This window comes from Chrysemys picta, chromosome 6 (assembly GCF_011386835.1).
Source record: "Chrysemys picta bellii isolate R12L10 chromosome 6, ASM1138683v2, whole genome shotgun sequence".
Taxonomy (NCBI): Eukaryota; Metazoa; Chordata; order Testudines; family Emydidae; genus Chrysemys; species Chrysemys picta.
Genome location: NC_088796.1, coordinates 84,523,730 through 84,667,908, shown reverse-complemented (window position 1 = coordinate 84,667,908; position 144,179 = coordinate 84,523,730). Strand labels below are relative to the sequence as shown.

At 40.7% G+C, this 144,179-nt stretch overlaps 2 protein-coding genes and 1 long non-coding RNA gene across 5 annotated transcripts; 2 read left to right on the top strand and 1 right to left on the bottom strand.

Moving 5' to 3' along the window:
• Positions 1-14,185: 14,185 nt before the first annotated feature.
• MFSD14B (major facilitator superfamily domain containing 14B) lies at positions 14,186-61,194 on the bottom strand. Of its 3 annotated transcripts, XM_065599350.1 has the most exons (14): positions 60,748-61,086; positions 52,161-52,278; positions 51,524-51,691; positions 42,501-42,596; positions 37,827-37,889; positions 35,380-35,507; positions 34,157-34,271; positions 28,690-28,908; positions 27,009-27,122; positions 24,681-24,752; positions 23,102-23,214; positions 21,170-21,267; positions 18,556-18,713; positions 14,186-15,878 (listed from the first exon to the last, which is right to left on the bottom strand). In XM_065599350.1, exons 4-14 carry the CDS (start codon positions 42,507-42,509, stop codon positions 15,681-15,683), a joined length of 1,287 nt encoding a protein of 428 aa, XP_065455422.1. In that variant the 5' UTR covers positions 42,510-42,596; positions 51,524-51,691; positions 52,161-52,278; positions 60,748-61,086; the 3' UTR covers positions 14,186-15,680. The 3 variants fall into 3 exon arrangements, with proteins under 3 accessions (XP_065455422.1, XP_008161402.1, XP_065455421.1); XM_008163180.4 differs by lacking the exons at positions 51,524-51,691; positions 52,161-52,278 and having other exon boundaries at positions 60,748-61,194; XM_065599349.1 differs by lacking the exons at positions 28,690-28,908; positions 51,524-51,691; positions 52,161-52,278 and having other exon boundaries at positions 60,748-61,093.
• Positions 61,195-67,689: 6,495 nt separating this feature from the next.
• Positions 67,690-130,382, top strand: LOC101949967 (rab9 effector protein with kelch motifs-like). Its single transcript, XM_065550573.1, has 18 exons — positions 67,690-67,827; positions 68,123-68,191; positions 70,831-70,903; positions 71,259-71,301; positions 72,166-72,244; positions 79,477-79,565; positions 87,793-87,939; positions 88,819-88,870; positions 101,246-101,346; positions 103,424-103,509; positions 105,522-105,603; positions 108,116-108,201; positions 110,535-110,622; positions 114,587-114,635; positions 117,513-117,600; positions 120,281-120,381; positions 128,162-128,246; positions 130,362-130,382. The coding sequence occupies exons 2-18, from the start codon at positions 68,130-68,132 to the stop codon at positions 130,380-130,382; spliced, it is 1,332 nt and encodes a 443-aa protein (XP_065406645.1). The 5' UTR covers positions 67,690-67,827; positions 68,123-68,129.
• Positions 130,383-132,409: 2,027 nt separating this feature from the next.
• LOC135972487 (uncharacterized) lies at positions 132,410-143,674 on the top strand. The gene is made up of 3 exons (XR_010588945.1): positions 132,410-132,517; positions 139,243-139,347; positions 141,534-143,674. It is a non-coding gene; the product is annotated as an uncharacterized LOC135972487 (long non-coding RNA).
• Positions 143,675-144,179: the final 505 nt, after the last annotated feature.

The window sequence follows — 144,179 nt, the reverse complement described above, 5'->3', positions numbered from 1 at the left end:
TATAATATTTAAAAATAATTACAAATTCTGGAATTTTAAAGGGTTTCTGGACAGAAATAATCAACACACTTTTAACAAACTTGGTTAGTACAAATGATTACAAGTAGAGTGCTGGAGACGGAAGATACCGTGAAAATACAAGCAGCAAAGGTGACCATGTAGATCCTGCTAAAATCCATTGCATGAGCAGTTCATTCCAATAGCAACATGTCAAAGCACAGCGATTCTTAGGAAACCCTTCCCCTCTTAGTCCTACAAGCCACCATATCAGTGAAAGAGGGACCTTTGGGATAAGGCAGTGGTCAAAATCTTATCTGCTATAGTTTATGACTCAATTATCTTCATTGCCAGTTGCAGTGGCTAGAAATTGAGTCAATTTGAAGCCATAAATTACAATGTGGCAATCAGAAGAGGGATAAACCTGCCATTTTCTAGTTATATAAATTTTGTCTCCAGCTTCACCCAGCTCAGCACTTTGAGAACATAAGCTGCCACAACATTGTTTGGCTTGATCTGTGTTCATCAGGATGGAAATTTGAGCTTTTCTCACCTTCAGCAAAAGAGTATTTTACATTTAAAATTTTTTAGGACAATGAAATGAGTTATTCGTGTTTGGAGGGGGCGGGGAATCCTCAGGTTTTGATCTACACTACAGTATAATTTCCCTTAAAATGCTGACAAGACCTCCATGGAAGTCAGGATACAGCTGTTAGACATAGATGGCTTTTCTTTACTTTAGTACTATTCTGAAGTACTGTTCTGGGGCCAGGTGCACTGCATCTGAGGGTGCTAAAGGAGTTGGTGGATGTGATTGCAGAGCCATTGGCTATTATCTTTGAAAACTCATGGTGATCGTGGGAGGTCCCAGATGACTGGAAAAAGGCTAATGTAGTGCCCATCTTTAAAAAAGGGAAGGGGGATCCGGGGAACTACAGGCCAGTCAGCGTCACCTCAGTGCCTGGAAAAATCATGGAGCAGGTCCTCAAGGAATCAATTCTGAAGCACTTAGAAGAGAGGAAAGCGATCAGGAATAGTCAGCATGGATTCACCAAGGGCAAGTCATGCCTGACTAACCAAGTTGCCTTCTATGAGGCGATAACTGGGTCTGTGGATGAGGGGAAAGCAATGGATGTGTTATTCCTTGACTTTAGCAAAGCTTTCGATACCGTCTCCCACGGTATTCTTGCTGGCAAGTTAAAGAAGTATGGGCTGGATGAATGGACTATAAAGTGGATAGAAAGCTGGCTAGATTGTCGGGCTCAACAGGTAGCGATCAATGGCTCCATGCCTAGTTGGCAGCCGGTTTCATCGGAGTGCCCCAGGGGTCGGTCCTGGGGCCGGTTTTGTTCAATATCTTCATTAATGATCTGGAGGATGGCATGAACTGCACTCTCAGCAAGTTTGAAGATGACACTAAACTGGGAGGAGTGGTAGATACACTGGAGGGTAGGGATAGGATACAGAGGGACCTAGACAAATTAGAGGATTGGGCCAAAAGAAATCTGATGAGGTTAAACAAGGACAAGTGCAGAGTCCTGCACTTAGGATGGAAGGATCCCATTCACTTTTACAGAGTAGGGACCAAATGGCTAGGAAGCAGATCTGCAGAAAAGGACCTAGGAGTTACAGTGGACGAGAAGCTGGATGAGAGTCAACAGTGTGCCCTTGTTGCCAAGAAGGCTAACGGCATTTTGGGCTGTATAAGTAGGGGCATTGCCAGCAGATCGAGGGACGTGATCATTCCCCTCTATTCGACATTGGTGAGGCCTCATCTGGAGTACTGTGTCTAGTTTTGAGCCCCACACTACAAGGAGGATGTGAAAAAATTGCAAAAAGTCCAGCGGAGGGCAATAAAAATGATTAGGGGGCTGGAGCACATGACTTATGAGGAGAGGCTGAGGGAACTGGGATTGTTTAGTCTGCAGAAGAGAATGAGGGGGGGATTTGATAGCTGCTTTCAACTACCTGAAAGGGGGTTCCAAAGAGGATGGATTTAGACTGTTCTCAGTGGTACCAGATGACAGAACAAGGAGTAATGGTCTCAAGTTGCAGTGCGGGAGGTTTAAGTTGGATATTAGGAAAAACTTTTTCACTAGGAGGATGGTAAAGCACTGGAATGGGTTACCTAGGGAGGTGGTGGAATCTCCTTCCTTAGAGGTGTAAGCAGAGTCACGATGAGCTCTACCCTGACATCTGCTGGTGAATTATGGCGAGTGTGGAAAAGAACTGATCTTGTTTGCATAGGCACACCCACCTGCCTGGCATGAGACAACAGCAACTGAAAGTGGTTACTTTGGCTGGTGTGGGATCCCCAGTTTCTCTGTTATTGGGGCAGGAAGAATAAAGTTTTGTTACCCTGATTCTGTGAATCAAGGCCAGTGGAACTGTTGTATGACAGAAGGACTCACCATTAACTAAATAGCCCTCGCTTGACAAGGGGCATCTGTTACAAAACCTAGTGAATTGAGAGAGGTTAGGGGGCAAATGTTTGTATCTGGTGGTGTGGGCCCCCTTTTGTGAGCCTGAAACACCAATTGTACCTCCACCTCCTCCTCTATCCACTGTTGAATGTCAGAGCTAACTTTTTGATTCCATTAGGAGTCTAGTTGTAGGCTGCTGAGCTGAATTCACTTTGGGCCAATAGTGCACCAGCACTGGGGCTCCCCTACTACTAGCTGAAATCACAAAAGAGCTAAAGTTACTAAGAGTTGAGATCACTGAGTGCTGTATTAACTAGTGGGGGAGGCTGAAGCTATATTGCTAAGCAGCTGGTGGAGCAGTTTGTGGGGATGGCTGGAGGAGCAGCTAGCAGAGCGGAGGCTTGCGGGGACGGTTGGAATGGAGCCGAGACGTTTGTGGGGATGGCTGGTGGAAGTGGACTGGCTCGTGGTGAAGGCTGCGGCCGAACCCCACGGAGAGGCGGCCGGTCGGTCTCAGATCACGTAAGGTACCCCTTAACACCCTGTGCGCCCCCACTTTAAAGTCTGGGGCTACACTGACCAGGGACAGAGACTTTGGGGGTTGTTGGACTTTTGGGACTTTGGGTGATTTTTGGGTTGCTGGTTTCAAGAACCAATGGGAAAGGACACAGCCCAGTTTGCTGGGGTGGGTCTTCGCTCATGGTTTGGTCTATGAACTCTAGTTGTGGTGTTTTCCCAATTTAATGCTATGTCATTTACCTTGTGTTATTAAACATTTTCTGCTACACCGAGACTCTGTGCTTGCGAGAGGGGAAGTATTGCCTCTTCAAGGCGCCCAGGGGTGTGTGTAAGTTTTTCCCAGGTCACTGGGTGGGGGCTCGAGCTGGTTTTGTGTTACGCTGTTGGGAGGGGACCCCTATGTACTGAACCCGGCCCTTGCTGCTATCAACTCGGCCTGGCAGAAGGGTTACAGGGGTTTTTAAGGTCAGGCTTGACAAAGCCCTGGCTGGAATGATTTAGTTGTGAATTGGTCCTGCTTTGAGCAGGGGGTTGGACTAGATGACCTCCTGAGGTCCCTTCAACGCTGATATTCTATGATTCTATGATGAGCTGGATATATTGTCAGAATAATGTCTTGCAGTTACAATGATTAAGTCCATTTCTGCACACACATTTCCTCAACGAACATGCTTTTCTACTTTGACATATGGACTCACAGACCATTTTAAACAGAAGGCTTTTGTTAAAGAAAATAACTACAGACACAAACAGGCTTCCACACATCTCGAGTTCCAGCTTGTCCTCTTTGTTTATCATGGCCATTGGCTAGAACTTGATCCAGCACACAAATACACAAAACAATATCCTGCAACACATTAATCTTTCTAAAAACAAACAATCCAACTCACCCAGGAAAAATTATGTTTCAGATAAAAGAACAGAAACATCAAATTAATCTCAAAACATACCACATAATGAAGAGATCTTTCATATTTAAGACTAGCATGCATATAGTAATACCACAGAAAACTTAGTAGGGACTGTGGTATACATTTATCCAATTTACTTTCCAACACTCCACATTTTGTTAGCCTTGGACTGATGGTCCAACTCCAGTAAGTAAACTATTGATTGGATGCTATTTTTATTTTTTGTTAGATAAAAGCATGAGACAGCTAAACAAAAGTTGTGGGTATTCACATACCCATTCATTTCAACAGATGGCAATGTTTTCAACTAGAGATCCATCCACAGAGGAATAGCTTGCTTTAGCCATATCCACAGCTGCTTTTAGTTTCTCCTGACATTGCTGAGGGCATGCATACAAGTACAATATGATAAGTACCTCCCAGAACTTGTTATAATTAAAGGGTCACTGTTAACTTGAAACATAATCAATTTAAAAAACGAGTGGAAAGTAGTCTCAGGTACTGTACCTGGCCCCTGAAAATTTTGTTGGTTTTACAATCACGTTTTCCTGTTTTTCTTGTAATGTTATTGTGTGGAAGATCCTTGTCTAAAGAGAGGAGGGGAAATAGTGAAACTGACTAAACAAAGTGCTGTCAAAGGTGTGATGTAAATAAATGGGGGAAATACTTTTTTTTAAAAAAAGTTATAGGAATCTTTAATGTTGTAGAACAATTATTATTAAAACCTTTTGTTTTCACATAAACCTGACTTTCTGAAATATTGGGATTTTTTCAGGACAACACAGGCAAAATTTTAGTCCAAAATGTTTAGGTTGATTCGTCATTCTCATGCAACTTAAACACTTTTCTCCATAGTTAAAAATAATATATTCTAATCATTTCAGTGAAGCTCATACAGACACAGACTCCACCCAGTCACAAGATGGGGGCCTGATTTAAGACAACATGTAACAAGAGAACACTATAAACAATGGGAGGTGAAGAGTATCTGGAAGATAAGAGTTACAGTATATGATCATAGCTTGTGCGTATTTCCAATACTCAGTACAAAACCATTTCATTTTTTAAAGAATTAAATGTCAGAAATCCACACTCTCCAACCCCTTAGCTGTTATCTGATTGCAAGCAAAAAGAAATGAGAGGGTATATAATTGGAAATCATAAACAATAATGCATAGGGAGGAAGGGGCAGTTGTTAAAAGCCTTGCAGATGAAGACAAGAAACTTGAAGTTGATGCAGTGGAGAGGAAGAAACTAGAGCAAGGATTCCAAAAAGGTGCTTGATATGATCGAGATGACAGGCAAATAAAATGTTTATAGCTATAGCAGCTTCATTTTGAATGGATTAGAGGGTGGTGATGTAGATAGACGATACATAAAACATATGTTAAAAACCAAGCACAGACAAAAAAGAAAACCATAAAAATAATACCATAAAAAAGTGTTGTTTTGGAATGCTGAAAGTGCTGTGAATAGAAATACATTTACTTGTTAAGCTACACAAGAGCCTTAACAGTGAAAATATTCAAAAGTGCCCAGCCCCACAGAAATCTAATTTTTTTCTATTTTTAAAATTAAAGGTCTTGAGTCAAACCATTATATATTATGCAATGAATCTGTAACAAAAAGAACTGTATAACATTGCCAGCTAGTGGTCAGTTGACTTCAAAACACAATTCAAATCTAGCAGTTTCAATATTTTTGAAACGTAATAAAAGCTTTGACTTTGTCATTTAAGGTGACAGTAAAAGAAATTATAAGCATAATTCTGCAGCACATTTACCATGAGCTAAAATCTATATAGTGTAACAACATGTCCATTAAATGTGACAATAGTTTGTTATCCTGAACTTTGCACTTCTTTTTCAGTTTTCCAATTCAAGAACACTGGTGTATTTCAAAAACATAAAACCATCAAATTTATAGAATGCATCAACATTTGTTATTGTTTCATTAACATCAATTATTTCACTACTGGTCCCATTACTGGGCCATAAATTCTTACTCATGTGATTTTAATATGTATTTTTATGACTATAATTACTGGAAAAATATTGAATGCAATGAAAAAATTCACTTCAGTGAACACATTCCAAACTCTGCAACATAACACAAATGTGGAAAGGATACTAAAAGGAACTGGGAGAAGAATGAAAGTACTCACTTCAGAAAGTAGTAAAGACAGATAATTCTTTCCTCCTAGCTGTGTGTGTAAATATTGTTTTATCAAATGGGGCAAGTAAGTATATCAACACTGAATAGTATAAAGTACAGATGGGCGTTAGGGAGTCGGGGAGGCACAGGAGAGTTTCCAAAGAATTCATTACAAGCTAATGCTCAGATCCTACAAATGCTTATGCACATGCTTAACTTTACTATTGAGAGTAGCCCTATTGATTACAATGGGACTTCTTGCTATAGTAAAGTTAAGCACCTTCATCAGTCTTTGCCAGTTCATGGCCTAAATTAATATAAAGAAACAAATTATCAGAGACCAACCTACAATCCACACAAAATGTCGAAAAAGCTTGCCTATAATGTGACAGAAGTCCTAACTTGGTCATAGGACTTTTTTTTTTTTTAAGGGCAAATTCCAATTTACACCTAGGCTACCTCTATACTAAGAGGTAGGGTCCAGGGGTGTCATTCCCAGCTCACATAAACATATTCATGCTAACTCTTATCTGAGCTAGTGTGCTAAAAACAGCAGTGTAGCTGTGGTAGGAAGGGCAACTGCAGCAGCAGCAGCATGGGCTAGTGCCCTGAGTACAAACCCATGCAAACCCTGTTGGTACACACTGAGGGCTGCTCACACATGCTGCCGCTGCTCATGCTACAGTGACTACACTGTTTTAAGGGTGTTGCTTGAGAGCTAACACAAGTATGTTTGTGCAAGCTGGGAATCACACTCCTACCAGGTAGTGTAGACGTAGCCCTACAAATGTTACTCTGTTAAAGTGGGTGGGTCTTTCTTATTATAAAAAGAAAGACGTTCTGTGCTAGTTATAATCTTCCATGGAAAATATATTCATACTGCAAACACAACCATCATTTAAAAAGAGGGCTTTGTTTTGTTCAATGAAATGTAAATTTCACCCATGCTCATGCAGATAGGAAACAATACAAGCTTAATAAGGCTATTAAGTGAGAGATACTGATGATATAGAATTTATTGCAGTCTGTGGGCCCTACTGAGCTAATAGTTTCCTTTGACTAGATGCATGATTTAATGAAACTAACTCATTTCAGATTTTGCAACTAGAACCTTCAAAGACTTAAACATAAATGCACCATTATTGCTCCCTAAAGTTCCCTCTCTTGAAGGCTGCCTTTCAACATGTGTGTGTGTATGTGTGTGCACGCGCACAAGCGCAGAATATGATTGAGACAAAGGAGGTTTACAGCATTGTAGCACAATAAGGGCATAGTCCCTCCTCACAGAAAAAGGAAGAAAATTCCAGACTTTAATGTCTAAAGAAATTTGTGTGACGTGTTAACAAGATTTGAAGGTCAGTGCATCAAGGCATAGTCTAACTCAGTGGTTCTCAAACTGTGGGTTGGGACCCCGAAGTGGGTCACGACCCCGTTTTAGCAGGGTTGCCAGGACTGGCTTAGACTTGCTGGGGCCATGGACCAAAGCTAAAGCCTGAGCCCCTCCACCTGGTGCCAAAGCCTGTGGGCTTCAGCTCTGGGTGGCAGGGCTTGGGTTACAGGCCCCCTGCCTGGGGCTAAAGCCCTTGGGCTTCAGTTTTGTGCCCCCGCACCACCACGCCACAGGGTGGTGGGGTTTTGGCCCCCCATCCTGGCCCACTGGGCTCGGGCGGGCTGAGGCTTCGGTCTCCCCTCCTGGGGTCATGTAGTAATTTTTGTTGTCAGAAGAGAATTGCAGCACAATGAAGTTTGAGAATCCCTGGTCTAACTCTAATACCATGCTGGGTTTTGTTAGTGTTGCCAGCCTTCCATGATTGTCCTTGAGTCTCCAGGAATTAAAAGATTAATCTTTAATTAAAGATTATGTCACGTGATGAAACCTCCAGGAATGGGTCCAACCAAAATTGGCAAACTAGGTTTTGCAGATGGATGTACCAATTCCTCTGCTAGGATTTTCTCCTCTGACCAATTGTGCTTAGTAATGAGTGCTACAATCTTTAGAGAGAGATACTGATGCCTTGAAGTATTTCTGAGACTGTGCTGTGCAGCTTTAACACTATGGTAGCAGAAGTCAGGATTTCCTATTATTTTAATTGCTAATGCAGGTTTTCCACAGGGCTGCTGTCAAGGGGACTGATCACCTAAACCTTAACTAGTTAAAAAGGTCAGTCGAGGTTGAAATGTCAACAGCGTTTTTACACACTGCTTTAAACATTATGACTATAGCGTTTTCCCCAGATATTTAGCTCTTTTTATATGGCATGAAGAAAGATGGAAAGCATTACATCAATGTCCCTATGACAATAAGCAAATACCATTGAACTTGCTTACCTGACTAAATAGACGGCAACATTTTGGCACTACCAACCAGAACTTACTATCATTTGGGGAGATGAACATTATATGCACCCTAGAGTTCTTGTCAAAACCTCACCAAGAATGTGCCACCTTCTCAGGAATAAGCAAAAAGGGAACACAGGGGAAAATATATCAAGAGCCAGACTAATAAATAAAAACCTTACCCCAGATGGAAGGAAGGAAGGTGCATCCTGCAGCAGTCAGATGCAAAATGGCCACACTAGGATTGCAGTGGGTTGGCTTTCCTAGATTTAAAGAATCAGCTACCAAAGAATATGCTGCAAAAGGTTCCTGTCAGAAGGTGAATCGAAACTAGAAAGGACAGTGGAAAGCAACCAATTACAGGAAAAGTCACTGTGGACGAAGGGGCTGGATTCTCTCTTTTTTGAGAGTTAAGATATGGGATGGAAGGTTTTCAAAGCTGAAGCTTGGTGTGTTTGGGATAGTTACATTATTTTCTTTTGATGTGTTACTATAAAAAAACATCTAGACATGTTTTGAGCTTAGTTGGAGTTTACCACTGCTTCATTGTACTTCAAATATCTGCCGAAAGTGCCTGTATTCTTTAAAAGTAAACTATATGTGTGTAAATTAATCTGGTGAATAATAAATCCCCTTCTCTAGAAATGAATTTGCATTTAAAAGGTGTGATTTTTCCAGCGTTCTGCAACTTGTGTAGTCATTTATGCCAGTCCCAAGTAAGAGTAAAATGCTATCTGTTCAGAACATTTAATCTGCTTTGCACTGATGTAAATGACTATACAGGCAGCAGGGCAATGGAGAATCAAGATCAACATGTAGTTCAACTCTGCAAACCATCAGGACATTTCAGAGAGTCTGAAAAACAAAAAGAAAACCACCACTTCGCAACCAGCTTGTCTCTCAGTAACTTCTAGATGAAATTTGCTCAACTTTTTTCCCCCCCAATCCTGAAAACTCATAGTGGGATATGAAAGTCAAGATGTGCTCTTGCCTGGTCTCTCAAGTAACCCTACACCTCAGGTGGATCAGCAGGTCTGGTAATTATGTGCAAGCTCAAAGTAGAACACAAGAATGACTTGCAAACCTCAGGTTGAGTTTGCAAAGTTAGCCGTTAGGGGGAAAAATCTTTTTACTTGAAAAATTTGCATGTTTGATCTAGAGCCAGAAAGACAAACATAGTACCCCACAAGGCCATTTTTGCCATCCCCTTTCAAAGGGGAACTACAGTCCAAACTGAATAAACGCAAGAAAATTTAGAGCTCTTTGAGTTAGATACTTTTTGGCCTTCACAACTCTTTCCACGTAGCTCAGAGATTGAGTTTTTATCTTTGTGAATTTCTTACTTAAATGAAAGAACAAGACCTCAACCAACATTACTCACAACACCTACAGCACTTTTTGATAACATCAGTACAAGGGAGTTTGACTTATTTCCACTAGCAATGGGATAAATAAGGCAAACGGGGTTGTTTTATTACCTTCATTTGTTGTCAGGGTGGCACCAATTAGTTTATTCTTTGGTGAGCACTTTATCCTGCCTGTGAAAATCTTTTCATTGATCTGCTTACTGACATTCTCTGTAAGGCTTGGCTTGATCCATTACCATAGACACCCGTTCTTCTTTCCTTCACCTTCCTTGAAATCTGACTATAATTGTATTGAACTGCTATATGTACATATATATAGTTTAGTGCTTACTATCAACACTGGAAACTGAAGTCTTCCATTTAGGTACAGACTTGACATTGGATTGGAGCAATGCAAGCTTCCTCATGATGCAACACCTGTATACAATCATTGGGAAAGATCACTGCTGGAGGCAAAAGGAAAATTCAGGCTCAGTGCCAATTAAATCCTTGCCCACTCTACCAAGACTGCAAATTAGCACCAGTTGTGATAGTAGTGGCTTCACTAAGAACATTGACTTCAAAGAGGCCAAAAAACATTAATCAGATAAGAATCCTCATACAAAAGTTGCACTTAGGTTGTTTACCATAGTAAATATTTTTCATCATTCAACCACAGTATTTGTTTGTTTTACATTTTTCTGTTGACCACCAAACAATTGTAGAAATGAATGAGGTGACTTATTTTAGGCCTCTATCCTGCATACACTTACACACATCCTTAACTTTACTACCATGAGAAGTCCCACTGAAGCCATAGTAGTCTAATTAATCACGTACATATATGTGTGTTTCAAGAATAGGGGCTGAATTTAGCCATAAGCTTCACTATATTTTTTAATTACATATTGATGAATTTAAAGGTAATTACAAAATACATTTCTGTAAATTAGAAAATGATAAAGATGAACACAATGAATGTATATAAAACAAATACATATGGTTAAGAAGAAAAATTACTTTTCTTTGACAACAAGGAACATAGATAGAGATTCATAGACTGGTTTGTTTCATATAATTGCTCTATTGCAAATCTGTCACTTCTCACATTTTATACTTAGATAAAATTTTACTCCTGAAAGATCCAATCCAGCTTATTAGCCCATTGGTTCTCATGAGTGGTTTTGATACACTATAGTCTAAGAATAGGTACAAATTAAGTTGCACTCGCAGTGCTGTACCTACTTAACGTGCATGAAAAGTTCTTTTCCACAGTTTGCTACAGGCACAAAAATCAAAGGCTAGAAGGGACTTAGAACAGCAACAGCACACACTTAATTCCATGGGGTGGAGGGCAGGCAAGAGGCAGCAGACTCCCTTATAACTTTTAGCCCAGGATGTGGGAAGCCCCATTTTGATTCCTCGCTCTGCCTGATGCAGAGAGGGAATTTGAACAAGAGCTTCATGCTTCAGGACAGTGCCCTAACCCAAGGGTTCTCAACCTTCTTCTTTCTGAGCCTCCCCAATATGCTATAAAAGCTCCAGGGCCCAGCAGAAGGTTGCGGGGGGGAGGCGCCCTCGGGGCTCCAGTCACTGGGTAGGGTGGGGCCCTCCGGCATAGACATAGTTTGACTTCTATTGAGTGGGGGGCAGGGAGTGGGGGGGTTTGGGCCCATTCTGCACAGCAGGGTTTGGCGAAGGACCACCACCTCCACCTCACCACCCAGCCTGTCTGGGTTGTGAGAGGGAATGCAACCAAAAATTATAATTCAAAGTGAGGGGCTCAGCTCAAAAAGTTTGAAAACTGCTTAGGGCACAGGCAGGGGAGGTAGCTTGGGGCATAGGCACTGACTCGATGGGTGCTTTCGGGCTGGAGCACCCACAGAAAAAAAAATTAGGGGGTGCTTAGCACCCTCCAGCAGCCAACTCCTCCCCAGCACCTCCTGCCTGCTGCGATCAGCTGTTCTGCTGTAGGAGGCACTGGGGGGGAAGGGGAGGAGTGGGGATGGGGCATACTCGGGGGAAGAGGCAGAATGGGGATGGGAAGAAGCAGGACAGAGGTAGGGGTCTTAGGGAAAGGGATGGAAAGGGGGCAGGGCCTGGTTAGGGGTTGAGTACCCCCAGGGAAAGGAGAGAGATGGCACCTATGGCTCAGGGAGGGGGTAGCTCAGAGCTGTGTGCAGTGAAGTATGTATCTCAGAGTGCAGGCAAGGGCGTAGCTCAGGCTGCAGGTAGACTGATAGCTAGAGCCTGTGGACCAGGAGCCCAGGAGGGCCCCCCCATCCTATGGTCACTGCTCCCCAGGGTCTCTGCCACGCAGGAGCTGGGTCCCCCTGCCCAAGCAGGTCTTACGGCTGCCCAAGCAGTCAAAGGGGGCTGGGAGCTGAGAAGCAGCCATAATTCTGGGCATCAGCAGGAGGATACAGGGGAGCTCCATGGCAGTCCGGTCCATGGCACCAGCCAGAGCAGCACTCACCCCCTCCCATTGCCTGGCTCCAGCTTCCCACCTCCAACCTGGCCAGGTGGGGAAGAGGATATAGAGTTTCCCCCAAGATTGTCCCACTCTGGGTAAGGCCAGCTTTAGCCCCACAGATCTCCCTGCTCCTGGGTGAGTTCTCTAACCATTGGGCTAGAAGTTGCATGGAAATTCTCCCCCCTCTGTGGCTGTTTTGTGTGAAGTTAGCACCTAATCCAGTAAGAATGCCAATCTCTACCTCATTTGAGCCTGAGGCTTAGAGGTGAGAGGCAGCTGGAGGCAGCCATGCACATGCCAAGAGGCAGAAACAAAGGTACCTAGGGGCCTTTTAAAGCAAAAATTTAGGGAACAAGTGAGTTTAAGCCCCTACAGGGTTAGAAGTAAGCTGACCTAGGTGTTTGAGGATGGCATTGGCACTTAGGTTCCTTACAGTAAGATTGAGATCCACAGACACTTGAGTGGGTCTTGCTCAGTACAGGTACTTCTATCCTTATGTTAAGTAGTATTAGACCTTAATCTTGTGGAGTATCCAAGGATCACAACAAGGAAATCTTATGTGAATTTCCTTATCAAGACCATCAGACTTTGTTAAACTCCATATTCTTGGCAGAAGGCAATTTCACATATCTGCTTAGGGTATTATAACGCTATTAACTATTGACAATGCTCTAAAATAAAGAGAATGTTGGTATTCCCAAACTTAAAATGTTCAGGTACATGAATAAAAAATGAACAGGTGCAAGAAACATTCCATATGCCCAGTGCCTTTTTATTCATGATTTTTGAGCATGCCCTTGACAGAATTTTTCATGGGAAAAGAGTCTTAAAATAGGAAAATAAAAAACAACCCTCTGAGGCAATGTTTAACAGGGGGATCATAGCTCAAAGAACCAAAGGGGAGCAGCATAATCTCTGCAGTAAGGATGTTGTTACAGTGAAAGAGAATGTAGACAGTTGCAGATCGTGCCTACAGACCACAGCACGTGTTTGGCTTGCCAATGTAATCACAGTCCAAATCTGTTTAGTCTTGTGTTTCATATTAATAGTATGTAGGACATGAAGATGCCCATATAATTTTGTTCAATTAGCTGCCTTTCATTGTAATCCAGCAAATACTAAGATAGGATAGAAGTCCCAGGTGTTGCAAGAATGATCTCCCATAGCTTCCTGGCCAGACATAACCTAGGAAAAGGAATGACAATCCTGATACAGGCTTTAGCATTGGTCATCAGAAGACCTAATTTCTATTTCTTGGTTCATCAAGCTCCATCTGTGAAGATGGCCAAATGCTGTCTGTTCCTTCAGCCTATATAAATGGGGTATACATTACTGTAAACTGAGTACCTCACAGAAAGCCTTTACATCCATAACCTAACACAAGCTTCCCTAAATCCAGCTTGCTGAATAGGATCCCCAAACTCTCAGAAGATACTGGCAAAACAAAAGGATTATGCTCATTAGATCTACATATACTTCATGCACCATTGGGACATGTAGTCAGACTGCATCCAACCACTGCAATCAAGCTTCCTCTCAAAATACAAGTTTGGAATTCAAAGACAGCTGGTGTAGAAATTAAACACTCAAGCTAAAATGTCGAATAAACTATGAGGGCATAAAAATGAAATGGAACAGTTATCCCCATCGAAAATTTGAAGACTTAAGGAATAGAAGAAGTTAGGATCCAACTAAAAAACATAAATCAAGTCCTCAGTATTTGACAACTCAAACCCATCAGATTAATATTTCCCTGTTATCAGTCTTCCCCTACCTACTCTTCCCATATCTCTGCTGCACCCAATCACACCTTGTCAAACCTATATTGTGAGCTTTCTGATACACAGAGTGTCTTATTATTTGTATGTACAAAGACAACACTATGGGGCCCTGAAACTTTATTGGGGTACTGAGCCACTAATATAATATAATTTTGAATGGTAAATCATCTTCAATCTGAAGTAGGGAAAATGAAATGGAAGTAATAAATAACTGCAAGAACACACACTTAACACATGAAACCTAGAAAGTATAAGTTGCAGATTTATTATGGAAGCTTAACTTAAAAACCAAACTGCATAGTACAAAAGGTCTGTTATCTCTGCTCAAGATGGAACAAGTTTCAAAATATATAATTTTTTAAAATTTGTTCAGTCAATACACAATCCTTTATAAAAACTGTATATCTGTCAGTACCCTCATTGCATTTATAAATACAAGATTTACACAGCACTTCCATCTGGAAAAAATTAAAACTCCTTACAAATATCTACATATATTTCATACGTACAAAACATTCATAGGAGTACTTTGCTAAAGTCAGGTTTTGTTTAATGGTTCATTTACACTGCAACAAAATACATATAAATCTGTATAATTTTTCATAAAATGTCTAAAAATTAGCATAACACTTTGTAGACACTGAACTTCTTTAAACCATCTTTTAGAAAAGAACTTAATATGCATATTTCCTTGAGATTCAGCAGGTGAGACACATTGATATGAAGGCTAGATGAGAATAAATGCACACTAAGTAGCAATTAAGGCAGGGGTGAAATTAGTGGGAAGAGTTATTTTATACGGCAGATCAGTGACAAAATGCAATAAATACACACAAGTCTTGATGTAAGTTGCCACAGCATCCAGTTAACTAGCCCCCACACAAACGAAGAACATCTACATTTGTGGTGCTGTACAATCAATCATTAAAATCATTTTCTACTAGCAGAGCACTGACGCTATCAATGCTCACAGGTGCCAACTGGATTTTCTTTTTAGCCACTTCAGATCAGACACTGTTCTGGAATGTGGGTTTAAGACTTGAATATGTCCTTCACTCCTAGGCAAGTTGTCATACGTGATCCCTCATCTGTAAAAAGCAATTGTTTAGTTTTATCAACGCCCTAAGGAGTCCACTGGATTTTTTATTAGTATGATACATAAATATTTGAGAATATGGGTTCAGGAATTTTAATATGACCTTTAATCATCTGCAATATTTCAGATACTAAAACTCTGTAGATTGGTCCCTCCCAAACCTAAGAGGGTTACACAGGGCCATACATCCAAAGAAAAGGCTTAAAATGCAAAACTTAACCTTTAACTATTTTGGCAGGAACTGTAGTCTGCCTCAAACCTGCTTATTTTGTTTATAGTGACTATAGGGAACTGAATGTTCAAAATATTTTATTAAAGTTTATTCTCTGCATGGTCTGTGTATTTAGGTTTTCAATCCAACATCAGGGCTTGAGATGCTTTTTGCAGTTACATATCAGGTACAGGGGAAACCAGGATTCAAACCTTACCTTGCCCTAGTACACAAAACAAAATACCACAGTAAATGTTTGATAGTATGAACCCAAAGTGGACACCAATATCCACAACAACATGTGATCTTCACTTGCACATGGCTCCATCCTCCCTTAAGAGACCAGAAGCTCACTGCATTCTGTCCTGTTTTCTGGGTTCACAGATCAGTGCATGAATTTTGATTTGCAGCCTCCTTTTTCAAAGCTAGCCCTCAGACACTGCTGTCTTGCAGCAATGGTTCAATGTCCTCATCACTGCCACGATCTGGGTTGTTGCTCTGGGCACTGCTGATGCTGTGCTTCCTGGTACAGCTGGCTTTACTGTGCTCAGGAATGAATAAGGCAACCAGAAAAGCCAGAAGAACTGCACATGCTCCAAACAGGAAAGGTGGGCCAGGGATGATAGCTCTCTGCAACAAAACCAGAAAAATCAGAAAAATATGAAACTGAAATATCTACTTGATTAAAATATTACATCACTGAATCAGGAACCAATAGGACAACAATTTCAAAAAGCTGTTTACTAAACGTATATCAAACTGCATGCTCAATTTGTATGTGCATTACAACTAGAGCTGGCTAAAATTTTCAGTGGACACTTCACCCTCTGAATAAAAAGTTTCATTAAACTGAAAACTATTTGTGAATTCATGTCAAGTTCACCAAATAGCTATGACTGAAAGCATTCCCCTGAAGCAGTTGAACTAAAAACAAGATTAAAACATGTTTTTGATTTTATTGTTTCTTTATGATATATAAAGATGCTAAAGCTATTGTAAAAATACTAGATAAAGCCCACCTTTCTTTTTTTATTTTTGTAATTAATAGCAGTGTCAGAACTCTCTCTCAACCTGAACAGTGTCACGTTAAAACGTCACCTGAGCTTCAGCTCTCTCGCCTCCAACAAAGGGGGCCCTCCAAAGATCCTGACCAGGTCTTCCAGCAAAGACAGGGAAATGAGGATGTGATTTTAAGCTCAAGTAAAGAAGGGAAAAAACACCATATAGATTTCAAGGGGGCACATTTTTGGTTTTCTTTCTTAGTTTACCCTTAAAAAAACTGCAAAGGAAAGAAATCTTCAAACTACTCTGTCTTGTCAACCAAAGAGTCAGCAACGAGCATGTGCTGCATGGTCTGCACTTCACCGTGCTCGTATGTATTCACGTCATTTGAGTAGCCCCATTTGATCACGTTAGTCTTTGATCTACCAAGTGCAGGCATCGCCATGTTCAGCAGTCTGTATCTGCCCTTTGGGGAAGGTCCTCTTAGGGTTCCAAATCTATTTCAGTGCAACTAAATTTTATGGGGCGGGATAAAGAATGAAGAGCACCAAGTTTCACATCATAAATCAGTTTTAAGAATTAATACGAATTTGAATAGCAGGCACACATTTTTGCCATGATTAACCCTATCAGCCGTGCAAACTGAAGAGAAGTTCACTACTGTGGGGATATGTTGATCCAAATTATCTTCTTTCTATTCTTTATCTGTAAAGTGGGAGGCTAAGAACCACTGCTGTCAACCAAGTTTCAGTGGGTTCTCTCAGACTGGCATCATCTTTGCAAGTTTCCAAGGCCTCCAAAGAGTTGCAGATATATTTTAAGGAGAAGCTTACATTTGCACAATAAGACTGTTCACAGGCTTCAGCTGACTTCCCTGGAAAGGAAATCTTAACTTCTAGGATTAATAAGCATCATACCACACACATACAGATGGTAAAGAAAAGTTTAAGCACTGGGAAGACAGTATTTTAACACAAGAGCAATTCTGTCTTGGATGGAAAAAACACAAATGATATTGGAAAACCAAATTTGTCACAGAATGACAGTATATTTGAGTCCCAGTAGAGAAAGCAACCACAAATCTTTTTGATTGTTACTGAAAAGGCAACTTTTTACTGGAATTAGACACCACATAAAATCCTTTTTACACATAGAAAAATGTTACAGGTTTCTCAGTACAATGAGGGGAAATGGTCACTGAGACCAGTGGCACACAGGCAGGATCCTAAAATTATATTTTGCTTAGTGAAATCTTCAGAATGAAAGAAGCTCCTCTTAACTAGAACCTTGCTCATCATCACTAATGATTGGAAGCAAACATGATTTTAAAATATTGAAAATTCTACAACAAAGTGCACTTTTAAAATTTATTCTGGAAAGTGTAGCTTAGTTTTATGTATCATACATTAGTGAATGGAATGTGGAATCTTCTATAAACGAAATGAATTCTTACTAATGTAAGAACTTAATACATCAATCTACTGTTAAATATTTGATTTCAAGTGCACAGAGATCATTAGGCCTCTTGGAAAAACAGGATTTTCAGGCAAGTCTCGAAAGAAAGAGTGAGGGCTGAATGGGTCAGGGTAAAAGATAGCATAGACAGCCAAGAGAGCAGTAAAAGACAAGCTAAACAAAGCTTTGATAAAAGAGCGAAGGGGCAATAAAAAGATGAGGTAGGCTGGGACATAGGCAAGAACAAAAAGCTTAAACTTTACAAGATGGACAAGGGGAAAGACAGCAAAGGCATTTCAAAAGCAACTGCTTAGTATTACTGGAGGGAATCAAAAAGGGGTCACAAGGTATTCATGCAAAATGTCAAAGAGAAGGTGCAAGTCTATTGAAGCATATTTTTCTAGAATGTCTACATTTAAAAAATGGTTGTGTAGAGTATGCTTCTCTTGTTATGATCACTATAAAAACTATATGCCAAAGCCTTTTCATATTTGCAAAATCAGACCTGTACTATCATGTTCATGAGGAAACTGGCTGTAATTAAATAAATTGAATTCTTTTAACCTCCCCAACAATAAATCAGACATATTATTGCATTGAATATCATAGCCGCACACAAAGTTTATTCTTATGTCAAAAGAAGTTTATTAACGCCACTATAGTAGCTAAAAACCGAAGCTATTGCTTTGGCTCTAACATCTGTTATTTACTTCTCTCTTTAAAGTGTCTTTTATGTAATTAAGAATAAAACTAAAGCATAGGAATACCAGGAGTTCAAGATAAAGATATTTTAGTCATGCAAATTTGATATTTGTGACTGAAAAGCAATGGAAGGTGGCCATGGATTTACCTCATCACTCGGATCCTGCATGGTGTTCTTATCAGAACTCTGGACAGGTGCCAATTCATTGAGCTCCACATGGAAGAGAAAGAATATAAAGCCATAGAGAGCTGGTCCAAGGCCGTTACACAGACCTCTGATTCCAGTTATTATTCCCTGGACAACACCTGTGAAAGGAAAAGTAACGGTAATGAAGAAGGCAGCCTTTTCATTAGCCATCCCTTATTTTATGTATGGTACAAGAGCCCCAAACTTCTCTAATTACTGTTTAATTCTATCATGTAATAGATTAACCTTACCTTCCACATGAGAGGGTTTTAATAAATGCCTTCAAGGAAGGTTAGCTGGATTTTAGTTAGCTTCCACATGGACACAGTTTGCTCAATATATTAATGTGCTGCTAGCAACATTTTCAATTTTGAAACTGAGGGGTCTGAATGAGAAGTTATCAAAATTTCCCAGCTATAAAGGGTGAGCTCAACCTCCATGCTCTCCCTAACTCAACTTCTCTCCATACTTATACTGAACAAGAGAGGCTTAAGATGATATTTGCCTTAGTTAAAAGATAGTTAGCCTTGGTTATAAATAAGCAAGTAAATTTCTACCTGCAAAATACTCCCTGTCAAGCTATGGACTAACATTTTGTTCTCAATCAGTAACATCCTGCTCTTCTCTGATCCTCCTCAGATAAATCTTATTTCTGCTCCAACTCAGGGGTAGCTGAAGTTCAAAGTACTGAATAAATAAAGGTTTGCCCACATTTGTAGCAGTTTCTGACGGATACTAACTTATGTATTATTACTTTAACAAGTGCCATTATTAAGCACTGCCTGTGTACAAGGTGATGCTGTATAAGACAAAAGAAGCCACTCTGTCTTGAAGAGCTTACAAACTAAAGAGACAGACATGAACAAAACAGATCTTCAGATTGGTGTGAACTATTTTTAAATTACGTGGAGACCATTTTTACTGACACAGGTAGTATAAAATTAGGGAAAGTGTGATTCCCATGAGCCGCTGGAACAAAAAGAAAGTAGGGAAGAATCCTTTTGGCTTTAGTGAGTGAAAGTCACTTAGTTTTGTTTAATTTCTGTTCAGTTTTGGGAGAGCTATGTGTAATTACAATGGCTGTTTCCTCTCCACTAGATGGCATAACTTCACTCTGGAATTCTATAAATCCTTTCATGTACAGCTTTCGAGGTGGCTTTGAATGAACAGTGCACAGCTGTACTTTCCCCTAACTTCCACGGAACTCTAAGGTGACCAGGTGTCCCGATTTTATAAGGACAGTCCCGATTTTTGGATCTTTTTCTGATATACGCTCCTATTACCCCCACCCCCATCCTGATTTTTCATACTTGCTGTCTGGTCACCCTCCGGACTTCTTCCCTGCTACTTTTAGGGGGGTGGGGAGGGGGTGTTGACCTAAGATACGCAATTTAAGCTACGTGAATAGCATAGCTGAAGTCAGCATATCTTAGGTCGATTTACCTGGCCGTGAGGACAGCGGCAAGTCAACCGCTGCCGCTCCCCCGTCGACTCCGCTTCCGCCTCTCGCCGCAGTGGAGTTCCGGAGTCGACGGCAGAGCTATCAGGGATCAATTTTATCGCGTCTACACTCCCCGATAGATCCATCACTACCCGCCGATCTGGCGGGTAGTGTAGACATACCCTTAGTTCACTTTTAGAATGTAATCCCAGTAAACTGTGTTAAGCCTACAGAAAACTACCATCAAACGTGTACAAATACCACCTTTTCCAACAGAAGACTGCCTCCTAGGCTGTATCCTTTCTGTCTTGCCCATTCTATCTTGAGGTCCTCATTTGTTTGTTCTAACTTTAGACTGTAAACCAATCAGGGCAGGGATTTGATTGTTACATTTGCCTTTAAAGCACCATGGCACTACAGAATATAGCTCATATTTTACCAGTATTAACTGCTGACTTTTTCACTTTAAAGTAAGTGTAGGTTTTACCTCTTTCTCCAACTTTGGAATAAAACATGCATGCACACAACCCACCCCTTCTACCATGTCTTCATTACTCCTGCTTCCCTAGAGAGAGAGAGGTTATGAAGTTTTTCTTTTATAGTTTTGAAAGAAGCTTAGAGCAAATTGGGCCACCTCTTTCCCTGGCAAGGAACAAAAAGAAAAATGTTTCTTATGTATATAAGGTCTAAGTTTTAAGGTTTAAGTAATAAATCAGACAATAGGAAAATGGGGACTCAGCTGTTAAGAGAAAGATGGCACTGCTACACTAGTGCTGGTTGTTCAGAGTCATAGAATGCTTTTAAAAACAAGTGGAGAGGAAAAACCATGAAAGTTACTGTAGCAACTTACTTTTATTTTCTAACATCTTCAAAGGCAATTACGTAAAGAGATGACTGCACTGATGAGACCAATGCTTTTCAGGAAATAATGAAAGGCAAGTATGCCTGATGTGCATCCATCTCTCTCCACAATACCCAGAGACAAACTTTCATTCCTACTGACAAAAACTAATTATGTCCTTTGTCATCTTATTTGAAGAGCACAGCTAGATAGGTATTATGGTTTTTAAGAAAGAAAATTGGTCCAAGGAAGAGAATTTTTCAGAAGCACCAAGATGAATTTATTGAACTTACCTTGTTGATCTGGCTCTGCATTTCGTGAAACCAAAGCACTGATTGCTGGAAACGTAATACTTGACATGGCTGCTACAGCTCCTGCTGCCCACATCATCCTGTGTTGATTGAAATACATATTTTGTTCAAAATATAAAGCAGCAATACTTTTAGGTACCAAAGGATTTCCCCAAATAAGTAAGAATACAACAAACATTTTCAGGTTCCTCAATTAGGATCTGTTCTTAAAACGGTCACTAAACCATTCACCATTAAGTATCCAAAGATGTAATTTTTGTAATGGCTACGCATTTACAGTTTAGTTATTTTCTTCTCTTACAATTTGTCAAACAACCTCAGAACCTCTCCTATTTATGTTTTTCTGAGTTACACTGAGCTCATTGAAATTAATTGATTTGATTCAACCCAAGCTAAGATGAGGTGAGCACAATATTATTGATGCTGCCTTGTCCTCGGTTAGAAAACGTCATACCAAGGAGCAATTTCAGTAAGTCTACTGCATGGATAGGTGCATGCCAGGTTCTGCCAGGCTCCTTCGAAATAGCTAGGTTTTATTAAATCCCATCCTGATTGATTTTATTTAATATCCCCCAAGTTAACTGAATAGTGTCTGAGGTAATATTCACTATACAGGGCAGAGCACATATTAATAGGGGAATATGCATTTTCTAGTGTGGCTTTTGAACGGCTTGTCTTCCTGTTCTTCTACTTCACCATCAAATCCAGTTCCAGAATTCACCCCATGTTTTTTGCACCGAGCCTAAAATCTCTGTTTAGCTGCTACTACTCTAGGTAAAGCTGCTCTCTAGTTCATCTCATTTGCTACGAAGAGCTATGGTGAAAAAGTTAGTGAGGCATTCTTCACTATAGCACAGAAAGGGTTGGTACTCTAAAAAGGAAAGAGCTTTTGTCTCAGTGGCCCTCACTGGTAGAGCTGTTTGGAAATAAGTTATGAAGGGGCTCTACGCAGCACCTAAAGCTTTTTTAAAAGAAAACCCTTTGTCACTGCATGCATCTGACATGGTAGGAGACGGCCAATAACTGCTAGACAAAAGCAACCTAATGAGAATAGCAAGCAGCCAGTGCTCCATAGTAAGTTTGAGTGCTGAAACAGATTAGTTGAGCAATCCAGACTGAACAGTCTTGCTGGTATCCAACTTCAACAGCAAGTTTATCAAAGTAAAACAGACCAAACTTTTCCTGAAATGATACGCCAAAAACGCTCAATACTGTCTATAAAAGGGAAAGATGGACAGAGATTAAGCTGGCAGCCCACATCTGCAAACGTCCAGAACTGTTAACAGGAATCGAAGGACTAAATTATAAGAACACCTTAAATGGGCTGATATGGTAAGAAAATTAACTATTAGGATGACTAGCGCATCCTGGATGTTTGTGGAAGAGTAAGAGGCAAATTAATAATCAAAAGGATTAATAAATTCATGTCCTTGCTGTACATGGTTAGTTGCTACAAGCATCTGAAACAACACTTAAAGGAATAAGTGCAGTGATTGCCTATCTAACAGACTAGTCATCTGTTATCTCTTGTTGCTTGCTTTGGAGAGACACAGATTATGAAAGCTACTCTAAAGATTAATTTCAGAATAATAAATATAAAATATGATCACCAAAAACTTTTTTTTTTTTTTGCGCTTTTTTAGATGCATTTGCTTTTGTCTTAACTGTTAAGCAATACAGCTAGCCTCAGGAAAAAAAAGGTGCTTTAAAGCACAGTAAGCCATAACTCTAGGAAAAAGCCAAGTGCAACTTAAAAATTAGGAGTCAAGTTATACAACTAATCAATGTACTTGAAGGACAAGTGTATCATGTTCTGAAAGAAAATGATGTTAATGTTCAAAGTAGTGGGAGATTTTGGAAAAAAATACTTTAAAGCCCCATGAAATTTGTGCAGCTCAGGAGACATGTGCTTACCAAGGTTGAGATCCAAAACCATACCAGGTCAGCTGGAGCATTTGGAAGCCAAGGCCAAGGAGGACTGTATTCTTGTTCCCTATTGACCTCATCAGGATACTGAGGAACACGGTCTGTAAAAATAAGGAATGAACTCAGCGAGAAGCATTTTAAACTTGACACCTTTAATACAGCTTCCACTTTTACAGGAAACAATCCAAGAGAAGCTCCACTATTGCTGTTTACATTCAATTAACTGAACTCTGACTGTTATGACATTTTTGTATTTAATAACCCAAACACAGACACCTGATTTGATCCACAATTTGATGCATAGCTATTACTAAAAGCATAACCAGAAACATTTTTAAATACCTTTTCAAAAAAGGTAGAAATTTCCCTTCGTGTTATTAACTGAGTTTATTACAAAATTTAAAATGTTAAGTATTGAACACAGAACAGTGATTCTTTGGTTTTCTGGAATACACAGATATCTAGCACACAGAGGTTTTTCCTGTCATTTCCTCAAATTAGAGTTCAGTTTTAGTAAGTCTCACAAAAGGATTAGTCAGCCATCCCAGGAAATTTGAGAACAAGTTGACCTTAGAGCAGATGCTTATTTCTAGATGGTTTTCAAGAATCAAAGATGGCTACTTTGCTCACTGAAATCCAATGTTAAATCCCATTTTTTCTCCTGTATGCAGAAGGAAGGACTGCATTTCACTCTGTGCCTTCTCCTGTCCTACCTCAGTTCCACACGCTCTCTTCCTCACTTCCACTGTGAGGGGCACCCTATGGAGTAGGAGTCAACTGTGGGGACACAGGAGCCTCAGAGGCCACAGCCAGTGAAGGCCCAGTGGTGGTCCCTGTGGGAAGGGAAACCCACTAATCCAAACCAGGAGACAGGTACTTCCTGATGGAGCTCAACATTTTAAGGGGCTAAATTTACCCATTTATATTGAGCTGATGTGTATTTTACAAATATAAAAGTTAAAGGAATCCATTTCTATATCCCCTCATTTGATTTTTTTTTTTTTTTGGTTAAATTGTGGGAAAGCAGTCAAGAAATAAGTTTTGTATTGTGTTTTGAAAGCAGTTAAGTTAGTTGCCATTTTAATCTCTTGCTGAAATAAGGGCCAAAATCTTGGTCCAGCTGTTGAAAGAATCCCATTTTAATGAGCTTGCACATCTCTCACTTCTGAAACTCAGGTCCATTGCTCCTAAGGCACACAGTCGTTACCGGAGGTCATGGAGAGAGGCAATCTCTCAGGAGGAATCTGAATGAACAAATGTTCCTTTACTGAACAAAATCTATTCTGAGGCTTTAAAAGGTAGAAAGGAGCTTACCTATACATAATTGCAACATGTCAAAAATGACACATCAGTAACATTCATCTGATTGGTTATACTCCTACAACTTTGGGGAAATATGTTCAAGAAATGTACTGTATTAGGCTGGACTCATTTAATTTGTAGAGGAATTTCATTATCACAACTTTAACAGTGATTATATATGCACACTGAAATCCCTTAATTTTTCTTCTTTGTATATCCAAAGGGTCAACAGAATTTCTAAAAAAGCTATTAGGATAACACTTACCTGAGCTATTATAGACAGAATTCCTACCACAGCTATGAATGCTGCTATGGTAGCAGGACCAAAACCTATAATCTGAAAGAAGATAATATAAATTTATAAATATAATATAGTAAAACAAATGCTAGTTACAGATAATTAGTTAAAGCAGTTCCATATAAAGATGGCATTTATAAACATTGGAACACAACTACTTCAGTAAGAACTACCATATATACTCGTTCATTAGCCCGTTTGTTTGTAAGCTGACCCCCCAAGATGGTTAGGTAAAAATAGCAAAAACTGTATGACCCTTTCATAAGCCGACCCTATATTTCAGGGGTTGGAAAACTTTGGCTCCCAGCCCATCAGGGTAAGCCACTGGTGGGTCAGGACGTTTTGTTTACTTGGAGCGTCTGCAGGCATGGAGCCCCTCAGCTCCCAGTGTCCGCGGTTTGCCGTTCCCAGCCAATGGGAGCTGCGGGAAGTGCCTGCAGATGCTCCAAGTAAACAAAACGTCCCGACCCGCCAGCAGCTTACCCTGACAGGCCAGGAGCCAAAGTTTGCCGACCCCTGCTATATTTTAAAAGCTGGCATCACGAGAAACACTCTAAAATAATTCTAGCAAAACTTTTATGTAATCTAACGAAAAACCAGTTATAACAACAAATATGTATTCACCTTCAAAATTACCGTCAATATTTAAAATCAGTAAATGGATATCTAAAACAAGTAACTTAGAACAATATGAGACTTTAAAAAGTCTTAAAATCCTTCAAAGTCTGAATCAGTCTCTGATTCACCAAACAGTTCATTAAACTCCGCTTCAGTCACAGCTGCACCTGCATTGTCATCGTAGATGTCAGGAGGGTCGTCTTCAGAGTCAGATTCCGTCTCATCATCAGCCTCTGTTGTGTCATCATCAAATATGGCATCATATTCTGACTCGTCGAGTGCATTGCTGATACAGCATTTCCTAAATGATTTTTCTACCATTTCCGAGAGAATGGACACCCACACGTCCTCAATCTACTGGGCGACCAGATTGATTGCGGGCTTCATAAGATTCCTGCCTTTTGTCAACTTCACCATGCCTGAGCACATCCATTCAGATCACATTTTGCGTAGCCTGTCTTTAAAGGGTTTGTTCAGGCAGACACCAAGCGGTTGTAGAACTGAAGTTAAGCCTCCAGGTATTACAGTCAAAGTAGTTTTCATATTTTTGGCCACATTTTTCACCTCATCCATCTTGTGTGACCTGAACAGGTCTCAAACGAGCATAGCAGGTTTCTTGAAAAGTGCTCCTGGTCTCTTATTCCACACTTTTTCCAGCCATTCAATAGTCCCACTTTCATCCATCCATCCCTTTTCGTGTGCACGTACGATGACACCAGCAGGAAATTTCATGTTTTTACGCAAGGTTTTTCTTTTAAAAACAACAACAGGAGGGAGCTTTGATCCATTTGCCAAACATGATAAATTCACCGTAACGTGGATTTTTTCATGGCCAGTGGTTTTAATTAAAACTGTTTTTTCACCAACACCAGTTACCATTCTGTTGCTCGGGAGATCGAATATCATTGGTGTTTCGTCCATATTTCCTATTTGTGACAGTTCAAATGCATATTCCTTTTGATATTTTATAATAAACCTTTGGAAAGATTCGATTTTTTTCTTCCAAATCTCTAGGCAGCTTTTGCGCCATCTTTGTTCGCTGACGAAGACAGAGACCATGACAGTTCATGAAGCGAGTACACCAACCCGCTGTTCTTGCTGTTTCTCTACTGAAAAGTAAACTTATACTGAGAGGCAGGCTAGAATATTCAGCCATCCCCAAGCAGCTATGCACAACACTAGGAACATAAATGCACTTTAAGAATAGGATCTTTTATTACTCAAAGAGGAGGGGAAAAGCAACAAAGGAGGAGCAATTCTAGCACAAATTTAGCTTGTTTTCATTAAAAACAGTGCTATTCTAGAAACAAATACAGTAAGCATTGGTTCAATATTAAATTAAAACTAGACTTCAGTAAGACCTTTCCAGCACTACTTCAGAATTAAGCCATGCACTTGAGAAGTTTAGAAAAAAGTCTTTAGATCATTAAAACCTACAAAAAGTTTTAGCAATAGTTTTACAATAATAGCAAGAATACTTTCCCTCAAGGAAACCTTGTAATTGTTGTATACAAAGTACAATGGTTTCATACTTTATGTACATATGGTGCTTTAAAGACATAGTTCCCCAAATGGAATATAAATCTAGAAATAGAACTCTGGCAATCCTGATTGAAGTGTAGCTTGACAGACTCTGAAAACATGACATGCATTCTTCAGTGATCAACAGTTACTCACCTGTCGCAAATAGAGAAAAAAGCTAGAATACTGGCCAGCCTCAGGCAGGTAGGACAGAAATACTGTGATACAGATCAGGAGGACTGTAGAATCTTTCCCAACTTTCTTCAAGGACTATTACAAAGAGAAGAGAAGGAAACATGAGCCAAACTGAACTACTGTGAAAGCTCCTTATAAAAAGGGATAAAAACAACAGTTCCATTAAATTTTCCATTACTAATCCCAAGTGAATGAAATTCTATGGAACAGTTAAAGGGTCACTATTACAGTAAAAGTTATTTAAAAGCAAGTTTCCTTACTTGTCTAACATCTCACAAAAGAATTTTAACTTGATTCTCATTTGTTTGCTTACTTTACACTTTATTCACCCTGGACAACAAAAACAGGCTAGTTAGAGTCACTTTGTCCTCCTGCACTAGTATAATATTGCAACGGCTGGGGAAGGGACCGGCAAGGAAACAGTTAATGTAAACTAAAAAGATTTTCCTTAAATTAAAATATGAAAATATTTCCATTATTAGCTTTTCATATAGCGTAATATAAATTTTGTGTCTTATCCATCCATGTTGCCCATTAATTTTCGACACGGAGAGTGAGACTATCAAACCTTAAAGCTAGTTATAACCTACATACACATTATTACTGCCTTTATGAATTACTCAAAGTTTAAGCATTTACCACATGAACCCTATTAAAGGGACTACTGCTAGTGATCAGCACAGATCCTACTTACTATTCTGTAGGTTCAGCTTGCCATAGCACAAAAGTATTCTTATTTCTTGTATATTTCTTATACTTGCTCATTTCTAATACTGTATCATATTTTGAAAAACTTAATAAATTGTGGAAATCAAGTCCCCTTGCTGCAGTTTTTCCAAGCATATCACTCATCTCCCAACATTTATAATGCAGTTTCTTTAGAGCAACTCCCAGCAGGGAGTTTCATTAAGAATAATTCACTTTTTAAAACATCAGTGTATGAATTCACCGATAGGTCAGCACCCTTATGAAAGCAAAAAGCATACAAGTAGTGTAAAAAGCTTAAGTCGATTTATTTTTTAAAGTGAGTACACAGCAACATAAGAAATCAAACACTTTCCTTTCCACAACAATGTGTTAAATGAGTCCAGAGGGTGGAGTGTTTCCTTAAGATTTTCTGCCTCCAGACCTCCACCATACTACCAGTATATGTAACAGCTTCCAAATGCATGAATATCCAACATGATTATTTTCATTATAGTTTACACCTCTTTTGCAGATTAATGTATATTAGTTTAATGACTAATTTACCAATAAACTTAAATTATTCCTGTTGATTAAAAAGATGTAATAACTATTTTAAAATAAAGAACAGGAGTACTTGTGGCACCTTAGAGACTAACAAATTTATTAGAGCATAAGCTTTCGTGGGCTACAACCCACTTCTTCGGATGCATATAGAGTGAAACATATATTGAGGAGATATATATACACACATACAGAGAGCATGAACAGGTGGGAGTTGTCTTACCAACTCTGAGAGGCCAATTAAGTAAGAGGAAAAAAGAACTTTTGAAGTGATAATCAAGATAGCTTAGTACAGACAGTTTGATAAGAAGCAAGTGTGAGAATACTTACAAGGGGAGATAGATTCAATGTTTGTAATGGCTCAGCCAAATATTTATAAAAATGTATATCTTACTGCAAAGGGATCTGCTTGTTCCCAGGATATAGGGGCTCCCCATGAAGCAGGTCTCATTTTTTCAGGTAGAGATTCTGGTACAGCTAATAGGATGAAACAGATATCCAGGACAGCCACCACTGTGGCCACTAGTACTACAAGGTTATCTCCTTTGCTGGCAGACAGGTATGCTCCAATGGCAGGACTAGTTACCAAACTTGCTGCAAAGGTGGCAGAAACCTAAGCATAAAAACAAGTTAAATTGGTTTCATTACTCCAGCATACAATTCAGATTAATAAAGGAATTTTAAATGGTTTTTAAAATACAGGTTCTTCATTTAAAAAAAATACAGCTGGCCAGAAAATGGGTAGGGAAAAAAAAAAAGAATGAAAATCTCCATTTTCTACAACCAAAACCTGGAAAGTTTCCAGTTGAAAAACTTTGATTTTCATCAAAAAATTCAGTTTTCCAATGGAAAAAAAAAATCAAAAGTTCTCAAGGAAGGTAGACACTTTACACAAAAGTTCTAATTTAATTGAAAACCCAATTTCCCAATGGAAAAAAATTCAGCCAGCTTTAGTCAATATGCACAATTTAAACGGCTTTAAACTTTTTGAAATCAAGCACCCACATTTTGGGATAATTGTGATATCAGAATGTGTTATGCAAGGCCTTGTCTACACTCAAAACTTGTGCGCTTTGTGCAGCAGGACTACAAGTGCATCACTGTAAGCACTAGTACAAACAGGGCTCAGGTACTTTCATCGTTTTATGAAAGTCTGTTCATGGCTGATAGCACTTAATGGTGCAGATGCACCAGCGCTAAAAGATTGGTACCAATTTCTCTAGTGCAGGCACATCCTAACTTATAAATACAGTAGTGTATATATCTGATTCAAATCCTAAATTAACGAAGTTCATGATTTTAGGCTTACAGTATGTTTACAGTAAAAGTAGTGTTTTTCTTATGCCAATTAAGGGATTTTTCCTGATTAAAAGTTACCAGTTACGGTATTTAACACCATGCTGCTTACTCTGTGGCAAGCTGAACCCACAGCGAAACCCCTTTATTTCTGTGGCAAACTGGTAGTTCTTTGGCAGGCACAAGAACGCTCAAAAATTGAAGTTTTCCTTCAATAAAATATGAAAATGAATACAACTAATACCTTCTGTTGTGTTAATACAAATCCTGGAACATACTGAAAATGAGGCATTGTATAACTGAATTTAACGTAACTGTAGAAGCTGGTGGAGGGGGAAGATGAAGAGCTGGAAGTTTTGAGAGCTGGGCGCTCAGGAAGACAATGCATAGTCGTTATGTTTAGAATTGTTACAGTTATAACCATGAGGGCCAGAAACTTAAATTTTACATATTCTGAGGCCACAGAACCATAAAAAACAGAACTTACCACACTTATGTACAGTAATAAGATTGATTAGAAAAAGGCATGACCCTTACTGGAACAATTTATCTCATCTTAGATTCTATTCCTTTCTAGAAATTTGTATTGAGGAATTCTAAGAGGGTTTTATTTTATTTTGTTTTTTTGAAGACCTAAGAAAGGGAAATGATCCCTGACTTATAGCTATAATCATATATATTTGCACAATTTAATAGTAGTAGTCCTTTTCAACTATGGCTCATTTTATTAATCAGGAAAGAACCATCAACTTTCTAATCTATTATTTTCTCTCTTTCACTACATCTGTGCTGACTTTACAGCTAAGTCTCCTCTTCCCTTCACTGCCAGGTGGACACTTGAGCATTTTTATTCCTGGGACTTCCCGTTTGGTCTTTCTAGCTGATCTTTTAACAGCTGAAAAGTAAGAGAATATGGTACAACATGCCAGGGACTAGAGTCCTGAACTAATATTAACCTTGAAACAGATTCTTTTAGTGTAGGGATGAAGGGAGAAATGATTAAGTATGAAGGCCCATTACTACACACCTCCAATCTTGAGCTATGCAAGTATCTACCTACATTGGTAGCTTTGAAGGAAATCAGACAAATTTTCTCCACTCAGATTCAACTGGTACAAAGTAGCTGCTTCCAAGTAGCTAAAATAGTTCAAATTCTAGCTGACCAGAAAAGGCTATTGCAAATGAAGTACTAGAAGAGGTTCTTGTTATTTGAGAAAGATGACGACAACACTTTTGGCCAACAGCTACACGACCTAAACCCATCTTTAAGAGCATATATCATGATGCAGAGATGCAAATAATTGAAAAGAGGTGTCTACCTGCCAAATATATCAAGCTCCAACTGTTTGCATTCAATTCAGTAAACAAACACAATTCATCTATACAGTTGAATTTCCTGCTCAAGCCATTCACTCTGACCTAATGTCCAAACTACTGAACAGAACTTCTTTTGCTATGATTCCTACTTTCTTCGAACTATATGCCAAAGTACTGAGAAGATACCTTGTGACATTTTTAAGGAAGTTACTATATTTCAGAAGCAGAAGTATACTATTATTATTAAACAATTTCCTAATGCCAATGCATTAATAAAGTAACAGGAAATAGGTGCTTAGCACCTGTACATCTCTGCTCCAATGAGTTACTGTTGCCAAAGAATTAAGCAGCAGCTAATGTTCACTTTTTTTTTTTTAAATTGAAAGAGTTACACACTGTTAGCCAGACAAGAGAGTGATTGTTTGATGATGTGCCCTCAGAAGAGGTTCCCTTTTAAAAGAAAGAGAATAGGAAAATGATTCATTTAAAAAGATTAAGGAAACATATATTTTATCCCCCAAAATAAGCTGCAACGGAAGTTTCCCAGTCAGACCATTCCATTAGGTCACAAGCACAGACAGACATGTTACAAGTTGCTGCACCACATGAATGTGGATTTTTTTAACTGATCATCATACTAGCGTTGTCTGGGAGAAAGGCCAATGTTACCTCCAAAAACAGACTCAATAGCTCAAAGCAGCTAATTGATTTGGGGGGGGGGGGATTATGCAATTTATGGTAGCAGCATTTCTGTGGCTACTTATACTCTTGAATTCCATGCCCGTTCCATTAGTCAAAAAAGACTCTGAACTTACCCTACACACCACCTCCATTCCTAATTTTTTTTTTTTTTAAATACATGCACAGTTTTTCCCTGAACAAATGAGAGGAGGGCAGGGGAATTTTCTTCATTTAATCATTAAGGTTCTGCTAATAGCTGAAATTACTAGAACATTCCTGATAAATCTGTGGCGTTTCCAGACAGCAACACTAAATCAAACAGAAGCAACAATTTACCTCAGCAGACAAAAATGGAAAAACTCTAGAAGAGCCACCCATCCTTCAACAAAACCTCAAACAAGTGGCTTTTACAGCATTCTAAGAAAGTAATCAAATTCAGACTATTTAAGACCAAGGCAGGAGCAAGTTCCAGAATTCGAGGACCCTCAGAAAGATCACCTGGTCAGCACTCTCTCTCTCTTTTTTTTTTTAATAAACAAAGGAGATTTGGCTTGAGTCCATCCATTGACTGCAGCTGTAGCAGTGTAATGTCATTAAGCTCTTAATCTACACTCTTGTCCAACTCCAACATAAGCAGTCTCATTTCACAAGGGAGACTGAATCAAAGCACCTTTCCTTCCTTCCCAAAAAGGCAAAACTCACCCATTGGCTCAAGTGGCACATGATGTTATCCTGAACAAGCTACTTATTAGGAATCTCAATGAAAGATGCTAGCAGCATCACAAAGAAATGGAGGGGAAGAAATTGGTCATGCTCCTATCCAAGCCACTAGGATTGGGCCTACTGAAACCTGGATCAGGCTGAAGATTCTTGGCATAGGCACTTGCCTAAATGCATAAGAGGAAGCCTACACTTGGATGCCAAAGCTCCCTTTACACCAGAGAAGAGGATAAACATGGTTAGTCCAGGTTAAAAGTAGAAAAGACAATTACGTCACTGCATGATGCAAACAGTAAGAATTAAGTTTACAGAAACATAGAAAAATCAACTTATTTTACAGAATTAATAGAGATACCCCATCGTTATGTTAGCCTGCAAAGTTCACTGCAGACATATGGCTTAGATAGCTTTTACGCAGCAAGTTCATGCATTATATTATTTTTGTTCAGTTCCCATAACTTCATGAAGGCAAAGTTAAGATTGAGCAGTCACGTCAGTAATTAAAGGGTAAAAATCCTTCTAAGAATGTTGTACTTAGTAAAAACAATTGCCAAGAAATTCAGAGTCAATGTTAACTTTTAAAGCATTAACTTTGTGTAAGGCCAGGTCTACACTACCCCCCTAATTCGAACTAAGGTACGCAACTTCAGCTACGTGAATAACGTAACTGAAGTTCAAAGTACCTTAGTTCGAACTTACCTTGGTCCACACTCGGCAGGCAGGCTCCCCCGTCGACTCTGCGGTACTCCTCTCGCCGAGCTGGAGTACCGCAGTCGACGGCGGGCACTTCCAGGTTCGACTTATCGCGTCCAGACTAGACGCGATAAGTCGAACCCAGAAGTTCGATCGCTCGCCGCCGAACTACCGGGTAAGTGTAGCCAAGGCCTAAGACTTAAAACTCTTTCCATTCAGATGTTCTGGTTTCATGAGCTGTACCTAGGTGGTCTGTATGTCTAAATACACTTGAAATCACAGGAGACCAATCACACCCTCAGTATTTCACAGAGCTGGGTCCAAAGCTATTTGTTGCAAGTTAGTGCAGTTTAAGGTTAAGATTAGAGAGAGCTAATCTAACCTGGTCTAGAACAAAGCTTTGTTGGTTATCTTCTCTTTCTCCCCTCTCCTGGGCTGCCAGTTCCAATAGGACCATGTGAGGAGCCATCCTTTTATAGGCAACCCTAAGATTCAGGCAAACCCAATAAAGCTCTGATCCTGCTCTTCCATAAGGTATTTCTGCTGGCAGATAAAGCAACCAATGGAAATCAGAGCTACCACTCCTCCTGCCCCCATAGTGTAGCAGACAGCTAGCAGGTGAGTTGCTGAGCATTAGAGAAGGGACAACAATTGTTTAGAGATACTCCTAGGAGAAGCAGTGCTTCCTATCGACTATTTACCTATAAGTCATATACATACATACCCCCTACATTGTAGTATCTGAGCACCTCACAACCTTTAATAGATTCATCCTCACAACACCCCTGTTGAGAGGAGTATTATCTTCTTTTCCACAAGGGGCAAAGAGGCTAATTGACTTGCCCAAAGTCACTGAGGAAGTTGCAGGGACTTGAACAGAGATCTTCCAAGTCTACGCTAGTCTAACCACTGTATCACTCTTCTCCCCGCAGTAAAAGGGCTGATTCAAATATTTGAATTTTAACATCACAAGGTATGGATCAAGAAACAAATTTTCTACATATAATTAAACACAAGTTTTCTTCTTGATACAATCTTCCTCAAGGGCCAGAATTTAGAGCCTCAAGGGCCACAGGTTAGAAATCAGTGCCCTAAACAGCTCTACTAATAATGCTTTAGTGTACGAGAATTTAAAATTTTTATATACATCTTACCAGTCCATAGGCAGTACTTCTTTCATGTTCTTGTGTTATGTCAGCTACATACGCAAATATTACAGAGAAGGTAACAGAAAAGACTCCAGATACTGAAATCATAGCAAAGTACCACCTAAAAAGTCAAAAAGAGAATTAGAAAATACCCCCAATTTATCTTCTACTACAAAAAACACACAGTTTATGCCATGAAAATATTTGTTAATATTTAGTCTAGAACAACTTTATATATAATTTAAAATACAGGTATCCATAACATTAATCGGTCTGTAGATTAATATATATTGTAAAATAAGTGCCAACGAAGCTGTCAAACATCAAAATATATTGAGCTAATGAAAACAGCAGCATTTTCTTTTTCTAGAGAATTATGAAAAGAAACTCCCAATTTCTGACTGACCTCTAATGAAGGATAATGATTCCCATAAAATTATCAAGCTATCAAGGAAAAGAGCAATATAGGCTATGATGAATTTCAGTTGTGAAGTAGAACTGTAAAAACTTAACAATCCACAGTTGCTTTAAAGTGGAAAAGTTTTTCTGTAAACAAGTTATTCTGGAGTGAGTTAGTGGTAGTTAATCCCCATGTACTAAAGTTATAGACTCTTTCAAAGTCGAGAGCATGATTACAGGCTCTAAGACAGTCAGCAGGTGTAGAAAGTTCTCTTAATATCTTTATTTGCAGTATTTTGGGGGAGCAAAGGTAAAGGTTAAACAAGCCAATACAGTTAAAATGCCAGAGCTCTATAATCAAACGTCAAAAATTTTCTGCATTTTATACTTCACTCTATTATTCACCCATTTAGAATTGCTACCATGAGACATTTATTTGGCTTGTAAAGCATATTAAATATATTGGTTATTAGTGCATCCCCGTAAAAGTCTCAGAAAGAAAAAATGTAGTAGAGCTTAGTGTTGAAAATTGTGTAGTGCAGTTATGTAATGCATTCTAAGCATTTTTAGCAATTACTGCTAGACGTGTGTGTGTGTGTGTGTGTGTGTGTGTGTGTAAACATAGTCACTAAATCAGTTTACAGGAAACATTGCTTCTTTAACACCCCTATACACAAAATCAATATTTAGAACATGAACAAAGAAGTGCCAGGATGATTTAATCACATCTTGAGAAGTAAATCATTTTCTTCTTGCCTAATTATCCCTATTTTCCAAACACCAATCTGCCTGCAATTGAGTTCACCACAGCCCCCTGCTGTACCACTTACCATGGACTTATCCTCATTAATGGAATTGGGACACAAGTGAAGAAAACTGTAACAAGAAGAAAAGACTTTCTTCCCCACACATCAGATAGAGCACCTATTAATGGAGCACTCATAAAGGATAAAAAACCCTGTAAGAGAAAAGAAAAGGTGATTTGTACATGCATTTTGAAACATAAAAAGGTTCTCTTTAAAACTACAATTTAAATGGAACTGATTTAATGTGTGCTTTGATTCATAGCTGTTGTAGGAAACTTCAGAGCTAATGATCAAGTGTTTTAAGTTTCATTTAATTTATAAGACAGGGATATAAACCTTCAACTAAAAACCTACATAAAAATAAAGCTTATTGCAGCTACAGACACTTATAAAACTATATTCTTCCACTAACTTTCTGCCCAACTCAATTATTCAATTCTTTGTGCCACTATAACAAGGTTGGTCTAGGTTTCCTTTTCTCTGGCTTGGAACTGGTTAGGCAACGGAATAACCTTTTCCCTGGTTTTGTACCAACCTTTATTATTTGCTATGTGCTTAAACCCCTCAGCTATTTCAAACTAACTGATATTCTAGCTATGATTCCTTCACTTTATCCACAATTGGGTAAAACATCAAATACTTAACAAAGGCTTCAGATATACAAACACAGGACTAGCACCTTTGTAACTATCAATAAACCCTTGATATGTTATACAAAAAAATCTACAGTACTTAAAATGGTTCATTTTCTTCTTCTAATGTTATTTAATTTGGGGAAAAGATCCTGGAGTAGAGAGAAAGAACAGGAACTAAGAACACCAGTTTTCATTTAGTTCTTATTCAAGACAGTTTAATTTCACTATAAAAACCACATAGGACTAATTTCCTCTTTTGGTTTCTTTGAGATGTCACATGATAGTGGTGGGTTTACTTTTTGAAACATGGCCAATTTGTATTTTGCTACTTGATGTTTTCTGTAGAATGTTAACAGAATTATGTTTTGTGTTTGTATTGTTTTTTCTTTGTGAATTGTTTTGTGTTTTTCTGGGTCTTTTTTAAACAAAGGGTAGAGTGTCAATGCTTTTAGGTCCAAGCATGATTCAATTAATTATATCTTAATGGCGGAAAGCCTAATGCACTCTGATAATGCTTTAGTAAGTCTACAATTCAAAAACATGGAATGGAGTTATGGGCATGTGAGAAGTCAGTCTTGCAAATGGAAAAACTAAACATTTCAGCCTTCTAAAAGAACAAGCGAAAAATTGCATGCTCAAATCTAGAGACAGAAAGTCCTGTAGCCACCTTCTACACCAAGAATTAGATTCATGGTAATTCTTGGTGTAGGTAAGTCCAACAATGGCTATTAGTAGGGCCCTACCAAATTCATGGGCATGAAAAACACGTCATGGACCGTGAAGTCTGGTCTTTTGTGTACTTTTACACTATACTATACAGATTTTATGGGGGGGAGACCAGAGTTTCTCAAACTGGGGGTCCCAACCCAAAAAGGGGTTGTGTGTGTGTGGGAGGGGGCTACCCAGCTCTGAAGGCAGCGCCCCTGCCAGCAGCAGCGCAGAAGTAAGGGTGACAGTACCACCCCCCCGTACAATAACTTTGCAACCCCCCGCCCCCCCACGGCCTCTTTTTGGGTCAGGACCCCTACAGTTACAACACTGACATTTCAGATTTAAATATCTGAAATCATGAAATTTACAATTTTAAAAATCCTATGACTGTGAAATTGACCAAAATGGACCATGAATTTGGTAGTGCCCTGGCTATTAGCCAAGATGACCAGGGACTCAACCCCATGCTTTGGGTATCCTTAAGCCTCTGACTACCAGAAGCTGGGAGTATATAAGAAGGGACAGATCACTCAGTAATTGCCCTGTTCTCTTCATTCCTTCTGAATCATCTGGCATTGGCCACTGTCAGAAAACCGAATACTGGGATAGATGGACCATTGGTCTGACCCAGTATGGCTATTCTTATGTACATTTCTTTAAAAAAAAAAAAAAAAAAAAAAAAAAAAAAAAGAGATGCTGGTTTACCTGAGACAGAGGAAGAAGTAGGGGGGAGAAATGTGAATATCTGTCACATGCTAGCACTGTTTATTAATTCAGAATTTGAAAAATAAGAGCATAAATACTAAAACTGTAAATATTATGAAAATGGTTCTTGTCAAGGTTGTTCAACATACCACCTCTGTTTGCAAAATAAAGCTGTTTAAAAGTTTCCAGAAAATGCTTCAAATGTTAATTAAAAACAAACAAACACCTTCGAACTGATGCATAAGCTTATAAAAAATACTTACGGATGAGGAAAAAAACTGGTTTAGACATCTATTTCAATTCACAGCATTCTAGACATTACAATAAAAAATGAAGTGAAAAAAGTGACTGAAACATGGACATCTTTGTAACTCATAAGCACAAAAAGATTATGTTGAACAGTTTATTTCAGAATCTTACCTTAACACCCTGAATAAGACCATTCATTAGAAATGTATGCTGAGGAAATGTTTCATGTAAGACCTAAAGAGAAAGAACATGTTAAATTTTAGGTTGTGTCTGAATTAAGAAACAAAAAAAGGGAAAAGAAAAATGATGACAAAAATGTAATCCTCTCTCACCAATAAGAAGGGGACAAATACAACTTCACCAAGCCTTGTTAAAAGTTTATCAGACTCGCAGTAGAACTCTTAGGACTTGTCTACAGGAGTAAATTGGTGTAAAATAATATATGAATTTATGCCAATATATTTATACTGATATAATCCTTGAGCAGTCACCTATTCCAGGATAAAAGTGTTTTTCTTCTATTTAGCTCATGTTGTATGGGAAGGGATTTAAACTACACCGGGGGGAAAAGGCCACTCTTATCCTGGAATAAGTGTGTCCAAATAGGGGTTCATACTAGTATACGAGTATAGTTAGACCAAAATACTGTAGTGCAATTATACCCGAATAATTGGCCCAAGCACTGCTATATTAGGTGAACACCATTTTCAGTCTAATTTGATTATAATTATTCTTATTGGCAGGATGACAAACTATTTGAAAGGATGTTGAAAAGTTAGTAACTTAGTGAAAAAAAGAAGGTTTCAGAGTAGCAGCCGTGTTAGTCTGTATCCGCAAAAAGAAGAACAGGAGTACTTGTGGCACCTTAGAGACTAACAAATTTATTAGAGCATAAGCTTTCGTGGATCCGAAGAAGTGGGCTGTAGTCCACGAAAGCTTATGCTCTAATAAATTTGTTAGTCTCTAAGGTGCCACAAGTACTCCTGTTCTTTTTGAAAAAAAGAAGATAGCTAACTATACTGCAATGAGTACAGAGCCTGTTGGGTCTCTAACAGCTATGCAGATAGAAGCTGTTGCTGGGGGGGAGGGGGGGGGGGAGGGAGGGGAGGAATCTAAGGTTACTAGTACAATTATGCATAAACCAATCATTCTTTACATACCAAGTGGATTTTTGTTATAGGCCCTGATTAAAGCACATTAATAATCACATGCCTGCTCTTGAACTAGTCCAGTAAACTCTAATTAGATGTGAAGAAACTTGCTAGAATATTACCCATGAGGCATTTTATCAATTGCTGTAACTTAGCTTTGTCTATTAGAAGGAGACAAGCGCATATAAAAGTTTTATGGATTAGTGTTAGGAATAGAACTGGATGTTACTTGTTTAAACCAGCCTAATTTTCCAAGCTCTTCACAAAATCTCAAATAAAATGCACCTGTATATTTCTATACCAGGGTTGGCAACATCCATAGAAGTTATTTATATGTATATTGAAAGCCACTGATGAGAAACATGACACACCAAAAAACAGCATTATGCCACAGTTTATGCAACATTAATAGCTTTCTTTCTAGAGATAATTCTGCTGATAAGATTATGTTTTTCATGCGTCTCCTCTTTTATTACCACGGCTATTTAAATCAACTTTTCATCAGCTTCTGCTTTTAATTAATCTTTTAAATCACAAAAAGAAAATTAGGACTCCAGGTGGAGAAGAGGGACAGCAGATCAGCTTTTTAAAAGATCCAAACTTCTTTCAAGTCTCTCTTGTCATAAAAATAAAAGGAAGAAGCCCAGCAAAAGTAGAAATCAAATAATTATTTTACACAGAGTATCTCAGCTTTTTTCCTATGAAGTCATCACCACTCTGATGAAGTCCCAGACTTCTGTATCAACTACTTTTCTCTCTTATATTTAGTTGGTTTTGGTAGAAAACTGTAGAAAGTAAATTAGATGTTTAAAAAAACTTTGATTTTACTAAATCTATGGGATTCTTTCTAACATAACTCATGGAGGATGGTTGACATCTGAGAGGACTGGAGGTACAAAGTAGCTATCTTAAAAAAAAAAAAAAGGGGGGGGGGGGAAGAGACCCAGAGAATTATAACCAGTCAGCCTAAATTCGATATCTGGAAAGATACTGGAACAAATTATTAAACAATCAATTCATATCTAGAGGATAAGAAGATTATAAAGAATAGCCAGCACAGATTTGTCAGGAAGAAATCATGCCAAACCAATCTCTTTCACTGATAGAATTATTGGCCTACTGGGGAGGCTGTAGACATGATTTATCTTCATTCTAGTAAGGCTTCTCACAGTCCCACATGACATTCTAGAAAGTAAATGTGATCTAGATGGAATTACTAAAAGGTGGATGCACAACTAGTTGAAAGACCATACTCAACACGCAGTTATCATGGTTTGCTGCAACATAGGGAGGGGATACCTAATGGCATCCAGTAGGGGTCTGCAACTTCCAATATTTTTATAAATGACTTGAATAATGGAGTGGACAATGTTCTTATAAAATCTGCAGATGACCCCAAACTGTTGCAAGCACTTTGGAGTACAGGATTAGAATTCAAACTGACCTTGAGGAATTGAAGAATTGGTCTGACTTTAACAAAATTAAATTCAATACAGACAAATGCAAGCTCTACAACTCGGAAAGAAACATCAAATGCACAGCTACAAAATGGGGGATTGCCAGTTAGTAGTACTGCAAAAAAGGATCTGGGGGTTATAGTGGATCACAATGAGAGTCAACAATGCAGTTGGGAAAAAGGATAATATTCTGGGATGTATTAATAGGAGCGTTGTAAACCATAGGAGGTAACTGTACCACTCTACTCAGCCTCAATCAGGCCTCAGCTGTAGTCCAGTTCTGGGCACCACACTTTAGGAAAGATGTGAACAAACTGGAGAGAGTCCAGTGGGAGAACAACAAACATGAGAAAATATTTAGAAAACCTGAACATGAGGAGAGGTTAAAAAAAAAAGGGGGGGGGGGGCATGTGTAGCCTTGAGAAAAGAAAAAACTGAGGGGGGCCAATGATAAGAGGCTTTAAATATGTTAAGAGCTGTTATAAAGAGGACTGTGATCAATTACTATCCATGTGCACTGAAGGTAGGACAAGATGTAATGGGCTTTATCCACAGCAAGGGAATTTTAGGTTAGCTATTAGGAAAAACTAACTATAAAGCGAGTTAAACTCTGGAATAGGCTTCTAAGGGAGGCTGTGGAATCCCCATCATTGGAGGTTTTTAAAAACTGACAGGACAAATAGGTGTCAGGGATGGTCTAGCTGACGGTCCTGGCTCAGCACAGGGGGCTGGGCTTGATGTCCCGTCCAGACATAGGTATATAGTTAAAAGTTAATTTAGTTACATTGAAAGTAACAGGACTGGAAACCTAAGCCCTCTATCTAAAGAGCCAATGTAGCAAAAGTTATCAAATAAAAAGCTTCATTTCACTGTCATGACAATATACACCACCATTATTCTGGGCGAACCCTCCTAGGGAACAAAGTAATTTTGGTTTTCATGCCTCTTTGAACTCTGAATCTGTTGAAAGATGACCAAGATATTATATGGACACTTTTCAATGAGAAACAAGACTGAAATACTAGCATATCTTTATCACTAAGAGGGTGTTTGATAACTCAGAGCATGTCTACACTTAATACACTACAGCAACAGAGCTGCAGCTGCACTGCTGGAGCACTTTAGTGTAGACACTCACTACAGCAGGGGTTCTCAAACTTTTGTACTGGTGACCTCTTGCACATAAAAAACCTCTGAGTGCAACCTCCCCTTATAAATGAAGAACACTTTTTTATATATTTAACACCATTATAAATGCTGGAGGCAAAGCGAGATTTGAGGTGGAGGCTGCCAGCTCGCGACCCCTCATGTAATAACCAGGTGACCCTGTGAGGGGTCCCAACCCCCAGTTTGAGAACCCCTGCACTACAGTCACAAAAGGGTTCTCCCATCACTGTAGTTAATCCACCTCCTGGAGGGGCAGTAGCTAGGTCAAAGAAACATTCTATCAACATAGCACTGTCTACAGCAGGGGTTAAGTCACAATAACCACACCACATATCTCAGCATGTGGATTTTTCAGACCTCTCAGAGATAGTAGTTATGCCAATATAAGTCCTCAGTGTAGACCAGCCCTTAGGTGGTCTTGATATGGAAAGAATTTACACCTCTAACCTGAAGATAAAAGACTCCATATCCTATTGCCAATCCTTTAAATGATCTAGCCATCTGGAGAGTAGCTGCCTTCTATAAGGGTTTAAGCAGCTGTAAAATCTATTTCTAACATGAAGATCTTTAATAAATTTTACTACAAATGTTACGTTGATATAACAAACAGCCCACATTGCAGTAAAAATTATTATCTTCGCTGCCCATAATTAAATTGTTATAACTGGCAAATAAAGCATACACTCAAGTCTTTGTTTTATAATATAAAACCTCTGCAGTTAATTTTTTCTTTTAAATATTTTTATAAGAACAAAAAGTGAGGCTCTGATAACACTGACTTAAGATACAACACTGTAAGTGCTCTGCCAATGAATTTCAGATCAAACTTGCAGTTCCTCTGACAGTCCAGCTCTGGTCCCATTTAGCAGAATACCAACTGTACAAATCGAGATGGCTTGATATAAGCAAAAAGAGTCAGAGACCTCAAACTGCTTTATTAAGACACCGGGGAATAAAATAAAACTCATTTAAAACCAGATCCCCCAGACAGTATGAACAGGATCTCCAAAGTAAACAAACTGAGCTGTGACATTATCATAGGAAAGAGAAACAGTACTGGCAATACTTACTTTTAGCATGGGAGTTGTCAATAGTCCCCAGGCAAAGAATTCCAGGAATATGACCACGACAGCATGGTACACACTTGGTCGACCAATACCTTGTTGCTAAAAATAAAGGGGTATTTAAATATGAATAGATATCTTTTGAAGTGACTTCTCAATTTACATAACATTTTGAAACAGTAATAAGCTTTCAAGGTGACCTACAATTTAAAAAACCCAAACACTTTAAAGGTGATCTGAATGAGCCAAGTAACTAGGGTAAGAGAAATTGATCACATCAACATAAATAACCTTCCCTCCCAACCACTCTAAAGGACCACTAAAGCCACCAGCCATTTCCCATTTGATATGTTGCTTTAGCTTTCTAAACCTATCAGCTATAGTATGAATCATTTGTGGAGGGGAGTGAGCAGATCCAACAATGAGGTCCAGGGGCAATGCCCTAGGAAGAAGCCAAGCTTCCACACTCAGAGAAGGGGGAAGCTTCTTAAATTTGTCTAAGACAGTGGTTCTCAACCTGCTGTTGGCATGGCTGCAGCCCACGTGACATCCTCAGGGCCATACAGGTAGTATTGGATGCGGCCCATATAACACATTGTGGGCCGCACGGTAAATAGTTTGAGAACCACTGGTCTAAGAGTACTGCCCATGAAGCTTCCTCAGGAGTTACTCTTGCATATCTGAAGACCTGCTTCCCCAACCTCCAGCGGATTAGGAGAAATATCTCCCCACTCTTAACCTTCCTCTGTGTCAGGAAAAAAGTTTATACTACTCTATCCCACCCCCAGTCTCCTTTTTTGGAGGGTCTTTCCCTGTGAATAACTCCAGCTCCTATCTCTTCTGTTGCTTGTAGGTTACCAAGCAGCAGCAAAATTAATTTCTCCCTTCAGTTTCACCACTGTCCAGAGACTTTTGTTCTGCCCAAGTGAAACTAATCATTCTTACAAGCTACTTAGGAAAGTTTGAGCAGCAGAGGCACTACAGTAGTCTATCTTCAGAATCAGAAAGGCAATACTGCAGAGCATCACATGCCAAATGGATAGAAACATGACAAAAATAAATGCAAGCTTAAGTTCTGCCAGAAGTTGATGGCTTCGGCACCCTAAACAAACAGGCAGAGTTGTCCATCCAAGTAGGTGATTTTTCAAGTCCTGCATATGTTCATAGAAATGAGCAACATGGATCTTAATCAGCTGATTTCATCATAAACAGCAACATGACATGCTGTATGTAGATCTTTAAATTTCTCTCATATAGTTTTCCTTTTGATATATTTAGCTCCATGGTATTAAAGGCACTAAATTACAACCTGTGCTTTGCTACATATTAGAAAGATTACTATATTCCATGTTGAATAACTGCATTGGAGTTCCCAATCTCAACAGATTTGAACATGCGATTTGAGTTTTTTCCTGACTCACTATTTCGATATATTTTTCAACTTGGAACAATACACCTCATATCTTTAAATAAGCTCCAAAGACGACTTTCTCCAATTTTAATCATATGATCATAAAAAGGATTAAACTTTGTCAAGAGAAATAGAGTTTCAAAGGACTGGAGACCCAGGAACTCGTTGCTTTACTGGCTCTGATACACACTCCTTCCCCTCTGTGGTCCCTCTGCCTTAACTACAACATATGTAAAACAGTTCAAGTACCTACCACAGAGGGGGTGTTTTAAGGCTTCATTAATTCATGTTTATAGAGCACTTATGATGAAAACACATAATATAGTTATGGACTTACTGTTCCTCCTCAGCTCAATGGCTTTGATATACCAGGGGAACCGTGTGATTGTAAATGTGCTTTAATCAGGGCCTATAACAAGGTATTTTTATTACCATGTTAGTTCACTTAAACATTCTATTCAGATGAACCATGTCATGGGTGGGATTTTAAAAGAATTCCCTAGAGTAGACACTAAGTGTATAAATCTACAGTAATTGCTAACCTGACCATCAGAGGTTATTAAATTATTTTTGTTTGCTGCTGCATACCTCTTCTCCCAAAAGCACACAAACACATCAAATTAAGTTCTGTATCTGTCAAAACGGGTTAATGCAGGCAAAAATCAGACATCTAGCTTTGAAATAAGGTACACTGATAAATTATATACATAATCCACAACTTCATTCTCACAGACTTCCCGCAGCCAGAGTCTCAAATGCCAATCCTGCAACCGATGCTGCATATGATTAAACTTTACCACCATGAGCATTTCCATTTAAATCAATGGGACTACTCATCGTAGAACAGTTAAGCACGTGCCTAAGTGTTTGCAGGACAGGGTCTTCAAGTGGTCATACTGAAAATTTACACAGTAGTTGTCTGCATTAAGTTAAATATTTAAAGTGTGGTAAAATGAATATGCCATCACAAAGCACATCCATTACACAAAGGAAGAAAGTTTTCATCTCTTTCTTGCCACAATCAAGATACTTCCAAGCCCCGTGTGTCTTGGGCTACATCTTCACTACGGGGGGGGGGGGGGGGGGGGGGGGGGTTTTGATTTAAGATACACAAATTCAGCTACGCGAATAGCGTAGCTGAATTCGACGTATCGCAGCCGACTTACCCCGCTGTAGGGACGGCGGCAAAATCGACCTCTGTGGCTTCCCGTCGACGGCGCTTACTCCTACCTCCGCTGGTAGAGTAAGAGCATCGATTCGGGGACCGATTGTCGCGTCCCGATGGGACGCGATAAATCGATCCCCGAGAGGTCGATTTCTACCCGCCGATTCAGGCGGGTAGTGTAGACCCAGCCTTGGAAATTCCCTACAGGACTCAAAATTCCTTCAGAGGAACTCTCTCTCCCCCCCCCCCCCCCCCCCGAACATTGAATTTAACAAGACCTCTAAAAGGAGAACTTCCCTAGAAAAGGGAAGCACCATAGTAGCACTCAAAATAGTGAAACGTATAGCTCTGGTATCTTGTAACAGAATGAGACAATTTCTGTAACCCAGTTTAAAAAATGAGAAGTAGGCTGAGACAGATATAAGACAAATGGTTATGCGCTTCAAAATGTAACAGAGCTTCAGGATTCTTGAAACTGGAAGATAAAGGACAGGCTCCTCCAAATCTTAAAGGAAAACCAGAACATTGTGTTATAGCAGCAGATGAGGAAGAATACATGAACTTAAGTGTGGCATTGGAACAATCAGTGATCTGGATAATCACCTGAACCAGAGAGTACATTAAAATGTTGTGATGGAGACAAGGAAAATAAAGAGTTAACCTGATAAAAGTTTAATGCTCCTAGTGACATGAAGAAATTTCAGGTATAGTATTTTCCTGCCATATCATGATTCATATTTCTTGTATAAGTTATTGGAATTTATGCAGTGAGAAAGTTTACGGTAAGTGCTATGATAAAGATAAACCAAACCATCTTTCAACAAAGTGCATTAGTCAAAACACACAGCTGCAAAGTCAGTGAAGAAGAAAAGTACATGTACATCACACAAAATCCCCCTCACTCATTAATACCTAACTTTGGTAATTGGTTCATTGTTATTAGCCAGTCAGCATTGTTGGGCAAAATTAAAAAATCCTAACATATCAAAGATGTTAAAAATATCAGAAACAAAAGCAAAGCTCCATTCCACCACACTTCTCTTCCTCTCTATGTTCCGTTTTCCCTTTCCTCCCCAAAGTTAAATTTCTCTGTGAAAGAGGACAGTAAATTCACAAAACATTCATTTTAATGTGTTGCCTGTGACCTGAGTACTGCATTCCAAGAATGCCATCAAAAACATTTTCAACCAGAACATGGCTGTTCAACATGAACAAACCTGTTCCCTAGACTCCCAATGAACTCTTACAGAGGATAAATCTAGCTTGTTAAGACTTCTACAATATAAGAGGAAGAGCATAATTTGTAATTTCAAGAACAAAGAGAGAAAGCTCATTTTATTAGTGGTTCAAATACCATACCTTTAGCCTTTTTGAGGGTTACGTTTTTAGTATTTCCCTAAAAAAGTACTATAGCAGGATAAGTTTGATAACCTGCTTCACTTTCTTTAACTCCTCTGATCAAAGTTACAGACTGGTGTCAGGCTCCCTTTTGGCAGCATTTGTCCCTCAGACAGCCTCATAGCAACCATTTACCCATTAACTCTTTTCCAACCAATTTTCACACATTAAATTGTAACTTTGCAATATAATAATGCAAATTTAAGTATCAATATTGTTAACCATTTTACTTCTTAATTGAATTGTCTAGCTAACGTGCTTATTCCATAAAAAAGAACTGCCTCTCACGTTTCCCATGCCAAAAGCCTTAAGTGTCCCTTTACAAAGTTATTTCATTTGTATTATGTTAGTGCAAAAGGGTTCCATCAGGATCAGGGCCCCAGAGTACTAGGTGCTGTACCCCTTCAGTACACCTTCCCCATGTATGGCATCATTTGATTGGATGCTTTTAGTTCAACCAGAACCATTTTATTTTCATCACACTGGCTGCTCAAATGTGGGCATCTACTAAATGGTAAAAAAAAAAAAAAAAAAAAAAAAAAAACATTAAATGAGTTTAGTCTATGAATCTTAATTGACATTTGCAGGAACTTTAGTTTTTTTCCTCCCTCTCCTGGGAATTCTTTCCCAGACAATAATATAACATATTGCGACATTTGGTACCAGCTAAGAGTGATTATATATTTCCACTGATGTAGACATTGTATTCATGCACTATTTGTTATGTCTTTCAAAAGAACACATTGTCTATATTAAGTGAACTGATAATGAGCTGTTAAGAAAATAAAGTGAGGAATTTGACAGTTAAGGGATTTTTTTTTTAAGGTGTAGCTTTTTACCTTTATGGATGATCTCTCACCTCTCCTGTATCTATACTGCTGTAATCAACAGAGTAGCAACTCACAGCACTGCTTCAAATACTCTAATCACCCACTCTGTATTTTTACCCACTCTGTATTTGTCCCTCCGCAAAAGAATAAATGGACACAAATCGGACATCAGGAATGGTAACATACATAAGCCAGTAAGTGAACACTTCACTCTCCCTGGTCATTCTATTACAGATTTAAAAGTCACTATCATTGAACAAAAAAACTTCAGAAACAGACTTCAAAGAGAAACTGCAGAACTAAAATTCATTTGCAAATTTAACACCATTAATCTGGGATTGAATAGGGACTGGGAGTGGCTGGCTCATTACAGAAGCAGCTTTTCCTCTCCTGGAATTGACACCTCCTCATCTATTATTGGGAGTGGACTACATCCACCCTGATTGAATTGGCCCTGTCAATACTGGTTCTCCACTTGCATAGTAACTCCCTGCTCTTCATGTGTCAGTATATAATGCCTGCATCTGTAACTTTCACTCTATGCATCTGAAGAAGTGAGATTTTTACCCACGAAAGCTTATGCCCAAATAAATCTGTTAGTCTTTAAGGTGCCACCAGACTCCTTGTTGTTTTTGTAGATACAGACTAACACGGCTACCCCCTGATACTCTGTATTTTTAGTTTCAAGGTGCTTTTTTTTTTTTTTTAAACACAAATCAAAATGCCCCAGCTTGTGTCACTAAATCTAAATCTTACCGTTTTAAAGATTTTAATTTTTTGTGCCTTTATCCAATTTATTCAATTAACTAAGCTTTATTAACACTTCCCTGTACCTATTTTGGTACAGAACCAACAGTTGTATATGCAGTTGCTTTAAACAGAAGAGAAACTAGAATTAATGCACTATTACCAAAATTCCTAAAGTCAAGATCTCCCAGGCTAACTACCATATTACACTTCCTGTTTCGTAGCATATACAACATTAGTTTACATTTAACAAAACAGAAGATGCATTTCTAGCTTGTCTGTGTATACTACAGAAGAAAACTTCTTGAATATTTAGTTTTGCATCCCTAACAAGAAACAAACGAAGGGGGGAGGGGAGCGTCACCTTGAAATTCCCTTAGTTTTAGTTTATTTTAATAAAGTAAATATCCAGTACTCTTTACAACCTCTGTAGACTTCTCCAGTGGAGTCCAGGCTTCTGCAAAGTTGCGAAAAGCTCCTTAAGCCTGGAACCAAGCAGTTTGGCTGCACTTTCGAACCCCATCCCTTGTTCCATGGCTATTATGTCTCTTCAGTTTACAATTTCTTCCTGTTTCAACAGATGAACTTGTAGATTCAGCTAACCAAATAGCTGTGAAGTTAATTACCAATGAATGCATCTCTCTGAGCTCAGTAATTCAGCTTAATAGAATTTTATCTTATTCCACTGTGCCGTTATATGTGGATCAGAAAAGGGATGGTGTTCCAAAGAAACTAACATATGCTAATTTAACTCGAGATGAAGGCGCACTTCTACTAAAACGCCTATACGGATTCAACCAATTATCCACAGCTAGGAAGAGGGGTGGATGGGAATGGCTGGTAATAATTTAATCTGCTTATTAAAAGAAAAAAAATATACAATAACTCCTCGCTTAACATTGTAGTTTGGTTCCTGAAAAATGCTATTTTAAGTGAAATGATATTAAGCGAATCCAATTTCCCTATAAGAATTAATGTAAATGGGGGGGACTAGGTTCCATGGAAATTTTTTTTGCCAGACAAAAGACATTATATACATATACAGTATAAGTTTTAAATAATTTTAAACAATTTAATACTGGACTCCCCAACCTGATTGTGAAGCTTGGTTGAGGCAGGGATGTAGTGGAGTCGGGGCGCAGGGGCTTGCCCCGTTCCACCTGCCCGGCACTTCTGCCAGGGAGCGGGGTCGGGGATTTACCCGCTCCATGACTGGAATGTCAGGCAGGTGGAGTGGGTAAGCCCCGGTGCCCCAACCCCACTCCCCGGGCAGAATAGGGCAAGCCAAACAACCTTATAACTGAACATTGCGCAACTTTAAACAAGTATGTTCTCTAATAGATCAGCAACCTAATAATGAAACAATGTTAACCGGAAACAACTTTAAGTGAGGAGTTACTGTATACTATTTCAATATATATTAACTGCATTTCTCTTCCCCATTCTTTGTAGAACACTATAAACTTTTTAAGGAAGGGAGAATATCTTCGGAAAAGTTTGTACATGTCCAACATTCGACACTTCTGAAATGCAAAATGTTTAATAAAAATTGCCTATGCTCAGGTCTGCCACTGAACATTCACAACTGATTAAACACAGATTCCTCGCTCTCAAACACTATACAGCATGCACCACTCGTACAGATCCAATATTTTAATGACTCCAACATCTCTCCTTAGAAAAGATTTCTTCCATATTTCTTCTAAACAGAGAAAGAAAGCTACTATAAGGAGTCACATGTGACCTAGAAAGGAAACAGAACAGGCTAAAGAGTGATGGGAAAAAAGTTGTCTTGCTATATATATGGTGACATGTGCATTGGATAATTTGCATTGAGTCTTTTTGCTTCCTCAGAAGCTAAGCTTTACAATAAGTCATTTTGTAGGATGATCAGAGAGTAAATACAATAAATGAGATGAAATGATATTTTGTTTCAGTAACATCTATTTTCGTGCCCAAGTGCCATTTTCTCTACTCTTAAAAACAGACATTACATTGTTTTCCAGTCTCCTTATTTACTGATGAAGACTTTTGACTGGCAGTTTATACAACAATACATAAATTACAATGGCCTGATAATACCACAATCATAACAATGCAAATCCTGATAATTTTTCTGGATTAAAGATACTAGAACTGACGCTCCGTAGCGACAAACAGGTACAGTATGGGCAACAACTATGCAAGCTTCCCCATGTGGTCCTACTAACAACCGTCAACCCTAACCTTCAGGGACTATCTGTAGGGATGCACACAGTACCTCTTCCATGCTTCAAATCCTCAACATCTCTGGAAAACTGTCTGAAAGGGAAAAACTTGTGATGGCAGTTTCTTCACTTTAGGCATTTTAGAACCCAAATGAGACAACGAGGCACTGATTTCATGTAGTCTACCAGCCACTCAGATCAAAGTCTCTGTTCTGCTACTGAAACTGCAAGACATCCAGTCCCCTTTAATTCAGTATTTCAAATTACACTGAACTTATCTATTGTGTGTTATCATTAGAAAGTAAATTTTCTATATTGGTATAGATTCATGTGTATTTGTAAACCACACACAGTACTCAGCATCAAATTCAGTGATAGTTACACACTATCATACCATAGTGCTTTTTCAAGCACTGAGTTGTTTCAATTATTCCACGCAAGTTATTTTGCCAATGACCTCAGATACAATACTGGAACTCTTGTTCAGCATACATAGTTCCTAGGCAGCATGCCTCAAACATTGCGGGTATGTGGCAACTGAAGTCTGAAGTTTCAGATATCAAATGCTCACAAACAGTAGTGAAGTACTGTGTAGTCATTACTGCAAATTAAATGGCATATGGATATAGCCATTCCCACTGGACAGAAAGCAATTTAAAGTAACTTGAGTACCATCATAATATGCACAACATAAGAAACTTGGACAGAACTGCAGAGCAAAACAAAGGTGGTCCCTTAGTGTTGCTTTTTGACCTTGCTCTATTCACAGGGTGGTCAGCCAGCACAAACAAACTGCAGCTTGTACATCATGTGGCAGTTTGTCTAGGGTGGAGCAAGCCACAGAGCGCACATCACAGCAGTTGTCCACATTCTCCATTCGCTTTGTTGTCCAATTCAAGGTGCTGGTACTAATAATCAATGATTTTGGACCAGACTACCTCAGACGCCACCCATTAAGACAGTTGCACTGAGTGGGGCCCACAGAAAAAGTGTCCAAACTAAAACTTTCATGAACTGGAGGAACAGCATTTCTGATGTTGGGTCCTAGACTGTAGAACACTAAGAGCTCAAAATGACCCTATCTGCACATTTTCAGAGCCCAGTATGAAATCTACCTTTCCACAAAAGCCTTTGAAGAACAGTGAGAGGTGGGAAGAAAGAAAACTCAAGTCCGAACAGCTGAATGGCAAAAAATAGAGTACTCAGTTAATTTTTATGATTGTTGTATAATAAAATTCACACCCAGTTACTATATAGCAGGGGTTCCCAACCTTGGTTCACAGCTTGTTCAGGGTGAGCCCCAGGCAGGCTGCGAGACGCTTTGTTTACTTGAGCATCCACAGGTACGGCCACTCGCAGCTCCCAGTGGCCGCGGTTTGCCGTTCCTGGCCAATGGGAGCTGCAGGAAGTGGTGGCCAGGCTGTATAGTAACTGTCAATCTATCACCAACAGATAAAAGTTAAAGAGATTAGATACTGACTGATCTTAAAGATCATTTTTGAAGTACAACATATACAACATACAGAAAACAAAAACAGTACAAAAACATTGGTTATGTTTCACAGTTTATCTTTAACCAATGACAAAATGACAGAATTAAAGACAACTGTTAAATCAGTTTTCTGGGTTTACTCACATAGAAGTTTTGTAACAAGTTTCATTCTTTAGAAATAAAGAAAATTTAATTCCAAAGTTTGTTAACACCTGTTTTAAAACAGTTAATCAAATTGCCAAGGGACTTAGATTCCCAAACTTTCCACAGCAAAAACTAGATCTTAACAGAAATATGAGCCTTGGATCACCTTCCCTCATGTGCATGGACTGATTCCCCACCCTTTTGCAATCAATCTTTGTAGCAACTACAGCAGTTGCTTACATGGAAGTAATGCTACAAAAGTATTTACTTACATTCAGCTCTCTTTAATGCAATATGTATTTTGTCTTTAAGAGATTAGTCAGAATCTCCTTTTGCTCTTCATTTCATTTCTCCCCCAATCCCATCTTCCTGACTTCTTTATCCTCAGTTCTACATGTGCAGGGAATAATGGGACAGTCAACACACTACTGGTCACCTTGTATATTAGTCAGCACTGGCCTATGATTCTGATCAGATTTAGTACACCACCACCTGCCAGGCTGTTCTTCCACTCGTACAAACAGCAACCTAGGTGAAAACTGTAGAGACTCCCACAATTCAGTAGTTACTAATGAGAATGAGTAGCATAAAAAATTATTTAACGAAACCCACTTTCAGTTTTGTAGATGTCTCATCACTAAGCTTTATGGATTGGGAATTAATTAAAAAAGCATTTCTTCAGCAAATAATAAATCCTGATCAGTTTAATTTTTCATTTGCCAAACTGAATTTAAAATCGAAAGTGTAATAGACACACTAAGCATTAATCTATAAGAAATCAGGAAACCATGCCGTACTTTAAAGAAGCAACTTCTACATTGGGTGTAAATATGCACATTCTTGAAATGAATAATTATTTTTCCAGGTATTTAGCTCTTACTCAACTTATTTGTTTCACAATCAATCATGTAACTTAGGTATTCTCCTATTTAAGATGTTTCTAAAAAGTCTGTCACTATAGTATTTAAGTGCTGAGGAGAGAATTTTCTTAGGAAAAGACCAGAAGGGACCATTATGATCAATCTAGTTTAAATCCCAGCATAACAAACAGAATTTCATCTCATAATTCCTGAATCAAATTTACAATAGACTAAGAGCATATTTTGTAGAAATACATCTAATACTGATTTCAAGCAATGGAGAATCCACCAGATCCTTTGTCGAGTTCCAATAGTTAATTACACTATTTTAGAAATGCACCTTATTGTATGTAATTGGCTCACGTCTGTTTCCAGCCATTGAATCTCATTATATCTGATGGCTACATTAAAGAGTCTTCTACTACCAAAAAAATCTTCTCCCCATGCCGTGAACTGATCTCCTCTGAACCTTTCCTCTGGTTAAAGAAAATCTAGATTGTCTCAATATACAGCAGGTTTCCAGAGCTCTCTATTCTAGAAGGGTTCTTATACCATCTTCATTTCCATAGTATTCAAGCACCTTCCACAAACATCTGTCACATGTGGTTTGTTCTCTCATCTTGCTAAGGGAAGAAGTGAGTGCAGCAGTATAGCATTTTGGTAGTTTTTTTTGTGCTGCTGTCAGTTTACTTTTTAAATATGTACATGCTGCTATATGTCTCTATTAGAGACAGCAAGCATAAAGAAGGGTATCTTGCACTCAGAGCAGAAGGTGGAGAGGTTTATGATAGCCTCTTTTCTCTGGACTTGGTTCCAGTCCCTTAGAAACTGCTGCCTTCAGCAGACTAGCTTTACCTTTTAAGTAGAAAGTATTATTCTGCCCAAGACCTTGTCTACACTACTGCGGTAAGTCAACATAAGTTACGCTACTCCGCATAGCTTAGGTTGACTCACTGCTGTGTCTTCACTGTGCTACACTGACGGGAGACGCTTTCTCGTCGACTTACCTTAATTTTCTCGTTTCGGTGGAGTACCAAAGTCGACCAGAAAGCGCTCTGCAGTCGATTTAGTGGGTCTTCACTAGACCCGCTAAATTGACCCCTGCTGAATCGATCGCAATGTCGATCTGCTGTAAGTGTAGACAAGGCCCAAGATGTGGAGTTGTCAAACTTCATTGTCATCCCTGCATTTCAAGCAATCAGATCTACCCTAGGTCAGGCCCTAGAGTGCAGAGTAGAGGAAACCTTTACTTTTAAAAAAGTCAATTTATTATTTTTATTTAAATTAATTTCTTTAAATAAGTTTCTTTTTAAAAAGAACCCTTTTTAAAATTAAATTTGAAATTATGACAATTTATGTTAAGGCCTAAACTTACTATAATTCACTAAAATCATTTAAATGAATGAAAACATGTTGCACCAAGGAACCCTCAAATTTTAATGTGTGCTGCTTTTTTAAATAAAGGGTGCTGCTTTTTTAACTGTGTGTACAATCGGGGGGGAATATCTGACTTTTGAGGTCAACTCAAGCTTTACAAGTATGTCACAGTGACACATTAAGTATCTATATTATTTTCAGTCTTCTCTTTTCTTTCCTCCCAATGTAAGTACTTTCAGTTTGTACTCTTAATTTGGACCAGTTCATTCAAAGCTGAGAAACCAATTAGCTGTTGAAAAAGCCGGAAAGTTTGTTTTCCTCTTGAAGTCTATCAATAAAAAACAGGTGGGAGAGGATGAGATCTACACAAGAGAAAGCATGAATGACAATGGGAATTAGGCATCTAACTTGCTTAGGCACTTTTGAAAATACCACTAGGTATATCTGCATCTTTACGCTCCTAACTACCTTTGAAAATGCAGCCCATGGTGACCAGAAATTCAATTCACTAACTGCATTTAATACTTCCTTTGTTTAATAAATCAGTTTTAAATGCAAAAGACATTTTCTTAAAACTCTTATGCATCCAGCACATTTAAGATAATTTTATTTAACTAAGAAGAATCTTAAAAGGTTAGTTTTGTGCATTTTTAACAGGAATTCAATTTCCATCCACATGCAACTTGATATAAATCATAAGTAAAAAGTTATCTAGTAAGAAACGTACCATTCACTGTTTTCTAACAAAAATAATGTAGAAAATTACAAGTGTGAATAAGTATATGTTCAGTTATAACACTGCTTAAATAAATGCGCAGAGAGATAATATACAGTCCTGGTTAGCGAATATTAATATCAAATTTAGTTTAAAACCCATATTTGGTTGCAAATAAACAAGTTTTAATGGTTATACCAACCAATGAGAATGCACCTCCCCTCTTTAGGATAGCAACCAAGAAGTTAAAAGCAAAACAAGATTAAAATAATTTTAAATCAAGGTTTCCTGCTTTCTGCTTTAAATCATTAAAATCAGTTATTTAAATACCTGATTTAAATCAAAGCACTGACTGTATCCTTGAAGATAAGGACTGAGACCTTGAACTTGACTTGATATTCTATGCGAAGCTAGTGCAGAAAATGGAAGACAGGTTTAACAGGCTCACACATTCTTGTAGCTATTCTCTAAATCCTATCTTAATTTTTCAACATTCTTGTTGAAGTGTGGACACAGTATTCCTGTAAAGATCTCATCAACGCTGCATACAGATGCATACTCCTACTCCTACCATTTATACATCCAAGGATTACATCAAACATCATTGCAACATCTGCATTGACCTAGCATAGTGCAACTTTATCAGAGACTAATGGACAGAGGGAGAGTTTCCAATGTAGTCTGATCACAAACTGCCAATAGCCTTGCAGACATCTTTGTAAAAGGGTTGATTGCATCTATTGAACAGAAAATATAAGCAGGGTGTGCTTAGCATCAGGGCTTTGGAGCGGAGCCCGGAGCTGGAGCGCAGACCAGTAGGTTTTTGCCCAGAGCTGGAGCGGACCCGGAGCGGAGCAATTCAAAAATTTGATTGCTCCAAATCCCTGCTTAGCATATGGTTGACAGCAGAGCCTGGGATGCCTTACAAACTCAGCCTCATGTAAATATTCAATAGGCGATGGCAACAAAATAGATCCCTGTGGGACTGCATATACAAGGACCTTCAGGGGAATGGGAACAGCCTCAATCACCACATTCTGGGTCCTGTTTGAGAGAACTGACTGAAGCCTTTGAAGGGATGTGCCATCTACTCAAATGCGGTCACAAAATCAAGTTAACAGCACTTTCTGACTGAGTGTTGAAAGCTGCAGAAGTGAAGCAGTAAGAGCACTGACTAGCCTATACTCATGGGACCATCTCCATAACAAGAACCAAACTAAGACTGACTGCAAAGAGCCCACATAGTGAATTCTAAATGGTGTGGGACTTTGGAGGTCAATCTATAATTATTAGGGCTGTCAAGCAATTAATCACACTGTTAAACAATAATAGAATACCATTTATTTAAATATTTTTGGAGGTTTTCTACATTTTTAAATATATTGATTTCAATTAACACAATACAAAGTGTGCAGTGCTCACTTTATATTTTTATTACAAATATTTGCACTGCAAAAAATAAAAGAAATGGTATATTTCAATTTACCTAATACAAGTATTGTAGTACAATCTCTTTATCATGAAAGTTGAACTTACAAATGTAGAATTATGTACAAAAAATAACTGCATTCAAAAATAAAACAACGTAAAACTTTAGAACCTACAAGTCCACTCAGCCCTACTTCTTGTTCAGCCAATCGCTCAGACAAACAAGTTTGATTACAATTTGCAGGAGATAATGCTGCCCACGTCTTGTTTACGTCACCTGAAAGTGAGAACAGGCATTCGCAAGGCACTGTTGTAGCTGGCATCGCAAGATATTTACGTGCCAGATGTGCTGAAGATTCATAATTCCCTTCATGCTTCAACCACCATTCCAGAATATATGCGTCCATGCTGGTGATGGGTTCTGCTCGATAACAATCCAAAGCAGAGCGGACTGATGCATGTTCATTTTCATCTGAGTCAGATGCCACCAGCAGAAGGTTGATTTTCTTTTTTGGTAGTTCGGGTTCTGTAGTTTCTGCATCTGAGTGTTGCTTTAAAGCATTCTCCACAACTTGTCCCTCTCGGATTTTGGAAGGCACTTCAGATTCTTAAACCTTGGGTCGATTGCTGTATCTATCCTTTGAAATCTCACATTGGTACCTTCTTTGCGTTTTGTCAAATCTGCTGTGAAAGTGTTCTTAACATGAACATGTGCTGGGTCATCATCTGAGACTGCTATAACATGAAATATATGGCAGAATGTGGGTAAAACAGAACAGGAGATATACAGTTCTCCCCCAAAGAGTTCAATCACAAATTTAGTTAACACATTTTTTTTAAACGAGCATCATCAGAATGGAAGCATGTCCTCTGGAATGGTGGCCAAAGCATGAAGGGGCATATGAATGTTTAGCATATCTGGCATGTAAATACCTTGCAACGCCGGCTACAAAAGTGCCATGTGAACGCCTGTTCTCACTTTCAGGTGACATTGTAAACAAGACGTGGGCAGCATTATCTCCTGCAAATTGTAACCAAACTTGTTTGTCTGAGCGATTGGCTGAACAAGAAGTTGGACTGAGTGGACTTGTAGGTTCTAAAGTTTTACATTGTTTTGCTTTTGGGTGCAATTATGTAACTAACAAACAAAAATTTACATTTGTAAATTACACTTTCACGACAAAGCTTGCACTACAGTACTTGTATGAGGTGAACTGAAAAATCATATTTTTGTTTACAGTGCAAATATTTGTAATCAAAAATAATAATATAAAGTGAGTACTGTACACTTTGTATTCTGTGTTGTAATAGCAATCAATATATTTGAAAATGTAGAAAAACATCCAAAAATATGTTGGTTGGTGTTAAGTCCCTGAATTTTAAAAAACAATTTCCTCTGCTACTTCACTTGCAGAATCTACTAGCTGATCTGCAAGTGTAAACCAGTCTGGAGGAATAAATTCAAGGCCAGGTGCTTCAAGCATTTCTTGAACACTGCTCCATTTGTGTTACGCTGAAGATAATGTTATCATGAAAAATGGTAACAACGTTATTCAAGTCTCAGCTTTTTAATAGCAAAAAAATTACTCAAGAATAATCAGTAATTGAAAATGGATATACATTTATAGTTTTGTCATAAGAAACTAGTTTATGTGGAAGCTGTAGAATTTCAGTGTTAGAAAACAAATGTTTGAATTATTACTAATTCAGAAAAAGTTACAGGCATATTCCCTCTTCTGCACTTAAATTTGTAAAAGGAAAAACCTTTTTGCAAAATAGACCACAATAAGTTAGCAAAATAACTATTATTCAATACTATCAGTGTTACTAAAAAAAAACTTCTTTAGTTGTAAAAAGTTTATTATATGAACCTCCTCCATGGTTGCAAAACTTAAAATCAATACCATGGTAAATTAATTTAACTCCATACCATCAGAATGTATAGTACTGCCAGCAGGCACTTGTGTAGAAACCAACCCAATGTCCAACCAAAGTGTAAATTTAATTTTAGAAGACAATTAAAGCTAAAATTATGAAGTTTATATTGCCAGCGTAAATGTATTTAATACCATTAGAATTCACTTAAATGACTACAGACTTCTGATATTAGTTTCAAGGAAAATACAATTGATTTTGAAAAGGTCACATTCACTGAAAAGTTTTGTGTGTCTTATTTCTACAATATAAGAGAACAATTAAAAACAAACTTCAACAAAAGCAAAACTTAAATAGGGAAATTAATTCCTGACATAAAAAACCTATTTTCCAAAACTGAAAAAGATGAAGAAACTTGGACAACAAGACAGACTTACTTCCAAATACTCTTCCACTTCGTCAAAACAAATCAGTTTAAAATCCATTGTCATAATTCTTCTGTCCTGCCAAACATGGCATCTACTGTAGAGATCAAATACAAAGCCAGATCAAATAGCTGACCAAAAATTCATTTCATAGTATTTCTTCTTTTATCAAATGCCAAAAGGCAAATTTCTGACTTCAGATCACAACACTGCAATCCTCCTAACCTCAAAGGGAGCTTTGCAAGCACACACCCATCAAGACAAAACTTGGCCCTTATTATTTTAGCTTGAATAACCCCATTCAATAAATACTCATCATACAGAAGTCTAGCAATATGACAATCACATGGGTTTCAGCTGAGATGACCTAAACTGACATTACAAAATACAGTAGAACCTCAGAGTTATGAATGCCTCTGGAACAGAGGTTGCTCGTAACTCTGAAATGTTTGTAACTCTGAACAAAACGTTTTGGTTGTTCTTTCAAAAGTTTACAAATGAACATTGACTTAATGCTGCTTTTAACCACCTTAATTTAAATGCAACAAGCACAGAAACTGTTTCCTTACTTTGTCATTTTTTTAAAAAGCTTTCCCTTTTTTTTTTTTAGTAGTTTACATTTAACACAGTACTGTACTTGCTTTATTTTTGTTTCTGAGGCTGCCTCATTCCCATTCCAAATGAGCTCTGTGGAAAAATTTCACCCCCTGTACAATGTACATAGTCAAATTGAGCTAAGCACCAGATCAGACACCACTAGATCAATGGAAGTACTCTTCTATGACTTAAATCCACTTCTCCAAGAGGTGGTAGCGATTACATCAACAGAAGAACATTTCCATCCCTGTAATAAGTGTCTACACTACAGACATGCCTCTGTAGGGTTTCTAATTTAGACATAGCCAATAGACTGCATCAGGTTCACAAAGAAACGGAGAAAGAAAGACAACTAGAAAGTGCTGAAACAAAAATGGGCTGGGAGATTCAGGAGCAGATCTATTACCTGAAGCTACTTTTAAATAGACTGGATTTCAAGTTGACAGTATCCTTTAAAGTAGATAATAGCTCTATGGCTATAGCTTGCTAGAAGAGGCAGAGAGAAGTTACCACATATTCACATAAATTAGAAATGCCAAGGATAGAAAGATAAACACAGGAAGAGATTAAATATTCCTTATATACCATCTACCCAGGGCTCACACAAACTGTAACTTCCTTTATCTGAAACAGAGTAATAGAAACTCGGACCAAAGTTTTGTAACTCGAGGTTAGTTAGGGGAGAGCAGCAGGACAACTGCAGAAGCCTTCCGTACAACTTTTCAACCAGTACAACAGATTGGGTTTGAAACCAAATTCACTCTGCACCAACTGTTTACAACATTATGGTCCACTTGACAAAAGGAGCTGCAAAACCCACTGCAAGTTAGTAGCAAGTTAAGCAGAGTTTTTACTCCAACCAACTGAACATTTTAACCTACATTTGGTATGTGGAAGTTCATTCACAGTGAAGTGAAACTACTATAAAGGACGCTGTTAATGACACTCCCAACTTCAGAAGAGTGTATGCAATACACCCTAAATACAAACTGGATTTTCCCCATGCACGGGGCGTTAGGGGGTTATTTAATTATGCATGCGGTGAGCCATTAACCAATTCGACTACCAAAGATAATTTCTGTGCCTATATCCTAGGAAATAAATTCAAATTATTTCCGGTTAGCGCCTTTGTATCCCTCCCAAAGTCAACTTTTAAGAGTAAGAGACATAGAAAGTTGCCCCGACTGACAATTTGCTGTTCTCATGAAGAGGAAACAAGGAGGCTACAGCCCTGGCTCTAAGTAGGAACCGGCTATTTATTCCCCCCAGGCTGCAGACAATGGAAACGCTCTGAACAAAGTGAGGATGGAAACCTCCGCGCTACAGGGCTGCCCCGCATAGGGGGAGAACGGATCGGCACAAGGAGCCTCACGGTCCCGCCGCCCTAGCACAGTGTCACCGCAGCCAGTGCGGCGTCCCCGGGCACCGGAGATGCGGTGCGAGCCCCAGGCCAGCGAGCACCACCCCTCACCCGCCTTTGAGAAACGGACCCGCCGCCGGGCTGGGCAGCACCCGCCGGGGAGGCGGCGGGCAGGATCTCACCCACCTGCCCCAACCACAGGCGCCCCCGCCCCGCACTCACCGCGCTGCTGCCGCCCGGTTTCAGGCCGATCCTTTTCACCAGCATGACGCAGATGCCCCGCTTCTCGCCGCCTTCCCCAGCTGCTGCTGCTGCTGCTGGCGCCTCCGCCTCCCCGGCCGGGGCTGGCGGCGGCTCCGGCTCGGGGCTCATTTCGCTCCCATCCTCCCGGTGCAGCCGGGACGGCAGAGCGGCGGGGTCGGGGCAGGCTCGGGGCGTGCTCCCACCGGCACCTTCATCTGCAGCCGCGGAGGGGGAGGGGCAGCGCTCCCCAGCCACAGTGACCGCCACCACCACGTGATTGCCGCCGCTTCGCTCCAAGCCCCTACCGGAAACAACGTCACTGACCCGCTCCGCAGCGCTTCCGGCCTGCGGCAGAGGAGGGCGGGGCCGGAGCAGCGGAGCGGGTCGTATGGGTGGGTCCTAGCACCGACCCACCCCGACCGCGACAGAGCCGCCCGGTCACGTGATGCCGGCGCCTTTTCCTCGTCCCGCCCCACCCCTGCCTTATGGGTAGTGTTTAACCCTCGCGTTGCCGTAGAGCTGGGCGACCAGCCAGGTCAGCGCCAGGCAGCCTGCTCGCAGCGGCACCTGGGGATGGGGAGCATCCATTGCCCAAGGTCACCCAGCCAGCAGCGCACCAGGAATAGGACCGAGGTCTCCTCAGTCCCAGCCCAGTGGACACCCAGCCATTAGACAGGACCCCTTGCGTTAATGAGTATTAGACCTGACGTCACCAGCCCCTCTGGGCGACTGTTGCATTGCACCCCAGGATGCGACTCGGCAGAGCAGGGTGGCCTGTGCGATGGCCACTGAGAAGACAAACGTTCACGGGACATAAAGTTGCCAACTGTCAAATCACACAAACCCAAACACCCGCCCCATGCCCTGCCCCTTTCCCAAGGCTCCGCCCCACTCCATCCCCCTCCCTGTCGCTCGCTCGCCCCCACCTTCACTCTCTTTCACCGGGCTGGGGCAGCATGTTGAGGTGCAGGGAGGAGTGTGGGCTCTGGGCTAGGGCCGAGGTGTTTCGAGTGTGGGAGGGGGCTCCGGGCTGAGCCTGGGGCAGGGGGTTGGGGTGCAGAGGGAGTGCATGGTGCAAGCTTCAGGAGGGGGCTCAGGGCTGGGGTAGGGGGCTGAGGTGCGGGGTGCAGACTCCGGCCGGTCAGCACTTACCTCGGGCAGCTCCCTGTCAGCAGCACAGTGGGGGTAAGGCAGGCTCCCTACCTGCCCTGGCCTCGCACTGCTCCCGAAAGCAGCCGCACATCCCAGTGGCCCCTGGGGTGGGGAGCAGGGGGCTCCGCACACTGCCCCGGCTGCAAGCATCGCCTCGACAACTCCCACTGGCCACAGTTCCCGGCCAATGGAGCTGTAGATTCGGTGCTTCCGGGAGGAAGACTGTCTTAGCCCTGCTGCGTCGCCGGACAGTTAACACCTAAAATCTCCTGGTCTGCCTTCAGTAGCCTCCAGGAAATAGAGCCTGATTCCGGGAGAGTCCCGGCAAAACTGGGAGGGTTGGCAACCCTAGTGGGATGGTGCCCTAATTCAAATGTGGTCCATGATGTGAACAAGTGACAGTGTGAGAGCTGCTGTACAACGCCACATATCCATCCGGACTCCCCAGGTTGTGTCAGACCTGTAGGGCAATCAAGTTAATGATGCTTTGATGTTGTAACTTTCTATAACTGGTCTCCTAAGAAAATACTGAATAGACTTTCTGCACCATGCCTTCTGGGTCCCCTAATGGCTTTCTCTGTCCACTTGTGTTTCAGCTCTCTCTCTTCCCTTAGAATCTACAGCATCTCTTCCTTTCCTTTCCTGAACCTGTAAGAGAGTGTGCCCTGAGGTGGGTGAGAGAGAGAAATGGGCCTTTTCTCACCAATTTTTCCTACCACCCTTCTGTCCTGTTTCAGGACCACTCTGTTTCTTCAAGAGAAGGTGAGGGCCATGAACCTGATCATGTTTATCTGATTGCTTCTCTTACTCTTAGCCATTTTGCTGAGCAACTTTAAAAAACCAACATATTAAAAAAGGAAGAAATAAATTACTGCCAAGAAACTAGTGAATGTTTGTTTTATAGGCTAAGAATGTAAGTTGAGTAATTAGGAAAGCATTAAATGCATTCTAAGAAGTTCTTACTACTGCCATGGCTATGCCCTCCCACTTTTTACTGGCTGTACGGGTGAATGATGGTGGGGAGGGGGCGAAGAGAAGCGAATGGGGGGCAGGGTCTTGGAGGGGAAGAGGCGGTGCGAGGGCGGGGCCTCGGGGAAGGGGCGGCATGAGGACAGGGCCTCGGGGACAAGGGAGAGCATGCGGTGGGCAGGGCCATGGGGTGGGAGCCAGTGGCCTCCCAGTTTTGGAAGGCTTCCATCGCTCCTGCCTCCTTTTGTGTGTGTTCATTTTGTTGTGTTCTAAGTAATGGGATCAGACTTTAATAACAACATCAGCAATTACAGATCCAGCTCATCTCTACTAACTTCTTCTCTTTTAATCATAAATGCAATTTTAGCAATCTCCTGACCCACTTGAAGTCAATTTGATGTTTGCTATTGATTTCAGTGGTGCCAGTATTTCACCCCTTATGTTTATTAGCACAAGAACTTCAGGCCAGTCATCACTTTTGAAACTTAAGACATTTATTTAGATATGAAATTATTAGTTTACCTTTAGGCACTCTGTTTAGAAAACTTTGGCCACAGATGTCTCTGCCTTCCATTTCAGGTTTATAATTTGTATTGCTTGAAGTCATCAGTGTACTTTGAAATTTTCAGTATTATCATAGCCTCACTATGGACATGATCATATACGAACTGAAATCAATAGAAAGATTCCCATTGGCTACCTTGAGTATTTGATCAGCCCCTATGAAAACAGGTCCTAAGCAATTAGATTAATTTCAGAACAACAGTACAGTCCATTCTCTGCACTCAGTCTGGAATTTGAAGTTGTAAGGCTTTTTCCATGTCAAAATGATTTTGGTATCAGAGATTTTGGTGTGTTTTCCTGACCAATTACAGTCTATGGCTCCACCTGCTAGGAGCTCAGCATTCCGCATTAAATCCTGCCCCATTTAATCAATGGATAGTTTGCCATTGACTTCCATGGGGCCAGGACTTCACCAGATAGTTCTAAATGTAGCACAGCACTAAAGCAGATGCTAAGCATGTGCTTAAGAGCTTTTCTAGATCAGTGTGAAAGAACTGAGTACCTTGCAGGATTGAGTCCTACTTGTTTATGTATGTAAATTTAAAGTTTTCTATAGTGCTTGTAACTGTAGTATCTAAGCTCTGCACAAGTAAGTTAGGTCTGTTTTGTGATGAAGTTTGTAGTGGACTTCATTAAGTATTCTGCTCTTTGCTCATCTCTTCCAAAGTTTTCCAGGAAGTTCTATTTAGAAAATATAAAATTATAATTCTGGTTACAGTGGAAAAGCTTTATCACAAAAGAGGGCCTTGCAGTGTGTTCTAAAAAGTGGTTGGACTCTAGATTGGTCTAATCGTCTTCTAGTAGCTCATTCCCTAGTTGAGCCCCTTCCTCCAAGAATATTTTGTCTCTAGCTTCCATATACTTTGTTCTGGGTTTATTAGCTGCATTATTCTAGAGGACTAAAGCACATGGTGGATTTTTGGCTGATTTTTGTTGGCCTTACAAATCTGCACTTTTTTTGCAGACTGCCATCTTGTGCTGCAGAATAATTATTTTTAAAATCTCTAATCTTTATGATTGTGAAGATAACCTTTAAAATATAAACCAATTCAGTGATAGCTGGCTAAAGTTTGCAGACAGGGAGGTGTGACGGCTACTCGTTCATTTCAATGCCATATTAACGCTATAACCTAAGATGATAATTTACATGTCTGCATTGTTAACTATTGTTGCTTATCAAAGTGCACAAGAAAAGCAAAAAATAGTATTAAGACAATCTATACAATCTTCTGCAAGTTATGTCTTGCTTTAATGTCCCAAGTGGGTCGTGCTTGGAACAGCATTAACACCATTTTCCCCCAGTTCAGCCTTTGAGCACAGCTGTCTTGGCAGGCCATGGATGAAGATGATATCATTGATTCACTGAACTGGCAAAAGACACAAATTGAGAATCCATAGAGGAAGTGAAACAAAGCAGTGATGTACTCAGCTTCAAGTTACAATAATCCAGCCTGGACCTGATGAACATGTGGATCGTTGTGGCCCACTCCTCACTCAAAAGGAATGGACAAAGTCTCGTGGCAAAATGAAGTTGGAATTAGAGATCCATCTTTTCTCTTCCACCTTGCAAGAAAAAGAGCAAGGGGAACATAAGCAATGGATACATTTTTTCTTCAACAAGGAAAACATATGCTACTCTCATGTATATCTGCTCACCTAGGTCTTAACAAAATTTATGTAATCTGAGTATATAACGCATGAGGTCTGTGATCTTGGTTGCTTCTGCAGGGCAAGAAATATTTATTTCCTTCTCCCAACGCTGATGAAGGTGCTCATAAAGCAAAAATGACCGATTTATGTACATAGCCAGTACTGATTGTATGTATACATAGCGCCTAAAACATTCTGATCCATGATCGGGGCTACCACAGTGCAAGTAATAATAATAGGAATAAATGTGTATGTTCTTTAGCCTCCCCTGCTGGTTGAGTTTCAGAAGAATCTCACTGGAGCATGGCCTGGATGTTAGTTGATGGAATTTAGATAAACATCTAACAGTATAAAATAGAAATGTAAGATAAGCAAAAAAACTATTGTGGGTGCATTAAGATTGTTATGAGAAAATTTACTTTTGTATTTCCTAACTTGTGATTGTTTAAAATTATAACCATAATATTACGTGAACATAAGGGAGGTTGTTTTTGATATTTAAATGCTGAGCCCACTGTAGCTGCCACTGCAGTCTAAATAATAAATAATGTAATTTCCTTGTTTCTTTTTTGTGTGTTTGTTTGTTTAAGAATAATGAAAAATAGGTTCATTATCTCACCTAAATTTAGTAAAATTAAATTAAGTTGGGGATAAATCACTAGTCTATTTACTTATTTAAAAAAGAAAACAACTGAAAATCTTATCTTTCACACAGAGAACTGCAAACAGGTAAAAAAAAATGCATGAGAATTAAAACTAACCCACTAAGAGATTATAATGTAGTGATTTTTACCAATAATAAGACCCATTGGAAAAAGAAATAATTTTATTTAATCCCACCTGTCAAAGCTGAATCCCCACTCAGCCACTCCGAGTGCAGGAAGTGGGGGCCCACAAGGATTTTAAAAATTAATACTTGCCACTCCAGGCTTGTATTAAACTCCCAAGGTTACAGCTTCTCTCTGACCTTGGCTTGATAAACACTGCCACCACCCAAATGCAAAAAAAAAAAACCCTTTGAACCCAGGAAGGACCACTTGAGAATTCCTCCCTGTGGGGTACCCTCAAGCCCTTTCACCACCCTCCAGGGAAGAGCTGAGAAAGAAAACAAAGGAAATTAGCTGTTGCTATCAGCTAATCAAACAACATGCACAAACCTCTTAGGACACTCAAAATCCAATTAAAAAGAAAAAGGGAAAAATACATCTGGATCTTAGGCTTTTTGCTAGATCTTAAAAGAAACAATTACAAAAATTAAGCACCCAAAATAGCTTTCTTGGGGGTTCAGCTTAAAGGTTAAACAAGATCATGAGGGGTTAGCACAGAGGAGATCCACAAGCCAAAATAAAGAAAATAAACCTGATCGCGTCTAGCTAAACATTCTGATTTACTTACACATTTGGAGTTCAGATAAGTAGTTCTAGGCATGATCTAATGATTTATGATCATACCTGGCTTAAGTTGCTTATAGCATGGCTGTTCTGTCCCTCCAGGCCAGAGAACAACAGACAAAGAGAAAGTTTCTTTCCCCATTTTAAAAAGTTCTAGCCTTCCCATTGGCTCTTTTGGTCAGTAGCCCACTTTTTTTTTCTTTACCTGGGGGACTTTTTAACCCTTTACAGGTAAAGCAAGTAAAGAACAGTTATGAGGAGGGATTTTACAGCTAACTGGCTGGCTGGGTGTCCATCCAAGGGAGCTATCCCCCCACTTTATTTATCACACCACCTGAGAAATGACAAAGCTCCATTTTCAGCAAGATATTTAGGCACATGCATTCAGTCTGCAGTCAATGTATACAACTCTAATTCAGTATGAATTGTGGGAAACAAGCGCAGTATGTAGCCTTAACAATGCAAATTACTTGCATTTCTTGATCTCTAAATACACCTATTATAGCTGAGAGATCTCTTTACCGTTATCATTATTTATCTAACATGCTTAACAATCACAGAATTCCCAAATTGCCAATCTCCTTCATATCGAAAAGCAATAGAACGGTTGTGTATACTGGAGAATTAATTCTACTGAATTAATTAATTCTACTGAAACAATGAAACAAATATGATTTTATTTTTAATTTTGAGGTCTGGAATGACTTCAGTTAAAATCATAATCACAATCAAAACAGCAACCAATGTACAGTGCAATTCATTTTCAGTGAACATGGATTGAGTGAAACTGCTTCTAATTTAGTAAAATGAAAGTCCTAACGTTTCAATGTATTACAGTTTCATTTATACTGAAACTCTGTATACAGGCCCAGATCTTTTCTGTTTTATGCAAGAGCTCAAGATTTGGTGGTAGACTTATTTCACTATGACAGGTTTCTACTGTTTTATAAGGTACCTCAGACTAATTTAATAATAAACAAGAGCATAGTCTCTGTTAAATGAACCAAATAAAAAAAAATCAGCTGCTGACTGCAACTCTGATGGTTCATCACAGTGCAGTACAACACGTGCAACAGCATGAATGCAGCATCTGTAAAGTATCTGTTTAACCTGCCATGTATTTCAGTAACCCGGAAATAATGCTGCATCAGAGAGATAACGTAAGGTATGCACGTCTCTCTGTGTACCTTTGTGTCATAGCAACTGTCACCAATGTAGGTAAAGAATGAACTGGAGCTGAATAAATTGGACCAGAGATTAATTTCTGGCAGCATACTGAACCTACAGAAACAGTCATTATCTCCTACACGAGTGCAAGAAACACGCACAACAGGTGAGTGAAATATGGGGTTGCTGATAAGTGGAAGAATAACAAAAGAGGAGTATACTTCTGACTCATTCATTGTCAGTATTTAAACTTTTTCTCATGCCAAGTAGAGTTTTTTAGCTTGGAAAACCTATCAGAACTACTATGCAGTATATGAAATACCATAAACAACTATTACATACAACTGATTAATGGCTATCGATTTTCTTTTAAATCTATTCTTTTTAAATGCCTGTACAAAATCAAGAACATTCATACATTTTGGAATTTTCTTGCTGACTATATATATTTTTCTGAATAGTTCAAAGATGGCATTAGCAAGTGGACACTGGATTAGAAAAGAGGTAATTGGAGACTCCCCAACCCCTAGGTATGTTATAATGGTAATAACTGACTATTGTCTATCAGTCTCCTTCAAATACCATGTTTTCTGTTTCACTTTTATACAGTAAAAGGGTGAGTTGGATTTAGTTCATGTTGCTGCACCTAATTTGGCCTATGAATAAGAAAATCTGCTGTTATTCAAACAGTGTTTTATATTTTCTATCTGCCTTTGCAGCTTAACATTAATTAAAAATCACATATCTTTCAGATGAAATATAAAACTGAGATTCTGATCACTTGTGATTACATAAGATCCCATAATATAATTTTTGAACAGTTAAGGATTTTAGCCAGGCTATTTTGGTCAAATTCCAGTTTGGGTAATTATGTTTTGTTTCCAAAATGTTTACTTCAAAAATATGTGGTATTACTGGTACAGAATAGCTACCATATTGCACACTTCCCTCCTCTGCAAAAGGACTGCATTTAAAAGGACTATATATATATATATATATATATATATATATACACACACACACAAATCATTCACCCGCTAGTCAGTATTATACAAGCGGTTTGTAAAGTGCTTTGGGATCCTGCCAGATAAGGGCTGTATACACAAGGTAATTATGATAATGATTATTATTATTTCACTTCACGCATTATGACAGAGTACCTTAGCTATCCATCACTCACTGAAGAAAACTCTCAATTTCTTTTTAGCTATTATAGATATCAGAGTACTTTATTTACCTCCTAAAATTTAAAAAAGTTCATGGCGTTAAGCAGATGTGCTTAATATATTTGAAAATTTGCATATATTGTAGTAGTATAAAGATCCATATGCACCGTACTCATTTTTTCTTTCCTCTCTACTAATTAAAACACATAGGAAATAGCTATGCTGTCTTTTTGTTTATGGTGCTGGACACTGTATAAACACAATAGACAATCAGTGACCAAAACAGTTTGTAGTCTAAGGCTCAGTTCTGCAAAAAAATTGCACCTGTGCTTAGAGTTAAGTGTGTGAATAGTCTCATTAAGTTACTCAAATGCTTAAGTGCTTTATTAGATTGGGGCCATAGAGGTCCAATATCACTAATGGACTGTGAATGCAAACCCTTACTTCAGCTCAAAATTCCAGTAGGACTCTATGTTGAAGATAGGGTCCATGTGTGCAAATGTGTTTACAGGATTAGACCTATAGTTTTCAAAGTAATATTCCAGCAGAAACTGGGGAAGGAATCATTCTATCCCTGAACCACTCCCTATCAACCATTAATTTGTTTGAAAAATATTAATGGGACATATCAATTCTAGATAAAACCAGGAGATGAGTAGGGGAGTTGTAAAAAGGAACTTCTTCAATGACAGGGGCAAAGAGTTTATGGACAGAATGTATAAAATGAATTCTTTTCTTGACGCTAATGGTCCATCACCTTATTTACTGATTTAATAAAACTAACCACACAGGCACTTGGTGAAATTTTTTTTTTTAAATCTACTGAAATTCTGTGAATATTTTTGTTTGGTCATTAATTTTATAATCTTTGTACTTGGATACTTAATAACAGTTGAAGCTGTGCAGGGACCTTCTTTATATTTGAACAATTCATCTCTGGAAAACAACTATGTCCCTGGGCTTCGCAACTAAAAGGACACACTGGTGATAATAATCTAAAGGATTTTTTTTATTTCCTTTTCTCATCTGCAACAGTGGACAATGCTGCTTCATGTGTTTGAAGTGCCAATATTCCAGTCATGCAGCAGAATGTGTTTTCTTCTATTTTTGACAATCATGTTCTCTGTTTACAGTGCTCTCTCCTGAATTGCTTAATACCAGAGAAACTTTGCTTATATTAGTTTCAGTTCTTCCTTGACATTAGAGAGCCCATGGGATAAAACAGTCCTAAGAGCAAGCTATATCTAGGTGTGAATAAATAAGACTGAAAAAATTACAAAGAGCTTCTAGTGTCACTATCAAAGCCCTGTGGAGATACTTCTGGAAGTGCTAGGCCAACCACTAGTATTATCTGCAATGGGCGGGGGGGGGGGGAGGAAGAGGTAGATTGAACACCAAAGCTTCCCCAAAGTGGAGATGGAGAGGGGGATGGAAGACACACTGCTGAGTGAGAAGGGCTTTTGTCTTTACCTATCCATCCTATTATCTTGTTGTGAGATTAACCCCCTGCCCTCACTCTGCCAATGAGGACAGCCTCAGTAGTTTGCATCTCCCAGAATCAATTTCAGGCTCTCTCCCTTACTGTTACTTGTGTGTCGGAAAAATCTCCACCTTCAGGTTCCTCCTTAAAACTCACCTCTGCTGCTATGTATACAGAAAACTAGCATTGGATAATGGCTAGGCAGGTGGCAAGTTGTGATTCCTGATACTGATTGGCTATGAATTGTGCCCTATGCTTGTCTGTACCGACATCCTACTATTTGATATCCCATCCTCTTCCTCCTCCCTTTCCTGACATGTATGTAATTTAGGCAATAAACTCTTTGGGACACTGATTCTTGTACAGCATCTAGCACAATCAAGCCCTGGCCTGGCTGAGATCTCTTGTTGTTACCACAATATAAATGGCAAATAATCATAATGAACAGCCTTGATAGAAGAAAAAAATATTGCAGTCATGTCAACAACTCAGATTATTCACCATTGTTCTGTTTCATTTTTAGGCATGGACATGCATTGACAATGGCAGGCAACATAGCATTTGTATTTGGAGGCTGTTCCATTTATAATACCTTTGTAAGTGCAGCTGGATATCGTTGCCATAATTTATTGAACTGTTAACACTGAGCAATTTGTGGTAGAACTGTATTCAGTTACATCATTTAGTGCTTTTTATTTTAAATCTAGTTTTACTGTTTGTTGTTCTGAGTTCAGAAATGTTTACTTAAGAATCGTTGCAGAAGCATTCCATGTATTGTGTGCTGTGATGTATTTCAGTACTACACCCACTGCTCCCTGGTAACCATCTGTGTATTATTTCTTGTACCAGTCACTGTTTAATTAAAAGGGTTTTCTCTACTTTGGTGGCATTATTAATGTCCTGAAAATAAATATATCAACTTCAATTTCTTTCTCTGTCTCTCTCCCCCAGGATGATCAGCGAACATATTTCAATGACTTCTACATGTTGACAAGTGAGATATTTTTCATCTTTTGTGGCAGGCAAAATACTCATAGGTTTATTCCTCTTTTTGGAGTTGCACATATTTCACTGTGATAGGATGATCATTTGTGATACATATAACGTGTTATTACCATAGAAATAGTTAAGGGTTACTGCAAAAAGCAGTGAGACCAAGACTAAAATTGCTTAACAATAGTTTAAAAATTATTTCAGGTTTTCTTCCTGTTCTGCTAGGTTTGAATAGATGTACTGAAACAAAAGCTGCATAATTATAATTCTCCATGGATTTGAATGTACTTAATATCATCAACCAACATCTCCTCACTTAGAGTATTACCGAGTGAGCTTGTTTAGATATATTTTACAATCTATTTGCTGATCTGCTGTGATTAATTATTTCTTTATATTTTTGGAGCAGTGATATTAGTATAATTTGCTGCTGCCAAATTACTAGCAAATAGAATGCCCAAATTCATGAGTGAAGTTTATCAGCTTGAGACTTGTACTTCTTGCAGCCAGACATATTGCAAAGGAAATGAGTTTGTCTTGGAAGGACAGAGAGAAAGGGCAAGGGACTGGTAGCTCAAAGTTTTCTTCTTGCAGCTGGTGGACACTCCATGGCTCACTATGGGCATTAGTTTCACAGGAAGCAGCACAATCTTTTTCTCAAACAAAAATAAAAAGATTGCAGGGAGAATAAGGCAAGTCTATTTTTAAAAGTGTACTAGTTGTAAATGTGCCTTATGAGAGAATATTATTGAGAATTTGAAGCATAACACTCCTTTTCAAACTTACTTTTCAGTGTGTTTATCTAATTACATTTTATAGAATGATAATGATTTTAATAATCAAACATATCCTTATTTATCAACAGTTACTCTTACTGATTTGACTTGGGAAAGGATACCTCATGATGGACATATTCCTTGTGCCAGAGAAGGTCATACACTTTGGTAAGCAAAGAATTCAGAACTTTCCCTGCCATCAGTTTGATAAATCTTTAGGTCATTCTCTCACACTTCCTCATTGTTATTTGGACATTTTGTTCACTTAAGTAATGAATCCTTGTAGTATTACTCCACATGCTAATCAGCAACTTTTGAAAAATTAAATCACATAAGGAAAAATCAAATCTTTCCATTTCAAGAGAATTGCTAAAAAGCCTGAATTCTGGTGGTAACTTAAAAATTGGAGATCACGTTCAACAAGTATTAGAATAAAAAACTAAATGGGTTGTTATAGGCATCTGTCTTTTTCTGTAGACAAAGCTCCCAGAGTTCAAAACTGGATATAGCATCAAGCAATACACAAAATCATGAATAATTAAATAAGGATACACCATTAAAGAAATGAAATAAATAACAAAAGCTAGTAGTGGCAGTAGAAGAATTTACTCATGAGTAAATATATCGGTAACATTCTGGATTGTTTAAGTGCCTAAAAGTTGTATACTGCAACTTTCACAGGCCAGCCTATTTAGAGGAAAGTTTGCTTAATTCTGCATTCCACAGCTGCAGGATATGGAAGATTTCCCACTCTTGATTAGCAGTTGTGGCAAATTTCAGCTTGATTGGACTGTAGGTTTTCTTCAGCCATAAGAGTGGTTCATCGAAAAATTACTTGCTAATTCAAAATTTTATGGTCTTGCACAAGTAGGGTGACCAGATGTCCCGATTTTGTAGGGACAGTCCCGATTTTTGGGTCTTTTTCTTATATAGGCGCCTATTACCCCCCACCCCCGTCCCAATTTTTCACACTTGCTGTCTGGTCACCCTATGCACAAGATTCACCCATAGGAAAGTAAAGAGTTCAACTTTAGAAATGTGTGTTTCACATTTTTATTTGATAACTATCAAATTCGATAGTAATTATGTTTCCTTCCTGCCAGAGCCTTTCCTCACTGCATGTAGTTATAAACCACAATGTGGACACATCCATCTTTTCACTGTGGCATGTGGCTACACTACACACTGCCACAAGTGTAGACATAGCCTACATAGTAAATGGTAACTATCACTTGGGTTCCAGTGTACTCCTCGGCTATTTGGTGTGAATGGGAGCAAAATTGCAGAAATCTCATGTGGTTGAGAAGGGAGCTATGGGAAAGGCAATTGCACAGTAGCATTTTCCCCTACAGGGTAGCCAGCAGCAGCCACTGCATGACCATTTTAGAAAACCACTCTATACGGCAATTCCATCTTTCAATACATAGAATGAACTAAAGAGGTTGAGTTAATGTTGCTGGGAGCAGCCTTATTTCTAGTTGTATACTCCAGTCACCCAACAGGAGAAATCATTCAGTGCAGGCAGTGACCAAGACACTATGAATTCCATATTTCTTTAAAATTAACACACAAGCAAACATTTTCAAACCTGCATGCCTAAAGGTAGACTCCTAGATAAGAGTGGCCTGATTTTCAGAGGTGCTGAGCAACTGCAGCTCCCATTGACATCACTTGTGTTCCCAAGAAAAAATGGTTGTTCAGTGACCTGTACTTCCCTTGACTTTAATAGAAGCTGTAGGTGCTCAGCAAGTCTCAAGATAGGGCCTTTGTTTTTAGCCTAAAAGTTTAAAAATTAGGCACCAAGTTTAAAAATTTTGGACACAGTATCTCCGTAAAATAAGGGCCAGATATCCTGAACAATGTTTCTTTGATTAATTTAAATGATAGCTAGCACCCATAGGCCCACATACCATTTGGCTAAGTTATTTAAGAATGAGGACATGAGGGATCACTCAGTGTTTCAATATCAAGAATCATATTGAGCATAGAAATGTAGGGTTAAAGGGACCTTGAGAGTTCATCTAGTCCAGTCCTTTGCTTTGAGGCAGGACCAAGTATACGTTGACCATCCCTGACTAGGGTTGCCAACTTTGTAATATTTTTTAAATGGAACCTCCTCCACCCCTCCTCTTCTCCCCGCCCCCACCCTGCCTCTTCCCTGAGGCCTTGCCCCCCATTCACTCCTCTTCCCCCCACACTCCCCATCACTTGCTGCTCTTCCCCACCCCCGCCCGTGTCATGAGGTACTTGCCTGTGGAGCCAGGGCTGAGAGCTGCAAACACCCAATGCAGATCAGGGCTGCCCAGAGGATTCAGGGGGCCTGGGGCAAAGCGGGGGAGCGGACATAAAAAAAGGCGCCACCTGCTGCGGCGCTTGTCCTCACTGGGCAGCGCTCCGAGTCTTCGGCAGCAGATCCTTCACTGGCTCTGGGTCTTCCATGGCACTGAAGGACCCCCCCCCTCCCCCGCTGCCGAAGTGCCGCCGAAGTCCCGGAGTGAGGTGAAGGACCCCCCGTCACCGAAGTGCTGCCGAAGACCCGGAGCACCGCCGGGTGAGTAAAAATTAAAAAGGCACCTCTAGCCAGGAAAGGGATTCTCGGCCAGGGCTCGTGGGGCCCCTGCAGAGCCTGGGGCAAATTGCTCCACTTGCCCCCTCTCTCCCCCAGGCGGCCCTGATGCAGGTAGGAGGCGGCCCCGACTGAGTAGGGAATGGCGCAGGTGATGACTTGGTGCCTCTCCACCCCCCCCGGCCTCAATAACCAGACTTTGTGTGTCCTGTCAATATTTCCCTCACAGCTGGATTTCCACTTGAGCCATTCTTGGATTCCCTGATGTGTGATTATTTGGCTCTCTTATGTATTCCTTTATAATTTGTTTTAAGATAGCAAGAAAACTTTTTTTTTTTTTGTATCTCTGAGGGGATTAAAGGAACAAAACAGCCTCAAAGAAAGAGGGAATGGCAGCTCAGTGACATTCTTCTGTCCCTCTGAGTGAGCAGAAAACCCTCCATGAAGCTCGTACCCACATACATATTTGGGGATGACATGGGGCAGAAAGGGAGATCAGCTACTTTGCATAGCATGTTCCCCTTAATTACTGGCAGATTCCCATGTGAAAATTCACAGGATACTTAAATACTGGACAGACCAATATTAACTCTCTCCTGGGCCTTCTAGGCCCCTCAAAGAATAGGTAAAGCAAATAGGTGGGGTGAGCCAATGGTAACCTTGGTCCGGAGAGAGGATGGGTCATCACAAACACAATCTGGCTCAGTAATCCTATGTAGGGTGTCCAAGGCTGGCCTCGGTCTGTGGTAGCAGACTCAGAAAATAAAGGAAAAAATGCCCCAAATATATTTTAAACTGTCCTTTTAAGGGTCCAAACTCCAATTAGAAACGTTCTCCTTAAAGGAGCTTGCCTGTTTCTGGAGAAGGAAACCCAGGCTTCCATCAGCTGTGGAATGTTTGGAAAGAGTCCACTGCAAAGACCTGAGCAGGCTCCGTTGGGACCTTATAAGGAGATAAAAATATCAAACAGCCTTATCTACAGCCCTCTCCAAGTAGAGATAGAGCAGTCTGCTGTCCAAATAGCAGTAGCTCTGATTCTATTCCTCCCTAGGCTGTTTAAATAGCTCCCTTACTGAATCCAGGTGGAGATTTTCTCTCTTCCTTGGCAGGCAAAACAGGTTGTGTGAAGGGTTCCCCTTTCCCTGTAGGAAATTAACCCCTTCCCTCACTGCTGTAGTGTGACATATGTACAACCAGTCCCAGAGGAGCTCAGTGATGTGCCTCCTGGATGCCACCACAAGGATTTATGGGATTGGATCCTGAGTTCCTTGCAGCTGGGTCAGATTTGCAGGCTGCACCCCAGGTCTCTCCCCAAAGCCACAAACCCCTCCTCCCTGAGAGAAGCACAAGGCACTAACTCCAAGTTCTAACTCATGAGACCAGAGCCTTAACTGGCATATCTCCATCATTAACTTCAGTGCCAGTTTACAACAGTGGAGGATGTGGCCCATGGATTTTTTTAGTTATTTTTCCTATCCTGTGTTTTTTCCCCAGGAGAGGAACCCCATACCAGGTGGTAACAATATTTTCTTTCTTCTATTTGGAGCTCATCAGTACATCCTGTAGGGGAATCACATCAAGAGTGTGGTGGGGGAGATCCCAGGTCCTGTTTACATTAAGCAAATTTACACTAGTATAACTACATCAGTGTACACTGGTGCAAGCCCCTAAAGTAAACATGCTGCACAGATATGAAATAGTTTTCACCAGTGCAAATTCTGTGATGTAGCCTAATCTCAGTGCCTGACACTTAAGGACAGGGGTCTCAAACACGCCTCCTGGGGGCCGCATGTGGCCCGCGGGGTTGTTTTCTGCAGCCCGCGAACTCCTCACGGCCCCCCTCCCCAGTATTTACCTAGAGCAGCTCCAGCCCGACGCGCACCGGGGGAAGGGCAGGCTCCCGGGAAGGCCACTCCGGGAAGCGGCTGGAACATGGGGAATGGGGGGCACAGGGCTCTGTGTGTTGCTCTTGCTTCAGGCAGCACCCCCAGCAGCTCCCATTGGCCACAGTTCCCCGTTCAAGGCCAATGGGAGCTGCTGGGGGTGGTGCCTGTAGCAACAGCAACACACAGACCCCTGTGCCCCTCCTCCCCCAGGTTCCGGCCACTTCCCGGAGTGGTGCGGGGACAGGCAGGCAGGCGGCCTGCCCTGCTCCCGGGTGCGTGTCGGGACGGAGCCCGCCCCCCGAGCCCCTCCTGCAGCCCAACCCCCTGCTGTACCTCACACCCCTCCTGCACCCCACACCCCAACTCCCTGCCCTGAGCCCCCACCACACCCCACACCCTCCTGTCCTCCCTGGGGGCAGGAAGGGGGCAGAGTTGGGGTGGGGAATACAGGGAAGGGGTTGGAATGGGGGCAGGGCCTCATGAAAGGGGTGGAGTGGGGGCGGGGCCAAGGATGGCGGGGGAGGTGTCAGTAATGCGGCCCTCAGCCAATGTACTAGTCCTCATGTGACCCTCATGGTCATTTGAGTTTGAGACCCCTGCTTAAGGAAATGCGCATCAGAAGAGCAAACTACACTTTAGTACAGAAAACAATCTCATTCAAATAAAAATCTGGTATCTAAGGAGTAGAAACTTGCCATATAAAATATCCCACAGCAAAACTCTATCTGATCACATTTGTTAATCATTTTGTAACCACTTGTAAGGATCTTTAACATTACCCCTGACTTATGTCATTGCCTTTAGACTAGGCTATCAATGTACCTTGCCCATATTAATGCACCACAGAAAAAAAATCATTCTCAGAGAAAAATGGAAGTTTTATCCTCTAAAAAATAATAATTCAGGACACTCTGCCCTTCTGAGAATTTCAAAGCTCTTTACAACATCAGTTAATTAAAACTCACAGCATCTTTATGGAGTGGGTTAGTATTATCCCCCTTTTTACAGATAAAAGTCCTTGTGCCTCACTCCTGTAAAGTGTTTTGACAAATCTCTGATTGAGTCAGGAATAGGGCTGAGGGGTCTACACTGGGGGGGGGGGGGGGGGAATTGATCTAAGATACGCAACTTCAGCTATGAAAATAGCGTAGCTGAAGTCGATGTATCTTAGATCGACTTAGAATTACTTACTTTGCATCCTTGCGGCACGGGATCAATGGCCACGGCTCCCCCGTGGACTTTACTTCCACCTCTCGCCGAGCTGGAGTTCAGCAGTCGACGGGAAAGCAATCGGGGATCGATTTATCGTGTCTACACCACACGCGATAAATCGATCCCCGATAGATCGATCACTACCCGCCAATCCGGCGGGTACTGTAGACCTACCCTGAGCACCTTCCTTTGGACCACATTCCCTCGTTTATTCTTTCAGTCTGGGTGCATTTATTTATTTGTCATCGCAATATACTTGCAATTTGGGAGTTTGTTGTAAATAAGTACAATTTGCCTTTTCAGAAATGTTTTATTTTGTTGGTTTGGAACTCACTTAATGTGATACGTACGGTACTACAAACAGACAGAATACCTGAGAGACAAACAATTGTATGGCAGAGAGTCCTCAGTGATAAGAGACAAGTGGAAGTCTGGCTGTGAAGAAAATAACTGACTTCACTGTATTTTAAAATGTCCTCTACTTGAGGCTTACATTTATAATCTCTAACTTCCATAACATGGCCCCATGTGGGCCATAACAGTGGACTCTTTAAATTTGCCTGCTCCTGCAAGGTAAATAAACACTTATATCCAAGATACAAAAGACTTGTGATTTGGCTTAAGTTAATTAAGCCTGCTGTTCTGAAATACTGTAATTATCAAGATTCTTGGCTCAAGAAATCTAGATTTTCATAACAACATTCATTAATTCATCTTCATGTATGTAAAATTTGTTAGGGATACTGGAATGCATTGGATGTTAAATACTGCCTTGTTTTCCAAGAATGATAATGAATCATTATAACAAGGTTGTATCCATACTTTAAGCCAATAAGTGACATGCATGTCTACAAAAAGTGCTGTTCAGTTGGAACAGTTGGGAGTATGCGATAGGTAGATCAAAGTGCAGCACAAAATCCTTCTTTAGCAAAACCAATACTGCAGAAATAACCACTGACTAAAAAGAAATAATTTGCACTTTATTAGCATCTTTTATCAAAGCATTATATCTCAAAAGCACTTCAAATCATTAACTATGAAGCACTGGTGTCAATAAGATGATATATGATATTTGTTTGCTACCACTTTCATTTTCTCCATTAATATTAAAAAATGTTAAAAAATAGAAGGAAATTGTGGCTAGAATACAAACGCTTATATTAGGCAAATTTGAGAAAGAGCCACATGGTACCATTTTAACAGTGATGGTGAATTAAATTTCAAATTATTGCATCAATGTGCTTTCCAGGTTTTTCATTTATAGATGAATTTGCTTTAAATACATAGACATGTTTCCATTTTTGGGTAAAAGGGTACTGCCAACTAATTTCCTCAGTTAATAAAATACTATCCAATTCGTTTTTAGATGTATCATGAGGCCAAAACAACACTGAATATTTTAGTTACTCAGTGATGGAGTGGGGAGAACTTTTTACTAGATTCTTGGCATCAGAGGGCATCTTTTTCTATAATAGTTTTAAAGTCTGTGGACCTAAACATCTTGACATTTTATCTTTTAGTAAATCTAAACAGCGTAGATACAATTAGTGGGGAGGTAAAAACTTTAATCAGAATCCAGATAAAATTTTATTGCAGCTGGATACAAAATACAGTTTATATATGTGCATTGCTAACAGGAATTAATAAAAAATGTAATGGGTTTTCTATATAAATCACTTTTAATAATTCAGGATATGTTTTATGAACCAATTGTAAAATCATTATTTTTATTACAGTGTAGTAAGAGGGAAGATATATTTATTTGGAGGGTGTTCAACCCAGGATGCTAAAGAATGTCTTCCAGGAGTCTACAGATTTGACCTCAGTGAGTAGAAATATAAGATTACATTTTGTGCTATTTATAGTTCACTAAGGTAATGATAAGTCTAAGGGACCATTATTCAAATTAAAGCAATATGCTGCTTTCACTATGAAAACTTGCAATGATTATTTTAATGTATTAATAATCAAGACACCCCCACATATGACTCCTAACACCTCTACCCTCCTCCAAAAATGGCATCCTTATCTTTTGTATGGAAAAGACTATGCTCTCCACAGATTGAGAGCTGTAATTATCTTAGAATGAAAGGTTTTAGAAGATGAAACCTAAACAAAATCTGCTTTTGAATCTGCATTTATAGTGCATCTTTTTTTTTTATTGGCAGAAATATTTATTAGACCCAATCCCACAAAAAAATTGAGCTAATTCTGTGTAGATATTGTTTAATAGTCAGTTAACTAAATAAAGATGGTTGGCAATGGATTTACTCTGTTTATTGCTATGTAGCTGTTACTCTAATTCTAGAGCTTACTTTCCCATGACCCGTAGAGAAATAAAAGGAATACAGCTCATTTAAGAGTGCCTCTTTGAGGTATTAGAGAGGCAAGGTGGGTGAGTAATATCTTTTATTGGACCAACTTCTGTTAGTAAGAGAGATGAGTTTACAGAGAACTCTTCTTCGGGTCTTCATTGAGTTATGTCTTCTTACTTCAGTCCCTGAGACAATGTGATTAGTAGTTGAAATTCCTTGCTGTAAACTTTCCATGTGAAAGGTTAATTCTGTACCAAATGTCAGTTCATGATGCCCCACATTTCAAGTCAGGGCTTGTCTTCACTACCCGCCTGGATCGGCGGGTAGAAATCGATCTCTTGGGGATCGAATTATCGCGTCTCGTCGGGACGCGACAATCGATCCCCGAATCGACGCGCATACTCCACCAGCGCAGGTAGGAGTAAGCGCCGTTGATGGGGGAGCCGCAGCGGTCAATTTGCCACCGTCCTCACAGCGGGGTAAGTCGGCTCGGATACGTCGAATTCAGCTACGCTATCACGTAGCTGAATTTGCGTATCTTAAATCGATCCCTCCCCTAGTATAGACCTAGCCTCAGAGTAACTAGTTCCACAAAGGAACATACGTTTAGGCACTGAGCTAGACCTGGGCAAGACCCTCTAAAAGTTATAATTTTAAGCATTCATACATAAAACAAATAAAACTAATGGGGGAGGGATAGCTCAGTAGTTTGAGCATTAGCTTGCTAAATCCAGGGTTGTGAGTTCAATTCTTGAGGGGGCCATTTAGGAATCTGAGGCAAAAGAATTGGTCCTGCTAGTGAAGGCAGTGGACTGGACTTGATGACCTTTCAAGGTCCCTTCCAGATCTATGAGATAGGTATATCTCCATATATTATTTAATGGCTACATTTTGAAAAGTTAATGTACAAGTCACTTTCCCAGACGTTGTATAAGGTACATTATATATTTGGCTTGGGGGGGAAATGTTTTTTTTCCCCCAAAGATTAATGCACATTTTCAGTGTATATTCACATTCCTTAGGCAGAGGCATTAATATAAACACTATCTATATCACTTTGTACTGTATGATCATTGGATTTATTTATTTTGCAAAGTAAAAACCATTAAATAGTAATCAAAATTCAACAGTAAGGGCCAAATTTTCAAAATATTATGCACAAACGTGCACGAGCACCTCCCCTAGATATGCTAATAACCCTGACTTCAGAATATGCATTAGGGTAACTCACACAGTTTGCTTTGTATGTGACTCCTAATTTGCCTTCACACATTAGGGGATTTGCACAAGATTTCGGAAAGCTTTCTGAAGGTGATTACTATGTAATTTGGCTCAAAAATCAAGAGCAGAAGTCAGTAATTACAAAAATACATTATTGATTTGGTCTATAAAAGCATTATTACAATAAACCTATTTAAGATTGTTTGGTAATACTATATAAAGTTGCTGGTAACAGAGATGTGACCTATGATATATGTACTCTCTATAAAAATGATTTAACACTGCAGACATGCTGTATCGCTCTGATGTGTAAATGAGGTAAACTTTTACCAACCCCTCTCATTATTCATTTTTCTTTGTTTTGATATTCTGCAAAAATAACACATTTTTAAAAGTCTTTAAAGCTTTTTTAATTATTTTTTCAAGTAAGTAGCAATGGAAATAAAGGAACAAGTAATGGACAAGGTGTGTACAAACCAAATTCATGATGTAAATTTACAAAACAATGAAAATAAAAAGTGCAGTCTCAATCAGACAGTTTATCATTATTTGAAAAGATGAGCATACCATAAGAACATAAGAAAGGCCATACCGGGTCAGACCAAAGGTCCATCTAGCCCAGTATCCTGTCTACCGATAGTGGCCAATGCCAGGTGCCCCAGAGGGAGTGAACCTAACAGGCAATGATCAAGTGATCTCTCTCCTGCCATCCATCTCCATCCTCTGACAGACAGAGGCTAGGGACACCATTCCTTACCCATCCTGGCTAATAGCCATTAATGGACTTCACCATGAATTTATCCACTTCTCTTTTAAACTCTGTTATAGTCCTAGCCTTCACAACCTTCTCAGGTAAGGAGTTCCACAAGTTGACTGTGCGCTGCGTGAAGAAGAACTTCCTATTATTTGTTTTAAACCTACTGCCTATTAATTTCATTGGATGACCCCTAGTTCTTGTATTATGGGAATAAGTACATAACTTTTCCTTATCCACTTTCTCCACATCACTCATGATTTTATATACCTCTATCATATCCCCCCTTAGTCTCCTCTTTTCCAAGCTGAAGAGTCCTAGCCTCTTTAATCTCTCCTCATATGGGACCCGTTCCAAACCCTTAATCATTTTAGTTGCCCTTTTCTGAACCATTTCTAGTACCAGTATGTCTTTTTTGAGATGAGGAGACCACATCTGTACGCAGTATTTGAGATGAGGGCGTACCATCGATTTATATAAGGGCAATAATATATTCTCAGTCTTATTCTCTATCCCCTTTTTAATGATTCCTAACATCCTGTTTGCTTTTTTGACCGCCTCTGCACACTGCGTGGACATTTTCAGAGAACTATCCACGATGACTCCAAGATCTTTTTCCTGACTTGTTGTAGCTAAATTAGCCCCCATCATATTGTATGTATAGTTGGGGTTATTTTTTCCAATGTGCATTACTTTACATTTATCCACATTAAATTTCATTTGCCATTTTATTGCCCAATCACTTAGTTTTGTGAGATCTTTTTGAAGTTCTTCACAGTCTGCTTTGGTCTTAACTATCTTTAGCAGTTTAGTATCATCTGCTAACTCATCTCATTAGCATGTAAGTACATTTTGTGCTAATGTTTAATATGTGAGTTAAAGGCCTGATATAAATCCCACTGAAGTCAATGGGATTCTTTCCAATGACTTCAGTGGGCTTTGGATTGATGCCTTGAGAAATAAAAGTAAAGTGAGTGTGTGTTGGGTGCGGAGAGTATTGTGTATTTGGGGGAAGCCACAAAGGGATATGGTAATGGAATATTTGGCATTAAAACAATTGTGAGCATAGAATAACAAGGGAGGTGCTAATGGACAGGAGGAGCCAATAGGGACCTGTTACGTGTAGGGTGACCATACGTCCTGTTTTGGCCGGGACAGTCCCTTTTTTAAGCCCTGTCCTGGCTATCCCAACTTTTTTCCAAAGGGAGGCATTTGTCCCATTTGCTCTTGCTGACTTGATCAGTTGGCAAGAGCAAACAGGACAAATGCCCACTTTTGTCAAAAAGTGGGGTATGGTGTGGATGGGACAAGCAGAGATGCCACCTTGGGGGGTGGGATAGCTTAGTGGTTTGAGCATTGGCCTGCTAAACCCAGGGTTGTGAGTTCAATCCTGGAGGAGGCCATTTAGGGATCTGGGGCAAAATCAGTACTTGGTCCTGCTAGTGAAGGCAGGGGGCTGGACTCAATGATCTTTCAAGGTCCCTTCCAGTTCTAGGAGATAGGATATCTTTATTTATTTAATTTAACCCCATTGTAGGGGGGAGACAGGGCTGGGGGAGTTTCAGCATGTTCCAGCTTGCGGGGGGGGGGGGCACAGGGTTCCAGCAACCAGGCAACAGCCTCCTGAGGGGGCCCCCCCTCATAGTTCCAGTGACTAGGCAATAGCCTCAGGGGTGGGGGAGGGGCAGGGTTTCAGTGATGGGCAACAGCATCGAGGGGTATCCCGTTTTCTGTTTGGGAAATATGGTTACCCTAGTTACATGATCTATTTCATAGTTGGGTATGACGGGCTGTACTACTCATCTGGAGTCTGGGAACTTTGAGACTGGGATAAGGGTAACTCCTATAGAGAATGCTTTGGAATGTTTTATTTTGGAGTTGGAGTTGCTTGGTTTCCTTAGGGAAGAAGGGCCACTCGCCCACAGAAGACTTTCCTGGAGCAAGGATGTCTTATAGTATCTTCCAGGATAGGGAGAATAAGTCTAGGTTGCTTCTCCTTATCATTAGGATTAAAGATGCAGGTTCTGTTTTCTATTGTGTGAGGGTAAGTAGCATTAAAATCTTTCCAATAGCTACAGCTGATTATTGTATATAAAGTAAGAGGTGTGAGAACACATTTTTCAGGTACAGTCAGTAACATGGCACTGTGCTCACCAATGCCAAGAAGACAACAATGTGGAGTGGAGCTGGTGGAATTTAGAGCTTATGCAGAAGGTTGTCCAGGTCAGGGAATTTTTGGCAAAGAATCTTATAAATATAGGGCTGGAGGGCACCTGGAGAGGTCATTAAGTTCATCCCCTTGAGCTAAGTCAGGATTAAATAAACCTAAACCATCCCTGACAGAAGTTTGTCTCACCTGTTCTTAAAAACCTCCAATGACAGAGATTCCACCACTTCTCTGTGAAGCCTATTCCAATATTTAATTATTTTTATAGTTAGAAATTTTTTCCTAATATCTAACCTAACTCTCCCTTGGTGCAGATTAAGCCCATTACTTCTTGTCCTACCTTCAGTGGACATGGAGAACAATTGATCACTGTCCTCTTGATAACAACCTTAATATATTTTAAGACTAATCAATTCCCCTCTCATTCTTCTGTTCACTTGACTAAACATGCCTAGTTTTTTAACCTTTCCTCATAGGTCAGGTTTTCTAAATCTTTTATCATTTTTGTTGCTTTCCTCTGGACTCTCTCCAATTGATCCACATCTCTCTTAAAGTGTGACGCCCAACACTGGACATTCCAGCTTTGGCCGAGTGCTAAGTAGAGTGGGGCAATTACCTCTCACGTCTTCCATACAACACTCCTGTTAGTGCACCCCAGAATTATATTAGCCTTTGTTGCAACTGCATCACATTGTTGACTTATATGCAATTTGTGATCCACTATAATCCCCAGATCCTTTTCTGCAGTATTACTGCCCAACTAGTTATTCCCCATCTCATAGTCGTGCATTGATTTTTCCTTCCTACGTGCACTACTTTGCACTTGTCTTTATCAAATTTCATCTTGTTGATTTCAGACCAATTCTCCAATTTATCAAGCTCATTTTGAATTCTAATCCTGTCCTTCAAAGTGCTTGTAACCCCTCCGATCTTGGTGTCATCTGCAAATTTTATAAGAATACTCTCTACTACCTTATCCAAGTCATTTATGAAAATATTGAATAATACCAGACCTACAACAGACCCCTTCTTCACCCCACAGTCGGACTGTGTCAAAAGCCTTACTAAAAATCAAGATACTATTTATCATGTTTACTGCTTCCCCCATCCACTAGGCCAGTAACCCTGCCAAAGAAGCAAATTAATTTCGTTTGGCATGATTTGTTCTTAAGTAATAGCCAACATGGATTTGTCATCACCCTATTATTCTCTAGGTGCTTACAGATTAACTGTTTAATAATTTATCCCAGTATCTTTCTAGGTATCAAAGTTAGACTGACTGGTTTATAATGCACCAGGTCCTCTTTGTTCTCCTTTTTAAAGATAGGCAAACATAGTACCTTTCTCCAGTCTTCTGGGATCTCACCTGTCCTCCATGAATTTTCAGAGATAATCTCTAATGGTTCCAAAACTGATTCTGCTAATTCCTTTAGTACCCTAGGATGAAATTCATCAAGCTTTGCTGACTTGAATCCATGTAATTAATCTAAATATTCTTTAACCTGTTCTTTCCCTACTTTGGCTTATGTTCCTTCCACTTTGTTGTTAATATGAATTGTGTGTCACCATTAACCTATTTAGTGAAGACTAAAGCAAAACAGGCCTTAAACCCTTCAGCCTTCTTGATGTCATCCATTATTAGCTCTCCTTTCCCACTAAGTAGTGGACTAACACTTGATTTCATCTTTCTTTTGCTCCTAATATATTTATAGAACCTCTTCTTATTGGCTTTTATGTTCCTTGCTAGATGTAACTCATTTTGGCTTAGCCTTTCTGATTTTATCCCCACATGCTTGTGCACCTCTTTTGTGCTCATCCTTAGCAATTTGTTCATGTTTCCACTTTTTATAGATTTTTTTTTTAATTTTTCGATAATTAAAGAGCTCTTGATGCAGCCATATTGGCCTCTAACTATTTTTTCTCTCCTTCCTTTGCATCAGGATTGTTGGCTGTTGTGTCTTAAATATTATCTCTGAGAAATTGTGATTTCTCCTGAACTTCTTTTTTTCCCTTAGATTTTTTCCCATGTAACACTACCTACTAGTTCTCTGAGTTTGCAAAAGTCTCCTTTTTGAAGCCGTATTCTGCTGCTTCTTCCCTGATAGTCAGAATCAATCTAAAATGGCTGCCCTCCCTCAGTAATTCCTCCACCTTCTGAAACAAGAAGTTTTCCCCAACACATTCCAATAACTTATTGGACATTTTGTGTTTTGCTGAATTACTTTTCCAACAGATGCCGGGTTAGTTAAAGTCCCCAATTACTACCAGGTCTTATGTTTTGGATATTTCTGTTATTTATTCTAAAAATACCTCATTCACCTCCTCCTAGTGATTTTGTGCTCTGAAATAGGATCTCTACCATGAGGTCAGTCTGTTTTTTTCTCCTTTTATCTTCAACACACTCTCCCCACCTTAGTATGACTATAGACTTTCAACTGGTCTGTGTGATAGTGAAACAGGAAAATGGTCAAACCTCCAGCAGACTGTACAATCTGTGAGGTTTTCTGTCTGCAGTTTGCTAGTCTCCAATATAATCTGCTTGATACTTTATTTTGAATTAGGAATAGGTTGGCTGAAAGGTGATAATTTTATGTTCTGTGATTCATCTCCTAATGAGATGTAAATATGGTCAGAGAACTTAAATATATTATCTGTCTCCTTCTTCCCCCGCTCCTCCAGTCTGTGTGTGTCACTTGTTTTCTCAGGCCCTGATCCTGCAATCAGATCCATGTGGCTAGATCCCACCACCTGAGCAGAGTCTCCTTTCACTTGCATGAATTCTGATGCAGGATCAGGACACGTGTTCGTCTCAGAATCCTCAAATATCTCCTCCCCTCCTGCTGATTTTTGCAGAAACAAATTTCTGTTTCTTCCCTAGTTTTAGGACTAGACATCTACCTCCATAAATAGCCTCTTTGCCAAAACATAATCCTGCCATATTTTTATAAGGCAGATATATCATCTGAATATTTACCTATTTTAGAGTTTGAAACAATAATTCACTAAGTGCTTGATTGTAGAGAGCAAGACACCCACCCTACTGTATGTACACACACACACACCCCTGCATAGTCTTCACAAACCTTGGTACCAGCCATGCAGGAATGAGTGTGCACTATACAGCTGCTACTCTGTCTCCAAAGCAGGTGCACAGAAAGTGAACAGAGCATTAGCTACCCACCAGTGTGCCTGCCAGTGATGCTGAGCCAGCATGGAGAAAGTGGATAAAAATTCCAAATATTCCATTCTTTGGGAAGCAGAGGTTTTGTTCCTAGAGGAATTAGGCTATTGACACATATACAAGTCACCAGATCCAGGGAGTGGAATTGGAAAAAATCCAAAAAACTTATATTTTAAAAAGAGCTAGAAATCATCAGAGTCCTGCAGAGACTCAAGGAGCATATCTGCTCCGTAGCCCTCACATGTGTGCCACTCGTGTGAAAAATGTTGACAGATGTGATGGTTTTTGTCATAGAGCTGCTGTGCTGAGGAGAATTTGTATCGTGTGTAGAAACTGAAATGGAAAATGTTTGTTTCCCTTTCTACTTGGTGAAAGTAGAGGAAGATTCTCTACAATTTTGGTTTGTTGTTTTAGGTTCTTTAACATGGCAGAAGGTAAAAACCAATGGCATTGCACCTCAGACCCTCAGACACAGTTCAGCAGTAATAGGGGAAAATATCTATGTTTATGGTGGAGTTCATTATGGAAAAGCTGTTGATGACCTGTATATGTTCAGTACTGGTAAGTAAATCTACTCTGTTATAAAAAAATCATCACTCAGATTCTAAGAAAATATCTTTGAATCCCACTCTTGCAAAAACACAGAATATTTTTTGCACAGAACGATGCAGCTTCCAGGCCAATGAAAAACTCCTGCATTAAAAATCTAAACATTTTACCAGATTAAGGACAGTGGGTTCTATATATCATAAACTTGACCAGCTAAAGACAGTTTACAAATTAGTTTGAAGACTTACATTCATTCCTCATACTAAGATTTCCAAAATAGACTTCAACTTAGCCCTCATTTCTCTGGGCTCATGCAGGTACATAGATGTCTAATTGACAGCATTTGCACCCACAATTAATTGCAGGTACAATTTTTGTGAACGTAAATTTGTGCCTTCAAAAGTGGAAGCCAGCCTCAAAATCAGGCCCTTTAAGTCTTTTTTTTTTTTTTTTTTGCATATGCCATGTGAATATAGAACAATTTCTTAATCATCAGTAACTTGCTTGTTGTCTTTCATATTATGAACATGAGGTGAGACCCAAGAGTGAGCATATAGGCTAACATTTTTCAACTTGGGCACTTAATTTTTTTTTAAATGTTGGCCATATTGCAAGTAAAATACATACTACTTTCCTATAGTGGACTACAAAACTACAAAATCTCTCTTACACCTCACATTCTATTCATGTGAATTACTGTGCTCTGAAAACTATGCGGACATATTGTGCAAGCAATTTTTAAGCAGAACTCATGACTGCAGTCCAGAAAAACCAATTATATGTTAAAACAATTGGGTTTTATGTATTACTGTTAGTTCAGCATACTAGTAATGACTTGTTTGCATTGCCATTACTATATCCTGTAATTTAAAATTCTATATTATGTTTCAGTATCTCTCAGCTGGACCCCAGTCAAAACCACTGGTTCAGCACCTGGGGCCAGGTTAGTGATTTTCTAAGACTACCTTCGTAGGGAATAAGGGATTAAATGATTAAGGGGACTGGATCAAAATGGAGTCACATACATAGAAGGTTTTGCCAATTAGCTCCAATTTCTACCCAAAAATAGCGAGAGTATACATCATATTTGGAATAATTTTGTGCTTCTTTCTGAGATTCACAAAGAAACGATGGCAACTTTTTAATATAGTCACACAAAAATAATTCATTAAAATTATGTTTAGGCTGTGATAAAGCAAGGTGATGCATAGGTAGGGAAGAAATGTACTGGATTCTTCTGTACTGACAAAATAGGCCATGTAAAGAAAGTCAAATATACGCTCCTTGGGCCATTAAGTTAGAGAACAGGGTGTGTTCACATCATAACAATGCTTTGGATCTGAAAAAAAAATCAGGCTCAAAATAGAAAGAACTTTGAAGAAGAAATTTTCCTGGATGTTCGACTAAAGAGAAAAAAAATTCATAAAAAAAAAATCAGCAAATATTTCACTAAAAAAAACCCAAACAACAACACTGTATTTAGTTGACTTCTGAAGAATTGGTGTGCAAAATTTGGAAACTAAGCAAAGGTATTTTTAATCCCTGCTTTAAGTACAAATCTCAATGCCGCCTCAATGATAGAGCCATTACTAATGCCTCCATAACTCAGTGCTTATGTAATACCAATTTGATGACTTTAAAAGAATGCTTCACTTCACAGAATAAGAAATGTCACTTTCATTATTAATATTCTGTTATTTAATACTGTGTTTTTGCATGTGATTTGCATAAAACAGTGAAGAAACAAAATGACAAATTAACAGTTATTGTGTACAGTATTGAAGGGTCAGAATCTTCACTCATTTCTCAAGCCTTTTTCTTGCAGGTTTATTTTCAAAGAGAAGCTTTTGAACAATTAAAACAAAATAAAGATTAAATCCCATTAGGCATGACAAATATGTATTGCTTTGATTCGTGCTGCTAAACCTGCATGTACTTGAAGAAACACTGAAACAATATCACCTTCCATAACCTCATACACTGTGAAAGTGGCTGCATTATTTTTGCTAGATCTGGCAATCTCCAGAGTGAGTTTGAAAAGAAGAAATGTACACTCTTTTGTCACTGTTTTAGGGAAATTTCATATAGGTCTATTGAGCTTTAACTTCATTTTCCTTCATATCAGTAGAATCATTGACACATAAGAGAGCCATAGGCAAGTGTTTCATAAAGCAAAATAAAAAATATGGTTAGCTTTTATTTGGGAACATAAACTGCATGTAGTTGGGCTCTTTGGGCTTTTTTCAGTATGTGGACATATCAGGATGTCTACCTGCCTAGTACAGCTCCCTATCACAGATTCACTGCTTGCTGTTTCCCCAAGTGTCCTTCTGCACTCTCTCATGGGATTGTGCCCATTCTCTGTACAGAGGAACAAGACAGAAAGGCTCTTTGTGTTCTTTCCCTACCTCTTGTGTGCCCCTGCAGGATATGGGCTACAATCTGGACCTAAATATTAAAGATGTTTGTTTCTTTACAGCTTAACAATACAAAATAGTCTATTTTTAAAACAGTATTGGAAAAACCCTATATATATTACATATACATACACACGATAGATTTTGCCTACCTATTAAGATTTCCCAACACTTCTCTCAGCACAGAAACTAAGGAGTGAATGGATACAGAGACTGAACCACTGTCTCATCCCTAGAATGTCCATCTGAATCTCAGGTGAAGCACATTGGTGGAATAATATGGGGAGTTTGCATGAGCTCTACTCTGGCTTTTTTTTTTTCCCCCTTCATAAATGGAAGACTTCAGTCTCCAATTCAGCCAATCCAGCACCTTCCATAAGCACTAACGTCACATTTAAAAACCAAAATGTAAAATCATAGCTAATTTGCAGCCAAGCTTCTTCTGTCCCCAGCTGTCAGGATATAGGTAGATTTAAAAGGCTATTTGGTAAACCTTGTGTATGATAGATATATTATAAAAAATATCTAGACTATTCTGAGTCATTCATTAATTGAGCTCCAAACTAACTCTTAAAATGTGAGGAAAATTTCTATTTAGGTCATCTTCTCCGTCTCCCTTTCAGTTCAGGATGTTTCAAACAGTCAATTTTTTGGAGTTTGTTCTGTCTAGTTTTAAAACAACTCAAAATCGTTCCCTTAGGAGACTAACCCATAGTCTAATAGACTTCACTACTAGGACATTTTTCCCCAATGATGGACCAGATTCTGCTCACAGTTATATGGTGAAATTTCAGTGGAAGTTAATGGGAGTTAAACCTAGATGCTGACAGTAAGTTTTGTCCCATTAGGTCTACATTTTCCTTTCATAGATTTCAATTAATTCCATTAACCCTAGGTATAGTTCCTTGGAGTCACTTATAGTTTAACAAAAAAATTGAAATTTAATGGCACTGTCTGCCAAGTTCCAATTTCTAAGATCAAAGAAGGAAGTTTCTGCTCTTTGTTCAGGGAGCAACAGTCATTCTTCTTTCCAGGCTTTTTCTTTTCTCTATTTCTCATTTTCCTCTGTTTATAGAAATCACGTGGCACCAGATTTTTATATAATTCTTGACATGGGAGTGTCTCTCTCAACACACACAAGATTGTGGCAAGTGTTGTCTTGAAAAACATTCAAATTCTAAAAGCATGATAAGTGGTGTTATATATTTAGGGTAAAGCCTTAGACTCCTTCCAATAAAAGTAGGGTTCACTGAGAGCTCATTGAGTGTAAGGACAAACAGCAAGAATGGTACAACAAAAAGCCCCAACTGGCTGTTCTCATGGTGTTCTGGGTGCAGTTCAGACTAGTGGAGGGTTGCCTCACTACTTGCCTTGCTGACAATGCTTTGTTGCTGAAGCTTCCAGACTGGGATGCTCAGAGCCAGCCCACAAGCATGTAGGCCACACCCTGAGTGTGTGTGCTACATAGCCAGCCCTGGTTCAGCAACTCTGATCCCAGCAGCCCATCTACAGCCCCACTCTGGTGTCTACCAGTCTCAGTTACAACCAGCAAGGGACCCTAACACACACCCAGTCCCAAATTATCCCAATGTTCAGCCCGCTCCTGGATAGTTCAGAGAAATAATAAGGTTCATTTGTTCCTTTACAGAGAAGGAAGTATATCACAGCTTATTAACCCAACTGAGGTAACTACACCTTCCCTGCAAACACAGGACTGAGTTGGGCTATGGTAAAACAAATTTATTAGCAGGACATAGGTTAAGTGATGCCAAGTAAAAGGAATAAAGTTAGAAAGAGTACAAGCAAGTCAGAGTGAAAACACATCTAAAAGTCTAAAACTTAATCTAGCAGGCTATAGGTTTTGTTGAAGATGGTCTCTCTCAACAGTCATTCCTCTCACCAGTCCTTCTTCTTCCCAGCCATGGTGACTTTTGTTCAGTCAGGACCTTCAACAGAAGTACAAGATGCAGGTTTCCCTCGTCTTCCTAAGTGAAAGATCTTTGTCTGAGCAGGTTTCTTACCTGTATTCAGTTTCCAGAGACTTCAGCCTCTCCGTGGTTGAAGGACCCATCTTTTTCAGCATGCAAGAGCTCTGTTCCCTTGAGTCTGTCTAGTGATGGATGCCCAAGATGGCTTCTATCCTTGCTTTTATCTTCAAAAGTTCAATGATCTTCAGGATGACCTCATGCTGATTTTCCCTTCCTGTGGGTTTCCCATCCCCCTGTATGTAAATGGGGCTTCCATTGCTTTGATTCCACTGTGCTTAATTTACATAGGAGATAGATAGGTAGCTGCTTTATGCATTCTAGCCTGGGCTCTGGCCTTTGTTCATAGGAGACTGGTAGATAGCTGCCTTCTCTCCTGTTTGACAGGGAATCTGTGTCTCCTGGTTTAGTCACAAGCTTTAAAGCATAATATCATTAAGTATCTATATTTCTTCATATAGTATTACTCAGCGGTGGCTCCAGGCACCAGCGCAGCAAGCGTGTGCCTGGGGCAGCAAGCCGCGGGGGGCGCCCTGCCGGTTGCTGCGAGGGCGGCAGTCAGGCAGCCTTTGACAGCATGCCTGCGGGAGGTCCGCCGGTCCTGTGGATTCGGCGGCAATTCGGCGGCAGGTATGCTGAAGCCGCGGGACCAGCAGACCTCCCGCAGGCATGCCACCGAATCCGCGGGACCGGGGACCTCCCACAGGCATGCTGCCGAAGGTAGCCTGCCTGCCGTGCGTGGGGCGGCAAAAAAGCTAGACCGCCCCTGGTATTACTACATACATGTCAGTGACATTAATCACCAGTGTGTCATTAACTTTCAGAAAAGACCTCACTCTATACACTTTTATAATACAGTAATGTAGTATATAAGTGATTCAATTGCTTATCATTTGAGCATCAATACCCTCGGCAATGATGCAATAAGATTTAGCCACTGGCTACTCCACAGGCATCAGTTCAAAGTTCCCTGAACCCAAAAACTGTGGCAGGATATATTTCTTCCCCCTTTGGGTAGGGCGTGGGATAGGGACCACAGTGTCCATTGCAAACCTATAAAATGCCTCTTGTATTACAGGCAAGGGGTGGAGATAAACTTTCTAGGGTCCTGCAGGTCTTTTTCTTTTTTGTGATAATTCACAAGACCTGCAATAATCTCCCACCTCATTCTGTGTCCCTGACCAGTAGAAATATTTCTTTAACCTCTCATAGGTTTTCTGGGCCCCTAAATGACCCACAAAAGGACAGTCCTGGTGCTGGGCAGGTACAACCAGCTGCTTATAAGGTTTTCCCAGGCTTTCCCTCCAGGGGAAATTCCCTGCATAGTCTCCCTACCTTTTCAAAAAACATTTCCCCATTTCACTTCAGTGGAGGATCCCTTCGGGACATATCCCTTTATGCACCCTAGAGTGGGGTCTGTCCTTCATTCATCTGCAAAACACTGGCAGCTGGGACAGATTCTTCAGTAACAGGGGTTACTTCTTCCCATCCTCCAGCTCTAAGAGCATACTACTTTCCTTTGTTATGCAAGAGCTGGCCTCAGCACCTCCCACACTCAAAAGCACATTGCTTCTTCCTGCTGAGATAGGGCTGTCCCTTGCCCTGACAGCTGTTTCTTTATCTGCACAATTCTCTGAGATCAAAGGACAATTATTCCTTTTTACTATAGGTTACAATTTTAACAATCTTGCACATATTAAGAATATCATTTCCCACCAGCATTGCTGTGGGAATGCTGTCTAACTAGCTCAGCCTTCAAGGTAACTTTCGAGCCTTCCCAATCCAAATGCATTTTAACCAGAGTTACAGGAATTTTATATTTCTCCAATGCCAGCTCTACATCCTCACCAGGTAACATGTTAGTTTTTCTGACCATGGTTTCCCTGACCAGAGAAATTTGTGCACCACCAGTGTCTCTCCATTCCCTGCCATTTACTTCAGCAACCTTGATAAACTCCAGGTCCATCTCCTCAGAGTCAGACCTAACAAAATTAATCGGGCTCAGCATGCACCTCTGTGTGTCATAATTGGGATGTGGACAGTAAGACCTAGTGGTCAGAGCAGGGGTCAGGGCTGGTTAGGTACCAGAGGGCCAAAATCCAAGACTGGCCAGAGGGCAGAACAAGACTCAGGCATCAGGAGATGGGCAGATTTGGAAACCAGAGTCTGGGGTCTCTTGCACACCAGGTCTGAAGCTGATTTATTGGTGGGCATGTGGCGGAGGGCTTCCAAGAACTCGGCCAAAGTGAGAGGCAGCTCTAGCCAGACTTGGTCTCCCGCGCTGACCGTTGGGAGTCCGTCCCAGAGCACTCTGCAAGCATCAGGATCGGTCGGATCTGGGGAGAAAAGGCCTGCATAGAGTTCCCTGGCTCTCCGACACATCTCCTCCAGATCCGTGAGGGCAGTGCCGTCCTCTGCCAGGAGGCAGGTGACATGCTTCTTGGTCCCCCTACTTTTCTCCAGGGTGTAGAAGAAGCGGGAGCCACGACCCATCTCCGAAGGAGGCGGATGCGGGATTGGACAAAGGCACCCCAGGCCCGATGGTCCTTGAGGGCCTGGAGCTCCTCCCGCTTCTCCTGGCACACTCCGCAGAGGAATGGATCCTTGTTGCTGACGGACAGATGCCTCTCCAGCTCTAAGACCATCCGTTCCAACCGCTCTATTGCTGCATGCCTCCGTCAGCTGGCGCCCCAGGTGTAGTCACAGCAGAAGATCCAGGCGCACACCTTCCCCACGTCCCACCACCGCCACGCCAAAGGAAAAGCGCGCCTTTGCCCTCTCCAGGCCAGCTAGAACTCCCAGAAGGCTGCCAGGAAGCCCACATCCTCCAGTCTGGCTTAAGTACTGGTGCCAGCCAATCAGTGGGCGGTGAGGAACTGCCACTTAGGTCCTGCTGGTGTTACTTCCTGCTGAGTCCAGCCTCACATAATCCTCCTGCCAGAGCCCAGCCTAAACCTCCTGTGGTGATGTGGAGGTTTCAAAGGCCCAGGTACCCCATAGGACCAAGTTCTAACAGTGTGTTAATAATCACAGTATTAACCTGGGTGAAGGCTAAGTGTTTTGGGTTTTTTTTAGCTTAGAGCAATTACACTGATAGCACCCTCTTTGACCATTCTCCTGCCCAGGAGGTCTGTGATGGGGATTTCTAGGAGGGGAACAATTCTGGGAAGGTGAGTGCCTGGGATCCTCACCACCCTCCACCTTCCCAGGGATAAAAGAAGGCCCCCTCTTTACACCAAGCTTCTGACCGTCCTTCTCTGTCTTGCACTCATCAGACTTTTGGGCTTGCACAAAGGAATCAGGAAGTCAACTTCCTGTACAGAATGTAAAGATTTATCCCATACTGTGTCTTTGACTTCCCCAGAATGTTTGAGCAAAGAGATCAAACAACTGGACATAGTTCTCAGCCCCTTGTCCCTTTGCCTGTTCTTATTCGATCTTACTCGCTATGACTCATGCCAGCACTTTTCCTGAGATTTCTGAATTTCAACCTTTACACCTCAATGGTAATTTGAAACCTTTGCAAGTCAGCTTTTTAAATTTGGGATATTTCAAAGTTTGTTCAATTGGCATTTCATTAAATACATTTAAGGTTTTATCAGACAACCTTGCAATCAGTGTGGGGACTTTCTTGTGTTCTGAAACTACAGTATGATTCTCACATAACCTTTCAAAAGTGGTAAAATATTCTTATATAGTCTGCTTCTTTATGTGAAGGGCAGAGCTTCTCCCAGGTTGGAGGGAGCACCTAGGAACTCTGGATGGAGTGAGCACCTAGGAACTCTGGTATCTTCCCTTGCTTGTACATTATGCTCTGGGCATGCAGCTTTTCCTTCTCATTTTCTTGGCTTCTTTCTCTTTCAGCTCCATGGCATGTTGGTGAGCAGCTATGTCTGCTTCCAGGACCAACCAGCGTGCTTCTTCTTGCTGCTGCCTTTCTGCCTCCCTCTCCTTGGCTCTCATGTCTGCTTCCCACTTTTAGTGTTCACACTCTGTCTTTCTGTTCATATAATCATTTTTGGTGTTCACGCACCTGTCTCATTTTGTCATTCTCCAACCTGGCCTGCAATAAGGGCTAGTCTATACTAGAAGCGCTACGGCAGCACAGCTGCACTGATGCAGCTGCACCACTGTCGCACATCTGGTGAAGACACTTTATGCTGATAGGAGAGAGCTCTCCCGTTGGCATAATAAAACCACCTTCATATAAGATGTGTTGGTGGAAGAAGCTCTCCCACTGACATAGCGCTGTCCACATCGCTCGGAGGGCAGGGGTGGGGGTGGCTTATTCACACTCCTGAGTGACATAAGTTATACCGACATAAGTGATAGTGTATACAAACCTTATCTTTGTAGTTGCTGACATTCCTGTTTTCATCTTTACATTTGTTCTATTTCCCTTACCCAAAATAAACAGAAAATAATAAAACTGTAACCTTTCTTTTACTGTTCCCAGCCTTCACACTTGAGAATCACTTAAAATTGTTACACCGGCGCTTAAAGTATAATTCTCAGTTAAAATAGCAAGCTGTGTGTAAGCCTTGTTTTGACTATGCCACTGTCACCTTCTTGGGTGCAATCCAGACCGGTGAGGAGTTGTGCCACCTCATACCCTGTACTACAGAGTGCCTCAATGCTTGCTACTGTAGTTCTGTTAGGGCTGGTCCACATGAAGCCCCCAGTTCGAACTAAGATACGCAACTTCAGCTACGTGAAGTCGAAGTATCTTAGTTCAAACTTAAAGGTACTTACCGCAGGTCCACACGCGGCAGGCAGGCTCCCACGTTGACTCCACCTTCTCCTCTCGCGGAGCAGGATTACCGGTGTCGACGGCGAGCACTTCCGGGATCGATTTATCGATAAATCGATCCCAGAAGTTCGATTGCTTGCCGCCGAATCAGCGGGTAAGTATAGACGTACCCTTAGCAACAAGCACGCAGGTCACACTCTGAGTGTGTGTGTGTTATGCGGCCAGCCTTGGTTCAGCAACCCTGACCCCAGCAGCCTGTCTACAGCCCCTCAATCTTTATAGACCAGTAAACCTTTGAAATGGATTCTCCTAAAGGTTACCCCTGAAAGTAAAGTTTATTTAAGCTGTGCGGAAGGCGACATGAAGTCTAATGGTGAAGGAAGCTCCATGTTTTTTCTTCCCCTCCTGCTGTTTGCTAAAATGCAAATTGTTCTGTTTCCTTCAGTCTCCCCCTCCCACCACCTTGTTAGTTTGATGGCCCCGTTTACAACATATATGTGTACTGCAATAAACCCATATTCTTTTGTTTAAGGCAGACTGTGCTTATGCACTGCTTGTGAAACACTTTTTAAGAATATAATTCTGGCACATATCATAACTCTTAATACCCACCACATGCATACATCACACAAAAATATTAATGATAAGTGAGTTATTAGTTTTCAAATGATACCTCAGAAGGCATATTTTGTACAAAGATTACTACAATAGTGTGTAGGCTGTGAATACAGAGATGCTTCGAGTCACAGGTATATTTTTAAATTAAGGGATTTCTAATATAGCCATGTGATTTTAAGCAATCTTTCAAAGTACTTTAGAATCAGTAATTGTCATGAAAATAAAATATTTCTCATACATTTGCATTTACCATGAAAAAAGCTTTTCTCTAAAAATCACAAGTTCTGCTTTATATATCAGATGCACAAAGAATTGGTTGTCAAATAGAATTTATTCTGACCCTGGCTCTGTATATTTTGATGACATGGAATTACTCATTGCAAAGAAAACAAGGGGATGGGGAATTAGTAAATAGGCTTAAATCTTCGCACCTGGCAAGGCTTGATTAAATAGGCTTCCCACAGAGGAGTTCTGCAAGGCCTTGGAGTGTAGCATCCTACTTAGGAATGTGTCTCACACACACACACACACACACACACACACACACACACACACACACACACACACACACACACACCTGCGCTCCAATTGCAGCAGATCAAGCCTCCACGAAGCAGTGCTCCACAATTCAGAACTTCCTTTACAGCTGTCCACGTCCTGCTCCTGCTCTTTACTATGAGCCAACAAGAAGCTGGCCAAAGTAAATAGATTAAGGTACCTTTAAAATAGTTTCTTTTTCCTCTCAGCCAAAATGTTGCAAGTTATGATTGAGATGCATTGGCAGGACTATGTGACTGTTCACTAAGTGTCTCTTCCCTGTCATCAGTGTCACTTTTGTTAACACCACAGAAACTTTGAGCTCCAGTTCTGCACTAAGCACCGTGAACCTTCACATGGAGACTCAATTAAGGTCATTGGGATTCTTTAGCAATGGTCTTGTCTACACCCAAAAGTTGTTACAGGTTTAACTATATTGGTATAGGATTTTCTATGGCCAGGTGGCCTAGTAGCTGGTCTTTCAATCTGTAAGGCCAGAGAGGACGGTAGGGGGACCCAGACCCTCCCTCTCCACCGGGTCCCAGCCCAGAGCCCTATGTAGGTCAACCCCTAAACAGAGGAGTTGGGTCTGCCTCCCAGTGTGTGTTCCGTGGGTTTCTTCCTACAAGTCTCTTTAGTTTGGGGCATGGCCCCACTAGTCCAGATGCCCAACATCTAGGGATTATTTGCATACTCCCCTTGGCAGGGGAACATTTACTTGCCTCAAGTGGCTGTGCTGGCTGGCAGGTTACTGATCCATCTCAGCCAGCAGATAGCTCCTGCCATCTCACCAGTCAGCTGCCAAATGAGCCAGCCTCCCTTCTTTTCTACCCCCTCCAAACCTGGTATTGGCTGCAGGTATAGCAGGGCAGGGCTAGCTGAACCCAAAGGTTTTCTTTAATCCCCACTGTGCCAGATGGCAGTTTCTTTGCTCCTTCATAGGCCCCGATTCTGCAATTGGTTGGGCCCTACAACAGGTGCAGCAGATGCTTACATGCTAACAATTGCAAGATCAGGGCCTAATTCTCCAACCCCCAAATATCCTTGTTACTCAAAATTTGTGCTCTAGTCAATCCCATATCCATAATTTTTATCAAAATTAGTAGTTACAAAATCCCAGTTTTATAAAGGTTTTGTGATCTTCCCTGAGATCTTAAAAATTAATAAATCAGGAATTTACGTGTATCACTGGTGACCTGCATAGGAAACTATATCCAGTTTGTATCTTTCTCTATGCTATATAAAAAAGGCTTAAAAGTCTTGTAAAATTATATGTCTGTTCTTTGTATTAGCAATGCAGGTCTTTCCTGGGCTGAAAGACTTCACAATGCCTGGAGAACTAGTGAAATGGTGACATCACAATACCCCAAAGAGTGCAATTGTGGGGGAGGGATTTAGTTAGACTATTTAAAACCTTTTTGGGATGTGTTTTAGTAACACCTATTTAATTCCAGTGACAAATTAACATTTGGAATTAAGGGAGCATTTGTTAAAAGATCCAGCACTCTCTTCTATCACAATAAACATCCCTTATGCCTCCCAGGCTTGACAGTCCTGAACCCTTATATTTTTATGGTGAAAAGCAAGTATTAACAAAGCAAATAACAAACAAGGCATCTGGGCAGTCTTTATAAAGAAAGGGACATCAGACCAATTTAAAAAAAAATACTTCACAGATCACATTTAGGGTTAAACTGATTCCTGTAGCTTTTATATTTTAATAAAATATTTACAGGCTAGACTTTTGAAGGTATTCAGGTATCTAAAGCTGCAGATAGATGCTTAGTGGGATTTACAAAGGTGCCTAACTCCTATTGGTTTCAATGAAAATTAGGTGCCTGTGTGCTCTTAAAATCCGACTAGGCATCTATCTGTATGTATAAGCCTTTAATATACCTTTAAAACTCTGGCCCTACATTACTTTTGAATACTGCAAATCCTTATTCATGATGAAAGGATGATATTGTAATGATGCTACTCATACATGCACTTGTAGGTCCAGCCTATTATATTAACATTTTGGGAAACTTTTTGGACTTTGAGAAAGCCAAACATTTTCTCATTGCAAAAACTCTCTCCTCTCTGGATCAGGAAGAAATGGGAATCGATATGGTCAATGTGGACATTTCTAAAAACTCTTTCCTGCCAAAATTCTCCTATCTATGATTTTAAGGCTTCTTTTTCTCCTTTAGGATATAATTTAGTGTAGGAGTTTTCATTCTATAATACTAATTTAAGACAGGGAATTGTTGTATCAGAGTTACTATGGAGAAATGATTTCTCAGATGTACAGCTGTCTAGTCTTTGTTAATTACGCTTTAATTAGAAAACATAAGGTTTTTTTTTTTCTTTTTTAACCAGATTATTTCTTTTGTACAATGGATTTGTTGTAGCCTTCTTATATCTACCTTTATCCTACTGGCATATAACAGTCCCCAAGGATCACTTGAGAACCTCATGCCCTGCCCCGCCCCTGACATGTCCCCTTCCTCTCTGCTCCCAAAATGTCCCTTACATAGGATGGGGCAAGAGGAACTCATGTAGGGCTGATTACTCCATCCCTGTGCCAGCACACTCCCTGATATCCCTCAGGTCAGGGGGTTGGAAAGGTGGAGAAAACCACCTAAGCCACCCACCCCACCTCCATGCACTGAGCCCCACTTTAGTGCACCTGGAGAGCTGGGGATTTAGCCCAAGATATTGAAAGGTGGATGAGGGAACCTCTCTGGAATGACAAGGAAAAGTGGTTGAGTTGTTTATAGATGTAATGCACACAAGCACATGTGCAGCTACTATATGGAAATAAGAGCTAATGCTTCTTCAGAGAAGGGGAGGAAAGCACAGATGCTGTAACACTACTGCTATGAGTGTAACAAACAGGATATATTTTCCCCTATGTTGTTCTGACCTGTAATGAATAGCAGTCTGGCTTCTTCCGGTTTCAGTAATTGTGCTTACTTAGTGAATGTTAGAAAAACTGTTGGCTTCAAATGTTATTTTATTCTTTTCAGGTCAGGCCATGCTTTTGCAACAGTTGGACAAGTAATATACATGTTTGGCGGTTCTTCGGGTGAAAATATTTACTGCACTGATGTGCATGCATTGGATACAGGTATCTTTTAGAATTGCAGATGATTTCCTTCTTAGTACATTTTATAGATATATAAAGTGTGATAAGAGAAGAGGAGTATCACAAACCTGTCTTACAGATCCCGTGGTACTATTTCTAACCTCCCAGCAGGATCCAGAGTTGGTGCAGAATTGCTCTGCAGCCCATACTCCATTCTGAGGACAGGACTAGGCCCCGCAGCCTTAGTGCCCCTTCCATTGATAGAAGGACTGGAGAATCTGCACAACAGTAGGGACTTCAGTCAGACCTCCAAAGAACTGCTGCATGTAGCTGTGCAAGAGCTTCTTCTGTACTGGACTCCACACAATGCAGAAGAGCCTGCACCTACTTTGTGAGCTCTTGGATTGTTTCTTCCTGGCCCCTGTGCTGCAGAACTACCAAGGTTCATCTCTGTTAGTGGGCACCTACAGAGGAGGGGAGAAAATTTTGACCTTTGTGTGAAGTATCATTTTTGTTACCTGTCTTTGAGAGATGCGCCAAGAATACAGTCTTAAATACAAGCTTGTAAATATAGTACTGACAAGGTGAATTTACAACAGAAAATTAAAGCCAGCCAAAGCACATTGAAAGAGTTGCATAGTTTATTTAATTACATTTGCTTTATTCGTAAGTCTGATAGGCCTGCAAAATAGAAATCCTTAAAAGCATCATAGAAACAGGCACACACAGCTGGAGTGTAGATGAAAATTTACCCCTTTTTCTATCCTTCCCACTTAAATCCATCCTCACCCACCACATTTACTGTCTTCAGAGGAACCACACAGGGTAAATTGAGATACTTCCTAGAAATTTCTCATTGTTTCATTTCAAATATCTTCTTTCCTAGGTTGGATATGAGCTAACTGATATGAAATAATTGTATTGCCTGGTCATGCATTTGTATATTGCCTCATGAAAATACACCTAATGTATTTACAGCTGCAGACTGGATTCAGGGACAACCTAAATTATTAGGAGGGGCTGGTCATTAAGTTATTTGTCTGGAGACAACTGCTTCTTTCACCTATCCTGAGTCAGGAAAAAAGACATTAGAAATAAGCCACTATCTCAAGCCCCTCTTTTGAACTGTTTGTCTTCTAGGATAAGTTAATTGAAATTTCCCTCTCCCAACTCAAACTTGAATTTTAATATGTCCAGATGGAAATAGGCCATTTTTGCAGAGACCTTGGCTTTTTCACTGTAAAGGGAGTTTTCCAGCTCAAAAATCGCCTTTATTTTTATCAGAGGTTTGAGATGAGACTGCATGGGGGCAAATAGGGTGTGGCCTCGGTATGGTTGCATGGGGCCAGATGTGGCCCCTGCATAACTACATGGAGCCAGAGGGGTGAGCAAGACAATTTACCCCTCTCTGCAGCTGTGCAAAGGTTACACACAGACCAGTCCCTGTCCTGCCTGCACTTTGGGGAGCACAAAGACAGCCTAGCCTTGGTCACCCCTTCCACTTCCCCCCAGGAAGCAGGGCTCTGCAGAGGGAGGAGGCAGGAGGCAGGGCTGTGATCCCACTCCCCTTCTGCATCAGTTTGTGGAGTGGAGTCAGCACATAAAGGTAGCAGATTGCTCACCTCTTATGTACAAGGAGCATCACCGGAAAGATTGTGCCAACCTCCCGAGTGCTCCTTCTGAGGCATTGCTACTTGAATGGCCTTCTCTTCAGGACAGTGGCTGAAAAGCCACAATCTAGCTCAAAATGTTTCACTCCAGCTGACCTGCAAAAAATATTACCCCCCCCCCACATTGTTTCTTCAGCAGTGATAGTTGGTGGTTTTGCACCACTCTGTTTTGTTAACCCATGAACTATAACTGTAACTTCCTTTGATCTATTAGTCTTTCAAGTAATACTTCTTGCAACAATTTACTATGCCGTCCCACCAAGTTTTCTGCTGGTGAACTAAACAAATTGGGAGAAAATAAATCTGGATCCCGCACAAGTCCATCTTTGCAACCAGCTTTTGGATTATAGCTGCACTTTAAAAGGCTGTAGTATGTAAATTTTATGATTTTCAGATAGCAAGGGAAATCAATGGAAAATATATAATTATGTGAGGCTCTTTTCCAACAGGTTTGTTAACCTGGCAGCAGTGTGAAATCAAGGGAGAGATACCCAGTGGAAGGTCACATCACACATTTACAGCACACCATGACAAGGTATAGACCAAATGTCATTTTTCTGTCCTGGTTTATTTTTTCTGTAATTCCAATATGGAAGGAAGATGCAGGAATGTCTCCTTCTCAACACTTCTCAGATATATACTCTTAAAGAAGGTGTAATGAGATTCACCTCTAGGTTTTTCTGAGCAGCAGTATGATCAAGAAGTCTAGTACAGGAGTAGGAGCCAGGAACTCCTGCCCTTTAATTTTTGTCTACTCAATTTGAGGCCTCATTTTCAAAGGTGCTAAGCAACCATAGATCCCATTGACTTCATATGGAATTTTGGGTGCTCTGTGCTTCTGAAAGTGTCTCAAAATGAACACCAAAAAACGGAGGCATCCCATAGAAATGCCCGCTTTAGAAAAAGTTGATCTTAATATCTCTTCCCCAGATTCCCATCTTAGAAACAGGGATAATAATACTTACTTACCCCACACAGATGCTGTCAGAATATATTCATTAATTCTCGAAAGTGGAGTATATTATTTTTTCAAATGTAAAGCCATATGCAAGTGCTAAGTTTTCAGTTGGGATTTCTTCATAAATATCACTGGCACAATGTGATCCATTTGTTGTATAGGTCGCTTGTTCAAATTTAGCCCAGATTACTAGTGATTGAATGTTATTGCTCTCTAGCTTTTTTGTCTGTGTGAGTGAGTGAATGTCCCTGGTCCAGTTCCCATCACTACAGTTGGCAATCTCATCAGAGAGACTCTAGATCAGTGATGGGCAACCTGCGGCCCACAGGCCACATGCAGCCCATCAGGGTAATCTGTATGTGGGCTGCAAGACATATTGCTGATATTGACCATCCGCAGGCGCAGCCCCCCCCCCGCAGCTCCCAGTGGCCACTGGGAGCCAGGGCCGACTCCAGGATTTTTGCTGCCCCATTCTTCGGCAGCAATTTGGCGTCAGGTCCTTCGCTCCAAGAGGGAGTGAGGGACCCACCGCCGAATTGCCACCGAAGAGCCGGACGTGGCGCCCCTCTCCGTTGGCCACCCCAAGCACCTGCTTGCTGCACTGGTGCCTGGAGCTGGCCCTGCTGGGAGCTGTGGGGGGCCGTGCCTGCAGACAGTCAACATCAGCAAAATGTCTCGCAGCCCGCAATCAGATTACCCTGATGGGCCGCATGTGGCCTGTGGGCCGCAGGTTGCCCACCACTGCTCTAGACTGAATGGGCATGGAGGCTGAACAAACTCCACAATCCTTGTAGCATTCTTTCCAGCACAGAGCTCAGGACCAGTGGCAGAGCAATGGGGATTCCTAGCACAGCCAGTGCTTTTTAGTAGTGCATAAATGAAGGGGTTCAGTTTGCAATACTGTCAAACATAGCAAATAACTTTCATGCAAACACTATGCTCACTTTTAAAAATATCATTACTTCCTGCATGACTTGCTTATGTCTCATAGTTTCCTCTGTTGCCACACTGCACAGGTTGCTGGAAGAGTGCTGAATGCCATATCTTTTTCTTCTAAAGTCTAACCACACTATACGCGCTACCTTCTGGGAATCCAACAACCTGGAAGATGAGCGAAAGTACTGATTCTCTTCCTTTTCACTGCAGTCTGAAACACCTCTTACTTGCAAACGCTGAAGCATTTTTGCATTCACTAATATATGGACAATGTTCAGAATGCCCAAGAATCTGTCTATTTTAAGGTTTTCTATAGCCTCATCAGTGTAATAACCAAGCAGTAAATCCAGGTAAATTAGTTCCACATAGAGAGAGTCCAGTGGATTTCATTACATTGTCTACTCTTCTCCTTTCCTTAGTAATAAGAGTTAATAAATAATTAGGTTTTCTTCCCCCACCTCACCCGCTTCTCTTTTTTTTTGTTTTTTGCGGGGTGGTATAGGTGATATGTGTGTGTTGAGAGGAGAGGGGAGTTTTCATGTTGTTTTTCTAGATACATACAGTTAAATTGCAGGGAAAGAGACTTTCCATAAGATAATACTTTGAGAACAGAGTCTCATATATTGTATTACAGTTGCAATTCTTGCCAACAGGATATCTATTTGTTTGGAGGAATATATGAATCTAAAGATGGTAATAAAACAACAAAGAATGATGTAAAGAAATTAAGCTTAGGTGAGTAAAAATGCAAAAAGAGGGTTGTCAGCACAATTTTTTAATCACTGAATAGAGCAAGATACTATCCAGCACTATCCTAAAGCTAAATGGCTGCACAAGGGCATAGTCTTGTAATAAAATGAACCTGAGTACATCTTTAAATATGTGTGGAGCTACATAAAAATACATCCAAATGCACAAGTGCATCTCTGTAGTCAATATATGATCAATAATTTAACAATTTATTGAAAATGTGTAAGATTTAATTAAAAGTTGTATAATATTTATACACACAAATATATGCTCCAAATCTAACACCACTCTCTATCCCCTTAAAGATGTTATCACACCTTCCAGATTTGCCTTGAATCTGTAATGTAAGGTTGCACAGCATTTTATGGCTTACGTTAGGTTGCAATGTTTCTCTAGACAAGCTCTGTAAACCACTTTAATTCAACACTTTTTGTTGCACAAGAGATTGCAGGAAACCTCTGAACCTCTCCCTTCCTTCCCTTGGTGAGCAGTTACTCACCCAAGTGGTTCTATAGAAGTCCTTGAGACTACATAGGGAAGTAACTGCTCAAGAGCAGGAACAGGAGGTTCACAATGTGACCTATAGTGATTTGGGAAGGCTGCAAAATGCCATTCTTTAGGAAAGTCAGATTTCAAATATGATTTCACCTGTTGTTCTAAACAATGGTCATGCAAAAAGAATGGACATACCGTGGAGTTGTACAATACTCATGTTGGGCTGCAGTTAGTGACTGCTTAGCACATTTTTTCTAACTGTTTTCCTTAAACAGAGAAGAAAAATGTTACACCTGTTTATAAATTCATTGTCATTTAGTTTTTCCATGTTTTTGTGCAGAGAAGCTTTTTTAACCAACTTTTCTGGTTTAAAATAAACAATTATATTTAAAATTAAATAGTTTCAATGACATTTAAAAAAAGTTAAATCTGACAATACATTGGCTAACTTTTCTGTCTTCTTTCAAGGTGAATCACTGCAGGACACTAAGTAAAAAGGAACTTTATGAGTGTAATTTATTATAGAGCCACACTGTTGATGAGAATTAGGGGGAGCAGGGAACTATTGGAAATATTTTCAAGAAAATTAATGCAACTTTTTTTAACCAGGGTTTTGTTGTTGTTGTTTGTTGTTTTTCCATGATTTCTCACCCCAGAATTTCAGGTGACTGAAAACTATTTGCATTGAAGCCTGCAAAAACTTGAAAAGCCATTTTTGCATGAAAATTCACCCACATTAATTTTAACAAAGTTGCTGGAGGAAGTTCCTTCCAAAACCCACATGATTTAATGGATTAAGTACAGCAGACTAAACTGTGATCTGCTGGTGCTGAGTTATTTTCAGAAGTTCTACCTTCTTGGCTATAATGCAGTATGGCAAAGGGCATGATCAGACAGGAATCACTCGCTGTGCTTTATGGCACATGCATAACCCCATATTGTGAAATCTTTATACATAATTTTCTATTGGATCTACCAGAGTAACAACACAAATAGTGCCACATAATGCAACTTCTACATTGTGTGTTCTTTGTGTCCTTTGTCACATATCATCACTCCCATCACATATCTTTTTTGCTTGACAATACATATCATCACTGTTTGTGATGGCTCTCCCTTTGTGCCATAAATTATTGTTTAGAGTTGCTGGTCTTGAATCAACCCTGAGATATTTTTGACTTCTATCAGCTTATTCCAGTGAACAAAGCCTTTGGTGGCAGGAAGTCTACCTGGAAGTGGGATTGAGATGCAAAACACCTGTAACTCATGCTCTGCCTTGAGGTCCAGAGCCAGATAGCAATTATGAAAATTTAAAGCTACCAAACACTTGGAGTGTGTCTCTCTGCGGCAGAGCTATCCTCCTTGTCACAAGGGCATGAATTGAGTTCACCGTGTGCAGCTAAACAGATGCCATGTTCACTCCATAGATGAACTCCAATGCTTCATGCATTTCACTGATGGGCAGAGATCCCTGTATATGGAAGTGGGAAAACACTTTGAGATCACTTGGGATTAAAAGTCATATAAATGTAACAGATTTACTGCATTAACATTATTATCCTCCTTGACATTACAAATAGACTTCCCTATCATCTCCCATCCTTGCAATGTTTTTCTTAGCTGCTTATTTTGAGTAAATCTATTTTAAGACAATAACTTGGGTATACATTTCTTTTTGGAATGTGTTTGGCTTTAGTGATTTTGATCTTTCTGAGGTCAGTCATTAGTTTTTGGAAGACTGAAAGATACCTGTCTGAAAGGGCTTTCTTTTTGTCATTAGAGGATTACCCAGAATTCTTTGTTTTGCATTTTCCCCTGTGGCTTTCACTACTGCTGTTCTTTACTTGGCAGGTCCTATAATTATACAAATGTCTTAGGCTTGCAAGTGCTTCATGTGTAATACTGAGACTATCTAGGGCCTAACTTACTGCAAAGACATGTCTGTCAATGCATTGACAGTAGATATGTTCTGTTTTTGATTTCTGTCTTTTGTATTTTACAGCAAAGATGAAATGGAAGATGCCACTTTATGTAGGGATCCCTCCCGCTTGCAGACACAACCATGTAGCATTTATTCTTCATAGCCATGTAAGTGAATGTAATGTTAAAGCAGAATTCTGCCATCCTAAACTTTACTAACTGTGTTTCATCCTTACTGATTTAAAGAGCCTACCTGCAATCTGTATTTATTCAGGCAACATACAGCTCAGCTGTTTCTTCAGTTCTTAAATGTATATGTAGTCACCGTATAGACCTACATTTTAGTTTTCTATTTTCTATTAAGTCCCATGTTGATTTTAATCATTCTTTTCAAAACACAATTTACAACAATTAAATAGTTGCATTTAACAAAATAAAAACAGTTTATTAATACATGAAACAATGTACAGAAAGTCCAGTAAATCAAGGTTTTTTCCCACACTTAAGGGCAGTAGTAGGAGCAGAGTGAAGTACGAGCAAGGCGTCTTATGGATTGTTGTCGCTCACCACACTGTTTCAAGTATAAATGCAGACTTCCAAGTATTCCACTCAGCATCTTTTTGACTGTCATTAGTGAAAGAGTTCTCCACAGGAGCTAAACCACAAAGGCTGTTGCTCCAGCTCTTCTTCACATCCCAGCAATATCTCTGGATATCTTTTTCTCAGATTCTACCTGGTTTTTCAGTGGTTAAATTTCAAAGGTCTTTGCTTTGACCATTTCAAGACATTTTTGCAGCTGTTCATCAGTTGTTGTTTTTTTCAGTGCTCTGGTGGCTGACTCTGGCACCTGCTTGAAGCTCTGGCACTCCTGGTTTCTTGTGCTTGACATTGTCTTTGCACCTCAACGCCTGTTTTGGTGCAACGATATTTTTTCCTTTGTACCTCAGTGCCTGTGTTTCTAGTGACTCCGTGCTACTGCAGTACCTCACCACCAGTGTTTCTCAGTGGTTTAACACCAAATTTTGCATTTTGGCTTGGCTTCCATCTTGGCATTTAGCATTTGCTTCACTGTTCCACATCTTTGGGACATTACTTAATGTAGCAGTTTGTCTATTAGGTATGGTGGGTGCTTCCCTGGAGGAGCCTGCACCCTTTTCCTTTTCACAGGAAGTAACTTCTAAAACGGAAGGAAGGTTGCACAGTAGCAATTCATGTGAATGAAACACATGATGTCTGTGATGACTGATAATCTTTGTGCCATCTATCTTGGAGTCAGCCACAACGTGCATGGGTGACAGACGTGCTTGCAAATATTACCCAAAGAACTTAAGAAATGTTCAGAATGACTCCAAGCACGCTTTGATAAACCCCTGGGGTACTCCTGTAAGTCCAAAACAAGGCTGTGAAGGTGTGTCACATCACTGACTAAACCCTCAAGGCATAAAACTGAGTTGGCCAAGACCCCTGAGCACTAGGACTCAGCACTGGTGCTGTGTTGGTACAAATCGACCTTCTCTATGACACGTCCATTGTAGCCTTTTCCTCAAAGTGGCTCACACAGTCACCTCTAGCATTGAGGGGTTCCACTAAGTATCGGTTCCTGAATGCACTCGAGTGGTCTCGGAGCCTGATCTTGCAGTGAGATCAATGACAAAGCTCACATTGACTCCAGTGGTGCAGGATCAGGCCCTCAGTCTTTGAAGTCAGTTGTTCTGAGCTCCAGCTCCTCAGGTAAGGAGGGACCGTCCACATGAGAGACTGCAGTAGAAGGCACTGATTGCAGGCCAGCAGCGCTCCCCTGTTGAAGCTGCTAACTAGACAGCTCTATAGTGTGGGCTCTAAACTTTCTTTTGCAGGCAGTAAATATAAACCAAAAAGGGTTTTCGTGTGTATTTTATTTTATTTTATTTTATTTATTTAACACTCTCCACCCAATAGTGTTGCCAATGCATTGGAGTGAGCAACAGAAATTACTCAGGACTGTTCCTCTATGAGATTAGATGGTAGTGGGTCTTCTTCCCTTGTCGACACAAGGACTGTGGGAACAGCTAAGGAGGCTCTCTTCTGAACTACTGGAAGTCCCAAAATGAGCATAAAGTCACTCTCTGGGATGAGCTGCTCAACTTCTTTCAGAGGGGCAGGGAGATTGGAAACATCTTCTCTAGAGGAAATTAGGCAGCAACTTCTGTAAGGTCCTGCATAGACCAGGCTGAGCAGTTCCTCTCCTCGCCTGGGGCAGGGCAGGCAGATTATGTCAGAGTCTTCTGTGCGGGGATCCCAGGCAGTGACACAGTCAGGCATTTTCCATTTATTGGAATTATACAGTTTTTTCAAGAAGAGTTTTACTGTATTCAATTGGAATGAGCACCGGGAACCATAAATACAGAATGTACTATACTAAAGGGCCTCTGCAAACATTAACTGATACATTAATGTGATTATGCAACCCTGTCATTATTTTGGTTTGCTATTGATGTCACTTGCTTTTTCATTGTTCCCAGCTCTATATCTTTGGTGGCATGAATGAGGAAGAAGAACTCAATGATATAATGGGGATGAAATTGATAAACCCATCAGACAGACAACCTAGTAAGTTTACTATGAATTTGGTAAATTCTAAATTTATTGTTAACTTGAAGCCAATTCTTCATGTCTCCGTCCTTTCCCACTCCCATCTTATGCCAAATTCTGTGATAATATGTCTATAGAAAGACAGTACTATTATGTTTGCTTAACATGGGCTTCCAGAGCTGCTGTTCACTCCTTAAAATGCTATTTAATACATCACCTAAACTGACTGTCATGATCTCTGGAAAACATACACTCTATCTGGTCTTATAGGGCCCAGTCCTCTGAGGTGCTGAGTGCCACCTGCGAGGAACTGAACTCCTTTGACATTAATTGACTTGAAGATCAAATAGCAGTGTGCTTGTTTTCTGAAGAAAATAACTTTCAGTTAACTTTAGTGGGAGTTAAGAGCTCTCATCACCTGGTAGGATCACATGCTCAAGTATTACCTTAATTTACACTGTAAAATAGTTCACTAAAATGTACTTAGTCCCTTAATACCATAGGATTGGTTTTCCACCTATTGGGTTATTACTAATGTCACTTACTTTTAGCCTTTTTAAAATAAGAATAATGGTAATATCAGCTAGTTGTAGTCATAGATCCAACTAAAATATTGTAAGTGTAACAGGGTGCGGCCCTCTGTTCACTTCTGTCTTCTTGTTCAAATGACTGTAACAACTCTGATTTGTAAACACTGACATATAGCTTATTTGGGTTATCTCAACCACCACCTCTTTTACAGTCCATGCAGCAACTCCGTTTACAGTGACATACAAACCTCATCCCCGTTTTGCCAGCAAGAAGAGAGGGAAGAGATCTCGCCACAGAGATCTCCCTTTTACCCAGCCCTATTCCTATCCCTTATGCCATTCTCATTGCCCCTTCCCCTTGCACTTCCTTCCTGTGTGCCATTCTACTCTTTCAGTTAATGGGTTAACTAGCTTGTTAGCGCCCCCAGCTCAAACTGATCTAGTAATTAGCTCCAGCTTCACAAGAACATAAGAATGGCCATACTGGGTCAGACCATAGTAGCCCAGTATCCTGTCTTCTGACAGTGGCCAATACCAGGTGCCCCAGAGGGAATGAACAAAACAGGTAATCACCAAGTGATCCATCCCCTGTCACCATTCCCAGGTTCTGACAAACAGAGGCTAGAGACCCCATCCCTGTCCATCCTGGCTAATAGCCACTGATGGACCTATCCTCCATGGCTTCCATCAGTCAGGTCTTCTTTGGGGAAACTACTTGGACTTAAATTGACTAGAGTGCTGGTTCAGCTGCTGGTTCTCATCACTCTGTCACAGTAAGTAATAGTTCATCTAAAATGTGTTTCTTATTAAATGTCTGAGTAAAATGAGCACAGTAGCTCATAACAAAAGGAGCACTGGCACTAACCCTATTATCAGCAGGAGAAAATAGCCCATCTTAACTGATGACTCTCGTTAAAGTTAGTATGGCAACACCCGTTTTTTCATGTCCTCTGTGTATATATATCTTCCTACTGTACTTTCCACTGCATGCATCTGATGAAGTGGGTTTTAGCCCACAAAAGCTTATGCTCAGATAAATTTGTTAGTCTCTAAGGTGCCACAAGTACTCCTCATTCTTTTTGCTGATACAGACTAACATGGCTACCATTCTGAAACCTATAATAATGCTGAATTGATTTTAATTCATGACATTACTAAAAGCTGTTTAAAAATATCTGAGAGAATACATTATTTTCACCCATAAAAGGTGGTGTGAATCGTTAATGCCTACAATGCTCATTTTGTGAATTAGGAGTCTTAATTACCAGCATCCCAGTAATATGTGTCTACCATATTTCCAGACTAGACAGCATGTTATGGAGCGAGTAGTGTTGTTTTCACAATTACCACAAGATGTCATCACACTAACCCACTTTGTGGGTGTCAGCCTAGTAATGTGCGCCAGCTTCACTTGTACACTGTGTGACTGGTGTCCTTTTCAGCTGCATACATCCTCACTATCCCTCTTTATAATTAGCAATAGGTAATTCTCAGCAGGGACAGGGTTTGTTCAACATTACAAATTTTTGTTCTCATTCAAAGCTCTGAAGCTTTTCCAGTATCCTTTGGACAGTCCCCAATTGTCAGTTTCCCTGCAACACAATTCCTCCTCCAACAAGCCCCATCTCCCCATAGCAGGGGAGTGTTGCTAGCAGCAGGATCTTCAATGGTGTGAAAAAGGACTCTTCTCTCCCACGTTGGTGGCAGGCCCTCTTGGTGAGGAAGGTTCTCTGTGGTCTGTCTGGCTGATCTCTTCCAGTGGCATGTCATTTCTGAGGAGGAGGTTGATGTGCAAACCTCTAATTTGAGGTGTGGGCCTCTATCTTCCCACTGGAGGCAGTAGCTGGGTGGCAAGACCCGGAGGTCTAAGTGATTCATTTCTCTTCATACTTCATGACACTGTGGAATTGCCTTGGGCTTTCACCCCAGAATGCACAATGTGTGCTTCTCAAGTCAGAGAACAATTGAAATCTCATGCTTGCTGCATTCTGGGACTCAAGTTAGTAGTAAAGCCCGGCAGTGTCAGGAAGTGGGAGAAAGCTGAAACAAGGTTGCAAGCCACTGGGCATATTCTCTGACTGGGGAGGGTACAATTAAGCTCCCAACAACTGCACCTCTATCCCGATATAATGCTGTTCTCGGGAGCCAAAAAATCTTACCGCATTATAGGTGAAACCGTGTTATATCGAACTTGCTTTGATCCGCCGGAGCGCACAGCCCCACCCCCACCCCCGGAGCACTGCTTTACCGCGTTATATCCGAATTCGTGTTATATCGGGTCGCGTTATATCGGGGTAGAGGTGTCTTTAGGCCAAGACCCTTCCTCAGGACTGGCTTTATTTTCAAACCTGTCTGCTGTCCTTGTCTAAGGGTATGTCCACGCTGCAAATAAAAACCTGCAGCTGGCCCATGCCTGCTGACTCGGGCTGCAGGGCTTTTTCATTGCTGTGTAGACTTCCTGGCTCAGGCTGCAGCCCAAGCTCTGGGAACCTCCCACCTCATGGGTCCTAGAGACCAGGCTCCAATCCAAGCCTGTAAGTCTACACTGCAAAGAAACGGCGCCGCAGCCCAAGCCCCAGGAGCCCCAGTCAGCTGGCTTGGTCCAGCCGCAGGTATCTAATTGCACTGTAGACATACCCTAAGAAGCGGGAAGCATTATATCTGCATTCTGGTAGGTCACATATTTGGTACTAGTCAAGTGCCCTGCCACTGCAGCTCACAGTTTTAAAAGGCTCAAGGGCTATAACAAGTGCCCTGGGGATCTGGGTCGTGTGCATGTTCACCAAGGCCCATCTTGTATGTATGCAGAGGTACAGAGGTTTCCAAGTGTTGTGTAATGAAATGCGAGAAAAGAAAATGAAGAGTTGGGGAGAGAGAGAGAGAGAGAAGCAAGAGCCCATCTCAGCTGATCTCAGTCCATCATGCTGGTACAGAGAGGCAATTCCTGAGGTAGCTAGAATACAAGTAATATAGGGGTTTAATATTTATATTATAGTAGTACCCAAAAGCCCCAAACAGGATCAGGGTCCTATTATGTGAGGCCTTATATAAATCAAGATGTGAACACAGTCCATATCCTGAAGAGTTCAATAACTTAAGCTGCACCTAAAAGTGAATAGGGATAGTCTTTGGAGGGCTTGTATAATATGTTCCAGGCACATACCCTATTCCCAATGTGGCAAGCTGGCAGCCACATTCTGTATCAACTGAAGCTTCAAATTATCTTGAGTGTGTGATTTTTGCTATGCTAACATTTTATCACTTCAAAACTTGTCTTGTGGATGAACATTCATAGCAGTTAAAAAAGCTATACACATGTTATTGTAATGATATGGTCTCAGCCAAAATACATTATAAAAATAGTAGAAAGATCCCATAATGGTTCTGATCTATCACTCCTTGTTCATAAAATGTGTTGTTAGACTAATGGCAAATTGATGTCTTAATTTCAGTAATGAAGGAGATTCTCTCAGAATTTGGAATCCAGGGAGTAAGCAGCAGGTATTCTTTATATTTTTGTTTCTTTGCTTTCTTTCCTTCTATGGGAAAAGGCAGGAAAGATTGAATATTTGTGATTTTTTTCATATTGGCTCTGCCTTTGACTGAGCTGGCCTCTCCATGCAGTACAAAGTATTTTCTGTGAATAAATCATCATAAATATGTGATTCGTTGATTTTTTGAATCTGGCTCATAACTAATAATTGCCCACATTTCAGTGACAAATACAATGGCCCAGCTACATAAATCAATTCCCTTGCTACTCAGAGAACAGCATTTAATAGCGATAAAGGAATAAGCTGATATTCAGATGTGGGTCCTATTATTCTGGACCCTTAATACAAAGGCTGTCTGCCTTTACTCCTCTTCTTCTCTGGTTTATCTGAGGCTATGTCTACACTGGGCCTGTACCCAAGTCCTGGCTCGCATGCATGCATCTGCATATTAGCTAAGCCCACCACCAGAGTCCACACTGCAGAGCTGCACAGACGCCATACCCCATGTAGCCATGTCCATACTGATAGTGTAGCTACATGGCGTTTCGGAGTCCTGAGTGTCCTCACCATCTGGAGAAGCCCTAGTATTGGTTTGTGGGAGAACTTGTCTGTTCTTCTCAGACCCCTGTGCAGAAGTGCTTTCAGCCTGCCACATTTTAAATGCTGTTTTTTTGTGAGGCGCTTGCAAGTTGTGAATGCTGTTCACTTCTGTCCAGTCTATCCCGGGAAGAGCGTGGGACCAACTGATCAGCTGCACCTGTTTGCAAATGAATGGTTTAAGTAGCAGAGCAGATGTTCAGCAAGACACTGGATGGCATTTCAGGAGCACGTTCTGAGACAAAGAAAGCAGCTGAACTTGGAGGAGGATTCATTCACAGCAGACTGGACACAGCTAATGAATGCCACAATTGGTCCTTATTTTCCATGTATAGACCGGCATATCTGGTGCAGGACAACTAGCATAGTGTGGTAGGACCACATGCATCCATCTTGGATACCATGTGGTGTCAGCCTGGGGAGGATGCAAGTCTGAGGATAGGGTGGATGCCCTCTGGGAGTCTCCTATGTACCTCCCTCTGCCCAGGATAAACAATAACAGAGTGTTTAAAAATAAACTTTTCTCAGCTTGGCATCCATCTTGGATACCACATGGTGGTGGGGGAAGCTGGAGCGAGGGGGTCTGGAGCGAGGGAAGGTGCCCTATTGTGACAGATTTATGTTACCAGTCTGCCTGGGGCTTCAGGTGATCAGGCTGAGGCCGCAGGATCTTTAGGAGAGGAGATGAAGGAGCACACCAAGTGACTAAGTTTAAAGCTTTATTAACCAAATAACAGCAGTGAGTGCTGGGTGCACCCCACATCACTCAAAGGGAGGAAGAAAGCGTTAGTGCCCAAGCCCTAACCCACTTTCATACTTACACACGCACAACCCAAGGCTGGCCAAGCCTGGGTGTAACGTAAGAAGAAGTGGGGGGGAAAGATGAGAGTTCTACCCTGTGCACAGGTTGTCTAGGGTCCGCTGTAAATCTCTGTCTTGCTTCAGCTCTCAGGAGAGTTTTAAGCCCTGGGTTCTTCTGGGGGCGTTTCATCCAGTGGCCCCCATCCCCCGTGGTCTCTGTACCAGTCCAAACCGGCCTTCTGCAGCTCCTTTGGCTTCCCCAAAACACACCAGTTTCAGGGTCGCAAGACTGTTGTGTTCCCATTCGCTGGCCTTCGCAATCTTACTAGTTTTGCAACCCCTTCAGTTCTGTCTGGCTCAGTTCTCCTTTCTCATGGCTAGCCGGGGTTGTGATACAGGCTTCCGGCTGTTTGGCAGCAGAGAGCTTGTTTGTGTGCACTGGCCTTGGGCTGCAGTTTCGTTCCTTAGCTTTGGTTCGTCAAGTTAACCCGTTCCTTTCTCCCTTCCTCCCCCTTTGGCCCTTTGTAACCTGCAAAGGAATCTTCCATTCCACACTCATACCTTTAACCCTTCCCAAGATACTTCCCAATGCATATAGAGATGTTAGCAATATACAATGCTGGTGCTTACCCAGGGGACCCCATGAGTGGGGGAGGCATTTTATTGTGACACTATGAGAGTTTCTTGTGTACTGCCCTCCACCCAGGATAAACAAACCTGTTCCCGGAACATAACATCTTTCTCCATAGCAGAACAGGGAATTGTGTGAATGACAATGGAAGAGTAAGTAGACTCGAGGACAGGTCACCACGTCATCGCTATGACCACACTACACAGTGACCAGGTAGCAAGGTGGGTCATGGGTCAACGTGCAGCTTTACCCAGGCCTCCAGACAGGTTTGCCAGCTCCATTTCTACACACCTTTGAACACGTATCTCAGGGATTTGAGTGTGAATGATAGTAATGTAGGAGGCAATGACTAGCGATTTGACACACCGAAAGCCGGAAATGTAGACATACTCTCAGAGAACATCTCTTGCCACCCTGGCCTTCATGTGGACAAAGACACTCATCTGTCTTCTCAGCAAGGATGCCAGTGATATTCATTTACCTCCTGAAGACTTAAGGAGGGAGGACCTGAAATAGTAGATTGAGGATATCAAGTAGGAAGATACTGGATATGGGGAGAGAAAAATAGAAGAGTCAAAGATGACACTAATGCTGAAAGATTAAGTTCTCAAATATTTCTGCTGTTTTGCAAATGTATTATTTGATTCACCCAACTGTAGCATATAGTTCTGTGCTTAATAACTTTGTCCCCTTGAACTAAATCAATATTCTAATACCTGACCTCAAACAACTTCCAGATCAACCAAGAGAAAAAGAGAATTCACCTCCTTTGCAGTCATTTTTATTTGTTTAGAAAAGTGTTTAGTTTCAGGCTCGTTATTAATACCATGATTTTGTGTATGTGTGTGTGTATAGGTTTACTCCCACCAAAATACCCAAAGTGAAATATGAATTAATGGTATCACCTTTTCCTGCGAGAATGGAGTCCCCACCTGCAATCCCAGTAAGTATCTCACCTCAGTTTCACTAGATCTAAGGAGGTTTGTTTCTTTGTGTAACATTGGAGCTGTGGTTTTATCCAGAACACTTAGGAAATGTGCATTCACCTGAAAGTTAAGCAGTAAGACATGACAGGATGTGCTTCATGCTATACAACATTACCCTGCAGGTGCCTTGTGAGGAACAAAGCTAAGGCAAGTTTCCTGAATATCTTGGGCATGATGTTGCACCTTATTGTGCCTCTGGGTAATTACAAAATGGCTTCATGAAAGAAAAATTATTCCTGTTTGCTTGGGGGTTTAGTTGGTTGTTTTTTTTAGTGTGGATTTTATATAGATCCTTCCACTTGGAGGGGAAAAAAGTCAAAGAAATAAACATTTTAAGGGCCAGATCTCTCTCTCACACACACCCTGACTGGAATGCCCAAGAGGGAGGCGAACTCCATGAGGTGACCCTGGCAGAGATTTTCTTGAACCAGCCCTTAAGGATTTGTGGAGAGGAATGTCTGTACTGAGAACAGGAATTGTCTTACAGGGGTGACTGCTGCATTGCTGCTTCTGCTACCACCCCCACCCCACCCCCGGGCAACATAATTTCTGCAGTTATTGGCTGGGGTCCCCCTGTGGCAGCTCTGTAGCTGCTGCAGAGGTGACTCAGAGAGAGCACTATAGCTCTCAACTGTAGTTCTTCCACCTAGCTGTCTGCAAGGCACTTTGCAGTGCTTCAGAAAGCAACACTTCCCCTCTTCTACTTTTTGGTCTTGTACCATGAACTCAGCAGCATTCCATCCATGATGCAGAGCTCCAGCAAATAAGCATTTGGGTTGCCAATTTGGTTGGCTGTATTCCTGGAGGTTTCATCTCATGACATGATCTTTAATTAAAGATTAATCTTTAATTCCTGGAGACTCCCGGGCAATCCTGGAGGGATGGCAACCCTAAGAAGCATCCACATTCAGTAAGGAGAGGGGGATGGAGTGACAGAGGAAGTATGGATGCTCTCCAACTTACGCAAGCGTTCCGTTCCGGAACGCCTTGCGTAACTCCAATTTTGCGTAAGTTGGGAACATATACCCGACCATTACACACACACACACAAAAAATTCTAGTTTACGGAATTTACAGAACTTTTTCCGTAAGTGCAGATTTGCGTAAGTCGGGCTTGCATAACCCAGGGAGCGTCTGTACTCTCCCTTCTGTGCAGCAAGGTCAAGGGTTCCTGCCTGGCTTTGTTTATACTAAGCATGAAAGTAAGAAAAAAGGATCTACAGAACCAGAACCTATTTTAATGTTGTTTATTCTGAAAGAGGTTTCTCTTCCTTTCTCCTTTGACTTAGCAGAAATGGGGTTAAACACTGAACATATTCTTTTTTGGGGGAAGCTGCTAAAGTGTTTGAGTATCTCCAGGAGGAGTAAAAGAGAGAGATACATTAATTAAATAAATAAACTGGAGAGAAAGGTCTGAGGGGGGACATAATGTATTTCATCTTTCCCACCTGACAGGTGTATCACGTTAATGGCCTCCACTCTGAGTCATCTCTTTTGGTGCTAAGGTTTTGGTTTGGAGGTATTATTTTGGCCGGGGAAGGGGGGGCGGGGGAGAGGAGGCTCTTTAAGGTCCCAGTTCAGTAAAGCTTTTAAATACATGCTTAAATACTTTGCTGAATAGGGCTGGATGGCTGAATTGGGCCTAAATTGCTCCTTCTATTATCATTATACCTTGCATAGTAATTTTAGCAGTTATTTTCAAATTATGGGCTAATAGACTCTTTTAATTTGGTACAAGCCATTCAGGTCAATTTCATGTATTTCTTATGGTATCACATGAAAAAATTGAGTATGCCAGCCCCATCTTCAACCTGCTTTGGGGGATATAATTTGAAAATTATTGCTACAATACAATTACTATATAACTATTTGCTGTAGGTAACAATTTAAATGGGTCACATGTTCCTTGAATCACTTGCATATAAAGATTTCCCAGATTGCCCAATAACAGCATTGCTTAGCAAATAAATTACTGGGTTCTTAACTTATGTAGTAAAATATTTAATTATTGATTTAATTGTCAAGTAAATACGTTGCTCAGTAAAGGAATTAATTTCCATTACTAAACATTATACTACAGAGCATTTGCTAAATGGATGCATTATTTTATTACTATCAATAATTTCAGTGTAGGATTCCATCCCCCCTGCAGATGATTTGAGATCAGCCTTCAGAAGAATTTCAGCCCTGTCTGTGAGACCAGTGGTAAAAACCAATATGTACAGGCCACTCTCCTAAAGAGACTGAATAACTAATGCTGTGAACAGGATTAAATGAGGAAAATTCATAGCAAAATAAATGTATTGTTTAGAACAGAAAAGGTAAAAATCACTGCTGAGCAGAGACAAGGTGGAAAAATGTGCAAATAAATAACTAGAGTAAACCAAAAATCACAACTGGCATCCCCCTATGAAATAATGATCAACATGAGTCTGTGTTGTAGTGAAATCTATCATCTCTTACCATCACCCAGGGAAAAACTGGTAGATAGAACAGTAGGTCTTGATGGGAAAACTCATAGATGACTTAGACCATTGTAGGTTTAAGGGGAGATGCTAATAATCATTAAATGCCTTCTCTTCTTCTGTGATTCTTTATGGTATCTCAAGCTGTGTTAACTTATGATTTTCTACATAGGCAGCTCAACTCAGAGATTTCATTTCTGTACGTAACCAAGCAATGGACATGATCACAAGGGCCTTTGCCTTGCTGGACTTGGAGTTTCAAAAGCTAGACACGTATGTATTATTTAGAGTCTCTAGAAATGTTCTTTGTGTTTTGTGGGAGATGGGGGGTAAAAATCTCTTAAAGGGGGCAAGGATAAGGATTATTATGGGAACCAATATTTTACGAGCAAAAAATACGATAGAAATGTCTACAAATGTAAAAGTTCAGCAAGATGATTCGGCTTTTTAAATAAAGGGCTGCAAGCTTCATTATCATTAAACTGTTTTCCCCTCCATGGAGCAGTATGCATCATATGGCTGTGGCTGCTGCCAAAAAGATAATGTGATATTCAGAAACCTCAAAGGGCATAATTGCTCTACTGTTTGCTCACAATTTGTTTAAAGTTTAATATGCAGTATGTATTTTAAAATTTGGATGTTAGTTATTATATCATGAGTAGGGTGACCAGATGTCCTGATTTTATAGGGACAGTCCCGATTTTTGGGTCTTTTTCTTATATAGGCTCCTATTACCCCCCACCCCCGTCCCTATTTTTCACATTTGCTGTCTGGTCACCCTACATCAGTAGTTCCCAAACTGGGGTTCGCAAACCCCTGGGGGTTCGCAGAACGTTACAGGGGATTCGCCAGAAAAATTTCACTAATGGCGGACAGAGGACCCCGGGCATTAGAGACAGCAGGTGGGACCCAGTTGCAGGGCAGACACCCCGAGCCCCAGGGAGAGCGGGACCGGGCAGTTGGGGCTGGCAGCCTGCGCCCTGCCCCCACCAACCGGGTAGCCAGCAGTCCGAACCCCAGCGCTCCGCGTGGGACTGGCAGCCCAAGCCCCAGGGAGAGCAGGGCCAGGCAGTTGGGGCTGGCAGCCTGAGCCCTGCCCCCATCAGCAGGGGAGCCGGCAGCCCGAACCCCAGCGCTCCCCACGCAGGGCTGGCAGCCCAAGCCCTGGGAAGACTGGGGCCAGGCAGTTGGGGCTGGCAGCCCCAGCTCTGCCCCTGTCAGCAGGGGAGCCAGCAACCCAAACCCCAGCCCGAGCCCCAGGAAGAGCGGGGCAGGCAGTTGGGGCATCCATCACATTGAGGAAATTTTAAACTTTAATCCCTGAAAATATTCATTTTTAGGAGGGGGTTCACGAGATTTCACAATTTAGTGAAAGGGGTTCGCGGACTGTTAAAGTTGAGAACCACTGCCCTACATGAATGTCAAAGTATTTTAAGCAACTTATAGAGAAACATGAAAGAGTTACTACTAGGCTTAGTTCTAGTTCTCAGAGCCCGATTGCCCCCTCTGGCAGAAAAACAATACAGAAAGGGACTCAGAGGAAGGAAATTTCCTTAAGGATCATCTTGCAGAGATCCTTCCCTCTGGTTGCTTCACTAGGGGAGTGAGCTTATCCCCTGTGGTACAGGTTGCAGGAGCCACCCACAAATCTGAAGGATTCCTGGGTATCTGTGGGAGATCAGAGTCATCCATGTGCATAACCTGTACTTCCACAGTTGCTTGAGCCCCCAGTGGAATCCTGTGCTCCATCCCTGGCAGCATACCACCACCGTAGCTATGTTATCAGGGACTTGCCTGCAGCTGCCCCTGGGGAAAAGATAATACAGCTCCAATTTCTATTTTCTGAATAATCTTTTCAGGGCTATACTGGGGGAGGGGGATCCACCCAGGTCCACCTATTCTCTGTTCCTTTCTCCAGCCCTGTGTCTACAGAGTGCCCTTCATGTGGTAAAGATGAGGGGAATATTACCCAATTCCCCCCTCCTTCCTGAGAGGTGGAATAACCACCCTCAGTTCTTAGGGGATGTACCATCCTACACAGAGATAATTAGTTGAAGGGCCTTTTGTCTTTGCACTAATTTCCTTGTTACTAATTTCCTTTGCACTAATTTCCTTGTTACCTACCTTTTGGTTTTGTTTTCAGTGTTGTTTAGAGCTTCTTTCTTTTGGATGTTTAATTTCCTTTTAGAGCCTTCTGTAGCAATGGGTGAACCACACAAAGTTTGGAGGTTCAGATCAACAGCGCAAAGTTTGATGCTGATCATAAGCTTTTCTAAAATCTTTTTGGTCTGAAAACCTTGAAAGATCAAGTTCTGGCAGGATTTCCAGTATTTACTACAGCTTTAGCCTGGCTAGAAATAGCACACAAAAAGTCTTTCCCATGGTTTTCCGATTCTTGCTGTCCTTGCCAGAATCACAGTGTACACTTTACAGAGATGAGTGATGATTTTTTTTGGGAAAGGGCCCTAGGGGAGGCTAACTTGCTTCTCCTTCCCTCTGAGTTGTAGTGCTCAAATTGCCATTGGATTTATAACACAGCTGTTGGAGTTCTGCTGTGAGTAGTGTGTGTCTGGGCAGGTACTGGTTGCTGAGGTTCAGCAGCTCCCCGCTGGATTTGAGAGGCCTTGTTCAAGTGCAGCCAGGTTCAGTGGACATCAAGCTAAATAGTTGAAGATCAAACTACATATCCCATTGCCAATATTTTATTTTTTTCTTTCAAAATAAAACCACAAGGAAATTGTACACACAAAACTAGCGTAAATGCATTGCTGAAACTGGGAAATCAGACCTCCAGAAGAGAGGAAATGCAGGGTTAAAGTTGAAAACCTTAACTCTGACCCATCTGCTAATTCTTTGTTAATGTAATACAAACAGGGATTTCTTATAACAGCCCTGTGTAAAGTAAGGTTTGATTATGTAGGAATGCACAAGGAGGGAGAGAGGGCAGGTAGAGAGGTGTCTAGGTAGAGTCTGTTCCTTTTAAGGTCAATGGGGACCTGGGGCCAGCCAACTCTGTTCCAAGGCATGGCCCCTTTAAGAAAAGGTAGGAGGATCATGAGACCAAACTAGGAATAGGATACTGTGCCTGAGGCATGTGATCATCTGATGAGGATTAAAAAGTAGTGCTGTTTGATCAGTTAGGAGGAACCTAGAGAGGCTGTCTTGTGGTAGGACTACATGATGATGGGTTTGGGAAGCCTGACAGTTCAGGCACAGCCCCAAGAAGGAGGGCTATGGTGACCTTATCCCAAAGGAAAGAGAAGTTTGAGCCCAGGGACTGGTGCCATGAAAAGACCTGGTGGGGTGTTTCTTACTAGAGGGGCCCACAGGCTGGAGAGGAACCAACAGAGCTCCCAGGTAGAGAAGGAACTGGGGAGTTGTGAAAGAGCTTGAGCTTGAAACAAGGGACTTGATTCTTGTCAGTCTCATGGCTGCTCACCACTGAATAACGGGTGTAAAAGTGACCAGTCTCATGTTCACTTGATAATAAGTCTGGTCTATTTCACGGTTGCAATTCAGCAGTGACTAGTATGAAACTGACAAGGATCGTGTCAATGTCAGTGAGTGGCTTCCACCCTCCATAGCTCCATTTGTGAAATACTATGGGATTTCAGTTCTCTGAAAACTTTTGATTAGTTGGTTTTCATTCCCATTTGGGATGAAAAATATTTTTTTAAATACAAAATTTCATGCAGAACTAAAATTTGGTTTCCTGGACAGCTTTGACAGTATCTGTTTAAGACAAAGTGCTTCCAGGAGCTCTGTTGCAGCAGAGCACTATGAAGCCCACAATTCCCAGTCTAGACTGGATCAGTTCCAGTGAAATTCGTTACCTTGAGATTATTCCACTGACCAAGGTCTTACAATAGGAAACTTTTGCTAAAACGTCTTGTTGTTGTTCCTTGTGTTTGAGCTCCACTGGGGGTGACAATGTAGGCAAAGCTGCCATCAATTTCCAGTATTTTAAGTAAAGTTGGGCAGAAACCAGACTTCCTGTTTCATGGGAAATTCTGAAATTTTAAAACTTTTCTGTTTTAAAATAGAATAATTAAAAAATTTGAAATCTCCCAGGAAACAACATTTTGAAAAGTTCATTTTCAGGTCATTTGAAATGTTTTGTTCTAATTTTCACTTGTATTAAAAAAACTTGAAACAATAACATCTTTTCAAAATGAAAAACTGGAAATTTATTGGAATTCCCCATTCTGCTTTTTTAAGTGAAATTTTGTTGAAATCTACACAAATGTTTCACTTTTGGCAAATTGGCATTTTCTTCTGACAGAAAATGTTCCAGAAAATTTCTGACCAGCTCTCATTTTAAACTATATGTCATTTAGCTGTTAGACAACATGTGCTTAAAATGCTGATGCCTATGTCATGCTCTGTCTACACTAGTGTTGTCACTATTACTAACACCAGTTGTTGTCTGATCCTTTTCAATGATTAATAATGCTTGGATTGGTTGCCAGTTGATCTGATTAATGAGCTGAGGGTAATAGGGCTATTGTCCCAGAATCAATCAGGCTACACAGAACTAAACCAACCAATTCGATATCTTGTAGGGAACCTCGAGGGGTCTGGCAAGGAACTCACACTGAGGGCAAAGTAAAGCCTTAGAAATTTTTATCAGGATCAATAATAAAGCCAGAAAAGCTCTGAGCCACATAAATAGATAGGAATAATACAGTATTGGGGATATCTGTGGTACCATTCTTTGCATATGCTCTTAGATTTGCATACTTATACCCTTCCTTGAGGTACTGATGGTAAGACAAAGGATCAGCCTTGTCTATGGCATGCCAAACGAATCCAGTGGTCCACGTTCCTCAATGCCCAAGATTGATGAAGGGTCAAATGATGGAAAACTAGCCCCCTCCACATGGTGGTTTGCCCTATTATAGGTAGAGCCCTGCGCGGATACAAGTTTATACCCTCAGATGCGGATATCCACGGATATAAATCGGTGGAACTGCAGGGCTCTCCCAAGAACCACAGCAGTGAAAGGAGCAGAACGTGGGGCCGCCGCTCCCAGGAACCAGCACCTCACTCCAGCAGCTCCTCCAGCGTGGCTGTACTACCTCCGTTCCTTCCATGTAGCTGTCTGCGTCTCCTGTCTGGGTGGATGCGCGCTGATTGAACACAAGAGCGTGACCAGGAACAGCTGCCGGTAAGCTTGGTGCCCACCCCAGTGGGCAGCGCTGGGGGCAGTACAGCCACGCTGGAGGAGCTGCTGGTGCAGGGCGCTGGCTCCTGGGAGTGGCAGCCCCACATTCTGTTCCTTTCGCCGCTGCGGTTACCAGGAGAGCCCTGTGGTTCCGTGGATACCAATTTATATCTGCAGATATCTGCATCCGCGGGTATGAATTTGTATCTGCGCAAGGCTCTAATGATAGGGCCTGAACACTAGCATGAATATTCATTCTAATGCTCAGCCTTCCATGTCCAAATCTAATTTCCTCACCCTCAAACTGTTGGGGTGCACTTATCCTATAGGTTAACATATTAATACATATTCATACCATTTTGACTCATTATTTTATACATCACCTCTTGCTCAAGCAAATTTGTGTTTAGATATCTGCCAATGATTGTATCCTAAAATATCCCAGCTCAGTATCACTTTTATGTCCCTACGGTTACCGGCTATCATTAGGTTTCAACTTCTGCTATTGAGCAAGCTATTCCTAATTCCCCAAAATCTAAGGGTAACTATCAGGCCATTTATCTATGCCAAGGGTCACAGGACTACTATATTTGATTATACTTAAATTAACCTGCCTAAGCTAATATTTTACTGTATACAGGCCTGTAGGTTTCTTGCATTACAACTTAGTATAAAGGCCAGGATAGCTCTATGGGCTACACAGTGGAGCTGAAACAGTGGGGACATTTTAGCAAAAATATTCTAGTATAAACACAACTTAAGTGGCGGGAAAAGTTGTTTGTTTGGCACATTTAATATAATTTTTAGAGTGGACAATAGGAAGCAATCCCGCACAAACAAGGAGCTGGACTAGAGATAATGTAACAATTAGATCTTTTCTGTCTATTTTCTCTGACATGTCTAGATTGTAAGCATGAAAAGAGGTAATTTTTTTATGAATTTGCCAGGGTGCCAATTAGATTTTAAAGCTGAAATCTAACAAACTAGGTTTGCCAGTTGGGTAAGTTATTTTTATTGAATCCAGGGAGTGTTAGCTTACCAGTTTTAATGCTGGGTTCTTTCCAGGTCAATTTTTAACTTGAACAGTATTCCTTAAATCAGGACACTTCACACTTGCTTATTCTTAGCCAACCAACAATGTATTTATTCACCCAGAACCTCATTAGTATACAATCAACAGTTCACCATTCAAATGTAGACACAACCAATATTCTAGGTGTGTACTACACACACAATACAGTCTTGCAAAAAAATTATTACAGAGTAGAGTTGAGGCTCAGCAGTTATTTTGAGGAACAGTGCAAATTACCAAGATTTCTTACTACATTTACTTATCAGTTATTTAGTACCAACACATTTATCACACTTCCAAGGATACACTTGTCTTTAAGGCACTTTGAAGAGTGTGGGTAGTATGGTACAAATGGATTGGTCCAAAAAGGACAAGTTTAGAATATTAAAAGCAATTGCTTAAAGTTATTGTTTTCAGTCTCACTTGGTTTATAGAGGAATTAAAATTAAAAATATGGTTGCTTGAGAGAAACCATTAGACAGTGTGGGCTCAGCAAAATAATATACAGTTCTTTATGTTAAAGAAATAGGAGTAATACAATCTCTGAATTGAAATCCCCTCACCACTTTTTATCCCTTTAGCCCTGGGATGGGGAGGGTCATTTCCACAAGGCTGGTCTGGTCTGGACCTAGGTCACACTTTTAGGATTCCGAAGCTTCTTGTTGGATTCAGTCAACTCTCTTGAGCACATGGTGACCTCAGTTTATATACCCTAGTTTCAGGACTAATTGGAAGGGATCACCCTCGAATTCCTGATACATGCCAAGTAAGTGCTTAGATTTCAGCTCTTATTTTCTCTGATGCTTTCATCGGTATCCAGTAGATGGCACCGGTATATAACAAATGTTTTTAATCCATTTCTTATCGGAGGCTTTTTAAGCTTGATTCATTTCAAGGATTGTTCTTCATTATTAGCCCCTACTATTAATTGGGATCCCTTCTCCTTCTCCCCACCCCTTTTAAGTAATCCTTGGAATTTCTAAACATTATAGCTGACAGTTTCCTAACTCAAAAAGTGTTACAGCCGACATGGGGGGAATTCTATATTAGGCCTTGTCCTAACGTAAAGAGGAAAAGACTACAGAACTAAAAGTTATTGGTAGCTTAGTGTAAAAGTGACCATGAATTGATCATATTTATAATTCTGCAAACAGAATCTGGACTTTATATATGGTGCTTTAATAGGGCTAAGCTGACTCAGCTGGTAGAAAGAATTTAATCAGAAAAATGTGCATGATAATGTTCATCCTTTAAGAATGCCTTACTAGATGCCCAAAAAGCCACAATCCCACAACTGAGGAAGAAGGCTGTGCGGATTAAAAAAAAAAAACTGGTTTAGAAGGGAAGTGAAGGCAGCTATAAAAATAATAAAATAATAATATATAATGAATGGAAGAAAGGGGGAGTTGATAGTCAGAAGTTAGGAATTGTAGAAAATTGATAAGGAAAGCCAAGGGACACAAGGAGAAATGTATGGTCAACAGACAAGGACAATAAGGAGTTTTAAAAATATATTAGGAACAAAAAGAATTCTGACAATGGTATTGGTTCATTATTAGCTAGAAATGAAAGAACTGTCAATAATAATGCATAAAAAGCAAAAAAAGAAAAAGTGTTCAATAAGTATTTTTGTTCTGTATTTGAAGGAAAAAAAGATGATGCAGTCTCATTATATGGTCCTAACACTCTTTCCATCCCACTAGTATCTCTAGAGGATGTTAAAGAGAAGCCTCCAAAGTCAGACATTTTAAAATCAGCAGGTCCAGAGAAATTGCATCCAAGAGTTTTAAAAGAACTCCCCCCAATTTACTTTACAGTGAGAAAGCTGAATTAGTTCAGGCCACAATTGCTTTCCAACAAGAAAAGGAGGCTTACAACAAACAGTTCAGATATCAACAGCAGGTGGGTTTCTGTATTTATAAAAGATATGGTGAAAAAGTGGCTGCATGTTCATAGATGGAATTTATTTCTTCAGCAATTACATATTAGCAAAGTATGGGGACACAAAAGTTAAAACATCTCTTGATGCTAACTAGGCTCAACTTGCACAACTCAGGTGTTGATAAATTAGAGAGGGTTCAGAAGAGAGCCCCAGGAATTATTAAAGGATTAGAAAACATGTCTTATAATGATAGACTCAAAGAGCTCAATCTATTTAGTTTAACAAAGAGAAGGTTAAGAAGTGACTTGATTACAGTCTAGGAAGTACCTACATGGGGAACAACCAAATCTTTTTTTAAACGGCTTGGGATAGGGATAGAGACAAGGGAGGGGATAGAGACAAGCACCTACAAGATCTCTATCAAGCATTCTTAAAACTACAATACCCACCTGCTGAAGTGAAAAAACAGATTGACAGAGCCAGACGAGTACCCAGAAGTCACCTCCTACAAGACAGGCCCAACAAAGAAAATAACAGAACACCACTAGCTGTCACCTTCAGCCCCCAACTAAAACCTCTCCAGCGCATCATCAGAGATCTACAACCTATCCTGAAAGATGATCCCTTACTCTCACAGATCTTGGGAGACAGACCTGTCCTCGCTTACAGACAACCCCCCAACCTAAAGCAAATACTCACCAGCAACCACACATCACTGAACAAAACCACTAACCCAGGAACCTATCCTTGTAACAAACCCCGATGTCAACTCTGTCCACATATCTATTCCAGTGACATCATCATAGGACCTAATCACATCAGCCATACCATCAGGGGCTCGTTCACCTGCACATCTACCAATGTGATATATGCCATCATGTGCCAGCAATGCCCCTCTGCCATGTACATTGGCCAAACCGGACAGTCTCTACGCAAAAGAATTAATGGACACAAATCTGACATCAGGAATCAAAATACTCAAAAACCAGTGGGAGAACACTTTAACCTGTCTGGTCATTCAGTGACAGACCTGCGGGTGGCTATATTACAACAGAAAAACTTCAAAAACAGACTCCAACGAGAAACTGCTGAGCTAGAATTGATATGCAAACTAGACACAATCAACTCCGGTTTGAATAAGGACTGGGAATGGCTGAGCCATTACAGACATTGAATCTGTCTCCCCTTGTTAGTATTCTCACACTTGTTATCTAACTGTCTGTCTGTACTAGGCTAGCTTGATTATCACTTCAAAAGTTTTTTTTCTCTTAATTAATTGGCCTCTCAGAGGTGGTAAGACAACTCCCACCTGTTTATGCTCTCTGTATGTGTGTATATATATCTCCTCAATATATGTTCCATTCTATATGCATCCGAAGAAGTGGGCTGTAGTCCACGAAAGCTTATGCTCTAATAAATTTGTTAGTCTCTAAGGTGCCACAAGTCCTCCTGTTCTTCTTTTTGCTTAGATAAAGTGTCTCAAATGATGTGAACCATTTTCTTAGTGTCTTTACTTCTTAGGTGGATTCTATTTTGTGATAAACAGAGGTGGATAGCTTTTTTTAATTTCTGAGGGCCAGAAGGAATCAGAAAGTATTGATCATTCAAGGGATATCTGTTCTATATATCCCTTACAAGATTCTATTATATATTTATTGTTACAGAAAAGCTATCTTAAACATCCCATTTTCTAAACAAGGCCACAGAAAGAAATAAAAATATTGTTAAAAGTAACTTTAAAAATATGTTTAAAAACTACAAATCTGTTTTTAAAAATGCTGTACCATTAAAATTGGCTTACACTTCATAATGATTTTAATATTCTCAAAAATCTTTTTAGGAAAAATAGAAATTAGGACAGAAAAAGCATTGGAACTGAGAGAGAGAGTTTTCTTGGTTCATTTTGGAATTAAGAGCCTCCATTTTGGAATGCAGAGTTTCTCAGAACTATGATAGTAAGCTTTCATCAGATAGTTAGAAATACATAAAGATTACTCTCTTCTTGCAAAAATTTAAATCTTTCTCACTATATGTCAAGAGTTTAGATAGGCTGTGTGTACACTTACTTTGTTACCGCACACAAACGAGACCATTAAAAATATAATTATTATTTTATATTTTGCTTTGTTTTGTAGGGAGTTCAAGCAAAAGCATAGATTCTACTTTAATCAACAATATAGATGTATTTGTAACTATCACAGCACCTATAAGAGACTGCTATAGTTCAAGCCTCTGGCTTTGATCCTGCAATTGACTTTGTGGATGGATCCTTGCCCGTTTGAGGAGCTTCACTGATTTTAATGAGGAGCCACCTTGTATGAGGGGTTTGGCCGGGGCTCGTTCCTCTCTGGGGCGGCGGGGGACCACACTGCTTCGGTACTTCCTTCCAGTTGTTGATGGGGAATTAGCCTGGCCGTGGGAGTCTCTCGCCGTGGCAGCAGTAGAGGCGAACACAGACAGTTATTCGTGCCCGGCCCGTGGTCGGCGGCAATAGTGAGTCCAGGGCTCAGGTCCTCAGGCAGGAGCTGAGCAACTGTTTATATAATTAGCAGGCCCCGGCCTTGGGTCGGGGCAGGGCCACAGAGAGTCAGTGGCTCAGGCCCTCAGACACGGGCTGAGCAAAGGCAGGTAAACAACCAGCCCAGGCTCTCGGCTCGGAGGGGCCTGGGAGAAGGGGAGACTGCCACCCAGAATGGCCCTCCCATTCCACTGCGTCCCAGCCCAGGGCCTTAGCAGCGGCAGAGGACCCGCTGCTGTGTCAGTGGGGATCCTGGCCGCAACACACTGACATAGGCTCTGGCAGTGCTGCAGCTAGACTACAGTTGGCTGCCCCAGGGCCACTTCCTAACTCTCCCTCTAGAGGTACCTGGGTCTGGACGGTGTCCTCCGGGGGTTCAAGTACCATGGGTTTTTCAGGGTAACTGGCAAGGGGTAGGCTTGGCAGCTCCTCCGGGCTCTGGTCAGCGTCAGGCATTGGTTGGGCAGGCCAGTCTTCGGGTCTGCCACCGGTTGCCAGGGTCTCCCAACTGGGAGCTAGGTCACAGTCATCTGGCCTCTCCAGTGGCTGCTTCTCCAGTGAGCTCTGGGGTTGGGCTTTTATACTTCCTGTCCTGCGCTTTGACCTCTGGGGGGGCGGGTGCAGGACTCACTGGCTCTGCCCACTTTGGTGTCCAGAGGGGCTCGTCCCTCTCTGAGACGGTGGGGGACCACATCGCCTCGCTACACACCTGCATAGAGTTCATTGCGGAACTGAGGCTTTAGATCCTAATCCTGAAAACATTTATGCATGTGCTTAATTTAACTGTACCGTGAGTAGCCCTACTGAAGATAAAGGGCAATTCAGAGTAGTAAAGTTAAGCACATGCAGAATTGGGGCCTTCATCAACAAGGCTGCATGAGAATATTGCCATGAGACCTGGGAAAAATGCCTAAATTCACATTTTTGAAACTTATCCTGCTAGAAACTCCACCATGTTCACATTGTGGCATGTCCTTTCTCTTTTTGCCTCAAGTAGGGTGACCAGACAGCAAATGTGAAAAATCGGGATGAGGGTGGGGGGGTAATAGGAGCCTATATAAGAAAAAGACCCCAAAATCAGGACTGTCTCTATAAAATCAGGACATCTGGTCACCCTAGCCTCAAGGGAAAGGGGTCTCTAACCCAACAATTGAATGAGGCCTACTGAGGCCTCACTTAGGGTTCCTCAGGGAAAACAGGCTGCGATCCTTGGATCCTGTGTTGTAGCATGGAAAACTAGACCCTCCCTGGAGTATCCTGGATCCTCAACTCTGTGCAGTATGATTCCTTAAGGAGCTGTTCTTTTTGCTATTGCTTCTCCTCCTCAGCGTCTGTAGTCTCCCCACATACCTCCACCCAGGGGATAAAAGGAGTGAAGGAAGGAAGTTTGGAGCAACATTAATTCCCGGGCAGATTTCCACTTGGAAATTTGTGTGGAAACTAGGCATGTTTAGGGGCTGCTCTAGAAGTGTGCCCTCCTAAACCACAGACCTCTAACACCTGGTATTCCAGCACAGACCTGATCAAATAATTCCATTTACATTTAAAATCTATATTTAAAATGGCGTATTGTGTTTTTAAAATAACTGAAGCCACCAACATCCTTCGAAAACAGGCCTTTTTGGTAATTTCATGACTTGTTTGTTTTTACTAAACATATTTTCCCCTCCCCCCAATTTACTTTACAGTGAGAAAGCTGAATTAGTTCAGGCCACAATTGCTTTCCAACAAGAAAAGGAGGCTTACAACAAACAGTTCAGATATCAACAGCAGGTGGGTTTCTGTATTTATAAAAGATATGGTGAAAAAGTGGCTGCATGTTCATAGATGGAATTTATTTCTTCAGCAATTACATATTAGCAAAGTATGGGGACACAAAAGTTAAAACATCTCTTGATGCTAACTAGGCTCAACTTGCACAACTCAGGTGTTGATAAATTAGAGAGGGTTCAGAAGAGAGCCCCAGGAATTATTAAAGGATTAGAAAACATGTCTTATAATGATAGACTCAAAGAGCTCAATCTATTTAGTTTAACAAAGAGAAGGTTAAGAAGTGACTTGATTACAGTCTAGGAAGTACCTACATGGGGAACAACCAAATCTTTTTTTAAACGGCTAGTTGCAGGATAAAAAAGGGAATGGGGATTAGCCTGCAGAGCTGCCCTCTCCCCCACTTCATTTTCCCAGCTATAAAAATCTTATCTGGCAATAAATCAGAAATGGAGACTGCATCATTTCTTTTACTTTCAATAATGGAAACAAGGGCAAGTTCACAAACATCTTGGGCCAGATTCACTAGGCTGCAGGCCCTTGGAAATAGGAAGTCCACTTGGAGCTGGGGCACAGCACCTTTCAGGAACTAACATTGCCCCAAAAGTGGAAATGGCCACCATAGAAGAGAGCAGGGACAGATCAGCTGAGAGTTGCAAGGATTCAGTGTCTCTTCTAAGCAGTTTCCTGCAGAGGAGCTCCTGTACTGCCCCAACAGTAATTTAAAGCTGTTTTTCTCTAGAAGAACTGTTGAGGATAGCAGTTGCACTGCTGCCTACCTTTCCAGAGCAAATCCCCCCTCCATTGTTGCTGCTTTTGCAGGTGTAAGGGATGAACTTTTCTATTTTTGTTTTTATCACCATGACATGTGGGCACCTGTTTCGCACCCGTACCCCATCCCCAAAGGAGTGAATCTGTCCCCACTGTAAGTGTGCAAGAGATAAGACTGAAAACGTAGTAACCATCAAATTACACTGTGGGAAAGTGTTAGATCTACACAGGCGTTGTAATATGTCTCTACATAACTTAGCCAGCTGTTATGTCCCTTGGCTACCAAATTCCAAGACATCCTGCTGTTCTTCTGAAAGATTAATAGTCTGTTTTTCCTGTAACATTCTATCCTGCTTCTCCTGTTTTGTAGGATTCAGATTCCTCTCTGTCATGTAGCAGCATCTACATATTTGTTATTAGATTAAATCTTTCATTTTGATAGCTTTCTATAAAGGATGCTTTCACCTACCACTTAGAGTTTAGGTGCCTGGTTTTGGACATTTAAAATGTAGGGTGTCTCTAGATCTTGACCCTACTGCTCTCTCCCTGGTTCCTAATTCCTGGTAATTCACAGCATTTTCTTTCCTTGGTCTGCTCTTTCTGCTAACCTAGAGATGCTAATCAAGGCTCTCCACATCCAATCCTTTTCAGAACAGTACTGCAGGCAGCAACAAATTCATTTGCTTTATGGCAATCCAGGCACAAATCTATCCAAGGTTTCAGAGTAGCAGCCGTGTTAGTCTGTATCCGCAAAAAGAACAGGAGTACTTGTGGCACCTTAGAGACTAAATCTATCCAAGAATCTCACCCATATATATGATGAAGTTGTGCTCAGAATCTCTTTCCTCCAGCCTGGTTGCAACAGATTATTTTACCTAGTTTTATCCCGCATGGAGATGACTTAAAATTTTGGGAGAAACTTGACAGGCAGGGTTGCCTTGAAAAGCAAGTTATTTACAGTGTATTCAGCTGCTTCCTCCCTCTAGTCCTGTAAGGCCTGTCAAGGCATTTGCTTTCCTTGAAGGGAGAAGATCTAAGCTGTTGCCTGCTAGTGGGAAGCCTGAACTGACCTCCTGATCTATAATATTTGCCTTCTCCACAAATCTTGCAAGCAGTTAAGACTGATCTGTGTCTTTCCTTTGCCCAATGCCCATTCTTCTATGACTAGAACTGAAGGAGACTCATCATTGGTCCCCAGCACCCAGTCTCCACAGTACCACTACCCACACCACACTGCGTCTGTAAGTCCCTCCTTCCCGTTTTGTGCTCCTTTCATGTCTTAGGGCTTGTGTACACTGGCACTTTACAGCGCTGCAACTTTCTCACTCAGGGGCGTGAAAAAACATCCCCCTGAGCGCAGCAAGTTTCAGCGCTGTAAAGCACCAGTGTAGACAGTGCACCAGCGCTGGGAACTGTGCTCCCAGCACTGGTAGCTACACCCCTCGTGGAAGGGGTTTATTTAGAGCACTCAGCGCTGCGCTGCGGGAGAGCTCTCTTCCAGCGCTGTGCTACAACCACACAAGGCACGTTAAAGTGCTGCCATGGCAACGCTTTAATGTTGCCAGTGTAGACTAGCCCTTATTCTTTATTTGTGATAGATTAGTGCCTACTATATACTGGTCATTTTCCAAACATTCAGAAAGGACAGCTCTTGCTCCAAAGAGTTCACAAATCAAAGGGTATGTCTACAGTTAAAACATTACAGCAGCACGAATGCAGCAGAGATGCAGCACTGTAGCACTTCAGTGTAGACACTCATTACAATGACGGGAGAGGATCTGCTTTGCTGTAGTTAATCCACATCCCCAAGAGGCAGTAGCTAGGTTAATGGAAGATTACTTCCATGGACCTAGCACACTCTACGCCAGGGGTTAGATTGGCAGAGCTACGTCTCTCAGGGATGTGAAGAGGCGGAGCTATTCCAACGTAAATTTTCAGTATAGACCAGCCCTAAGCAGCTCCGGTCTCTCACTTGCCGTAGAGCCCAAAGATAGTCATGGCCTCAAATGCCAGCAAGATGTACATGGTACTCAGCTCCATGTCTTCTTTATTTAAATGCACATAGGATATTTGGGAAATGGTGCTGTCTGGCTGAGAGAAATAAAAGGCAGCTGGGTGAAGCTGAACCTGGGCAAGATAAGGGAATGCTGGTGGGAAAAGGGGAAACTTTGAAAGAAAGAAAGACCAGGAAAGAAACCCCTATGGCCTGACTCCAGATTGTTAAATTGGTCTGCAGCCTCAGGCACTCCTCCTGGTCTCCTCACTAGTGCTGGACACAGAGATAGTGATACCCACAAAAATGTCTTTATCCATCTAAAACTAGCAATAAGACTGCATCCCATTTTACCTAATATAGACCAGGCCATAAGAATCCATGCCTTTGTCACCTCCACGATGGACTATTCCAACTCACTACTCCAATATTAAAACAGCTTCAGTTAGTCCAGAATGCAGTAGCCCTCTTCTTCAGCATGACCGGCAACTGAGAGCAGTGCTCGGTGCACTATATTGGCTCACAGAGAATGTGGGAACCTTTATTACCTTACACCAGCACCACCACTTTTCTCTTTCTTGGTCATTGTTAGCTACTCCCCAAGTATTTGCCTGCCACTGCCTTTTGCAACACAACACAGGGTGGAAACCCTTGCCTGTGCCTTGTTGTCTGAGGTGAGAGTGGGGAGGTTAGGTTTCAGAATGCTTTTTTCCTTCCATATCCCTTGCTGGAGTTTGCAGCATGCTTTTTCATGTCCAGGACCAGGATGGACTGGGTGAACCTTCCCCACACACAGCAGCAATTTTCTTAATGAGGACAAAATTGACTAAAAACAGAGAGAAAGTGGAGTAAGAACAAAAAAGAAATTGTTTGGTTACATACCTAGACATACACTTTGCATAAGATAAATCAAGTAAGACGCTCTCTGCATCATGTTCCAAAAAGCACTGTGTGGCTCGGAGCCCAGAGTCAGAGTTCCACCCCCACCCTGTTCCAAGGTGAAAGAGAGTCTCCCTTCCCTTTGTTCAGGGACCTCACTTTTCCCTGCCCTGCAGCTTTCCTGTCTAGAAATGCCTCCCATCATCTAGTGTTATTGTAGCCATGTCAGTCCTAGGTGGGTGAGGTAATATCTTTTATTGAATCAGCTTCTGGTGGTGAGAGAGACAAGCTTTGGAGCCTCAACACGGAGCTCTTCTTCAAGACCTGAAAGAAGACTCCACTCTAGAGGGTGGCAACTTCATATTTCCAATTTGTATTGCCCATCAAAAACCACTTTACTTGATGGGCAGACTGCTCTGTGAAATACAGTCTTTCAAATGGGTAGTTAAACTTTTGAAAGGTGATAATTAAAGGCTATTGGAATCTCAATAGGACATCTCTCAGGCATTAGCTCAACAAAACCTTAGAGAAAACAGCAGGTCCAAAACCTATTGTGTAAAAAAACCTAAATACCTAAAAAGTTATTGGGGGTGGGGGGAGGAGAGACTTGTTTGGAGAATGGGGGTAGCCACCCTAGATAATGGGCGAGACATGATAGGTGAGGTAATATCTTTTATTGGACCAAGTTCCAACTTCTCTTGGGTGAGAGAGACAAAGCTTTCAAGCTACACAGAGTTCTTCTTCAGGTCTTCCCTTAAGAACTTTTTAGGTACTTATTTAGTTTTTTACCCAATAGGTTTTGGACTTACTGTTTTCTTTAAAGTTTTGTTGAGCTAATGCCCGAGAGATGTCCTATTGAGAATCCAGTGGCCTTTAATCATCACCTTTCAAAAGTTTAACTACCCATTTGAAAGACTGTATTTCACAGAGCAGTCTGCCCATCAAGTAAAGTGGCTTCTGATGGGCAATACAAATTGTTCACTGAATAAGGTCTGGCTGAGGAAGAATCTTTCTAAAACTAAAACTCCCCCCTCCTCAGATTATAAATATTACTTTGACATGTTCAGTCCATCACAACTCTCCAGTGAAACAGTACAAGATATTGTACCGCACAGAACACCTTTCTCTTCATGATCTCCCTCAACTACTACATTTCTCTGCCACCCTCTGTGAAGCTTGTGAGAGTGAAGGATTTCTTAGCAACAGGCCCAAAGCTTTGGAACTCATTAATGGAGGAGCTAAGAATGAGCTCAAATCTCATTGCCAGCGGGATAAAGTGCAGTGCTCACTTATTAGACTGTGCTATCCCACAGCAACTATACAAAGCAAAGAAAAATAGAGGTGGAAGAGGAGGAAAAAAGAGAAAAAAAGATGTAACAGGAGAGATATGGAAGAAACTTGACAAAGCATCATCTGATATAGAAATTCCTGTCTCCAAAGCAGAGGAGGGTGTTATACTTGGATACTTGATAGATATCAGACAACCATTACTTGAGTTTATTTGAACACAAAGACAAAATATCCACCTTTTAACCTTTTACAAGATTGGCTAATTAGCAAGCAGCACAGCAGTCTCTTTGTTTCCTAAATCACAGATTGTTTTAGGTGACAGGTGGGACCAACTATTGAAGAGCAAATCATCCCAGGAAATGTAGATTTTCTTAATGTGAAAGTTTAAAGTGCAGGAGTAAAACCCTGAGTCAGGATCAAATCCAGATGTGTTGTACAAAATATTTTTCACTAATATTTGTGAAAAGCTGAAAAGCAGTTTTCCTTCCTTCCTTCTGACCCCCTGCTCCTCATTCAGACACTCCTGTGCTCAGCCAACTACCCGGCTTCCCCAATAGTTTTTTATGAGCTTCTCTTCCACTCTGCTTTCCCCTAGAAAACCAGCAATTCCCAGGCTATAACAAAAGTCCCAGCTTTCCTGGAGAAAGGGCAGCAGACATCAGCTCTCCCAGCCCCATTTATTTTCTTTTTCAGAGCTTTCAGCCCCCACTTCTGGCATCTCCATTGGCATAAGCTGGCACAACTCTATTGATTTCAGTGGAAACCAAGCCAAATTCAGCTCTCTCTTTAAATTGTTGAGCTACACTGGAAGTTGACTTTGTATTTGATCATGGGCCTTCATATTTATTGCATTTCAATTGTTCTACAACAAATTTGCTCAATTTACAAATAGAAAAATATGTTCTAATTGCCAAGTCTGCAAACTCAGCCTTTAACCTAAAAATCAAATTGAGCTCATACTGGCTAAGACATCACCAGCCGCAGAGATCCTGTAATTGGAACATATTTAACAACTCTGTTGATGCATGAGCCAGAATAAAATCAGCTCATTCTCTCAGTTTTGTTAGCTCTGCAGGGCTAACAGGAGTAAGAAGTTGTACAGATTTATCTTAGTCAGTAAATTCAGTTGCTGTGACACTAAATATCCCCTGGAATCCGGTCCATTAAGTAAGAAAGGTGCCATTTTGTATAGGCACTTTTCAAAGCTGGAGTGCAATTTACAGGCTCTGTACTGCAGAACCCAGTTCACACAAGTAGTTGTTACTTAGACCATCTAAGCCTTGAACACTGTCTGTACTGGGTGTCCCCTGTACGTGACGTGACAGGTCATCCTGTCCTTTCTCTCTGTGATGTAGAAGTGGTCTCCAAGCTAGCCCCACACAATGTGGGTCAAAGTCTACAAAAGGGGTATTGGACTTCACTCACAAGTAGCACCATTCAGGTGCAAGCAGAGGCCTGCTAAGTATTATTATTCACATTAGCAAGACTTACTTAGATGAGGAAACATCTGCAGAAATAATAGCTTACTGCATTTGTCAAAGAAAACAATGTTCTTTATTATCACTGGTTAAGCAGAAAACTGAACAAAATATAGCTTAGAGAGACTGAAGAAATTTAAATGTGTCCTGAAATTAGGAAGAATCCTAGGATGTGAGTATGCCTTTGACAGCTATTTCCTGAAAGATGCACTGGACTAGATACTGGCTTGTCTTTTAATGTCCGTAATTGAACATAGACAACTTTAAAGCCAGTACCACTTAGCACATCTTTTAATTTTTGTTTGTTTTTAAACCAGGAGCTGCAAGAGATGCTAGATAAGCACAAGGCCCAAAATGAAGCCTGGCTCAAAGCCAGAGCAGAGGAAAATGACAAGGAAAGGAAAGAAATATGTAAACTGAGGGTAAACTTTTTCCAAAGTAACATATAACTGTGTGCATAACTGGAGAGTCCATTTGGATCCTTTCTATATGTGTTGTAGGCACAATTCTTATAGCAATAATGAAATAAGCAAAATGTGTTTTTTTTTCTTGAACACCACATATGAAGATGATACAACAACAACAAAACCACTGTTCCCAAAGTATTCTAGAAGGAAATGTTAAATGAATCACCGACTGCTAGTTCTGGATTACATTTTTAAATTGCTTTCAAATAATTTAATTGTTTTCCCCTTCAACTTTTTAGTTACGGTAGCTAAAATACATAAACATGTTTCCAGCAACCAAACAATCAATTTTTGCATGAACGATAAACATGTTTTGTTCACTATTGCTCTGTTTTAGTTCTGATTTATCTTTAAGAATTCCTCTGGTAAGAACTGAACCAAAAAAGTCTACTTTTAAAATAGTTAACAACCCCCCCTGCCCTATACTAGTTTATTTTAAAACTTAAAATACATTATTTTGTCCATATAGAGCCAGTTTTAATAATTATCACAATGATTTTCCTTATTAATGTAGCTTTGTTTGTTTTTTAATGCATGCAAACATTCTTTTTATCCTCCTCCTCAGTGGCCCAGTCCTGCCATCCTCACGCAGAGCCAGATTCTCCCCCGTGCTTCGAGTAGAGAGGAGTGCAAGCAGATTATAACTGAGTCAGGGCCACAGAATGTGACAGCACCAGCTCTGCAGTATGTTCTCCTCTCCTCCCCCAATAAGGGAAACTGCAGAAGCCTTTTTCCTAGACTGTGCCAGGTCAGGCCTCTGAGGTATTTGGAGGTAGGGCCAGGGATAGAACTAGGGAGCAGGTGCAGTCTGGAGTGTGCTGCCATGCTGAATCCATGGATTATCCAATCAGGTGTTAACATTAATAACTAGGGACTCTCCTTCATGGCTACTACTGTGAAGCTGAGGGGGTGTCAGCCAGCGGTAGAATGGATCCTGAATAAGAAACTGGCAGGGAGAAGGGCCCTGTGCATTGGCTGCATGGGACCCTGGGCTTCTGGAAATCTCAGGAAGTCAGGAGACCAAACCCTCACTCCAACCATTACACAAAGGGAGAGCAAGCCCAGCCTTCTGAAGTTACAGTGAGGGGGAAACTTAGGGCCACCAGACAGCAAGAGTGAAAAATCAGGACCGGGGTGGGGGCTAATAGGAGCCTATATAAGAAAAAGACCCCAAAATCAGGACTATCTGTATAAAATCAGGACACCTGGTCACCCTAGGGGAATTCCACAGCTGAAACTTGGAGATTCCTCCTGCTGCTGACATAAAAAACAGTTTGGGAAGAACATGGTTCTGAGCCCCTACTAAGACAGAACCCCCATTGGAATTGGGGTTTGACTAAGGAATAATAGATGGTAGTTATAAATTCTGCTGTACAACACGTCTGAGCAAGGCCCACTTATGCTCAGAAAATATAGAGCATTTGGCTGAAAGTTTCTGAAGTTTTGGCCTTGCTGATAAGGCATAAGAGGGAGTTAGTTGGTAGCTAAAGAGAAGTACTCAATAGCTTTCATGGGAACTAGATGCTCTCTGTGGAATCATCCTCTGCTCAGCCCATAGATTTCCACGCAGAAACTAGAGTTGGAGGTAATGCTGTTAGAAACGTAATAATTCTTGCTGGGTCCCCTCTCTCAGGTTTCTAAGTAGCCTCAGGGGAACTCAGCCTGCTGGAGCTGTGTTACTGAAGGGGAAGGGATAATAGAGAAACACAGGAAGCAGCCATCCATCTGGACTATTTTTTTTTTTGCCACTGGGGATCTGAAAGTATTTTTTCCTGGGGATTCATTGGATTTATTAAATAGGGAGGCTTCACTCCCTGCCCACTCCAAGACCCAAACCCCTGCCATGAGAGGGGACAAATTCCTGCAATCTATATGGCAAGCCCTTGAATTTTCAGTTTGATCTGGCCCTAAATTATTTTTTCCACTTGGCAGTGAGCTAGTTGATTTTGTTTGTTTTGGTTTTTGAATTTTACTTGACTGAAAGAGAGAGTCTGGTCATAGCTGTGGCTCTCTAGCACTTATGGGTTTTTTTGATTGGAGGGGGGGGGGGTGGGGAGGTGGTGGTATATTTTAACTCATTTTTTATATTAGTTGCCAGGACTGGATGTTTCATCTAAAGCGTGGTCTCCTGCCTTTTGTAGGAAGAGATTCTTCATGATCAGGAGAGGCTAAAAGAAGAACAGCAAAATGTTCAACACCGCAATCAGCAGCTGCTTTCTATTATGCAACAGTTTAAAGGAATGTGACCAGTCTGCTGAATAAAGCCTGAACCACATGAGCAGGATCATAGCAACAATACAACCCTACTTGAACAACTGAGCTCTTATATACTAATATAAAAAAGATCCAGTTACTGTGCATGTTGAAGGACCATATTCGGTTAGTGTGAAAAGGAGTTTAATCTCCTTAGGTTCTCTCATGAGCACTGGAATGATATCTCAATTAAATTTCCACCCACTACCTTTTGTGCATTTTCCATTTTGATTCAATGTTTTTTTCAGATTTTTGAAGAATTATTTCTTTGCCTTGTCTGAGCTTAAAAAAGAAGAAAAGGCAGAACACTATGGCTGCCCCTATGAAAGCTGGACCTACGGAGTTTTATTTCAGGGTCATGCGGTTAAGATTAGGATGTCATTCATATACCAGCAAAAAGAACAGCGCGGTTGTCAAGTAGGACATTCTTGTTTAAAAAAAAAAAGTTAAATATTTTGTAACAGTGGGAAAGAAGACAGAAACCATAGCTAGGATAATATGATTATATTTTATGGCCAGATTCTGCTTACAACTAAACTGGTGTAACTGAAGAACAAGTCTATTGACTAGAATGGAGTTACATTGAATTCATACAGGGGGAAACTAGGAACAGAATTTTGAAACTGAGCTTTGCATTGGAGGGACCAAATATGGACCATTTTAAACAGCTTACAGTGATAAAGCAAAAAAATCATGTTTGTTGGGTATGGAGGAATTGTCAAAGGTTTTAGGCATTTTGTTTTCAGCTTGATTCATGAAAAAAAAAGTTATTTCAGTCATCTGCTTCTCTGTATTAAACTATTTCTCCTTTTTAAATTTCAATGGGCTGCTTTATACCATCAGTTTTCAGGCAGAACTCCCTAGTGTTTGAAATCAGTGGGGAGTTTTGCTGAAAAATTGCTGGCACTATATAACCCCACATCTTAAAAATCATTTTTTAACAGACTAATTTGTCAGTGTTTGTAAAGGGAAAAGTTGGAAACATTACACTATATTAGTAACATTCACCCCCAATTTCAGAAGTGATGTAGAAGTTAGATCTCCTTATACTCATGCTGTAGTACGTTCATGCCCAAAGCATAAGTGACTCTAAGATGGTATAATGTACACACTGTAAAGAAAGGAAGTGTGAGTAAAAGTAGGGGAGAAGTCCTACTTGAACTTATGCATTCTTACATCCTCCTGTTAGTTGGTTTTCTTGGTACACTTCTGTGTGGTCCCCTTGGCATGAGAGTATCAATTCAGGCCTGGTCTACACTAGAAAATTAGATCAGATTAACTACATCAGTCAGGGGTATGAAAAATCCACACCTTTGAGTGGTGTTGTTAAACCAGCATAAATCCTTGTGTAGCCAGCACCGATCAACAGAAGAATTCTTCCATCGAGCAAGCTAGTGCCTCTTGAGCATAGGTACTGGAACTAGAGGTGCTGGGGGCGATGCCATGCCCCCTGGCTTGAAGTAGTAATAACAACCCAAATATGTGGTTTCCGCCTTCAACATTCCCACTATAACAATTGTCCCAACACCACTGCTCTCGAGATGGATTATCTACAGTGTTGGGAAAACCACTCCTATTGGCAACAGGTAGTATCTACACTGAAACACTACAGCAGTGCAGCTGTAGCATTTTAAGTGTAGACAAGCCCTCAGACTCAAATGGCCTAAATTCAGAGGTGTTGTGAAAGGGGGTGATGCAATTAAGTTACACGTTGGTAAGTGGGTATGAGTCGGAGTAAGTCAGTCTAAGGAAGTAGAGGACTGCTGGGGTATTTTTCACTCTCTGACTCAATGACTTGCAGAAAGCTAGCCAGCCAATTGTAAGCAGTAATGAGTCCTTCAAAGCAGAATAGCTTAAAGCAGCTTTCTGTTAGTATGTATAAATACCAAATTCCAAATAGCATAAAAAATGGTTGCCATAGCACTTGGCCCCCAAACTAAAGGTGCTATTCAGCCTCTTTTAGTATCTTGCGATTTGAATGCTGGGATATATCTGAGCGGAGGCTATAGAGTAAATAGATATTTATAAGATACATTGTTATTCTACTGCAGCTGTGGAAGGCACAGGCATCGCTCAGTGAGGAGGAATTCACTGGGGCTTAATTCCTCCTCAGACAATGAAATCTCAGGGACTGTCCCCCACCTCCTGAGCAGCTGCCAAGAAAATAGACCACATTCTTTACCCATTCCAGTTTTACTTGGAGTGAAAAATTAAGTGTCCATTGGATCCTCACTCCCACACCATCTGTACGACAAGGCTGCTCCCAAGCTTTCCAGCTTACCAGTAGCAGCAGGAGAGTCTGGAGCCATCCTGGGCAACCACAGCAGCAGGACACGCAGAGATCACCTGACCTCTTGGACTTCCCCCTCCCCACCCTGTTTCGGTCAGTTAGCATTGGGCTGATGGGCCACCCCTTATGCTCATCTTGCCTCTCCCCAGACTCCTCCCATGTCATTCTTTCCCCCCTTTGCAGTTTGCTGCTTCCCCCATGTCACCTGGTCCCCCAGTGGCCTCCCCCCTTGCAATTCGCTCCC

Excerpts from the sequence above, each read along its gene's own strand:
- MFSD14B (XM_008163180.4), bottom strand. The coding sequence starts at position 60,897 with ATGAGCCCCGAGCCGGAGCCGCCGCCAGCCCCGGCCGGGGAGGCGGAG. Across the intron at positions 42,597-60,747 it reads AACCGGGCGGCAGCAGCGCG|CAACAAGGTATTGGTCGACC; the intron begins GTGAGTGCGGGG and ends CTTTATTTTTAG. Across the intron at positions 24,753-27,008 it reads TTTTTCTCTATTTGCGACAG|ATTATAGGTTTTGGTCCTGC; the intron begins GTGAGTAACTGT and ends ATCTTCTTTCAG.
- LOC101949967 (XM_065550573.1), top strand. The coding sequence starts at position 68,130 with ATGGCATTAGCAAGTGGACACTGGATTAGAAAAGAGGTAATTGGAGAC. Across the intron at positions 105,604-108,115 it reads TGTAAAGAAATTAAGCTTAG|CAAAGATGAAATGGAAGATG; the intron begins GTGAGTAAAAAT and ends TGTATTTTACAG. Across the intron at positions 108,202-110,534 it reads CATTTATTCTTCATAGCCAT|CTCTATATCTTTGGTGGCAT; the intron begins GTAAGTGAATGT and ends CATTGTTCCCAG.